The sequence below is a fragment of the Coptis chinensis genome, chromosome 9, assembly GCF_015680905.1.
Source record: "Coptis chinensis isolate HL-2020 chromosome 9, ASM1568090v1, whole genome shotgun sequence".
In the NCBI taxonomy this organism is placed as follows: Eukaryota; Viridiplantae; Streptophyta; class Magnoliopsida; order Ranunculales; family Ranunculaceae; genus Coptis; species Coptis chinensis.
This window is the reverse complement of record NC_141464.1, coordinates 81086194-81230372: the sequence shown is the minus strand read 5'-3', so window position 1 is coordinate 81230372 and position 144179 is coordinate 81086194. Positions and strand designations below refer to the sequence as shown.

General features: G+C 36.8%; 5 protein-coding genes, 2 long non-coding RNA genes and 2 pseudogenes across 12 annotated transcripts; 6 read left to right on the top strand and 3 right to left on the bottom strand.

The window, feature by feature from the left end:
• The first annotated feature begins 12335 nt into the window (after positions 1–12335).
• Positions 12336–14597, top strand: LOC147478614 (F-box/LRR-repeat protein 13-like). 4 transcript variants are annotated; one of them, XM_086584441.1, is made up of 4 exons: positions 12337–13320; positions 13425–13586; positions 13686–13925; positions 14236–14597. In XM_086584441.1, the coding sequence occupies exons 1-4, from the start codon at positions 12430–12432 to the stop codon at positions 14362–14364; spliced, it is 1422 nt and encodes a 473-aa protein (XP_086440567.1). In that variant the 5' UTR covers positions 12337–12429; the 3' UTR covers positions 14365–14597. The 4 variants fall into 4 exon arrangements, with proteins under 4 accessions (XP_086440570.1, XP_086440567.1, XP_086440569.1 ...); XM_086584443.1 differs by having other exon boundaries at positions 12338–13320; positions 14285–14597; XM_086584442.1 differs by having other exon boundaries at positions 12338–13320; positions 14244–14597.
• Positions 14598–86376: 71779 nt separating this feature from the next.
• LOC147478613 (uncharacterized) lies at positions 86377–87090 on the top strand. The gene has a single exon (XM_086586272.1). It carries the CDS (start codon positions 86377–86379, stop codon positions 87088–87090), a length of 714 nt encoding a protein of 237 aa, XP_086442398.1.
• A 2-nt stretch (positions 87091–87092) lies between these two features.
• On the top strand, positions 87093–87599 carry LOC147478612 (uncharacterized). Its single transcript, XM_086586271.1, has one exon. The coding sequence runs from the start codon at positions 87093–87095 to the stop codon at positions 87597–87599; it is 507 nt and encodes a 168-aa protein (XP_086442397.1).
• Positions 87600–87660: 61 nt separating this feature from the next.
• On the top strand, positions 87661–88122 carry LOC147478611 (uncharacterized). Its single transcript, XM_086586270.1, has one exon. It carries the CDS (start codon positions 87661–87663, stop codon positions 88120–88122), a length of 462 nt encoding a protein of 153 aa, XP_086442396.1.
• Positions 88123–92109: 3987 nt separating this feature from the next.
• Positions 92110–95500, bottom strand: LOC147478610 (uncharacterized). Its single transcript, XR_015209588.1, has 3 exons — positions 95342–95500; positions 92626–92730; positions 92110–92376 (listed from the first exon to the last, which is right to left on the bottom strand). It is a non-coding gene; the product is annotated as an uncharacterized LOC147478610 (long non-coding RNA).
• A 4837-nt stretch (positions 95501–100337) lies between these two features.
• On the top strand, positions 100338–114023 carry LOC147478609 (F-box/LRR-repeat protein At2g42730-like; annotated as a pseudogene). Its single transcript, XR_015209885.1, has 5 exons — positions 100338–104376; positions 110774–111641; positions 111704–111750; positions 111805–111987; positions 112087–114023. The product of XR_015209885.1 is annotated as an F-box/LRR-repeat protein At2g42730-like (transcript).
• LOC147478608 (protein LYK5-like) lies at positions 113127–115559 on the bottom strand. The gene has a single exon (XM_086585009.1). It carries the CDS (start codon positions 115481–115483, stop codon positions 113507–113509), a length of 1977 nt encoding a protein of 658 aa, XP_086441135.1. The 5' UTR covers positions 115484–115559; the 3' UTR covers positions 113127–113506.
• An 8536-nt stretch (positions 115560–124095) lies between these two features.
• LOC147478606 (uncharacterized) lies at positions 124096–138716 on the top strand. The gene is made up of 3 exons (XR_015209608.1): positions 124096–124562; positions 138175–138336; positions 138425–138716. It is a non-coding gene; the product is annotated as an uncharacterized LOC147478606 (long non-coding RNA).
• On the bottom strand, positions 124783–127201 carry LOC147478607 (protein LYK5 pseudogene; annotated as a pseudogene). The gene has a single exon (XR_015209602.1). The product of XR_015209602.1 is annotated as a protein LYK5 pseudogene (transcript).
• Positions 138717–144179: the final 5463 nt, after the last annotated feature.

Here is a 144179-nt window from a genome sequence, read left to right as displayed (position 1 = left end):
GGGATTTGCAGAAGATGTGGATCTCAGCAGAATCAAACTAGCGGCCGTTATCCGATACCATTTCAGCTGGGACACCGAATCGGCACACAATATCGCGCCAGATGAACCGTTTGACGTCTGAAGACTGAATCTGACTCAAGGATACAGCTTCAACCCACTTCGTGAAGTAATCAGTTGCAACCAAGAGAAACCTCACATTACCTGGGGCCTTAGGTAAAGGACCCACAATGTCGAGTCCCCACTTAGCAAATGGCCAAGGACTAAGTATGGGATGAAGCTCATTCGCAGGAAGCTTAATGATCCGAAAGCATGTTTCGGCATGGTACACATATCCGACAAACCGTTTTGGCATCTTTTTGCATATATGGCCACCAATATCCTTGGGTGAGAGCTTTGTGAGCGAGGCTCCACCACCGAATGATTTACCACAAATGCCTTCATGAACTTCTTTTAAAATCCGTTGTCCCTGCTCGAGTAAGGCACCGGAGGAGGCCCCCGAACCCATAGGTTTTCTCAAAAGATTCGACCCCCCCTCCGAGGTAGGTAACAACACAAACCGCCATGCATCCCGCTTTGACTTTGTCGATAAAGCCCCGCTCTGGGGAGTTCTCCAGTTCATAAGAATTCAACCATATTCTGACGCCAATCGGGAAGCAGAAGTTCCATTAACTCAATGTCGGAAAATTGATCATCTGGTATTTCAGGAGCATTGTCAGCAAGATCCGCTTCGGAATTAGTTGCAGAATCCTCCTCCTGTACAACCTCATTTTCCGCCACTGCAGAGTCAATATCCACCGTGGGGGAGATGTCAGTATCCTCCTCATGGCTGTGAGGAGAATCCTGAGTGGGATGCTCTTGGTGCTTGTCCCGCGCTTTGTTGCGCGTAGTGACTGCATAGATCTGCGTGAATGCCGCGCATTCGGCAGCGTAGACGTCAGCCATATCGGGCAATGGGAGGTCAATGCTAGGCAGTAACTGGACCTCTACCCTGATATTGCGAGGTTCAATTGAATCAACTGCTGCTGAAAGGTAGGCCAATGCATCGGTATAAACATCATTCCTTGGTCTTTGCGAAATTGAGATGCGCTCAAATTTTGCAGCGAGATCGCGTATCACATCTAAATAAGCCGCCATTCGCTCATCTCGTGCTTGATATGACCCTCCAAACTGACAAGCAACCAGCTTAGAGTCCGTTACCATATTGATTTCCTTTGCCCCCATTTCGAAGCTCTCATTCCAAATATTGTCCTCATATTCGGCTTCATTGTTGGAAGCAGAAAGCAAAGTCGGACGGACCTCTCGATTCGGTACCGCTTTGGGTCGACTATCACACAACCGATCCCGACCTTTTTCAGATATTTGAACCATCTCAGATACCAAACCCCACCTCAGATAAAATTCTCTTCAACGGAGTCGTCGTTGGCGGTTGGGAAAATCTTGCAGCTGTTCTTCCTCGAATAACTCTGGCGAAACCACGATATCTTCTACCGGAAATCCGCCATCAGAGAAGCTAATGCATGACCTTTTTCTGCAGTGCGAGGCTCATATAAGATATGGTAAGCACTTAGATAGCTAGACCAATCAGCGAGGCGACCAGACTCTTCGGCTCGTCCGAGTGCCTTGCGAAGGGGATATTTTGTATATACTTTAACAACACGTCCCTGAAAATATGGCTTAAGCCTGCGTGCTGCATGCACCAGGGCAAGCGCGATTTTCTCAATTTTAGAATATCTACTCTCTGAGCGAGTTAACATTTTGCTAATGAAATATATTGGGCGCTCCTCTGGGTTTTCCACGAACAATACTGCGCTAACTGCGATATCAGAAGCTGCCAAATAAACTCCAATGGCTTGGCCAGTTTGCGGACTGACCAGGACGGGGGGTGATACCAAGTAAGCTTTAATTTCTGTAAAAGCCCTATCGCAGTCCTCGTTCCAAACTGAGGCACCTTTCAATGTTTGAAAGAATGGCTTGCATCGATCTGAATACTTTGATATGAATCTATTCAGGGCTGCCAAACGACCGGCGAGCCGTTGAATTTCTTTTTTATTCGATGGTGGGGGCATTTCGAGAATGGCCCGAATCTGTTCAGGGTTTGCCTCAATACCCCGTCGAGTCATCAGAAATCCCAAGAACTTTCCAGATGCTAATCCAAATGAACATTTCAAAGGGTTCAACTTCAGTTTGTATCTTACTAGCCTATCGAAAACCTCTTGTAAATGCTGAAGGTGGTCGGGTGTTTCTTTGGATTTGACTACCATGTCATCTATGTAAACTTCCATGATACGCCCAATCATGTCGGCAAACATTGTATTCATCATCCTCTGATAGGTGGCGCCTGCATTTTTCAAGCCAAATGGCATGACTGTAAAACAATACAAGCCTTGGTCCGTGATGAACGCCGTGTGCTCCTGGTCTTTCTCAAGCAGAGGTATCTGGTTATAACCAGACGAAGCGTCCATGAATGACAGACGCTCGAATCCTGAGGTTGCATCGACTAGATCTGAGATGCGAGGTAATGGGTATGGATGCACGGGGCAAGCCTTGTTTAGGTTGGTAAAGTCAATGCAAACCCTAAGCTTCCCATTTTTCTTTGGAACCGCGACGATATTGGATACCCATGTAGGGTATTCGATGGGCTTAATGAACCCTGCTCCAAGCAGTTTACCAATCTCGTCATTGACCTTCAGTTTTCGTTCTGGAGCCATCCTCCTTGGCCTTTGTCGAACTGGTTTGAATCTCGAGTCAATATCTAGCCTGTGGCAAGCAACATCCGTGTCAATTCCAGGCATTTGGTCGATATTCCAAGCAAATACTTCTTGATAATCCCATAACAGGTGAATTAGAGCTCTTTTTTCAGCTGAGGGTAATCCGGCAGCGATGAAAGTAGTTTCGTGGCTCTCGCCCCCTATCTGAACTTCTTCCAACCGATCGATCGAGGGACCTTCAACAGAGCGTCGGGCTTCTCGTACCTGATAAGCCCAACATTTCTGTAATTGCTATTTGGCATGATCACCCTGGAGGATCGTGTTACCCCGAACTTCTGATTTCTTGGTATCTTCCAGTGCCAAATCGTGACACTGATGCGACATCATCTGGTCACTGCGGACCTTACAGACTCCCGTTGGCGTCGGGAATTTCAATGCCTGGTGGAAAGTGGATACAACAGCCTGATTGGCATGGATCCAATCCCTACCAAAAATTGCATTATAACAAGAACCACAATCCACCAGAAGAAAATTTATCCCGACAGATTGATGCCCAACTGTGACAGGGAGATGAACCTTTCCAATAGCATGGGCTGGTTCTCCGTTGAACCCAATGATTGGATTACGGTCTTCTATGATCAAGTCCTCTGACAGTTTCATCCTGGAGTAAGCCCTGGTGAATAACACGCTTAGCCGAAGCTTCCCCGTCGATAAGAACCTTCGCACCCTAAAGATTCCTATCCATGCAAAGAATAATGACAACAATATTATTGTGGGGTAATAAACCCCTTTCGCCGATTCTCGAACTTCAACTCGTGGCCTTCATAGGTCTCCGATGATTGATACCTTGGTCAAAATTGAAACCGCTGACCTGGTAATGATCTTGTATATGACGAAGTTTCAAGCTGCAGTCTCTCTTCTATACTTTGCGGAGACGCTATCGACACGTCGCGTGGCATACATCAATAACGTTGTGTTCAGCTAAGTTGATATGGGCTGACCGAGGTTTGTGTTGAACAAACTCAGTAAGCTGTCCATCGTCAACAAGGCGTTGAACTTCTTTCTTTAAAGCTCTGCAGTGATCTGTTTCATGCCCAATATCATTGTGATATCTGCATTTTCGATTTTTATCCCCTTCACACCGTAGGATCTTCGGTAGCGCCGAAATGGGCAAACATTTTTTCTTAGTCTTGATTTTTTCGTACAGGTCTGCAAGGCCCAGAGTCAAAGGGGTGAATACTTTTTCATCTAGAGTAGGGGCCTTTGTATTATTCTGAGTACTCCTCTTGTTACCTTGATTGGTAAGCTTATCCTTTGTGGAGTCCTTGGAGGCGGGATCGGTGCCATCCTTTCTCTGTCGAGACTTTTGATCATCTTCCACTCGAACGTACCCTTCCACTCGGGTGAATAAATCAGAGAGGGTGGTAGGTGGCTTTCGAGTAAGAGAGTTGTAAAGTCCATCTCTGTCGAAATGCAACGCTTGATGGAATGCCTGTATTGCAAAAGCGCCACTCACCTCCCCGAACCCGGTGAAGCTTCCTGAACCGTCGTACCAAACTCTTAATTGTTTCACCTTTCTCCATAGCAAGACTGAACAGTGTGCTCGGACTCTTCTTCGTCTTCATATTGTACTGAAATCGTTCAACGAACATATCACTGAGCTTGGTAAATGAATCAATTGAACGCGGAGGCAACTTGTTGAACCAGGATAGTGCGTATCCTTTCAACGTCGCTGGAAAAATACGACACATTAACGACTCATGAAATTCCCATAAGGTCATAGCCGCTTGGTAGCTCATGACGTGCTCGTTCGGACAGCCATCCACGTCATCGTAAGTCGGAAGAGGGGGCTGTTTGAATGCCTCAGGATGAACACAGTCCCGAATGTCATTTACAAAGGGTGAAAATTTCGGACCTCGCATAGCCCTTTCCAAGAGTGGATCGTCTCGGATGGTTTGCCTGGTCACGGCTTGGTTAATCAATTCCTTAACCCTTTGTTCATTCATATTCTCACAGCTGTCCTCATCTTGATTCTCTTCTCTCCAGATCCGTTCATCACGGGCTAAGATTCGATGGGGATTCGGTCGTTGCCGACGTTCTATTCTACCCCCTCGCTATCCGCCCGCTCTCGTAGCGGTGTAGCGGACTCTCATTCGATTTGTGTGTTGGGATTCATATCTTGATCCGAACACATCCACGGATGCTTTGGTGTTTCAACCGAACTCAATGCATTTGGTCGGCGTTCCAGTTGTTGTGGATCGGTGTATCGAGGATTTGTGCCCAACCGATCCCGACATTGTTTGATTTGTGAATGAGGGACGGACACGATAGGGTGGATAGTCCGGCTTTGGCTTGGATCTCTAGCTTGACCATTATTGTGAATAAGGTTTTGGCCATTATTAGGATCTTCGCCGGTCCGATTCCGATTCGCGTTGCCTTTGCCTACGCGTCGCGGACAAAGGGGACTCGACCGATTGGTGCTCTGCAGGGTCTCGGCGCTTGCCTAGTTGATTTCTCAAATTTTCGTTTTCCGCAAACTACTCTTGTCAAAGAGAGATTAGAGCTGGATCCGATTGGTATTGCAAGTTCGGGATGGAGGTGCGTGGTTAGCATGCCGGCCTCCCCCCTTTATCGACGCCGCGGTAGCATCACGGGTGGGTTCAACAGACCATCCCCGACGTGGATTCTGGTAGCTCTCGTGTTCTCGCGACAAAGATTGCGGCGAGGGACACGGGGATTAGATTCCCGAGTCCCTAATGGCTCCAGAGTGTGTGGAACTACTTCAGACAATTTGTTTCCTCCGTTCTGAGAGAAAGATCTATGACGGCTCGACTGCCCCACCTCCGTAGTGGTGCCTGGAATAGTCTCCATGTTTTGCAGAGTTGCTACCTGCCGACTGGCAACTTCTGCATCATTCATCGCAGTTTGTTCAGCCATGGTAACAAGGACGATCAAAAGAATAAGGTTGAGGATATTACGCTCGGAAAACCACGTAGTCGTGGGTTCGCTCCCCACAGACGGCGCCAAAGAATGTCCGGGCAAAACGTTAACCCGACACTCCCGATGTGATGATGCTTCCGAAGGCTCGAAAGATATGGGGAATTGGGATTTTTGAGGAAGTGAGACTGCACCAACGCTCGGTTGCCCTCACGCACCCGATGAAGAATCCGGGATCAAGTCTCTTAAAACGTAGTTCTGGAGGATGCAGAAGCCTCCATATATATAACAATCCCCCTGCCTTGGCGGCCAAGAAAGGGATTCCCGGAGATGATGAATCCTAGTATGATTCTATCTCAAATAGGATCATTCCCCAAGATTCCATTCTATCCTTGTGCAAGATCTTATCGGATTGCATTAGGATCTTATCGGGTGAATGGACGGATTGGGTCCACGAACTTGGGCCCTGAACCCGTTGTGAACTCTAACGGATTAGATGACCGAATTATCCAAAGTATTTGCCCCCGTGACCGTCCGGCCACCGTCTTACACCCGGTTCATAGTCCGAGTATACTTTGGACCGGAAATATGACGTAGGGTACACACATATGTGATTTCCTAATTATTCTAAATATTGTTACAAATAATCAAAAAAATAAAAAAATTCTAAACTTGCCAAATATAGTATCAAAATTGGTGAAAATGAACAGTCTACAATTAGCCAAATTTTATAAATTATTAATTACATTTGACAAGTTTGAAATTTTTGATTTTTTGAGTTAAAAAAAAAAAAAAAAAAAACTTACTTCTTGTAATCATCTCTAGCAGTGATATGGTAACGACGCATAATATTAGCTTCTCTGTGCCCACCTTCTCTTTTCCATTGCAAGAAATCAACTTTTTTAAGTAACTTCTTCTCGTGCCCCTTTAACTCTCTCATTATTACTATTACTACTTCCTTCTTCTCTCAATTCAATAACTCTATTGCAGATGTATTATTTTTTTTTGACAACTGTTTAATACTTAAAGAAAAAACCCTAGGCTAGTTTTGAGGGCTTTTAAAAGCCCATCTTAAAATTGTCACTCATTTATTGGCTAAACAATCTCAAATTCCTAATTAGGCGGAGCTAAAACAGGAATTTACCAAGAAATATTTAAAAATATCCTTAATTAATACGACTAGTTCACTAATAATCAAATTTCCAATCTCTTGATTTTTCCTTCTTTTACTTTTGGCATATTTTAAGACCGGGTTTATCCTATATTATATCGTTTAAAAGTTGCACTATTTTGTTCTTCTTGTTGTTTATGATTTCGCATATTACGTGCAATGCATAAAGGTTGTTTTTTTACTTGTAGTATATAATACTTATTCTCCACATTTGTTTGTAAGGGCATCTCCAATAAGGGGTGTAAAATTACACCTCCACCTAGGCTCCACGTAGGTGCCATTAGGATTTTACACTTCTAATTGTATAGTATTGTATAGTTTATAAATATCCATACTCTATACTCTCCAATGGAAGAGTGTAAAAAAAAATAGATTTTAAACTCGGACGTCACTCCAAGTGACGTCCCTATTTAATTTAATTTAATCTGGGACGTCACTACGTCACTCCTCCGAGTTAAAAAATTACTTTAGAATTAGAAAGGGACGTTACTCCAAGTGACGTCCGACTCCGAGTTAAAAAATTACTTTAGAATTAGAAAGGGACGTTACTCCAAGTGACGTCCGAAAATTATTTCACTCAGACGTCAATTCGAATGTCGCCCGAATTTTTTATTAACTAATAGCGAGAGGGGGAATTCTCCACCCTCTCTATTAGCTAATACACTATTACCTACGATATAGCACCCCCATTGGAGAGAATTTTTTTATATTTGGAGTGCAAAATTTTCACTCTATACGGTTTACACCTCCCATTGGAAATGCCATAAGGGCATTTCTAATGGGGGTGTAAAATTACACCTTCACCTAGGCTCTACGTAGGTATCATTAGGATTTTACAACTCTAATTATATGTTGATCCAATTTTTTTTTTTTTTTCCAATCCGAACCAACTAATTTCATGTTGAGTTTGTGGTTCGTCTACAAAACTGTCACCCCCCACTAACTGAACTATATGACCATAAGTCCATAACACAGACAAAGAAAAATGCAAGGGATTAAGGTTTGCTCTGACCACTTAACGCGATTATGACCGGCCTGACACGACCCTGAATATTCATTGTGGCAATTGATCACAAAATTATTAGTTATCCTTTGTTCCTTTATTTCTTTTTGAATGATGGCAACTGGTATTGCATAAATTGTATATCTATTTTCTTTTCTTAAAAAAAAAATACTAATAAAGCAACTACTAAAACAACAACAAAAAAAAAGCAAAAGTTGAAAGATTTATCGTTAAAAAGAAAACTTGTGGTGCATGTCTTCACACTCCCAACCGGGAGAAACATTTACAACAGGAGCATCTGAGCACAACAGGAACAAACGGCCGCACATGGTGGGGTGTCTCCTTCTGGAGATGCTAAGCTGACTATTTGGACCTTAGGGTTCTTGTTCTGGACCTTTGGGTCATTGGTATGGATCTTCGGGTCTATGCTACAGAAGGAAGAGGTTCGTGGTTTCTGTTTCGACGGAGTTAAAGATGGTGGAGACAAGATGAAGCTGATTGAAGAAGTTTTATGTTTTAGCTTGGATATGTTTGCAATGTATTTGCTTGTTTGTAAGGTTTGGTTTTTATGAATAATACAACCAGCAATTTCTATCGAAAAAAAAAGAAAAAGAAAACTTGTATGATATGTGATCGCCATACCAGGAATGACATGGTGTGTATGTTTCTACTTATGTTGCACGAACTCGAATGCGGATGCAAACACAAACGCAGTGACTCGATAAATGTGAAAAGAATTAAATATTAGATTCTGGGTTCGATCCCCAGCAGAGTCGTTTACGCTCCTTTACCTTAGATAATTGTATTTTGGGTTGGGTACTCAAATCAGGCTTGTACACTAGATGATAGTATAGTTTTTTTTTTTTTTTTTTTTTTTTTTTTTTAGAGATAAAACTACATTCCTTACATCCATGCATAAAGTAATCAGCGACCTTGTCGTAGCAGGGTTCAAAGTAAAATGCGGAGGGGCTTGTTGTCCCCTAGCCGCGAGTACATGAGCAATAATATTCGAGTCTCTGGAAATGTAAAAGAAATTACAATGATCAAACAAAGAGATACTGTAGTAAATATCATATGCGATTAATCTAGCTCTCCAGGATAAATTGGTTCCTTTGTGCTCGAGGACTTCAGCTAGGTGTTTGCAGTCCGTCAAAATGGTGACACGTCGGAGTTGCAAACGTCAACACAAGTCTACTCCTCCTCGGATGGCTCGTGCCTCTGCCTCTTTTGGGTCAGCGACACTGGTTCTGTCATGTCTTAACTTGCACCAATACAATATCCAAAATTATTCCATATAGAAAAACCAAGGCCTGCCTGGTTAGTATTACTATTCCAAGAGGCATCTGTAGTAAGGTAGTGGCAGTCATTTTCTATCTCGGGCCAACTATCTATGTAATTGATTTTAGCATAGGGTTCTTTCTTGTTAGTTATGAAGGTTGAAGCTCTACGGATTATGTTAATTGCATCTGTGTGCCTGTTGTTAAAAATTAGATCATTTCTACTGGTCTATATTGAGAACATGATAGAAGCAAGAGTACTTAGAGTGTCTTTTATCTCAGTCTTATTTTGTATTCTAGCGATAATGGTGGTGATAATAGAGGTAAGGGTAGTATCTTGATTCCAGTGGTCTGTCCTAATGGAAAGGTTAGAAGCATACCAGACATGTCTGAGTCAATTGCAGTGAAAGAGGGCATGAGTAGTAGATTCCACCTGGTTATTGCAGTGCGGACAAATTCCATAAGGGATTATATTTCTAGTCCATAGGTTTTCCCTTGTGGGAAGGTTGTTGCAAATGGCTTTCCAGAAGAAAAGTTTTACTCTTTCTGCAATGTCCAGTTTCCACGAGTGATTCCAAAAAGTTGGATTGTGGTTGTTGTCTTCTGTGCTTTTGCTTAGATACTTGTACACAGACTTCACTGTTAGTTCACCGTCTTTTTTTCCCCATCCATCTTATGGAGTCAACATGCTCGTTGTGATTGAGCAGTGTTTTTATGATTTCTGTCGCAATATTTGGGAGAAAGATGCTGTGGAGAGCAACTATTTTTCAAGTTCGAGTTCCATTGTCAATGAGGTCTTCCACTCGCTGATACGAGCTTGCGCGTGGCGGAGGCCCTATTGGTTTTCTACTTGGTAAGGTTGGTATCCAAGGATCCAACCATATGTCGATGTTTCTTCCTGTTCCGATATGCCAGCAAAGTTGGGGAAGGATAGCATCCCTTGCTTTGATAACGCCTTTCCATATTTTCGAGGCGCCTTTTGGGCATGTAGCTCTAACCAGTGACTGTCCACGTGCATACTTCTTCAAGAGACTAGTGGCCCATGGTTTGTCAGGCTCTTTGATTATTCGCCAGAGTAATTTTGCTTATAGAGCAGTGTTGTGATGTGAAGCAAGTCGAACTCCCAGTCCACCGCACGACTTTGGCTGACAAATCTTGTTCCAAGAAGTATAATGCACCTTATTTGTGTTGTTGTCTGTTTGTCCCCAAAAGAAGTTCGAGTTTACGGAATCCAAATTTTTTTGGATTGAAACTGGCAGGGGGAAAATCGACATGATGTACGAGGGAATTGCAGAGATTACAGATTTTATGAGCGTAAGTTTTCCAGCTTGAGAAAGAAGTTTTGCTCTCCACCCTTCCATTCTTTGGGTAACTCTCTCTAAAACTTCTTCAAAATCAATTTTGTTTTTCTTTCTCAGAACTAGAGGAGCTCCCAAATATTTGTCATGGGTAATGGTCTTCCCAATCTTAAGGATTATTTTGACAATATGTTAATGTTGATGATGAATATTATGGCTGAAGAAGATACCTGACTTTTGAAAATTGATCTCCTGTCCCGATACATTTTTAAAAGTTTTGAGGATATCTTTTGTCTCCTGTCCCGATATACATGATAGTTGGAGTTCCCATAACCTTCCCCCCAACAACTGACCACCAGTGTATTTTCGTTTGTCTTCTCTTTTCACAATTTAGAAGTACCTCCTTCACGTAACTTGAATTATACAACCAGTTTGCCAGTCACTCCCACTCCTACTCCCAACGTTTTTACTTATTCTTGAATTAGAATTAGAATCCAAATAATCAAACTATCTATGTAATACCTATATAGTAATAGATAATAAATTTTTGAGTGACTGGCTTGAAGATTTCAAACAAAAAAAACCCAATTTGTAGTACCGTTCGCATACTTTTTTAACTAAGTCTGATCTTAGAATTTCACCTAGGGAAGTCTGATTGCCAGAATGAGTTTATAACTTTATATATTGTTCACATATATATATATATATATATATATATATATATATATATATATATATATATATATATATATATATATTTTTTTTTTTTTTGCTAAAAGGGTGTTTGATTAATTAAAAAGAATAAAGATTATAAGATGAAAAAATAAGAAGATATGAAGAATTCAAGTAGGGTATCATCAGCTATGTATCCTGCTCAACACATTAAACCTTAATTGATTAACCTAAAGTAGGTAGTATAATGATTCTCTAGATTTATCATGAATGGAGGTCAAACATCCCACCATATACTTTTTGTCCCATAAGTAGTGTTGCTCCATGTCTGGCGTAACTATCAGCTCCAGAGTTAGTTTCACGCCAAGTAGTAGTGACGTTTAACAATGTAGCTTGTTCATGTAATATCTGCCAAGTTGCCTTGACTCTCCAATGCACTTTATCCGTCTGGAATGCTTTAACTACTGAGGAAGAATCTGATTCTATCAATGTGTTTCCACCCGAGCTCTAGTGCTTGCTTGACTCCCTCCACAATGACATATGTTTCAGTCATGTACTTAGTTGTATGTCCTAGTCCACCAGCTGATGCTCTAAGAAAGTCACCTTTGTGATTTCTGTAAACTACTCCCCAACCAGAGTTGTTTGGATTCCCCCTTGAACTACCATCAACATTCATCTTAAGTATACCCAACCAAAGGAGGAAGGTTCCAATAACTTTCGAATGTCTTTGGAGACTTTCGAAGTTTATGTTGTAGGTTGAAGAAGTGTAGAATCTTCAAGTCTTGCACTGAATTGTTCATATGACCCGAGGACTTATGATATGTCCTGATTGTTGCTTATCAAATCAAGAAACAAATCTTGTTGAAACTGGATGCCTTATTGTCATAGAGCACTTTGTTCCTGTTTTTCCATAGACTCACTAGGCTTGTTATCAAGCAAGCCTTCCACATGTCCAGAATGAAGGAGCTGTAGTGCTTTCCTTGTTGTTGAATGTAGTGGCTCCATGTGCCAATTTCCTATTTCTTGAGTCCTTAGTAAGATTTTAGCACTCTATATGAACTTGCTCCATGTAGGTTTGTTGGCTTTGGTTCTAATGTCTTCATGTTTACATAACCCCACCAGCTAAGGTTTAGATGAAGTGCCCAAAGACCTGCCATCTGCCAATTGTTTCGATTTTCTAATTTTGGTCTGGGCACTCAAATTAGACTTGCAACAAAGTATTGGGCCTTACCCAAGAAAAAAAATCCACTCCCAAAACCTGCCTCCTTGCCGTTGAAAAAAGAAGACCCAACACTGCCAATAGAATTATTAGTCCCATCAGACGATATCAAAGAAGAAACGGCATAGCAGTAGCAGTAACACCATGAAAAACGATCGAGTCACAGCACTTCCACTCACAATCCGCAACCACATACTCTCATTCCTCCCACTTAAAGATCAAATCCGCACCACATCACTTTCCACAAAATGGAAAATTGTACCATCCTATATTACCCACTTAGATTTCAACCAACTAAATTTCCCCAACACAGTAAAAAGTCATCTCAAAGACATAGTTTACCAAACACTCATTCAACACAACACCTCATCCGATATTAAACTATTCAAACTCACTTTCCACGTCGACAATAACCAAGACCCTTTTTTATTTCTCGATATTAAAACTTTCATCACTTTTGCCATCCGACATAACGTTCAAAATATCGATATTTCAGTCTTGTCTGGAAAACTCGATAACTTTTTACCTCGCTCTTTATTTACTGCCACGTGTTTGTTTTCCCTTTCGTTTAGTAATCTTAAACTTACTTTACCACAAAACTTACAAGTTCAATTTCCTAGCCTTAAATCTTTATCGCTGTTTACTGTCTCGTTTAGGGATGATAGAGATGCTGTTAGGATTTTTAGGAATTGTCCTAGTTTAGAGGAGTTGACTATAGTGGGTTGTTATTTTACTACTCCTCATGTACTTAAATTCCCTGGGCCTAATCTTAGGTTTTTGAAACTATTAGGATTGTCTAGGTTTCATGAAATCGACTTTTCTTTTCCTAGGCTTAGGGAAATTGTGTATTCGGGTAATCCACCGGTTATTAGGGAAGAGACCCTTTCTTGTTTGAGTAATGCTGCATTTGAGTTTGCTTCGCCGCCCAAGGATTTTAATGGGATTGATAGGAATTTGATTGAATGTCGTGCGTTTGAGATTCTTGAACGGGTGCGTAATGTGAGGAAGTTGGCTTTGGAAGGACTTTATATTGAGGTATGATTTGATTCAATTTGGTTTAGTTTTTATTTGTGTCGTTAGATGATAGTGCTATTTGTTTTGTATCGATGAAATGAGACTTGTTTTGTTTGTATACTTAGTTTTTGACTAGGCATCAAGAGTTATTAGCACGTTTGCCTACTTCTTGTGCTACTGTGAAGCATTTGAAGCTTGATCTGTACCCGGATAAAAAGCCGGTCAAAGTGGTAATGTTCTTGTTAAGGAGATATCCTAACTTGCAAACACTTTGTATATCCATCAAGGTATTGTTAATTTCACCAAGTTGTTTATGTCTATGAATAATGCATTGGTTATTTGGTTCGTTATATATGAAAGTAAACGAAATGTGTATTATTGAACAGACACTTAGTCTTACGAGTATGGGCAACATGGGAGGACAAATACCATTAGAAGAGTTGAATGGTCAGAGCATGTTGAAGTGCCTTAGAAAAGTTGAAATTAAGTACTTTGGAGGAAGTGGGAGTGAATTAGACCTTGTGAGATTTTTGCTTGGGAATGGGAGTGTGATGAAGGAAATGGATATTACCTACTCACCACACAAGCGGACAGATAAAGCAAGCCGAACGTTTTTAAATGACATGGTACTGGCATTCACCAAAGTTTCTCCTGATGTGGCAATATCATTTTCGTGAATCGCTTGCCGTGATTATGTACATATATATATTGCTTGTTGACTGGATGTATGTAGTCTTTCAAACTTTTTGGTCTTGAACTTGAAGTCACATTCAAGACGTATGGTACTTTTTACTGCCTATATATGTACATTCATCTTATTTAAATGTTTTTGATATATACATATTAGATATTCAGATAGACTTTATATTTTCAGTTCAGATTTACTTAAATCCCAAGTTTTTGATGTACTCTTCTTGATTATATTGGTTTTTCGAGATTGAAAGGGGTATCTTGAAGAACCTGACTGGACATTTTGCTTCAGTAGGAGTTCAACTGTTCAACCAACTTAAGAGTAGACAATCCTTGCAGCTAACTAGGAAAGTTCAGTTATGCATAATTGCCTAAACCGGGGTTGCTACTTCTTACTTGTGCAAAACCTAGGCTTCAAGCAGGACAATGAAATGGCAAACAAGGTTATTTTTTTTGTATCAAAATTGCATATTTGACACACTCATTATGAAATACGATTTAATTCAATGTCTGAGGATTATTTAGGATTGTTTTAATTCTATGTCAAGAGGACAGTGCTCTACTTGCAGAGTTTGAGTTTCAGAATCTATTCCAGGATTCATTTCATCGACAAGATAAAGTCCCTTAATGACAGGATCGGCTTGTTCTGCATCCTTCTAGTATAGTGTGTCAGAACTTCTTTCGTATGAGTTTCATGCTACATTACATTTTATCAGTAAATGTTTTCCTGTTCACAGTTCTAATAAACACAAGGTTAAGCATTCCAGAGTGTTTGTCGTAAGTTCGTAGCATTGTGATTCTTTCTGCTTGTAAGAGTCAGGTTATTCATTGACAGGTACTCATAGCAAAAGTTTATCCCGAAGTAAAGATATCAATTGATGTAACCGGTGTGGGTCTGCCTTAACCCTCTAAATATTTCAAAAAAAAAAAAACTTGCGGATGCAGGAATGTAGTGGCAAAGATTGGATACTCGAGCACTAAGCACTACTACACTAGTTTTGATACTTTTGTAACTGTGTACATCACCTTTAACAGTTGATAGTTGATGTCGTGTAAAAAGTGTTTAAAAATTTAAATGACTCAAACTTGTATTTTATCTCTCCAATTTGATTGTAAGCTTGAACCTATAACTAGGGAGGATAAAGAAGGTCATCACTTGTATCCGAGGTTGGATTAGTAAAAGGTTTGGGAACCCCCTTGTTCCCTCAACTCGATCTTTAAGCCTTGTAAGAGGAATTAGAAGCTGCTCCTGTGTAACAGTTTGATCGATTTTCTCTGGCGGATTTTACATTTTAAGGTCGGCTAATCGATCAATTATATTCAAAATTCTCACTGGTAAAATGTTTATTAATTTAGAATTGGTTAACTACAGTTTCTCAATTGGATAAAACTACATATGCAGCAAGTTATTAACATATACACAATTAACGACAAAGAAGAATTTCGACAAATTACTTAGAGATTCATTAGAATAACTCAAACGGGCCAGTACTATTATCAGAACTCAAACTACATATGCAGCAAGTTATTAACCTTAAGAACGTAGACACTCTTAAAAATAATGGCATGGCCAATGATATAGCTAAAAGTATTACAACACCCTCAAACTTCAGGGATAGCGTAATGACTTGGGTAATGGAATGATGAGATTACGTTGCTTCTACTGCAAAGTTCAACCAGTGGAGTAATTAATATAGATCACGTCTTCCTTAAAGCAAGAGATTCTTTTATAGTTTAAATAAATATTTTGTTATTAAATATATATACGTCGAATTTTTTGTATTCTCTCCCTTTATAGATCGTGGTAATCGATAAGCTACGTGATAGTGATAGTGATAGTAATTGATGGAGTAATTGGTTCATATATTTGGGAAGCCATTAGTCTATACTTTTGAGAGTGTAGGTTAAGTCTATACTTTGTTCAAAACAAAATTTTATAGTTTTGAACAAAATTACCACCCAAGGAAACTTGGTTTTGAGATTTATAGTTTCCTCACTAAAGTTATTTGTTTCCTACATGAGAAGGAAGGGGAGGTTCTTATTGCATTTTATGGCAACTCAAAATTACCACCCAAGGAAACTTGGTTTTGAGATTTATAGTTTCCTCACTAAAGTTATTTGTTTCCTACATGAGAAGGAAGGGGAGGTTCTTATTGCATTTTATGGCAACTCAAGAATCATGAAGGGAGGTTCTTACACCATGAACGAAATAATAAATACTATTGTGGTTGGATTAGGTGGTGTAGCTCAAATGGGATTATTGAGAATTAACTAGATGGCTCTCTTAGAGCACTGATTTTTATAAATGCCATTGAACACGTATATGAGCATATGTTGTTTGGAGTTTGACATACTAAGAGAGATGACATATCCGGCTGCACCATCTTTAATTTCCAAGTACAAGAATGAACATAATGGTTTTGTTTTTTTAAACTTGACTTCAACTAGGAAACAACATTGAATTTTTTGGCACACATTTAATGACTTAATGATGGAAACATGGCAATTATGTATAAAACGATAAAGAATATGAAGAAATAGAAACTGTTTTTTTATGTATGTGTTTTTTTACTAAAACATTGATTGAACATTCCAGTTTTAAGAGGCAAAATATTTAAAAGATCCCGGCGTATGCCCAGGTCAAAAATATGATTCAAATTAATTCAATTCAATCCAAAAAATAATTCAGCCAAAGGCCTACAACTCTTTATATAGGAATACAACTTCAGAACTTCTAAAACAAATAAAACACTCTTAATTCGGAATTAATAATAATCCCAAAATACATTTATACTAAATAACCTCAACATATATACTAACTAGACCCAATTATAATACTCCTTTAACAAGCATGCAAACTGTGTTACACATTGGTTTTTTTAAGTTTTGAAACCTGTCCATCGTAGTTAGTATGATTTCTTTGGATTCTAATTGTAAATGGTAATTGTAATTATATAAGAGAGATTCATTTATTTATTTTTTTAAAACAAAATGGAAGATAATTATGTTATTTAAGTGATATTACGGAGGTGTTTTTAAATTATCAATAATAAATAGGGGTAATTATTTAATTTAAGTGACATTATAGAGGTATTTCTAAATTATTAATAATAAAAAAATTATTCAAATTATATTAATAAAAGTGGGGTTTATTCTAAATTTAGTGAGGGAGGTGTTTCTAAATTAAATAAATAGATAGATCTTAAATTGCCTACTCGATATTGGAAAGAGTATTCCGGAAGACCCGGCTATGTGTGAGGAAATTCCTGTTCTGTGCCTCTGTACTCTGTAGTTCAGGAAAAATATATTGTACTTATAAATTTGGCTTAAACTTTTTTGGACATTTGATATCAGATGAGATAGTGTCTATTTAAGGTAATAGTGTCTTGATTCAAAGCTTCATATGTGTAGGGTATTTTGCCCATGCACGTTTAACATTGTCTTTTCATGTTTAATTGTTTCTGGCCAAGTTCTAAAGTATTGAGTTTTTCTTTTCATTTTCCTAGCATGTGCATTATTAGTGGATACGAGTATGCGAACCGTGCTACGCATCGGTGTTTTTTCAAATCTTTAAACCTGTCACTCTAACATCTCTATGATAGTATGATTTTTTGAATTCTAGATATAATCTAAAAAATAATATAAAACATTAAGAGGGGTTGAATATAATTTGAGTGACGTGAATGAGGTTTTCTAAATTATTTTAAATAATATGAAGCTAATTCTAATTTCAATAAAGTGAGAGAGTTTTTGGTAAATTATTTAAAAAAGAGGGAGCTAATTAGAATAATTAAGGGAGGTGGTTCTAAAATCATAAAATAGAGAGATTACAAATACACAGTTCGGTTGAGAAATTTTTCACCTATCCGTATCCTATTGGTACTAGCATGTGTCCTGTGCTACGCATCAGTTCGCCAAGTTGTAAAGAACTAAAATGAAAATTGTTAAAAAAACTAAAGAGAAACAATTTTTTGTGAATCTCTCACTAAGAAAAGAGAAACAATTTTCTAAAAATGGGGAAGATATACAATTCCTATACATAAATTTTAGCTTTTAAATTAAGAAGACTATCCTACAATTATTGAAGAAGGAGGTGGTTCAATTTTAAAAGAGATCAGAGAGCCAATTCTAATTAATAAATAGGAAAGATATAATTTAAATAAATGTAGGGAGGTGGTTCTAAAATCTTAAAATTGAGAGATTAGAAATACCCTGTTCGGTTGAGAAGTGTGGTTCCTACAAACCCGGCTATTATATAGTGTAGAAATGACATAGAAACTAATATAAGACTCAATTATCAATTATCAGTGTGAAATCCTAATTCACATCAACATGTCACTTTACCTTAGTATCTTTCAAGGGTATTTAAACTGTTAAAAAACCTTATGAAACCTTCCTAACTAATTTATTTCAGCGAGCCTGTTATTTATCTCTGTTCTTTGGAGTTGTGGAGGGTAACTTCCTGATATATGTTGTTTGCCAAACCGCATTGCCCAGGTAACATTCGGAAAGAGTTGTATTAGCTTCATATATCTCTTCTTGGACGACAGGACGAGGTTGTAGCCCAATTTTTATAGCAGAAAAAAAGATAAAATATGATTCCAATAGGTGGCAGGGATGTTGCAATTGCTTCAGTGGGAGCAAATAGAATTTGAACAAAGAATCATTCCATTTATTAATGATTCTCATTACAGATCACTTTATATAGTAGTGATTTTAGTTATCATTACAGAAGATAATAACAGAAAACAGTTATACTAACAGAGTTTGTTACAGATTCTAGAGTTAGTTAGTTGTCCGATCTTTGAAATGTCCTTCATTGACTGACCGAACTTTTATGATAATTTCTCCTTAATTCCCCTTTCAAAGGCGGAGAGGATTGAACCGAAAGCTTGGATAATAAGTAATTGAATCTTTGTGAAGAAAGTCCCTTTGTAAACAGATCTGCAATCTGATCTTTTGTACACAAATACTGTATTTCCAGAACTTTGTTAACAACCAACTCTCTGACATAATGATAATCAATCTCGACATGTTTAGTACGGGCATGGAAAACTGGATTTTTAGCTAAGGAGATAGCACTGATGTTATCACAATGTAAAAGTGGAGCTTTAGAGAGTGGAATATGTAAATCTTTGAATAGGATGCACAACCAGTAGATTTCAGCAGCTGTGTGTGCCAGAGAACGATATTCAGCTTCATCTGAACTTCTTGCAACTGTATGTTGTTTCTTGGCAGACTATGATAGAAGATTAGTGCCAAGAAAAACACAAAACCCAGTAGTACTTCTTCTATCCATTGGGCAACCTGCCCAATCAGCATCCGCGAAAGCTTGAATGTGTAAATTTCCTTTCTTATACCAAATGCCATGAGAGATGATACCTTTTATATATCGTAAAAAATCCTTTTTTCTTTGCTGCCATATGTGTAGATCTAGGTTGATGCATGAATTGACATGATGATTGATTGAAAGACAAAAGAGATATCGAGCCTAGTCCATGTAAGATATTGCAATGCACCTACAATAGACCTATATGATGTCGTGATCGCAAAAATTTCCACAATATGAGAATCCAATTTGCGGTTGTTGAAAAATAGGTGTGGGAGAAGGCTTGGCATCCAAAGATGTTTGATTTCTTTAGTAAGTCATAAGCATATTTTGTTTGTGAGAGAAAAATACCAGATGAGCTTGTATGAGCTTCCAATCCCAGAAAATAGTGAAGAGATCCCAAATCTTTCATTTCAAACACTGAGCTGAGCTGATTTATGACTTGTCTTAAAACTTGACAAGAACTTCCTATTACCAATATGTCATCAACATATACAAGCACATAGGTGACAGTAGAATTCTCTCTTTTGATAAAAAGAGAGTGATCAGCTTCTGAAGTAAGAAATCCAAAACTAAGCAATGCTTGATATAACTCCTCGTACCAAGCTCGAGGAGCTTGTTTCAGGCCGTATAAAGACTTCAAAAGTTGACAGACATGACGAGGTTTCATGGGATCTACAAACCCCTTTGGTTGAGTCATGAAAACTTGCTCCTTTAAGTGCCCATGTAAAAAAGCATTAGAGACATCTAATTGCCTTATTTCCCAATCATATTGGACTGCAAGAGAGACGATAAGCCTGATGGTAGTAGGTTTAGCAACAGGACAAAAAGTTTCGTGAAAGTCAACTCCACTGATTTGATGAAAACCTTTTGCAACTAACCTAGCTTTATGTTTATCAATAGAACCATCGGCCTTTTGTTTCAACCTAAGAACCCACTTATTGTCCACGAGATTCTGATTTGAAGAAGGTGGAACCAAAATCCATGTGCCTGTCTTAATAAGAGCATTATATTCAGAAACCATTGCATCTCTCCATTTAGAATTCTTCACAGCTTCAGTAAAGCAGGTGGGAGTAGGTGGTATTTGGGAAATAGTAGTATGTAGAGCATGAGGAAAAGGGTGTTTACTCACAGCAAGAGCTTTTGGTTTAAAAATTCCACTTTTTGCTCTTGTAGACATTTGATGAGAATTGGTTGATTTTGAAAGAACAGGAAGAGAAGATGCTGATGAAGCTGAAGTAGATATTGGTGAACTAGGTATTGTAACAATGTCAGAGTTATTACTAGTTTCAGAGATAGGTTTGTCGAAGGATGAAATAAATTCAAAAGAAGATGAGGAATCATTAGAATCAGTGAGATGTTTGAATGGAAAATCTAGTTCATTGAAAACAACATGTCTAGAAATGTAGACTCTGCCTGTAAAGAGATCAAGGCATCTGTAGCCTTTATGGTTAAGAGAATACCCTATGAATATGCATGACTTTGATCTTAGTTCAAGTTTGTTTGAGGTATAAGGCCTGAGCCAGGGAAAGCACCTACAACCAAAAGTTTTGAGCATAGTATAATCTGGAACTTGATTATGTAGTTTTTCCCATGGAGATTTCTGATGCAATAAGGTGGAAGGTAATCTATTTATGAGATATATTGAAGTAGAGAATATTTCCACCCAATATTTTGAAGGAATGCTTGATTGGGCAATGAGAGTTCTAGACATATCAAGTATGTGTCTATGTTTTCTTTCCACTACACCATTCTGTTCCTGGTGTATGTGGACAAGTAAATTGATGTTTTATGCCACTTGAAAGAAGGAAAGCTTCAAATATGGTGCTGGTGAATTCACCTCCATTATCAGACCTTAAACATTTGATTTTAAGATTGAAAGAATTTTCTATGAATGACTTAAAAGCTTTAAAGATAGCATAGAAATCAGACTTAACAAATAAAGGAAAGAACCAACTGTATCTACTATAGTCATCAACTATTGTAGCAAAGTACTTATAACTTTTCATTGATGGAACAGAGAAGGCCCCCAAAGATCAACATGTAAAATTTGCAAAGGAGCAACTGATTTACAAGTGGAATTATTGAAAGGAAGTTTTGTACTTTTGCCTAAAGCACAAGCATCACAAAAAGAAAACTTAGATGGTGAAACTACTTGAACAGATTTGTTTTGAATGAGCTTTTGAAGAGTAGCATGAGCTGGATGTCCAAGTCGAGCATGCCAAGTTACAGATGATGCTTTGGTTGTAATGAATGCAGGATGATGACTTGAAGGCAGTGACTTGGATGTGAAATGAAGTGGATAAAGACCATTTTCAGTTGGGCTTTGAAAAATCTTCTTCCCCGATGCAATGTCCTTAACCACAAGTGAATGGGGAGAGAAAATGAGTACACAATTGTTATCAGTAACAAATTTGTGAACACTTAAGAGATTGTGGGTTATTCTAGGAACATGCAAATTATTCATATGAAAAGAATGTGATGAATTGGAAATCTGAAATAAAGAATTACCAGTATTCTGAATTGAAAGACCTTGACCATTTCCCACCATAACTTTATCCTTGCCTTTGTAATCTGTATGGAGAGAAATATTGGAGAGGTCTGGCGTGATGTGGTTGGATGCACCAGTATCAGCATACCAATAGGAATCATTTTGATCACATGAATTGTTGTTAGAAGAACTTGGAGGATCTACAATATTCTGATCACATGAGTCATTGAAGCTGGCAAGCATTGCTAGCTTAGCAGGTGGAATACGACCCACATAGCTATGGTTCATCCTATTGTGGCAGTCAAGAGCCACATGTCCAAATTTACTGTAGATCTGACACTGTGGTCTACTGCCAGAAGAAGAGCTAGAAGCATTGCTATTATATCCATTTGATGAACTATTGTTATAGCCAGTGAAACTTGAACCATTTGAATTATTATTGCCTCTGCCAGAATTATTGTAACTTCCTCTGCTATTGCCACCATAAGATCCTCTTCCATTTCCTCTATAATTGTTTCTTCCATTTCCTCTATTGTTTCCATAACCACCTCTGCTGGAATTGTGATTATAGTAACTCATGGCTGCAAAAGCTTGATGCATATTTTCTGAACTTAAAGTACCATTGTTGTTTTCAATGGTCAGTTCTTCACTAAGAAGAAGATTATAGAGTTCATCTAACAGAACAGGATCATTATTTGAACGAGTTCTAATAGAAGTGGCAAATGGTCTGTATTTATCAGATAAACCATTGAGGATATGAAAGATTATATCTTCTTCAGGTAGTGGGGTTCCAGAAGCTGCTAGATTATCAGTTATAACCTTGATCTATTGTAGGTATTCACTCATTGATAATGATCCTTTCTTAAGATTTTGAAGCCTAGTTTTAAGTTGGCTTACATGAGCTCGAGAAACTGTTGAGAACCTTTTCTCCAAAGTTAACCACAACTGTCTAGAAGTTGGAATTCCCACAACATAAGGAAGCATATATTCACTTAATGTTGCGTTTAACCAGATAAGAAGCATTTGATCACGCTTGATCCATGATATATATGCAGGATTAATAACATTTCCATTATCAGTTGTAATAACTTGAGATGGACAAGGATCCGTACCTTCGACTAGACCAAAGAGATCATAAGTTCTGAGAATAGGTAAGAATAACGACCTCCACATTAGATAGTTGTCCTTCTTGAGCTTAATTGGCACCATATTAGAAATATTATGAAAAGAATAAGATTGAGACTGTGGTGGTGTTGCCATTGGTAAAGCAGAAGAATTAAACACATGATTAAGATTAGTCGTGAATCCTTGATTATGCATAAAAGGATCTTGATACTGATTTGATACATTAACCGCTGGAGATTGAATACCAAAAACGAGCACCTTGATTGAATGGGTTGATCTTTTGAGTTGATTGTAAAGAAAACCAGGTGGAACTTGATTGAATCCATTAAAACCAAATGTGAATCCATTAAACCCGGTGAAACTTGATTGAATCCATTAAAACCGAAGAAGAACTTGATTAAATCCATTAAACCCGAAGGAACTTGATTTTGATCCATTTGAATTGAACCTAAGCTGCAAGAACATTAATATTTTGACTTTGAGATTGAAAAGCCGATTTGAAGCGTTAGTTTGTAAGAATATTTTGATTTTGATCTTGAGATCTTTGGAATTGGAGCAACAAATTTTGTAGATGGATTGATATCTCCATTGTTTAACCGAATCGAAGAACTCATATTGATGTTTCCATCATCAATTGGTAAGTTAGGGTTTGAGTTCATGTTGATTCTTGAAGAAAAATTTGTTGAAGAAGAAGGTAATTGATTCTCGATTTGTTCTTGCCATTGTTTAAATGGAAGAAAATAGGATTGAGCTTGAATTAGTTAATGGTGGATCGACAATTGTTTGGTGAAAACTGCTCGATACCAAAATAGAATTTGAACAAAGAATCATTCCATTTATTAATGATTCTCATTACGGATCACTTTATATAGTAGTGATTTTAGTTATCATTCTGAGAAGATAATAACAAAAACAGTTATACTACTACGAGTTTGTTCTGATTCTAGAGTTAGTTAGTTGTCTGATGCTGAGCTGTCCTTCATTGACCTGACTGAACTTTACTGATAATTTCTGAATCCTTAATTGGAGCTGCTGTAGGTATTGTTTTCGTTCTTAGTTCCTCGATCAATCTATTCCTCGATTTTGGGGCGAGCAAAAATCTCCTAGAGCTGGCAAATTTGATTAAGCTCCCACTTGCCCATTTTGATTGAGTACTTGCTCCCATGATGATTGTCTTTGCTTAAATTTCTGTTTGTGGCAGTTGTTACTGACAAACTATCTAGTTTTGCAGGCCATTATATGTACTCTGTGACAAATATGAGATGTCCAACAATAGCTTATAGCTCAGTTCTTCCAAAGTTTCCTAAGGTCACACGTCTCAAACATAATGAGCCGTCTGATTTCCTGAGATATATGCTTACCCATCGTTTTGATTTTGATTTCATTCTAAGAGCATATTTAAGAGAGCTACAAAAAAAAACACCAAAATTTTGAACAAAAAAAACACCAAACCAAAAAAATACCAAATAACTTCAGAAGCAATATCAAATTTTCGACATCAAACTACGCGGTTTTGGATAAACTGCATCATATAGTCCACGGGGCTTTCTCAAAATGGTGCCAGTGAAGCCCATCTTAAAAGCCCAAGCCCACGCAGTTTTTAAAAACCGCGGACTGTATCGTACATCAATTTTCTTTTTTATTTTCTTTCCCAATCTCTCGCGCGGTTTTCGTAAAACCGCGTGATTGAAGCCCACTTAGAATCCCAAGCCCATACGGTGTTAGAAACACCGCGCGATTTTCTCAAAACCGCATGAGAGTTTGATACAACACCAAATCTGAAACCAAATATTGGCCGATTTGGTGTTTTTTTAGTGTTTTCATCAACACGTGACTCTCCTGAAATTGAAAAAACACTAAATTATTAAAAATTTGGTGTTTAATGTTAGGTTGGTATTACTCCTAAAGATGCTCTAATTGATCTGTCGTTTAATTTTATGTTAACTTTTTGCCAGCACTGTACTTCTACTGTCACATTTAACCCCAAAGGCCCGGCGGATCGCTGACCCTTCTCAATGCCTTGTTCAACAGGTGCAAACTGCAATACACTCAGCAATATACTTTGTACTTTTGTAGATAGTCACAATATGGTGTGAGTGTGTGACAACACCAAGGTAGAAACCGAGAAATAAAAGTGCCAATGGCATGCACGACAACATCACAAGCGTATGGGAGAATATTGAACAAAGGTTTTTTTGGCCCTTGGGCACATTGGAGAATTTTGGTATACAGGATAACCTCGTTAAATCGATACATAATATATTAATTACCGCACTTATATATAATATATTTGGCCAGTTCCGACTTGGGCCAATGCACTAAATTAATAAGTTCACTAAATTTGTAATATAATAGATTTCAAAAGTTTCTATGCAGTGTTCTATATGTTCTGTTATTGTATGAATTAATAAGAAATATGTACAATAAAAATTCGGTACGGGAATAATTCAAAAATTATTTGGTGATTCAAAAAAACGGTACGGTCAAAAATTCGCAATACGACAATTATGCAGTGTTTAATTAATTCGCGTTTTAAACGTTTGGTTGTAAAAATTTGGAAGTAAAAAATTCTTGATATTATGTTAGTAAATATTAATAATAATTGTCATTCTTTACAACATAACAAATATATCTAAACAATTTAGCTACAAAAACATTGAAACCAATTGAATGGTTCACATAGGTATCTTAATTTATTTGTTCTTGGATTGAAATTAACGTTCAAATTTCAAAATGCACACGCATGACATGATAATTTAAATATTGCCCAAAAAGTATAAAAGCAAAGATTTTGGATTAATTTATCACTAAAAATATAAGAGTGAGGGACTTAAAGTAAGAGTGAGGACATAAAGTATATAAAAAATGACAAAAACGCAACCGAATTTTCATTTTTTTTTAGCCGAATTTTCGGCAAAATCCGTATTATTCGTTTCAAGACAAAAAATCGCAAATTATAACAAATCTTTCAAACATTCGGAAGTATTATACGTTTTGCCCTTCAAAAATTCTATTCGCGAATAATTCGGCGAATTGTTAACAAGATGTATGAGACCAACTTTGATATCGCTGTGTTCTAGGTTTTTCTTTTTTTTTGATGGTGAATGTTCTAGGTTGTAGAATAGGTTGTCTTTTATTAATAACTAGATGAGGTTATAGCTTTTCCAGATGACCCGACTCCTGTAGTTAGAAATGATGTGAGGAATATTGTTGATGCATGGTAGTGATATATCTGATGATGAGGAAGATGTAGATGTCGAGAATGGTGGTAATGAGGCTCATGTTGAAACAGACGCAAATAATGAAAATGCGGATGATGAAGAATTTCATCGTTTAATGAATGGTATTTGAATGAGATAGTTTTGCATTTGGCTCGTCTCTCCGTTTGTTTTGCTAGCTTTTCCTATGTCAGTATGACTGTATGAGATAGTTTTTCTTGTTTTATGGTTGGGAAACTTATAAACCGTTTCTTCTATTTCTTATAATCACAGTTTGTGGCTTTGTGCTGCTTTTTTATGATAACTGTTTTTCTATGGTTACCGTTTGTGCCACTGGGGCTCTACTTGGTATGTTGATTTTGAGGTGTTATTATTCTGCGAATTTGTTTTGATGAATCAGGCTGTGCTTTAAATTTTGGGGTGTTATTAACCCAACATATGCAGGGACTAGTTGTGTTAGAAATGTGCTACCACTAATGTTGTCGTCAAGAAAAGAGGCATAAGACTTGCTTGTAGGTGTGTGGTCTGTGGCTCTGTGCAAATAATGCAGAAGATATTGATGACATGCTTTGAACTTGCAGCTTTGCAGTTTACAGTGGAAACTTGGAACTGCCTTGCAGACTTATATATTACCATGTTGAGGCACTTCAGCACTTGCTTCTTGTGTCACATAACTTGAAATCCTGTACAACAATAGAATAAGTTAAGAACTTACTAAATCCGTGATCAATTAGATTATAATCTTAATAGGGTTTGGGTAAATTCCTGATTCGGCCATGATAATGTCAATGTGTTTCCAATTCGATCACAAATTGCAACTCAACGCATTTTGTCAGCAACTAGTGTGGTAATATCAGCAACTTTTTGCACTGAGTTTATATTGGGAACTATTAATTATCTCATGAAAAAATGTGTAAACCGATTCGTTTATATTACATTTTCATATCCAACTTTCGAACATGTATGCAATGATGGCATTATTGTCATTTCAGAGCAAAATCGATACAGAAATTTAGAAGGATTTCAAAAAATATATGTAGGGGAAAAGTCAAAATCAAATGGTAGAAAAAGGCTAAAAGAATAAGTTTACAAAAATGATAAACTCCTTATTATTATTTTTGCTTATTCTTTTTTCCACTCCTATATAAAATCAATCTCTTTATCTATAGTATTTTTTTTTATCGTTTCTTACCGTTTCTTTTACGGTTTATATGTATTATACGTTTTAAACCCGTTTTTTTATGCCATGCATCTTTTTACGTTTTTTTTCCCATTTTTTTGCCAAGACGTTCCATTTAAAACACGAACTAAGTATTTTTCAAGTACATCGTTTTAAACTCGTACCGTACTTGGTGACAGTGATATAAATTAGATATTTATGTACATTTGTATACATTGTGAACAATACATTCAATTAAAATGTTATAAGCGAAGAGCCAATTTGGTAATTAATTAGCACTTTCCTTAAATATCGTTGGAAATTTTGACTGGATTTTGGAAAGTTTTAATTAATACATTTAAAATAACGGTATAAATTCTTTACTTTGATTCCTAAAATAACGTTAGAAACTTTAATTGAATTACAAAATTAAGTTTTAAGTAATACTATTTTTTTTTTCTAATTGATTTGCAATTTTATTAGAACGTTGCAGTTTCCACTTAGTTCTAACACAAGTTTTAGTAACGAAAACAATAAAAATAAATGTGGTTATTATGAATCTAAGAATAAATTCTAAAACATCCCAAAATGATATGATTATATATATATATATAATGTGAAGAATATGCAATTTTAAGAGTGAACCGCGTCACACAAATACATGCCATTGAAAACCTTTTTGAGAAGCTCAGTGTAATTAAAACACCTACAAGCAGAATAATCCATATTAAAACAAAGACAATGGAAAACATTAAGAGTACCATAAGAGTCATACTCATTGTTTTGGTTGTTATTTTTGCTCCCATGTTCAACCAAATGAAATGTTGCTTCGACAATAATGATTATTGTTGCTATATATAATGATACGGTCAACTGGCTTGATGGTATTGTATCATTATATTGTTTTTATTTAAGGTTGAAAATTATGTTCATCTGTTTTATTCCGTGCGAAAAAATAATAAAGTAACTAATACGAAAGACTTATTTAGATAGATCTTATACGCGTATTTTCCTCTCTAGCAATATAATTTTATCACACCAAGTTACATTAGATTACTAGCCATGCAGCCCGACCTGTAGTCGGGCCTGCTATTTTTAAACTCATCAGAAGGGTCTGTTAATTTTTCAAAAAAAATTAATTGGGCTTTTGTTCACCTATAAATTTAAGGCCAGTAAAGTAAATTTGGGTCTTTTTAATTTTTAAAAACTTTTGTTCGGCTTTTGTTAATGAATTTAGATTACGTAAAACGGTAAGTGCGCGTACCACTTAAGAGCTCGGCACTTTTTTATGAGAAGAAAGCTTCAAACATTACCGACGGCAAAACAACAATATCCGCTTTGAATAGAAACTGACATCTTACAACCGTGCAACTTCATCCTCTGGATATATGACAATAATGGAAATCTTTTAGGTTGATTTCATTACATTTTTAATAGCATCACCATGCCACCACAGTTTTATAGGATTCTTACACATAAAAATTAAAAAAGTCTAATTAAAATACACCAATTAAATGGATAGATCCTTGCCTCTTTGGGTAGTTTGGAACAACATAGAGCTATCTCAAAGCCATTAATAATTCCCCTGCAAAATAATATGATAAACTCATTCACATCTGACATGCCTAGAATAGAGCTTCTCAATTCTATTTGTGAATTTCAAATGAGAAAATTTTACTAATTAAGTTTGTATTTATTAGTTTTCATTTTTTCCATACAGCTTAATAACAGTATAATGAGATTTATATACAATTAAAAAAATAAAATAAAGATGACTACATTTGGTTCCCGATTATATCTTAAATTGTTATGGATTTAGCAACAAAAACATCACTTGCCATGTCATGCCCAATAATGTTTATCATAAAAGGTTTAGCTCCAAGCTATGACATGCATTCGGCAACATTCCTTGCTACTCCTGCCACATGGTACGACATACCTGAACAGGAAAGTTCCAATCAATAAGTAAAGAAAACAGGAAAAGAAGGAAAAGGGACAAAGTAACATTTAGTCTTATTAATAAGTATCACAATTTGTTATTTTTTCATCATTTTTGCTTGGAACGTCAGCCTATATATGAAAAGGAGTTTATTCAGACACATGTGTCATCCAACACAAACGCAGGGAGGCAGACACATGTACATCTCCTCTCCAATCTCAATATCAATCCCCTCTCTCATACTATAATGTTTCCTGTTGGCCCTACCTGCCTTCCCGACCCTATCAATAGTAAAAAAGTAAATGAACAAAAGCATTAAGGTAGCTAGACAGTCACATATCATGTACACATGATATCTGCATAAATTTCTAAAAAAACCATATCATGGATGCATTGTTGTTGCACAATGGACTTTCGTATTGAGCCTTCATATACACGTGCCTATCAAATGAAACTAAGTAAACGCCCTAATAAAACCAAACACGTCAATAAATGAACAGATTTAATCACAAAATCCCGACAATGTGAAAACAAAATTCAAATAGGGAAGGTGAACTGAATCTTGTTTGTATTTGACCTTGATGCTTCGCCACCACCCATTTTGCTCATCTTATGCGTAAACCCTAAATTTCTCACTTGATTTGGAATTTAGAGTTAGGGAATTTAGGGTGGAATTTATAGAGGAGAAAGATACACTTTGTAAAGAACCCCCCATGATTTGAAAACTCATAATTAACCACCCACTCCATCCCGGTTCTGTTTCTCTCACATCTATATTTTCGTTATTGACAACTCTACCCTTTGGGAGGTTTTATCTAAAAAACCATATTGTTATATGCAATCTCATGCATTCGCTGTAATATGGACTGTTTCCTTATGTATTGTGCATACAAATCTCAAAACTGAACATATATGTAAAATCTTGTGTGCATGTTAAACAATTTTGAATACACGCATTATGCATGTTAGAACTACACGCAATAGTCAAACAATTTGGACCATTACATATTATGCACAACACAATTAATGACTCGCAATTTGTAAGTAAACCACTCCAAATCAAACCCCTTTGTAAGACACTTCTTAGAAGCTCGAAAGTTTTTCCGGTTATAGAGGGACTCTGAAATTGCAATAAGTGCCATAGCTCTAGTCATACCCTCCTCATGTGTAACAACATCAACTTCTGCACGGAGCACATTAGCACCTAGTCCCCAATTCTTAAATACCTTCTGAGATAGTTGATTCTGCTTCAAAGTTTTCTCGTACTCAGCCAATCCTGCATATACAACTTTAAGAAGACAACTAATATGGGCAAACTCAACTGAATCAACATCTCCTAATTGAGCTTTATGTATTTTCAATTCTTCAACAATGTGGCAAAGCCTCTTTATGATTCAACACTGCAACAATGTGGCAAGCGGACAGATAAAGCAAGCCGAACGTTTTTAAATGACATGGTACTGGCATTCACCAAAGTTTCTCCTGATGTGGCAATATCATTTTCGTGAATCGCTTGCCGTGATTATGTACATATATATATTGCTTGTTGACTGGGTGTATGTAGTCTTTCAAACTTTTTGGTCTTGAACTTGAAGTCACATTCAAGACGTATAGCACTTTTTACTGCCTATATATGTGCATTCATCTTATTTAAATGTTTTTAATATATACATATTAGATATTCAGATAGACTTTATATTTTCAGTTCAAATTTACTTAAATCCCAAGTTTTTGATGTACTCTTCTTGATTATATTGGTTTTTCATGATTGAAAGGGGTATCTTGAAGAACCTGACTGGACATTTTGCTTCAGTAGGAGTTCAACTGTTCAACCAACTTAAGAGTAGACAATCCTTGCAGCTAACTAGGAAAGTTCAGTTATGCATAATTGCCTAATCCGGGGTTGCTACTTCTTACTTGTGCAAAACCTAGGCTTCAAGCAGGACAATGAAATGGAAAACAAGGTTATTTTTTTTGTATCAAAATTGCATATTTGACACACTCATTATGAAATACGATTTAATTCAATGTCAGAGGATTATTTAGGATTGGGTCAAGAGGACAGTGCTCTACTTGCAGAGTTTGAGTTTCAGAATATATTCCAGGATTCATTTCATTGACAAGATAAAGTCCCTTAACGACAGGATCGGCTTGTTCTGCTTCCTTCTAGTATAGTGTGTCAGAACTTCTTTCCTATGAGTTTCATGCTAAATTACATTTTATCAGTAAATGTTTTCCTGTTCACAGTTCTAAACACAAGGTTAAGCATTCCAGAATGTTTGTCGTAGGCTCGTAGAGTTGTCTCTTTCTGCTCGTAAGAGTCAGGTTATTCATTGACAGGTACTTATAGCAAAAGTTTCTCCCAAGTAAAGATATCAATTGTATAGTAACCCAAAACATTGTGTTCAAGTCTGCATCATACAGTGGTATACTGCGGCAAATATGTTTCCTTTTACCTGGTTCATCATCTGTTGCTCTAAGGAATGAACTTTCCAGCATTTTAGAGGTATACCTGTGTAAACTTCATCCTTTTTAGTTTGGGAAGGTATGTTTACCAAGGACGCAAAGAGCCTATTAATATTTGATTTGTGTAGGCAAATTTTCAAAACAAGTTAGGTCAAAGGCGTTTTATAAGCGGAGTAATAGAACTTTTTGATCTCTTTCTAAATTTTGGTCAACTCTAGGTTCAAATATGGATAAGATAAAGGTCATTAATATGACAAGATTGACCTCTTGTTCTTCCTTCTAGTATGGTGTGTCAGAAGTTCTTTCTAAAAAGAGTTGATGCTACATTGAATTGGATCAAATGTTTTCCTGTTCACAGTTCTAAACACAAGGTAAGCATTACAGAGTGTTCGTTGCCGCATTATGAATTTATGATTCATTCTGTTTGTAAGAGTGAGGTTATCTTCTTTGATAGGCACTTCATTTAGTTCATTCTTCAGAACATAGACTCCTTACTCATTATTTGGCAATTGCATGGTCGCGCCCCATATGAGCACGGTCGCCTAGCATCTTGGAACACAGCTGGTGTGCTTCATCCGAGCCCAGCTGGCGGCTCGACATGTCGCGATGCGAATTAAGCCCGTTTCTCTCGAGCTCTATTTTCTCTCCTCATGTGAGGGATAACTCCAACAATCTCCCCTCCCCGGTGAGGGGGATACCTCCATGCAATTGCCAAATCAGCGGAGGAGTCTCATACCATTCGGTAGGTAGCCACAACAAATATCAAACTTACCTTTCAAGGTAAGACTTTGGTCATCATATCGACCCCGTTCTTGTCGGTATGGATCTTCTCAATACAGAAATGCTTGTCTTCGAAGTACTTCTCTAATCCAATGATAACGCATGTATGTGCTTGGATCTAGAATGAAAACTTCGATTCTTGCTCAAGTGGATGACGCCTCGATCGTCACATAGAACTACAAACTGTTTACCTTTTAGCCCTAGTTAGTCGAAGAACCTCTTCATCCATAGCATCTCTTTGCAACACTTCGGTGGCTGCAATATATACTCGGCTTCACGTAGTGGAGAGGGCAACACACTTTTGCAACTTAGATTGCCAAGAAACCGCCCCCCCGCAAAAGTAACCAGATAACCGGAGGTGGACTTCATCGAGTCAACATCACCTGCCATGTCTGCATCAGTGTAGCCTTCAAGTAAGGGCTTACTTCCACCAAAGCACAAACATGATTTGGAAGTGCCTTGGAGATATCTCAATATCCACTTAACACCTTCCCAATGTTCTTTACCCGGATTTGACAGAAATCTGCTTACAACACCAACGGCGAAAGCAATATCCGGTCTAGTACACACCATGGCATACATCAAATCGCCCATCATGGATGCATAAGGAATCTTTTCCATCTGACTCTGCTCATGCTCACCCTTAGGACACATCTCTTTGGTCATGCGGAACTGGCCACCAAGCGGACAACTGACTGGCTTCGCTTGATCCATGTTGAATCTCTTCAACACCTTCTCAATGTAGCTTTCTTGAGAAAGCCATAACTTCCCACTCTTTCTGTCACGAGTGATCCGCATCCCAAGTATCTGCTTTGCTTGACCTAAATCCTTCATCTCAAAGGACTTACTCAAGTCTTTCTTTAGCTTGGATATCTTGTTGATGTTTGGGCCAACTATTAACATATCATCCACATACAGCAATAGCACTATGAAATCCCCATCTGGAAATCTCTGAACAAACGCACAATGATTGGAAGCAGACTTCTTGTATCCTTGCTTCGCCATAAAGGAGTCAAACTTTATGTACCAAATCGCCGGTGCTTGTTTTTAACCCATACAAGCTCTTTTACGGAGCCTTGCATACTAGGTGCTCCTTGCCTTTGACCTCAAACCCCTCTGGTTGGTCCATGTAGACATCTTCTTCAAGGTCTCCATGAAGAAAAGCTGTCTTAACATCTAGCTGCTCAACCTCTAGGTTCATACTTGCGGCCATACCCAATACCACCCGGATAGAAGTCATCTTCACTACAGGAGAGAAAATCTCATCAAAGTCAATCCCTTTCCTTTGACCGAATCCCTTCACAACAAGGCGAGCTTTATGCCTTGGGTGAGGATTGTTCTACTCATGCTTGACTTTGAATATCCACTTATTCTTGAGAACTTTTCTCCCTGTGGGTTTCTCAACTAACTCATAAGTGTGATTCTTATGCAAAGAATCCATCTCGTCATGCATGGCCTTCAACCACTTTTCTTTGTCTGTACCTTCAAGTGCCTCTTGATAGTACATAGGTTCTCCACCATCCGATAGTAGACGCGTGCGTTATGTGGTGGATACCGGTTGAAGCTAGTCTCCCTGTCGGACCGCCATGCCCATCCTGCCGGTGCCTCGGAGGTTGGTTGCACTTCTACTTGCTTTGGTGGTGGTTCATGCATCTCATCTGCATCTTCTATACCAATAGGTTCTATCCCATCATGAGCAATAGGATTCTCATCATGACCTTCAAACTCATGGTTCTCTGCATTCTCAATGCCTTCGCGCGACGCTCCACGGTAGGAACTTCAGGTTTCAATCAACAAGATCATTAGTGAAAGCCTCAGAAGCTTCACCCTCCTCAAAGTCTGCTATGGTTTGGTCTTCTAAGAACACAACATCTCGACTTCGGATTACCTTCTTGTTAATCGGATCATAGAGTTTGTAACCAAACTTTTCATCTCCATAACCCAGAAAAATGCACTGCTTGGCTTTGTCATCAAGCTTGGATCTCTCATCCTTCGGAATATGCACAAATGCCCTGCACCCAAATACCCTCAAGTATCCATAATCAATATCTCTGCCTTACCATACTCTCTCTGGATAATCACTATTCAGAGGCTTTGCCGGCGACAGGTTGATCACATGCACGGCTGTACGCATTGCTTCTACCCAGTAGCTTCTAGGTAGCTTAGAGTGAGATAGCATATGTCTCATCCTCTCTACAATGGTACGGTTCATTCTCTCTACTATTCCATTCTGTTGCGGTGTCTTGGGAACGGTCTGCTCATGACGAATCCCATGACTCTGGCAATACTCTTCAAATGGCCCAATGTACACACCCCCATTATCTGAGCGAATACACTTCAACAACTTCCCAAATCTCTTTCCACCATCTTTGTGGAATTTCTCAAACACACCAAGTACTTCATCCTTGGTCTTCAGACTATAGGCCCATATCTTTCTTGGACGATCATCAATGAATGTCAAGAAGTATGAAGCTCCCTGGTGGGACTTCACTCTCATAGGACCACATAAGTCTGTGTGCACTAGTTCAAGGACATGTTGTCCTTTCGTGAGACGGGAATCTTTGGAAAGACACCTGTGTTGCTTTCCTACCAAACAATGAGTACATGTATTTAAATGTGTACCTTTAATGTCCGGCACAGCCTTTTTGCTTAGCAAGAACTTCCATCCCTTTTATGCCCATGTGACACGTCTCTTGTGCCACGCCTCGATGATGAAGCTTCTTCTTCTCGCGATTAAACTCGCTTTACACAAACTAGCCTTGTTTTTGTAAAGAGAGCAAGTTTTCTTTCCTTTGGCTGCTACAATGGAACCTCTGCTCAATTTCCATACCCCGTTACCAAACGAGTTTACAAAGCCATCGTCATCTAATTTCCGGCCCCCGAATTAGGCTTAATCAGATGTCAGGGACATGTCGTACATCCTTGAGTGTCAAGGTGTAGCCGACATTGGTTTCTATATGAACATCTCCAATGCCTATAATCTTCGAGACTCCACTGTTACCCATCCTTACTTCACCATATTTACCACAGCTGTAGGTAGTGAAGAATCCCCTGTGTGGTGTGATGTGATAGGATGCTTCTGTATCTATCACCCACTCTGTATCCTGACATGAGGTACTAAGACAGCACACACCACAATCTGACACAATTCCCACTAGGTCGTAGACTAATGCAGTAGTATCTCTGCCTGTGTTTCCGTTCCTCTGCACCATGTCTTCATGTACACAGTTATTCTTCTCATCCCTCTTCAGTGTTCTGCACTCATATCTGAAGTGACCTTTGGTGGCACAATAGTAACATTGCCTCTCTGCCTTAGGAGTTCTAGCTTCACCCCTAGATTTATTCATCATCACCTCTAGAAGCGAGATGGTTTTCTGTTTCGACCTCTCCCCCATTTCTCCGTGAAAAGGATCTCTGAGTGAGAAGAGCTGCTTCTTGCACTCCTTCTAGTCTCCTCATTCAACAGAGACGTGGTAGCCATCTCCATGATAACAATTCCATCCTTGGCTGCCCCGTGTAGAGAAACTGCTAATGTCTCCCAACTTTCGGGTAGAGAGCCTAATAGAAACAAAGCCTCAACTTCGTCTCCCAAATTGATCTTCATCAAATGCATCTGATTGATGATATTCTGTACTTCATTAAGATGCTCAGACATTGAAGAACCTTCTTGGTACTTCGTGTCTGCAAACTTCTTAACGACTAGCACTTTGTTTCCACCCGACTTCCTCTCATAAAGGTCTTCGAGTTTCTTCCATAGACTGAAGGCTGTAGTCTCTTGGGACACATGGTGAAAGACACTATCGTCAATCCAATCGCCGAATGTATCCAATCGCTTTTACGTCAAGCTTTTTCCACTCAAATTTCATCGGTCTTTTCTGGTTTTACTCCCTCATTCTCAATGGGAAGTGCCAAGTCCTTGCAGTATAGCAAGTCTTCCATCTTGGCTTTCCAGATGGTGTAGTTCTTCCTATTCAGACTCATCATGCGAGTGTTCACGGAATGGTCCATCTCTACAAGTTATTTAACCTCAAATCTTCTCTCAGGAATTTCGTCAAACACCTTCTGACCAAGATTTGGATAACACCCTAGGCTATTCTAACCAAGGCTCTGATACCACTTGTTGGGGATTATACCAATACCAATCGATTCCCCACTACACAAATAACTTGTATATGAACTCAATTCAACTCCGGACAAAATCTAAATATCAACTACAACCTATACTAACATGCCCAACTCGCTAAACAACTATTAACAACAGATAATAATGTAAAGCAGTAAAAGCAAACCACAACATAAAGATTTACCGTGGTTCGGCCAATGATGCCTACTTCCACAAGAGCCAGTTCTTTATAAAGTGGGAAGGAAGATTACAATATCTCCTTTCGGTCTCACCTTACTAGATCACTCTTATCTCTTTACGGGGGTTGTATCTCTCTGTAAAGGTTCTCTCTTTGTTTTTAGTCCGGATTCCAATCCTTCTGACTTGTTAGGTTAGGTTTTCCAAAACCTTGATTTTGGTTTTATCTCCAAAAACCAAATTTCGTGGGTACTGTAGCAAAGGCCCACGAAATTAGACCTGTATGCACGCACGCCAACGATCGAGTCTTGCGCGAGTCGTCGCTCCTTATATGAGCGCTGGTCGCCGCCCAGCATATGGAACACGGCGCTGGTGTTTCATCCGAAAGCGGGACGCTTCCTCGACATGTGCGATGCGAATTAAGCCCGTTCTCTCTCGACTCTATTTTCTCTCCTCATGTGAGGGATAACTCCAAAATATATTCCCAGTGAAAACTCAATAAACAAACTCTTCTCAAACTGTCCTGTACTAGAAAATTTGGCCATCAGAAGATGCAACTTCGTAACCTTTAATTATCGTGAACCTCTTAACATCTTTGTTCCTAACCTGAAGCGTTTGAGTCTATTGTTTATGCATTCTCACAATACAACAAATATTTCAGCCCCAAATCTCAAACAATTTGCTTGTCTTGGTCATCCCCCAGACATCAGTTTAGAGACCCTTTTGTCTCTGCAAGACTTTGCATCATTTACTTGGTCTCGAACCAGGTCGATCAATGAGCTTCTTATATTCATTCCGCACATAAAATTGTGGCAGGACTTCGTAATGTGACCGAACTATGCTTATATGATTTCTATGTTGAGGTACGTTTTGTTGGAAATGTGAATGAATTTGTGTCCTCATGGGTTTGAACCCATGACCTTTTGTATCTACTACACTCTAATGTGGGGGGTTTTAGTCCCACATTGGTTACTAAACTTAAGACTCTTAAGTTTATATTGGTTGTGTCCTTATGGAGGGATAGTGTAGAGAGATATAAGGAGGTGGTGCTCGCTAGCCACACAAAGGCCTCCTTGGTTTGGGGGGCTCTCGGAGGTGGGAGCTCCAGAAAACCTTAGTGCGCGTGTGCCCACACACGTCGCGCGCAGGGGGGGGGGGTGTGCAAATCCACCCAATTGGGCTTCGCGTGGGTGCGAGTACTGGACTTGTTTTTGCGGAATCTTTTGGTCTTCTTTCCAAAACTAAAACTGTAACCGTTTCAAAATCTTTCCTTACTGATTCGAGTCAAAACAATATCACGCTTTTTGCTCGGGCATTAAAAACTGGAGTCGTGACTCTCGCCTTGAGTTGCGAGTGTCAGATCTATAAAACCAAAAGTCTCTCTTGTTTATCAGACAAGCTGAACACAGCTTTTATTCTTCAAATAAAAAACCTCGTCTGGAGTATGCTGAGAGTTTCTACTGAAAGCAGGTTATTGGCTGGTGACGCGCTCATCCATTGTTGTATCCTGGGAGACGTGCGCTTGAGGCTGGCAGCAATCATACCGGCGGCGTTTTTCGTCTTAAGATTGTATTAATCTAGTATTGAAAAACAGTAATAAGAAAGGAAGTAAAACTTATCACTGAGGATTGTGCTCGGCACAGGGGTGTTTGGCTAAGGTATCTATACCATTATTGAGTCTAGGGATGCTGTCTTTTTTGAGGATAAATTCCCATTTATTGAGAGATCGGGAGGGACTCCGAGTTCTTCTACACTTGCTCCTAGAGTTCGAGAAGATTCTTCTGCTGAAGATGAAATTGAACTCAGGAGAAGCAAGAGACCTAGGACTAACACCTCTTTTGGACTTGATTTCCTTACTTTCTTAGTATAGGAGGATCCTCAGACCTATCCAGAGGCCATGTCATCTTCTGATGCGATTTTTTGGAGAGAGGCCATTCTAAGTGAATATGAGTCCATTATAACCAATAACACTTGGGAGCTGGTTGAGTTGCCCCCTGGTAGTAAAACTATTGGAAATAAATGGTTATTTAGAAAGAAACTTAAGGCAGATGGATCCATTGATAAATATAAAGCGAGATTAGTAGCAAAAGGCTATAAACAGAGAGAAGGGTTTGATTTCTTTGATACCTACTCTCTGTGGCGAGGATTACATCTATCGAAATGTTAATAGCCTTTGCTTCTACTAAAATCTCGTAATTCATCAAATGGACGTTAAAACGGCATTTCTAAATGGGGAATTACAAGAGGAGATATATATGGATCAGCCAGAAGGGTTTGTTTTAGAAGGCCTTGAGAGAAAAGTTTGTAGGCTAAAGAAATCTCTTTACGGTCTCAAACAAGCTCCTAAACAGTGGCATGAGAAATTTGATAGTGTGCTAATCTCTAATGGTTTTAATATTAATGAGGCAGATAAATGCATTTATTGTAAATTTGAGAAACAATCTGGTGTAATTATCTGTTTATATGTGGATGACATGTTGATCATTGGAACCAGTTTAGAGCCGTCAATAAGACTAAATCTTTTTTGAGTAAGCATTTTGACATGAAAGATTTGGGTATTGCTGATGTCATTCTTGGCATTAAGATTGTGTATAATTCTGATGGAATTACTTTGTCTCAATCTCATTATGTAGAGAAAATGCTTAAAAGATTTAATCAATTTGACTGTGTACCTGCCAGAACACCATATGATCCTAGTATACATTTGACAAAAAATATCTTTGGATTAGGTGTATCTCCTTTAGAGTTTTCTAGGGTTATAGGCGCCTCATGTATCTTATGAACTGCACTAGACCCGACATAGCTTACCCGTAAAAGCAAACTTAGTAGATACACCATAAATCCCAGCAATGAGCATTGGGATGCTCTTATTAGGGTATTGAGATATTTGAAATATACTTCAAATTATGGTGTTCATTATGGCAGATATCCAGCTGTGCTTGAGGGGTATAGTGATGCCAATTGGATTGCTGATTCTCAGGAATCTAAATCCACTAGTGGTTATGTGTTCACTATGGCAGGGGGTGCAGTGTCTTGGAAATCATCTAAGCAAACTTGCATTGCCCGTTCCACTATGGAATCTGAGTTTATAGCTTTAGACAAAGCTAGTGAGGAAGCAGAGTGGATCAGGAATTTTTTGATGGATATCCCGCTTTGGCCTAAACCTGTTCCACCTGTCTCTATTCACTGTGATAGCCAAGCTGCTATCTTGAGGGCCAAAAATACTTCCTATAATGGGAAATCTCGACATATTCGTCGAAGACATAACACTGTGCGACAGTTGTTAAGAGATGGGATCATAGCTATTGACTTTGTGAGGTCAAAAGAAAATTTAGCTGATCCTTTAACTAAAGGCCTGGCTAGAGAGCTGGTTTTTAGTACATCGAGGGGGATGGGGCTAAAGTCTATTAAAGACTAATTGCCTATTTAATTAAATCACCGATAACTGACACCCAACCTTGGTGAATGGAGATCCCAGGATCAAGGTTCAATGGGGAAACAAGTTATCTGCGTGATTTGTGGGGGTACTACACCTAGAGTGAAAACTCTGTACCCATCCCTATGATATAGTAGTACCTTCTGTATCTTTTAAAGGATGAGTGAATACTCTTAATGCTTTCTATAGCTGGTTTTTCCAGTGGGGTGTAATGATACAGAGATGTACACTCCTGATAGAGGCACCTATATGAGTGAGGAAGTAAAAGCCGCTTCCTATGAGAACTTATAGGCTTGTTCTCTAGAGCACTCATGAAACACAGGAAGCTCATGGCTATAATGAAAGCACAACCGAGGGAACTCTATGATGATTTTTGAAGTTATGTGTGTTACCTGTTGACTTGGCTTACATATATGTTGAAACGTTCAAGACTAAGGTCACCGGGTCAACTAGTAATCCCGACAGACAAACACCAAGCGAAGGTTCAAGTCGTATGACACCTTGACCCATTCATAACTTCTTCATACTCCGGACATTCTTGTTTTGTTTTTCTTTTCTTACGTTTCTTAATAATTCCATTCATGTGGGGATTGTTGGAAATGTGAATGAATTTGTGTCCTCATGGGTTTGAACCCATGACCTTTTGTATCTACTACTACACTCTAATGTGGGGGTTTTAGTCCCATTATTGGTTACTAAACTTAAGACTCTTAAGTTTATATTGGTTGTGTCCTTATGGAGGGATAGTGTAGAGAGATATAAGGAGGTGCTCGCGCGCACACAAGGCCTCCTTGGTTTGGGGGCTCTCGGGAGGTGGGAGCTCCAGAAAACCTTAGTGCGCGTGTGTCCACCCAATTGGGCTTCGCGTGGGTGCGAGTACTGGACTTAATCTTTTGGTCTTCTTTCCAAAACTAAAACTGTAACCGTTTCAAAATCTTTCCTTACTGATTCGAGTCAAAGCAATATCACGCTTTTTGCTCGGGCATTAAAAACTGGAGTCGTGACTCTCGCCTTTAGTTGCGAGTGTCAGATCTATAAAACCAAAAGTCTCTCTTGTTTATCAGACAAGCTGAACACAGCTTTTGTTCTTCAAATCAAAACCTCGTCCCGAGTATCTTTGAGAGTTTCTCTTGAAAGCGAGTGTCATTGGTGGTGACGCTCATCCATTATTGTATCCCGGAGAGGCGTCGCGCTTGAGGTGGCGGCAATCATCATATCGGCGTTTTTCGTCTTAAGGAAATTGTGCCGAGCACAATCCTCAGTGATAAGTTTTACTTCCTTTCTTATTACTGTTTTTCAATACTAGATTAATACACGTTTCAATTCTTTTTCTTCTCTCATGTAACATTTGGCAATAATGGGTTTGACAATGAGAACTTATATGAAATATCTGCTCAGGCTCTCACCAGCAGGGATCCAGTTAGTCTGCCTACATATTCTACTTTGAAGCATCTCCACCTTCATATGCTTCCCATTGAAAACCAAGTTCAAGCTGTTATCGCCTTATTAAAAAGAACTCCTAATCTGCAGACTCTTGGCATCTATGTCATGGTAATACTAGAAATCTTATAAATTATACATATACCATTATGATATGAGGAGAACTGCGGTTTAGCTCATTTTATTTATTTTTTTCAACTGCAGATGCGAAAAACAATGCAAGATACACTCGTGGAAAAGGAATATTGGCAACCACAGCATACATTGGATCATCTTAAATTACTTAAAATCGAGTCACTTCAAGGAACAGACAGTGAATTTAGACTTTTGAGGCATTTGTTTGAGAATGGTAACGCCATAGAAAGAATGAATATCTGCTATTCAAAAAAAAATGACTGAAGCCGGAAGAACTGGTTTTAGCGAGAAACTAATGAAACTAGCAAGAGTTTCAACAGAAGTAGAGATATCAGCTGGTGACGACTCATATAAGCCCCATCCCCACGCTTTCAAATGGCTCACATTTTAGCATGGATTGTAACCCAAAAAAATTACATTCATGTGTGCAATTTTTTTCTTTTTCCTGGTAACCTGGTTGGTTCATCATCTGTTGCTCTAAGAACATGCATGCAGTTTCGAGGATTGCTTACTTTTTTAGTTTGGCTCTAAGAACATTTGCCTCGAAATACATATCTCGACCTCGACATTCGTGTGTTGTGTATCTCAGCATATATCCAATAGTAAAATAACACGGTTACATAGATGAATCTCTGTACCCGGTTATAGAGGAACCGGACTCATTTCCTTAACATAACGCCAACTCAAATAAAAGAAATTTTAATCTATTTAATAAAAAGGGGGCCATCCAATTGTTGTCATTGTTTTTCAACAATTTGTGACATGGCGGAATCTAGGTGTTTGAAGGGGTGCATCCAGTTTGCTATCACAGTTCAACATCCAATTTACTTTTTTGATGGGACAATACACTATTTAAAAAATACATCTAATATGAATGGGCTATTTCGTGATGGCTATATGAATGAGTCTAATGGGAAAATAAGCCCGTAAAATATAATAGATTGTCATCACTGTACCTTGATAAATTTCTCTCAACAAAGTTTAAAATTTCAAACCAATATAGAAAAGGATCCTTTGAATATCAACATATTTTTTTTTCTACAAGTACGTAAAATAGAAAGTTGCAACCAAATTTTGAGAGTCAAAATGTCGAAAACTTCATTTAGTGTCAATCTTATAAAACCTTAGGAAACTATCGCCGCACAGCTTTTTTAGCGTATAACAAGTAAATTCATAGATAGCAAAATGACAATACATAAATCTATCGTCTAAAATTCATAAATTTTGTTTTCTTGATTTAATGTGTGTTTCCGATTAAACTTTCTAATCATATAATCTGAATTTTTCGCTTGCAAATTATCTTAAATTAAATGAACCGATACACCAGTGTAAGGATGTGAGATGTCGAGACAAATATTTTTATTTTATTTTCAAACGGTCAAACTTTTTTCGTGAAGTCATCGAATTGAAGATGGACCGTTGCATAAAATTAATTATTTTCATAGACTACCAATTAAAATCCAAACAAATGGAGTAATTGTAGAGATGGATATTAATAGCATTATAAGAAAACCAATTATTAATTGTCATACTAAATTACTAACGTAACTTATTATGAAACTCTTCCTATGTCTTATTGCATATATTTCTCCTCTATATATATTGTTCACAAACTTTACTTATTATACCACAGCAATACATCAACATAACTAGTAAAACAAAAGACTGAGACGACGTAGAGATACATCATGGAAATGTTCTCAAGTACAAAATTAATTTTTGGACTATTGTTTGTTATGATAGGGTTGACGATCACATCAGCTACAAATAAAAAATGTTGGATTAGTGACCAATGTGGAGATGAACTAGACATACATTTGGCTGAGAGGAGTTTTAATGGTAGTCTCAGTTGTTGCCGGGAAATTGTAGTTTCCAATCCAGAGAAATGTTGGGGCAACCTTGTTAACTATCTGGAACGTACTAAGAATGAAGAAAATATTAAGTGGGGACATAATTTTTGGAACCAATGTGTTGTTATCGTAAACAACAACAACAAAAACTCAGCACCACTTGGCTCTCCTTCAGTCCCACCATTCTCATAATTACGGCGGAAAATTTTGATGATGTAATTCCACTTTTTTACTATTGATCGAATATATATAGTAAAATGATATTCATATTTTAAACGGTCTCAACTTTTCCTTTCCTAGTTATTATTCTTAGTGTGGACACAATATTCAAGTCATGCAAGTTAAGAGAATAAGGATCCAACATCAGAAAACATTAACTTATTGTTTACTAAACAATATATAATAACCACTAACAAATAATTTCATGGGCTCGGCCATTAATTAAATAATTTTAATTTGCCTATTTAAAGTGTGTGTGCGTGTGTTTTGTTGGTTACACTCTTTCATTTGATCATTCTCATCTTGTTAATAAAATCCATTTTCCGCATAAATTATTGAATTTGAAGTAGTTACACGAGAAATAATAATAGTTACAGGAGGCAAATGTATTTTGTTAGGAGAAAAACTTATTCACGTGCGCAGAGTTTAAATTTATTTATTAGTTAAATTTTGCGTGAACCCACTGGTATAATCTTGTTAGGGGTTAATTAACTTCAAAAACCAATTTCACAAATATATTGTTAGATATAAAAATAACCGAATAGACTCAAGTTTACAATATATATGAGATTTTTCTTTTCCACAGCACAGAAAAAGCTAGAAGATCGCAGAATACATCAATATGATATTACTCCCGAACGTATCTTGAGGGAGATATTTAGTATCTAAGAATTTTACATAAGTGTTGGACTAAGTACATTCAACACATTTCGGTGCACCTTCATATTTTTCTTATTTTTTATTTTTTATGTTTTCTGAAATTTAAGTACTGATTGTGTCAATAGACGCCCGGTGTTATTTCGCATTTAAAGTAGCGCCTATAGTGCTGCAACGAATGAGAGGTGTTGGGTTATCAGTGTCGTACGTCACAGGCACACCCTATGTACAATAAATAACGTCAATTCGAGTTAGGGGGTTTGTGTGCGTTGACTTTGGTCGGTCTTTTGAAAGTCTAAAGTCTAAATAGAGAATAGGCTCATAAGACAGAATTGGAGATTAATTTAATTTCTAATTTGGGTCGGTAGATAATAATGACTTAAGGACAAACCAGATTGACCACTGCTGAAAGACGATATTATCATCATTTAAGTTTTTATCAGTTAAATCAAAATCCCATGACTTTTCAATTTTGTTTTTGACCCTTAGCACACTCACATTTTATGTTAGGACTAACACGAGAAATTAATTTAATTTATTTCATGTTATACACATGCGTATATAGTGGTGTTTGCATGTTTGTTGTACACATGCATATTGATGTATGCATGTGTAGACGTGTGATGGTAATATTTGCATGTTTGTTGCACACATGCATAGTGGTGTGTTCATGTGTGGTATACACATGCATAGTAGTGTTTGTATTTGTGTTATACACATGTATAATAGTGTTTGTATGTGTGTTATATGCATGCATAATGATGTTTGCATGCGTGATATACACATGCATAATGGTGTGTACATGTTGATATGCACATACAGTGCATATCATACATGTATAATGGTGTTTGCATGTTTGTTGGACACATGCATATTGGTGTGTGCATGTGTGGTAGTAGTGTGTTTGCATGTGTGTTATGCACATGTATAATAGTGTTTGCATGTATGTTATATACATGCATAATTATGTTTGCATGTGTGTTACACACATGTATAATGATGTGTGCATGTTGATATACATATACAATGCATATCATACATGCATAGTGGTGTTTGCAAGTTTGTTGGACACATGCATACTAGTGTGTGCATGTGTGGTAGTAGTGTTTGCATGTTTGTTGCATACATGCATAATGGTGTGTGCATGTGTGGTATACACATGCATAATAGTGTTTGTATGTGTGTTATGCACATATATACACATGTATAATGATATTTGCATGTGTATTATACACATGTATAATGATGTGTACATGCTGGTATACACATGCAGAGCAAATCATACATGCATAGTTGTGTTTGCATGTATATCAGAGAATGCCATAATTGATATTAATAAAAAATAACTTGCTGACGATAGCCAAAAAAATGTCTTTATAGCAAAATTATTAATGATAGATGCTGATGTCATCCCGTTTTTGTCCTAAAATCGTAATTATTGATCAACAAGGCCTAAATTGGTCAATTTATATATTTGGGCATAAATCTATGAAGTCTAAACATTATTACGTTGAGCAGAATGCAAATTATACGGACTTTTTGTTAGAATAGTTGTATCAACACAACAACTAGAGTAGAACAGAAGGAACAGTAGACAAGGACAGAATTAACAGGTAATAACCAAGGCACGGATTAGGTTGTCCTTAAGGAAAGATTTCGCCCCTTCTAATAGTGCAGAAGTTATAGTGGGTTGTTATTTTAGTAGTCCTGATGTACTTAAATTCCTTGGGCCTAATCTCAGGTTTTTGAAACTATTAGGATTGTCTAGGTTTCATGAAATCGAGTTTTCTTTTCCTAGGCTTAGGGAAATTGTGTATTCCGGTAATCCACCGGTTATTAGGGAAGAGACCCTTTCTTGTTTGAGTAATGCTGCATTTGAGTTTGCTTCGCCGCCCAAGGATTTTAATGGGATTGATAGGAATTTGATTGAATGTCGCGCGTTTGAGATTCTTGAACGGGTGCGTAATGTGAAGAAGTTGGCTTTGGAAGGACTTTATATTGAGGTATCATTTGATTCAATTTGGTTTAGATAGTGTTATTTGTTTTGTATCGATGAAATGAGACTTGTTTTGTTTTGTTTGTATACTTAGTTTTTGACTAGGCATCAAGAGTTATTAGCGCGTTTGCCTACTTCTTGTGCTATTGTGAAGCATTTGAAGCTTGATCTGTACCTGGATAAAAAGCCGGTCGAAGTGGTAATGTTCTTGTTAAGGAGATATCCTAACTTGCAAACGCTTTGTATATCTATCAAGGTATTGTTAATTTCACCAAGTTGTTTACGTCTATGAATAATGCATTGGTTATTTGGTTCGTTATATATGAAAGTAAACGAAATGTGTATTATTGAACAGACACTTAGTCTTACGAGTATGGGCAACATGGGAGGACAAATACCATTACACTACACCAGAACTGTTAAAATACGACAACATCTTTTTAACTCAAACGACACTTGTTGTCTATCGAGCGCTTCCAACACAAATAAGCGTTGTCGTGTCCTCGTCTAAAACCGTCGATCGTTATATCTAGAAGATATGTTTGGAATTTACTCAAATACGGCTTCTTTCTCATTTTCATTTTTCAAGTTTCTCTGAGATTTAAATGGCGAAAACCCTAGGGTTTTGATTCGCTTATTTTCCCTCTACTCAATTCTTCATCTTCTCTCCCAAACTCCCAATCTCTTTCTCTCTGAACTGCGTTGAAGGGCTTCGATTGCTACCTTCTGGTAAGTGTTCTTCTTTCCATGGTTGTTTTCTTTCAATCAATTTCGTCAATTTACCTATTTGTTCAAGTAATGTTAGTTAAAATATTATTTAGAACGAAGAATTGCATTATATATCCTAATTATAACCTTTAGTTTGGATTGAATTTATTTGTCTCATTTTCAGAATTGCAAATAAAATTTTGTGATTGAATGGAACTCAATGAAATCAAATTTTCAAGTTTTTATATAAGACCTAGAAGAATTAATACACATACTGAGTTGAAACTTAGAGTAGAATATCGATTATCGAATATTCACCAGAGAAAGCTTGTAGCCTGGTAAAACAGGTTTAATATCTTGTTATTCTATGTAATTTGAGTTTAATGTTGTTGAAAATTTGAATGTATGATTTGATATGTTGTTAGATAGTGATGGCATCAGGGTATGATGAAACACGCGTTGGATTGGACAATTATAGCATTGAATACTCATTTTGCTGGAGCTGTTGTTTTTGGTGTTCATATTGGCGGCACATTTTTTTTTCACCTTCGTTTGCTTTTTGTATCACTAGCTGCGTTTTTCGGTTTGGAAATTGACGTTGTTTTTGTGTTTGTGTATGAAGGGTATTATGTCGCGGAAGGTCTTCTAGTGGTTGTAATTATTTTTCTACTTTTACCGAAAAGTTATAAGCCACCTAAGAAGCCATTAACACAAAAGGTTGGTAATTATGGATTCTTTTTTATTGGAGTTATACAATATTTTATTGCCCAACTGGTTAATTATACCATCTTTGTGGTAGTTAAATCCCGATATAATTACTTTAAGAGAATAATTGAATTTAACCAGTCTCTATTGTCTTTTTTCTCCCTCTTTTCTATAATATATATATTTTTTTTATAGAAAGTATAGTGATAAAGATGGTATGGTGCTGGTCTCAAGTGTGTTAGTGGTCTATGTGAATAATCTGAGAACTCAAAACAAATAGTAAGAATTGTAGGGAGGATAAGCCACCAAGAACTTGACCAAGATTAACAACCTTTGTGCAAGACTAAATGTCCTTGTTTTTATATTATTATTAGGTTCCATTTAATTCTTCTTCCTGTTTGAGGTCTCTTTGTACATCTCATGATAATATTATTTTATGTTAGACATTGTCCGTCCATTGTCCAGTTCACCATCTAGAGGAGGCACTCATCATGCAGATTATATCTTGTCGATGTAGTACATTAGATTCTTTGACATAACCAAACATATTTGAAATGTTGATCCAGTGGTTGAATATTTGTATTGGGATTTATTTGTTAGTTTTGACACTTATGAAATAATGGTGGGTGATTCCGGGATGGGATGCTTTGAATTTGCTACTAAGGTATATAAGGATGAAGTTGAGGCGTTGGCAATGTCGGGTTAAGTGATATGATGTTATTTATGGGTTTTATTGATATTTAGGACTACTTTATATGTTTATTGTATATGATGTTTCACAGTTGTTAGAGGATCTAGAATATGAAGCGAGAGAGGTCAAGAGGCGTGAAGAAAACTCGAGTCCCGCAAGGTAAGAAAATAAAGTCCCTAATCTGAAAATTTCATTGTTATAAAGTTTTGGTTGGAAATCGAAAGGATTTTCGCATTTGTTTGGTATATTTGGAGACCTTGATACATAATAAAAAAAATTTAAGAGGTTTTGTATTTATATTATCTGATGATTCATGATTCAGCTAGATTCCTTATTTTCTTACTCAATCAAATAAAGAAGTTACCATTTCTTCGAGAAAATAAAGATTCTCATTGAGAAAGAGCCTACTGTTTCCTTTAAGATCTTGAATGACTTATTTCAAGTCTCAATGCTTCTACCAGTCCTTATTTTAGTCATTTGGTTGTTTGGGTGAAGTTTATAAGTTCAGTAATGTAAGTGGTGCCTGATTCAAAATAGCACATCAGGTTATGTTATGCTTTTCTAGTGGTAGTTGAAATTAACGCTTAGAAACTAATTAGAGGGACTAATTGAAATCTTCAGCTTTCCAATCTCCAGGTAATGATCCTGTTATGAAGGAAGAAGAATTCTAGATAAGTAGTTTTTGCCTCTTTAAAATTCAAACAGAAATTAACTAGTCTGTTCTTTTAAAGCAGGAAGGAGATACTAACAGAGCATAAACCAAAATCAAAAAAGAAAGCCAAGAAAACAAAGTTCAAGTCTCTAAAGAAAGGAGTTTAGTGAGTGACAAACCTTGAACATTGTTTTGTGGAGGTTCATTGCTTTATCAAATGCTATAGAACTGTTCATGTATAGTCATGGCTGTTGCAAGAAGTTCAATTTTTTATTTTTTATTTTCACTGATCGTTACCTTTTTGAGAATTTGGGTTTAATTATCTTCTAATGTTTATTTGAAGTTTTCCTTTTTAACAAAATGGTTAAATTTCAAAATCCTGTCCACGTGCTTCTCTTTCTCTCACACAAATATAAAAATGTCTTACCACAGCTACCTATGTTTGTCCATGAAGTTAAATCAGTTGTTTATACAATTAGGAAAATAGGGGAAGTTAATGCACTGTGTTGAATCTTCTTGACATCTATACATGTTTGATAGATGTAGTTTTAATGCAGGAAGGTGTTATGCAAACTCACGATGAAGAGACTCATAAGTTCTTCTAACACTCAAGTGTCCATTGCGTACTCTCTCCGCGTTATGCCAGCAATAAGCTTAGTATTTTTAAGCAACAGGTAGAGATATTATTTGAGGAGCAAAATGTTATTAATAGCTACAAAGACAATAACTTTATTATGCATTTTGATTATCTTAGATTACTAGCATTACTAATTAGTCTTGGAGTGAACCTTCCAATCTAGGTTGTTGGGACACTTTTTACACACCATCAGAAGTGTATTGTTGTTGATACCCAGGCATCTGGAAATAACCGAAAAATAACTGCTTTCATTGGTGGCCTTGATCTCTGTGATGGTCACTATGACACCCCTGAACATCGGCTCTTTCGCGATCTTGACAGTGTCTTTGCGAATGATTTTCACAATCCAACATTTCCTATAAGTGCTGATAATCTTACAAAATAAAAGTGATTTTGCACCATCGCTTCTCGTTTTAAAGAAATTTCTTCATATCACTTTACTTTAGTAAATGACGCTACTCTGATAGTTTAAATAGGAGTTTATTCGCACCTTTTGTGTTTTACTCTCTCACTGTGTATCTACTTTCTTGTGTTTGTGTTTTGTTCATGACCAGAAAGAATAGTTTTATAGATCATTTCTCAAAAAGAAAATATTTCTGTTTTAGTATGTATTTAGCCTTTAAGTTTCACGATAACGCTTTTTAGTCTCGGGTTAGAGGTCCAAGACAACCACGGCATGATTTACACCGCAGAATCGATGGGCTGCTGCACATGACATACTAACCAACTTTGAACAAAGATGGAGAAAAGCTACAAAATGGAAAGATATCGGGATCAAGAAATTCACACGGCCGGGTACAATGATGCGTTGATAAACTTATATCGGATGTCATGGATACTTACTCCTGCTGCTTCTAATGATGAGAATGTGCGTGTTTCCAAAGAAGGAGATCCTGAAAACCGGCATGTGCGGTAAGAATGAAGATGTATGTAGTTCTTGATTTTTTTTTAAAAAAGGAATGTCATTGTGCTTCCGGTCCATATGAACAAATAATCGGTACCTTCTTCTAGGTGTTTAAACTCAATTGATTCGGATCCATTAAGGGATTCCCAAAAGTAGTGAAGGAAGCTGAAAAAACAGGTGAGTTACTTGTTGGACATTATATTGCATCTCTGTTCTTTGAATTCAGTATCCATACTCAATTATACTTGTCTCGACTTGTGCATCAACAAGATCTCCCATTTTCGTCGGCCAATGTGAAACGTTATTATTATGGCGCTTATTCCAAAAATATTTTTAGTTCGCGTGTTTGTATTTTTGGCGGTTGTTTATGATTATGGCTGTTGTTCATATCTTTATAAATATTTTTAGTTAGTTTGTATTTTTGTTTGCAGAATCTCATGTGTGGAAAGAACTTGAAAATTGACAGGAGCATACATGCTTTGCATATGTGAAAGCAATAAGATCCCTACTGGGTGGCTTCTAATGCTTGTTTTGACGACCAAAGTCTGAATTGGGCTTCATCACCGGGTAGGACTTTGGTTAAATAGTGTAGTGGTTTATGGACACACTAACATAAGTACATCATGTCATCCGCTATCAGCTTTTGGGCTTGTTAAGTGCTGTGGGAGCATGGACCCATTATTCACTTTGTGAAGTTTCTTTATTTTTTTTATGGAAGGTATATTTGGATATGGGTTGTGCTTCTAAAGAGAATTTTGGGTCAGGAAAAAATGGATCCAATGACCCTCTGTACTGGGTGGGTTTCTTTTGGCCATGATTTAGTATATTTTGGGCTAGGGGCTCTTTTTGGCCCTGATTTGGCCTTTTTTAAAAAAAAATGAAAAAATGAAAAACGACACTTATCAAGTGTTGTAGAAAAAAAACGACTGCAAAAAAAACAGGTCGCCATACGACACCCAAAAGTGTCTTTTTTTTGGAAAAACGATACATCTGTCACGTCTTTTTTCAACAGATATGGTGTAGTGTTAGAAGAGTTGAATGGTCAGAGCATGTTGAAGTGCCTTAGAAAAGTTGAAATTAAGTACTTTGGAGGAAGTGGGAGTGAATTAGACCTTGTGAGATTTTTGCTTGGGAATGGGAGTGTGATGAAGGAAATGGATATTACCTACTCACCACACAAGCGGACAGATAAAGCAAGCCGAACGTTTTTAAATGGCATGGTATTGGCATTCACCAAAGTTTCTCCTGATGTGGCAATATCATTTTCGTGAATCGCTTGCCGTGATTATGTACATATATATATTGCTTGTTGACTGGATGTATGTAGTCTTTCAAACTTTTTGGTCTTGAACTTGAAGTCACATTCAAGACGTATGGTACTTTTTACTGCCTATATATGTACATTCATCTTATTTAAATGTTTTTGATATATACATATTAGATATTCAGATAGACTTTATATTTTCAGTTCAGATTTACTTAAATCCCAAGTTTTTGATGTACTCTTCTCGATTATATTGGTTTTTCGAGATTGAAAGGGGTATCTTGAAGAACCTGACTGGACATTTTGATTCAGTAAGAGTTAAACTGTTCAACCAACTTAAGAGTAGATGACACTGCCTCTTTTTGTGTGTGTAGATGAGATGATGGGTGATGTAGATAGATGATGATCGTTGAACAAATAGAAGCGTATCAAAACCTAATTATCCCTCAATAAGTAAAGGATGAGTAGGGTATCGTTCCACTTTTAAGTGTATGTTATGTGAAGAACGGAATTTGGAAAGGGGTTTGAGGGATTAAAACTAATATTGTAGAGATTGTAGATTCTAATGCTAAACTAAGCTAAACTAACTAAACTGTTGAGAATTTATAAGAGGGGAATTCAAGAGATTAGAATCCACCAATACTTTCAATCTATGACCTTCGCTTCATGGTTGTTCTTACAAGTAGACTACAATTAGGCAATCGAAGCGCGAGTGCCGATGCCTCTTGGACGAAACATCATTAACAATTAACTCTACTTAAGGTTGTTCCTATGTTTATGCTATTAATATCTTTTTTCCTTTTATGTAAGCTCGGGCAGCCATTCAATGTATTGCCAAGAGCAACATCAAGGAGTACTTCCTAATAGGGCAGCCATTCAATGAATCACCACTTAAGGCAAACACAAAAGAATACTTCCCTAGGCGGTCACTCCCCTGAGCTACCCCTTCTAAGGCAACACAAAGAATACTTCCCTAACTCTAAAGAATTACACTACTAGAAGAAAAGTAAAGAACACTAGCATGATATTAATATTGCAAAACATAAACCCTATTCTATACTTCCATCCCCCCGTGTGGGCAATGGAACTAATAACTACAAACATAAAGAACTAACCCGATTGAACACCCATGAACCGGAAGAATCATTAAACCTTAAGCACTGGCTTCATCTCCTCCCTTGAAGGAGAAGATTAGCCTTCCATAAAGAAGGAAGAACAAGAAGAACGAGAAAAAGAAGAGTCGAAGAACATAAGACTAGAAAGACTAATTTATTAAGACTCAGCTAGTTAAAACCGATCTTTTATTATTAATCTCTCTCTGCCTCAAGTTCTGGAGACAATAATATAAGTGAATTGGCCAATCACATGAGGCACTTAGGTCCTCTATTTATAGGGGTTACAATGAGCTCTAGAAGCATTCCAAACCGTCATTTGTTTCCTAATACAAATAGACTTCTTCTAGAGTCCGACTTCGTCTTCAAAACTGAGAAGGAATTGGCTACAGTGTCGATTCATGCGTCTGGACGCATTATTCATGCGTCCCAGACTTAATCAATGCGTCTGGACGCTCGATCTATGCGTCTCAGACGCAATCAATGCATCTGGACGCTCGATACATGCGTCCCAGACGCATAAGCCGATTTTCTCTCTTCTGCTCTATCCTTCTATCCTCTTTTGCGGGCTTTGGTCCAAGCAACGAATCTTTTGGCCTTGGGCTTCCAAATAGACTTTAAAATAGGTCCAAGTCGTATCTTTAACAGCTCCAATTCCTTGGCCTTCTCCATGATTGTCCACGGGCCTCCCATGTGATCCTTAATGCTCCGAATTGCTTCGTTTTACCCCATTTTCTCTAATATTCTACAAAACTCTCTTTTGCACCTGTAGAATCTTAAAACACAACTTATAAACACTATTAGTCCACTAAGATGGCTAAACAAGAGGCATAATCGAGGGTTAAATAACACTTTTTGAGCACTTATCACAACTCCCAACTAGCCTTTTGCTAGTCTCTTAGCAAATAAGATAAAAAAATAGATAAGTAATCAAAATCACATCCTAATAACAAAAATAAAATCCTAACTCATTTTCGCAGGCATCGCGATTGCATTTACCATATGCAACAAGGCTTTAAACCTTTAAGTTCCCCAAAAAGGACGAGTTATAGTCTCGTGAGGGTTTTCAGGTGATATGATCATATACCCACAAAATCAATCAATAGCATGTTCAAGAATGATAGTATTTTTCAGAGAGAGAAATTCCTTACCCACTTAGTGCTTACTCCAATAGACAGTCTCCATTGCTAACTACATTGCTGCAAAGACTCATAGATTATGATGGGAGATAGTAAAAATTGACAAAATTCTCAATCAAGGCTTATGTGTGTACTTAGTCAATCTCCTATACTCTCCTATCCAAGAAACGGAATCCCTAGTTTACCATAGGTAGATAATCTCGACTTTCAATCCTCACCACCATACTCTCGAAAAAAAATCTCTCGAGGAAGATGGTCTACTATTTTACCTCATGTATGTGGGGAAAAAAGAATAATGCATCTGAACATCCCACATACTACCTTGAAAAACGGACTTGAATAAAAGTAGTCTCATGGAAAGAATGTCAATCACATATGAAGTGTCGGGTCCTTCACTTTAGCATCCTCTCACCTATTCTAGACTTAGGTACCATCTTGTAGTGATAAGTCATGGGTTGTAACTTGGCTTGGGTATTGGTTTATGAAGAAAAAAGGTAAAAAGGATTCTAAGGTTGTTTCTGAAAAACACTAAGGGTTTTGCTTCTTTCTTTGGAAGATTTCTTTAAATTATGTATTGCAGAGAAAATTCTTCCTTTGTCTTAGCTTTTCCATCCATTCTGTTCAATTCTTTTTTTTTTTTACTCAGTGGTATATCCTTGATTAGTACTGGATATACTTGTTTTCCACTAGCTTCTTTCACTTAGAACAGAATGATGGTCTTTATTGTATCTCTCTGGTATTTCCTTGTAATCTTCCTTTTGTGCTCTTTCTTCCTTTTGTGTCCCTCGTATTCTCAGAAACATATGGGTATGGCTGATAAAGATTTTGGCTATACTCCTTGTCTGGAGTTGGGTAAAGGGTAAAGGGTTTTATGAAAGAAAATGGCTTATTGTAAGGCTCAAAAGGGTTTAACATGATGGTCCTACTAGGTGGGATAAAGGCTGAATGGGTTCACTACTTGACTTATCAGTATGATACTCTATTTCGAATAGACTACAAGACCTAATGGTTTCTCCCCAGTTGATGTCACTTCGTGATTAACCAAATCAACGAATAATGAGACTATATTACAACGACATAAAGAACTGAAAGATGTTGAGTCACTAAGACTCGGATTTTTTGTAAGAACTCTCCAAAGAATGGGTATAAAGCTCAAGTCTCATGGGCTAAGTCTAAAAATTCTACTTCTAGTTTGCTAGAGGTTTAAATCTCTCTTCTAGCAAAAGTACACAAAACTGACCAAGTATTATGGTGATGCCTTGATAAAGAATTCTATCAATAAGAACTATGTCCGAGCATAATAAATAGTCTAAGCGGTAATGGAATCAATAATATCAAATATCTATCAAACTCAACACTAAGCAGTATAGAATATATATCCCAGACTCATCATTAAAATTCATTTTTCTCATGCTAAATTTTCGAAATTCATTTCTCAAGTACACCCTCCCCCTACTTATGCATGCATTGACCTCAATGTATAAAAAAGTAAATGAAATGGATGAGAAAAAGGTAGGATATTACCATTGATGCCGAATATCAGAATTAGTTCAAGAAACAAATTCTTAGGTCTTTTTACGTCAGATCCCCAAGACGTAATGTGAGTCTTTTAAAGTCAGATCCTCAAGACTAGAATTCCCACTCCAAAACTGATCTCTCAACAACATGCTTACTTCCCATACACATTTTATACTTTGTCTACTAGAGTTATGAGACTTTGACTCCGGCGCTTGCAACTCCTCTCAGTAAAGGATAAAAAGTTATGAAAATCTGAGGGCCCGACTATCAGTGGCATTTATACTAATGAGATCCTAAGGAGTCAAGCTTACGGCGCTTGGCTTCTTCATGCAAAAAACTTAAACTAGATAGAGTAACAGGTTCAGCAAGACATAAAATGTAATATTTAAGGTGTGTAGGTAACTTACCCCAATTTTCCGCTTCAACAATGGTCTGATAAACCGGATCCTTGAGAAAAATTGCCTCCACGTCTCCAGTAGGTAACTCCATAAAAGGCTTCAGTCGATGAGCATTGACTTTGAAACGAGTTCTTCTCTTTATGTCTTCTACTTTAATAGCTCCAAAAGGTGTGACATGTCTTACTATAAACGGTCCCGTCCATCTAGATCTCAATTTTCCAGGGAAAATTTCTAGACGAGAGTTGTAGACCAGAACCTTCTGTCCAGGTTCAAATTCTCTCTTCAGAATTCTTCTGTCATGTAATGCTTTAGTCTTATCCTTGTAAATCCTTGACTTATCATAAGCATCACTTCTCAATTCCTCTAATTCACTGATCTGAAGCTTCCTCCTTTCTCCTGCTTGATCTAGGTTGAAATTCATCTCTTTCACTGCCCAATAGGCTTTATGTTCTAACTCAACAGGTAGATAACACGCTTTTCCATATACCAAGCGATAGGGCGACATCCCTATGGGTGTTTTGAATGTTGTTCTGTATGCCCATAGTGTATCTTGGAGTCTAAGAGACCAGTCTTTCTTAGATGGATTTACTGTCTTCTCCATAATACTCTTGATTTCCCTATTCGAAACTTCTGCTTGACCATTAGTCTGAGGATGATATGGTAAAGCTAGCTTGTGAATTACTCCATACTTTGCCATAAGATTCCCAAATACACGGTTACAGAAGTGAGAACCGTTATCACTGATGATGGCTCTCGGTGTTCCAAATCTTGGTAGAATGTTTTTCTTCAGAAAGTCCACGACGACTTTATGATCGGCAGTCTTCGTAGGAACTGCTTCAATCCATTTTGAAACATAGTCCACAACAAGTAGAATGTAGGTGTAACCAAAAGAAGGAGGAAATGGTCCCATGAAATCTATACCCCATACATCAAAGATTTCTGAGATAAGGATCGGTTGTTGAGGCCACTCAAACCTTTTCGAGGTCTTACCCAAAAATTGGCATCTCGGACATGCTTTGCAATAAATATTTGCATCTTTAAAAAGAGTAGGCCAATAGAATCCAGCTTGTAATACCTTGTTCGCAGACGCGTTCGCGGGCCAAAATGTCCTCCTCATAAGGCTGATCATGACAGAATGATAGAATGGATTCCTCGTTCCACCTCGGGATGCATCTTGAATAATTTGATCCTAACACTTCTTGAATAAGTATGGATCATCCCAAAAATAATATCCGGCCTTTGAGTAGAATAAATCTTTTTCTTGCTTGCTCCAATGTGATGGTACCTTGTCGGTCACAAGATAATTTGCAATGTGGTCGTACCATGGCACTTCGATATATTGAACAACCGCTCATCGGGAAAAGTCTCACGATTTGTAAATTGTCTTCCGTATTCTCCACTAGCAATCTAGAAAGGTGATCAGCAAATAGCGACATTCTCTGTTCCTTTCTTATCACGTATCTCCAAATCAAATTTTTGTAAAAGTAGTATCCATCGGATCAATCTTGGCTTGGCATCCCGCTTAGCGAGTAAATGACGCAAAAGCAAAGATGGTCGATATAGACAATCACCTTTGAACCTATTAAATATTGTCGAAATTTGTCAAGAGAATAGGCGATGGCTAAGAGTTCCTTCTCGCTGGTAGAATAATTAATCGTGCTCCATTTAGAGTCTTGCTAGCATAATAGATTAAGGTCACGGCACTTTCTTGTCTCTTTGTCCTAGAACGGCTCCTATAGCATAATCGGATGCATCACACATGATCTCAAATGGTGGCTCCAATCGGGCGCCGCGAATGATTGGTGCTGAAGTGAGTGCTTCCTTTAACTTCATAAAAGCTTCAACACATGATGTATCAAAATCAAAGACAATATCTTTCCCTAACAGATGTCAAATGGGTCTTTGAATTCTGCTGAAATCCTTGATAAATCGACGGTAGAATCCCGCGTGACCTAGGAAGGCACGAATATCTTTGACAGTTCTCGGTTTGGGTAGATCCTTTATAATATCAATCTTAATCTTGATCTACTAGAATTCCTTCCTTCAAACTTGGTGACCTAGCACTATCCCTTCCTTTACCATGAAGTGACACTTTTCCCCAGTTCGGAACTAAGTTGGTATCGCAACAACGCTTTAAGGACTAAGGAGAGATGGTGTAGGCAATCCTCAAAAGATGATCCAAACACTGAAAAATCGTCCATAAAACTTCCATGTATTTCTCCACCATTTCGTCAAAAATACTCATCATGCATCGTTGAAAAGTGGTCGGTGCATTGCATAGACCAAAAGGCGCACGACGGTAGGCTTAATGTTCGAACGGACATGTGAATGTGGTCTTCTCTTGGTCCTCAGGGTGAATATGGATTTGAAAATATCCTGAGTAACCATCAAGAAAGCAGTAGTAAGCTTGTCCAGCTAATCTTTCTAACATCTGATCGATGAATGGCAATGGAAAATGGTCTTTCCTTGATGCGCTATTCAGCTTCCTGTAATCGATGCAAACTCTCCATCCAGTTTGAATCCTGGTTGGAATCAACTCATTGTTCTCGTTCTCGATCACTGTGGTTCCGGACTTCTTCGGCACAACTTGAACTGGACTAACCCATTGACTATCGAAATAGGGTAGATAAATGCCGGGGTCAAGGAGTTTGACGACCTCTTCTCTAACTACTTCCTTCATTTTAGGATTAAGCCTCCTCTGTGGTTGCTTAGAAGTCTTAGAATCCTCTTCCAGATGAATCCTATGTTGAACTATCATAGGGCTGATCCCCTTGATATCATCAATTGTCCAACCTATAGCTGACTTGTGTTCCTTTAAAAGTGTTACTAACCTGGATTCTTGCTCCGCAGTCAAATCTGATGCAATGACTACTGGGTAGGTTCCCAAATCTCCCAAGAAAACATACTTGAGTGTAGACGGTAAAGGCTTCAATTCTAACTTAGGTGGCTCCTTCTTAAGCTCTTTAGGTGGTCCATCAAGCATAGGCGATTCAAGCTTTTCTTTGAACTTGATGTCATCCATGACAGGTGATGAATCCAAAATCGCATTGATTGACTCAACACTAAGTTCCTCACAATCTGAGTCTGTCAGAGCTTTCAATAACTCGTCAGCAGGATATGAATGAGTCAGATAATCCTGTGCTAACGCTTCAATCATGCATACCTCGTTCACAATACACACCTCCTGTGGTTGCTGTAACATATGGAAAACATTGGTCTCGACTTTCATATTACCAAAGGATAATGTCATATTACCGTTTCGACAGTTGATGAGTGCATTTGCAGTGGCCAAGAATGGTCTGCCTAGAATGATTGGTATTTGCCTACCAGATGTAGGTTCTGTGTCGAGTACTATGAAATTAACCGGATAATAGAAATCTTCGATCTTGACTATGACGTCTTCAATGATTCCTCTAGGTATCTTCACTGATCTATCTGCCAACTGTAAAGTAACATCAGTCGTTTTAGATCCTTCAAGCCCAACTTCTCGTAGACGAAATATGGTAGAAGATTCACACTGGCACCCAAATCTAATAAAGCTTGTTCCTCCAAAGAATCTCCAATTTCATGTAGCGTATTGGACTTCTAGGATCTTTCATTTTCACAACCGATAGATTCGTAGGGTAATGATGAACATCTTTGAGCAATAAAAGCTTCTTTCGGAATGTTGGTCTTCTTCTTCACTAGATCTTTCAAGAACTTGGCATACGAGGGAACTTGCTTGATGGCGGTCAGAAATGGGATATTAATCTGTAAATTCTGAAATACATCGCAAATCTCCTCAGACCGGTCATCTTTTTGGTATTCACTAGTTTGAAGAAACGGTCTTTGGATTCTTCAATATCGGTTCTCTTCGTTCGGCTTTGGTTGGTTTGGTAACAGATAGTGGAGTGACAGGTGGAGTCACTCGTGGTGGCTTCTTCTTACTTAGTTCCACAGTAGTTCCTTCAACTTCTCTCTCAACAGTTACTTCAGTGGGTGGCACAACACTAGATATATCTGGAATGTTAGAACTGGGTGGGATGGTGGGGACATAAGTTACCTTAGGCTCCACAGAATCTTTTCCTGGTTCATAGACAATCTTGTTATCAACTTTCTTGCCTGACCTCAGAGTGGTGATAGAATTAACTTGGGCATTCGACTGAGTAATCTCCAGGTTATTCACCTGCAAGACACCTCTTCCTTTCGGATTTGGCTCCGGCTGGCTTGGTAATGCTCCTTTGATCTCTCCAAGGTGGCGCGATTTGCCCTATCCGGCCTTGAATGACACTAAAGTTATTCTCCAACTTCGGGTTCTTTGATTTGTCCGTTTCACCATTGACAATGGTGGTGATAGCATCTTCCGGATGTGGGTAACCGCTTTGCTCGACCGAGGCGTAGGGCAATATATCCACTCATAAGATCCGGTACTAACTCTCTGTTTATGTTGGCTTGGTAGTCTTTGGTTCCGTATGACCGCTGATTTCTCGTATGGTTCTTTGGCGGTTTTGGAACCGACATCGGGTTATTCGAACCGATTTGATCGATTTTGGAATCCTGGAGGAAAATTCCTCTGATTTGTATTTTGTGGTTTCCAATAATTTTGTCCCTGATTGAACTGGTTATTTCTTCCTAAAGAGTTGATACTACATGCCTCTGCATTAGTATCTAGATAGTACGAACACTCTTCAGTGGTGTGGCCTTCATCAAAACATAGCTCACAAATGGTATAACAAGGCTTGGATGGCTGAGGTTTAGCTTGGAAATTGTTTGGTTTTGGAGGATTCATGGAGAACTCCAACAAACTTCTTGTTCAGATTTTCAAGTCCCTGTCGATAGTTTGCCATAATTGATAGCATTGCTTGATTTGGGTCTTCTTGAATTTGGTTGCCAAATTTCTTCTCCCCCTCTCCACTCTAGCTACGCCCTCGTTGCTAGTACTCCATTGTTGAAAGGTCTTCACTAAATTCTCGAGAAAGTTGTAGGCTTCCTCTCCATCCAATGATGTAAACTTACCTTGATGCATCGATCAGTATCATCCGCTTGTTCATAGTAGAAAGTCCTCGAAAAGAAAAAATGAGCTAGTGTGCTCTTATCATAAGCATGATGTGGACATGAGACTAGCAGATTATTGAATTTCTCCCACTTTGATGATATTCTTCACCACCTTCCCTTTGAAATTGCCGATAGTTTGTCGCATGGCATCTGCCTTACAGGGGTGGGTAGAACTTGTTCATAAACTTTGTTCTCAACTTCTCCCAGTTGTTGATTGAATTGATCGGTACATGCGGCAGCTTAACCATTCGGATGCTTTACGCCTTCGAGTGAGAGTGGAAAAAGAATTAACTTGATACTCATCCCCGATATTCGTTCTTGAAAGTTCTCGAGGATCGATAGAAATTTGTTCATGTGAACATAAGGTCAACATTAATCGAACCATTGAACTTTGGAAGCATAGAGATTACCGATGCTCTAAGTTCAAACCGGTTAGCTTCGCTCGAAAAACAATACCGCTTGGTGGGTCTCCAATGATTGGTGAATAGAAATCACTCATCTTCTTCCTCTCATTGTGCTTGCATGGGAGGGATAACTTCAAGATTATTGGTGTCCAAAACACCTCCATCATTGCTATGCGCCATTGTATCAATCTCGCCTAGTATTCTTGTGAGTCGGTTGTTAAACCTTGTCCATCATTGTGTTCTTACCGGACGATGATATGGACGACGGGGCATACACTAGAAAATTCTAAAAAATAACAATAAACTATCCTACTATGCAACTATTCTAAATTATACTAGAATGTAAAACTACTTTTCTTCAACTGGGTTGGGCTTTGCACTAGTATCTCCCCGTTGTCTAAAGTCGCCTCTTCTAGAGTTATGGTGAATCACTTGGATTGCTTAAGTACCACGCCCACGCATCGATAGTCCGCTTGTCAAGATTCGCACAAGAAACACTAGAGTTTGATGTTTCAATCGTGTTGGCTTACAACTTCAATTGTTGAAAAGGTCCTAAATGCAATTATACTAGAAAGCAATAAAACTAAACTATGATGCAACTATACTAAGAAAGCAATAAAAGAATGAAGATTCGACTAACCCGATGGTAGATCTTGTCTTCGAGATGTCCTTCAAGCTTCTTTCTTTCTTAAAAGGATGGATGATGCGGCTAAAATTACCTCAAGATCCAAAATTCTAATCTTGAAAGAAAACGTTAAACATAAACAACTTAAAACGGCAGCGGCGCCATTTGACACTGCCTCTTTTTGTGTGTGTAGATGAGATGATGGGTGATGTAGATAGATGATGATCGTTGAACAAATAGAAGCATATCAAAACCTAATTATCCTCAGTAAGTAAAGGATGATGAGTAGGGTATCGTTCCACTTTTAAGTGTATGTTATGTGAAGAACAGGACTGGAAAGGGGGTTTGAGGGATTAAAAACTAATATTGTAGAGATTGTAGATTCTAATGCTAAACTAACTGAACTGTTAAGAATTTATAAGAGAGGGAATTCAAGAGATTAGAATCCACCAATACTTTTAATCTATGACCTTCTGCTTCATGGTTGTTCTTACAAGTAGACTACAATTAGGCAATCGAAATGAGTGCCGATGCCCTCTTGATCTAAAACATCGTTAACAATTAACTCTACTTAAGGTTGTTCCTATGTTTATGCTATTAATATCTTCTTTCCTTTTATGTAAGCTCGGGCAACCATTCAATGTATTACCAAGAGCAACATCAAGGAGTACTTCCTAATAGGGCAGCCATTCAATGAATCACCACTTAAGGCAAACACAAAGAATACTTCCCCTAGGCAACACCCCCCCGAGCTACCCTTCTAAGGCAACACAAAGAATACTTCCCTAACTCTAAAGAATTACACTACTAGAAGAAAAGTAAAGAACACTAGCATGATATTAATATTGCAAAACATAAACCCTATTCTATACTTCCATCCCCTGGTGTGGGCAATGGAACTAATAACTACAAACATAAAGAACTAACCTGATTGAAGAATACCATGAACCAGAAGAATCATTAAACCTTAAACACTGGCTTCATCTCCTCCCTTGAAGGAGAAGATTAGCCTTCCATAAAGGAGGAAGAACAAGAAGAACGAGAAGAAGAAGAGTCGAAGAACATAAGACTAGAAAGACTAATTTATTAAGACTCAGCTAGTTAAAACCGATCTTTTATTATTAATCTCTCTCTGCCTCAAGTTCTGGAGACAAGAATATAAGTGAATTGGCCAATTACATGAGGCACTTAGGTCCTCTATTTATAGGGGTTACAATGAGCTCTAGAAGCATTCCAAACCGTCATTTGTTTCCTAATACAAATAGACTTCTTCTAGAGTCCGACTTCGTCTTCAAAACTGAGAAGGAATTGGCTACAATGTCGATTCATGCATCTGGACGCATTATTCATGCGTCCCAGACTTAATCAATGCCCCGACGCTGATCTATCGCGGCCCCAGACGCAATCAATGCATTTGGATGCTCGATACATGCGTCCCAGACGCATAAGCCGATTTTCTCTCTTCTGCTCTATCCTTCTATCCTCTTTTGCGGGCTTTGGTCCAAGCAACGAATCCTTTGGCCTTGGGCTTCCAAATAGACTTTAAAATAGGTCCAAGTCGCATCTTTAACAGCTCCAATTCCTTGGCCTTCTCCATGATTGTCCACGGGCCTCCCATGTGATCCTTAATGCTCTGAATTGCTTCGTTTTACCCCATTTTCTCTAATATTCTACAAAACTCTCTTTTGCACCTGTAGAATCTTAAAACACAACTTATAAACACTATTAGTCCACTAAGATGGCTAAACAAGAGGCATAATCGAGGGTTAAATAGCACTTTTTGAGCACTTATCAGTAGACAATCCTTGCAGCTAACTAGGAAAGTTCAGTTATGCATAATTGCCTAATCCGAGGTTGCTACTTCTTACTTGTGCAAAACCTAGGCTTCAAGCAGGACAATGAAATGGCAAACAAGGTTATTTTTTTTGTATCGAAATTGCATATTTGACACACTCATTATGAAATACAATTTAATTCAATGTCAGAGGATTATTTAGGATTGTTTTAATTCTATGTCAAGAGGATGCTTTCTACTTGCAGAGTATGAGTTTTGAGATCTATTCCAAGATTCATTTCATCGACAAGATAAAGTCCCTTAATGGCGTGGATTGGCTTGTTCTCGCTTCCTTCTAGTATAGTGTGTCAACTTCTTTTCGTTATGAGTTTCATGCTACATTACATTTTATCAAGAAATGTTTTCCTGCTTCCGCAGTTCTAATAAACACAAGGTTAAGCATTCCGCATCGCTTTTTGTTGTAGGTTCAGTAGCGGGTGATTCTTTCTCTCGGGTGGTAAGAGTCGTTATTCATTGATGTGTACTCATAGCAAAAGTTTATCCCGGCAAAGATATCAATTGATGTAACCGTGTGGGGTCCGCCTTTAATCCTCTAAATATTTCAAAAAAAAAAAAAAAAAAAAAAAAACCTTGTGGATGCATAAATGTAGTGGCAAAGATTGAATACTCAAGCACTAAGCACTACTACACTAGTTTTGATACTTTTGTAACTGTGTACATCACCTTTAGCAGTTGATGTCGTGTAAAAAGTGTTTAATAATTTAAATGACTCAAATTTGTATTTTATCTCTCCAATGTAAAATATTTGGGTGATGATACTGCAGGTCCTGGGCTCACTCACAAAGATCAAAGAGTTCGACCCGCTAAAAAAAAAAAAAAAAAAAAAAAAAAAAAAAAAAAAAAAAAAAAACTAGGGGGGATAAAGAAGGTCATCACTTGTATCCGAGGTTGGATTAGTAAAAGGTTGGAACCCCCTTGTTCCCTTAACTAAGTGGAATTAGAAGCTGCTCCTGTGTAACAGTTTGATCGATTTTCTCTGGCGGATTTTACATTTTAAGGTCGGCTAATCGATCAATTATATTCAAAATTCCCACTGGTAAAATGTTTCTTAATTTAGAATTGGTTAACTACAGTTTCTCAATTGGATAAAACTACGTATGCAGCAAGTTATTAACATATACACAATTAACGACAAAGACGCAGTTCGACAAATTACTTAGAGATTCATTAGAATAACTCAAACTGGCCAGTACTATTATCAGAACTCAAACTAAAAACACTACTACTACTACTGGCTGGTGAGTATTATTTCTTCAAACAAATCTATATTCAACAAACTATCTAGAATCAATTCAACAACAATAAGCCTACAAAAACATCTTATGCTTCATTGGCACCGAAGCATCACGGCAATCATTCCCTTTGTTAGCAGCACAAGAATCCATAACTCAAATCTTTAGCCTTAAAGACTGCAAGATCGCCAATAAAAGAACCAGCACTAGGCCACTAACATCTGTAAGTACCCTCCGTTCTCAAACATATTACTACAGTACACGTGTCCACACCCCAGGTCATATCTTCACAGCTCGTACATCACCAGCTCGCACCACGACACCAGGACGTAATAATGACCTAGACTCAGGTCGTCCCAAATATCAAACACAACCATATATAGAAGCAAATGATCTACCGCGATTCTGAAGCTCAGTCAACACACCAATCAAGGAGACATTTACTTTGTAACATCAGAAGTAATGATGAATCATCAAGATAACACAAAATATGGATCTACACTTGACAACGGCCTGTAGCAAATAAGGAAAGTCAGCTCAAACATCTATAAGTAGAGAGAGATGAACTACGTAAGGCTTGATTCAAGTTTACCCAAAGAACTTAATACGTAGGCAACTCTTATCCCAAGCAAGAGTGCAACCATTCCCTATCAAACTCAACATCAGGTCGTAGATACAATTCTATACCTCTACATTGGCGCCGTCTGCCGGTTCGTTTCCTTGAGAAAAACACCCACACTATTTTCTCAAGCCCATGAAACTGGTTAGAAAACCACCATAGAAGCACAACTACAAGCACTAGTAGATCAAGTCAAGTTTCTCCACGAATCATTTACCACGCTCCAACAAGAGAACCAAGCTATGTGCGAGCAAACCACTTCCAACACCAACAGCGTGACTCCAGGCGCCATCGACAACAATGTGATCACAACCCTCACTACAACCACTAATCAACGCCTCGATGACCTCACCCAACGACTGAAGAAATCAGGCGTAAAAGCCAGCGCATCCCAGATCGTTGAAGATGCTCCAATCATACAAGGCGTCACCATTCACTACTATCCGTCAAGACTTCAACATCAAACCCATTAATTTCAAGAAGAAATAAGATTCGCCTCAAACGCACTAGTACTTCGAGTGTTATTAACTAGATACACAGGGTGTTGTGTATAGAGGAGGGGAATTTGTCCATTGTTCAATGATAAAAAAAAATAGAAAAAAGGGAGAAAGAAAAGTTTGCAATTGACAAACACGGTATCAGGAGAGTTTAATTTGTTTCAAGATCGGTAACAAAAAAGCGGTATTAAGGAAATGAGTCGTAACTATACAATACATGAACTAGCAATTTTTGGTATTGAAGGTTCTTGAAAAAAAAAAGGGACGAAATAGGGTAATGTGGTGTTAAGAGGTAGATTCGGTGCAAAAGAAATAGGTAAATATGGACATAGATGAACATGAAAATTTGGTAATGTAGTGTGAAGAGGTGGATTCGGTGCAAAAGAAACACAAAGAAACAAGAAATAGCAGGAAGTAAAAGAAGAAAAATAGAGATCATGGAAATTGTAAAGATTACCGCCTATTGTGTCGGAGACGGCGGTTTCGTCTACTTGGAGGTTTCTAGTTCTTTTGAGGTCTTGGGGTGCGATTAGAAAAGCTCTAATACCACATAACTAATTACCTAGAAAATTTTTCAAACTAATAAGGACTCGCACCCAATTATTTTAGTAAACTTCCACTACCACCGCACTCCTAACAAAAAAAATAGTATGGGAAAAAAACTAATAAAAAATATTCCAATAAACCAGCCAACATTTTGTTACTTCTCTTTTTGCTCTTACAAAATTATCATTTATTTTGAGTCTAAAACCATTAAAAATGAATAAATGTGTCTTTGAATGTTTGATGGGTTAATGAGACTAAAAAAAATAATCAAAAGCCCAAACCCAACCGTTCAGTTTGTATGATTTTAGTCACCCATAACAAACCCGTAAGCTCTCCCTCTTTTCTTTCACTCTCAATTCTTAAACAAATGTCAGACCTCAACCTAAAAAAATAAAAACAAAAAACACAAAAAACAAATTCAGAAAGGACTTGCGGCGTAGCTTGTTGTATGCTTGTCCTAATTATTTATAAAACTCATTATTATTATCAATAAAATTTTCACTTAAAAAAAAAAGTTAAATTTTTACTTTCAATTCAATGTTAATATTTTATAGTATGGTTATATAGACTTATAATATTATAGGTAGTACATTAACAATTTGTTGAATTGTTGTAGACTTGTGAACTAGATTATGTAGATATATATAGACATAGTAGTATCAATTAATGACTTAAATGCTTAAGTAGTTAACTTCATCAGTCTATATTAAATTCTTAGTAGTCACGCACTTTAGTTTTGTTAATTGAAATAAATGCAAAATTTTGTTGATTTTTATTATTTAAACATTCTGACAAATAATAATAATAATAAAATTGTATACTTTTTTTTTAAAAACAAAATAAAAATTGCATACTTTTTGTTTTGGGCCGGGTGGAGTGGGGTGTGCACATAATCTTATACCTCCTGGCTTAGAATCCTGGCTCCATCCCTGTTTGTTAAAGTGATCTTCTAGTTCACCTGGTGACATGAACCTGTTGAAGCAGAACTGCTGATCACATGCATACTTAAAGCATGAATTGTGGACCCTCATGTGACGGCTCCATTGTTTGGTGTCGACAAAGTTTTTTACCGAAAGTTAAATATTGCACTTGAAGCTCCCACTCTTCTTCTTGTTAGCAACTGGAGTTAACCCTTCCATGGTTTATTTCGTTCTTCTTTTTTCTTGTGTGGAAAGTTGATGGTGAGATAGGGGATCGTTTTATATAGACGGTCTAGGTGGTCAATGGGTAATACGTGGCTAAATGTTGAACGTTGATTTGTTTTTTGAATCTTGTATGTTGTTGTGAAATTCTAATGGTCTTGATCATGGGATATTAGTTTTGGTTGTACTACTTAACACATCAAATTCCATGCTCCCCTTTTTCCCAAGTTGGTTGGGCCCAACTTTGAAATAAGGTTGTGTTCCACGGCCGAATACAATTTGTTTAGCGAACGTCAAATGTCACCCATTCAGCCTAGTATCAAGAAATCAGATTAAGGGTGTGGTTTGAATTGTGTAAATCAGTGAACTTCTGCCAAATATAGATCAAACACTTGATTATGTGGGAATTTTCCACAAGTACAATTCATTATTTGTGATTGTGTATGCAAGTTTTTATAAGTAGGGGAGGAGGAGGGATTATTCCACACACACACACAGGATATACCACACCCCCTACAAAATGAGTTAAGTGCTAATAATTTGTAGATATAATCTACTAACCATTGATAACATCTCCACAAAAATTTGTCTCATTTATAAATCTCTAACCTAGTTAAAAATCGTTCTCAATTTTGATTTTTTTTTAAACAGCTCGAATTTTATGATTTTGCAATTATCTTTTGACATAGTTAAACATCATCAAATTAGTTTAAATTTTGTAGAGGTGATCTTCATGGTTAGTTAAACACATCCACAAAAAATTAGGTTATAATTAACGTTGTACATAAAATTGTGGGGCATGGTATAAACTATAGTATAAAAAGTGTGGTAAATAGAACCTGCTCAATATAATAATAATAATAATAATAATAATAATAATAATGTTTTAAGGAGGAGTACGAATTTGGATCCAATGGTTTGGAAAAGACACTTTAAACACTTGAACAAGTCAAACACTTCAAAGTTTAAACAAATTGGTTTTGTTCATGTTGCGCCAATTCAACTTGCGCAGAACACACTCTCTTCATTTTGTGCCAATTCAACTCGCGCAAAATGCACTCACTTTATTTGGAGCCAATTTAACTCGTGCAGAACGCACTCACTTCATTTGGAGCCAATTCAACTCGCGCAGAACGCACTCTCGTCATTTGGCGCCAATTCAACTCACGCAGAACGCCTCTTTATTCCTTAATATTACTCTCTATATGAGAGTAAAATATAGATATGGAGTAAAATCTGCCTATTTGGACTCCACTTCTGTAGGAATAGGGAGCCATTGGACTCAGCCTTACAAGAAGACCAACTACAGAGCCAATAAGTAAAATACAAAGCATACCAAGACTACATCTCAGACTTACACTCATTGAATCTAAAATCCAATCTCTAATACCATCAACGTTTCAAGCACACCCGGTGAAGGCACGACGTCTCAAATCCCACACTGAGAGCTAACAGCTGCACCTACGGTCTACAATAACCAAGGGATTCGTATGTAAAGAGGACTATATAACCCTGATTTCTACTATACTTGGTGGCTAGTAAGCGGCTATATATGAACTCCAAGACAGCAAGTACTACATGTGATAAAAGATCGTGAATTGCAATACCCAATTGGTTTTTGTCTTATCCACTACTACACGAACGTGGTATATATGAAAATCAAGACTATATTTCATTGGAGGCAAATTTGAGCCTGATGGTGCTTGGGCAAACCCCCTAGAAGATCTGTTTTCGCTACTATTGACTATTGACTTCTTTCGATGTTAGTACAGGAACTTGGGACAACACATTGAAATCCATGCAGTCAACAAAACATATATACTAATCGCAACGCCACTTTCGCTGAAGAGGTATGATTTTTGTCTTTGGATCTTACGAGCCTGAAGAGTAGGGAGAGTGCTATGATATTGAAGTTGATACATGGTCTTATCTTCCTGTTCCTCCTAAACAGTTGTATGATGCATGGAATTATCCTGTTAGAGTTTCCTAATGTTTTCCTAATGTCTATTAATTCCTTCGTTAAAAAAAATATAGAATCCTTAAATAAAGAAGGGTACCCAATAAAGAAATCGATATCCCATATAAACTTTTGATCACTCTTATTTATTCCTTCGACCAAAAAAAAAGGATTAGAATAAGAGTAGTTTGTTTGCTGTTTTCTTTTCTCCATTTCAAGTAGTATGTTTGTTTGTTTCCATCAAAATGTACTCTGTTTACTGACTGTCTGACTCCACCCTTTGAAAAATGGTATTAATTGGTGTTGTTTGAGTGCACTTGGATTTACTTGACTAGCAAAGTGCTGGATTAATTAGTTGCATGCTTAATTGGAAGTGTACGTAGTTTAAGTCAAGCTCAACCACTATGCAATTTCTCATATTATTCTTTTAATTTAGAATAACAGTTCGTGTTTCTTCATGGTTTGAAGACCAGTACACGATTGCAAAAAAGAAATAAATTTGCTATTCATCAAAAATTGAGATTTAAGCAATAACAACCTTCACGTTATACTAATGTGCTTTGGTATTTATATCTTGATTGATCATGAATTCATGTTGGATGGAAAATTTGTCAAGGTAATATATTCACAACCTATTATGGCTACTAGCCCAGTTTTTTTTGTAACATTAGTTCTACCATTAATTACTCTCTCATACGGTTCAATTTTTAATGTGCTCGATCAATTTTGTGATTACTTTGATTTCAGGTTTTTATATATTTTTCTAAGTTCTTGGAGATTTAAACATGCATGGGTATATTACTATGGCTACTAGCCCAGTTTTTTTGTAACATTAGTTCTACTGTTAATTACTCTATCATACGGTTCAATTTTTAACGTGCTCGATCAATTTTGTAATTGCTTTGATTCCAGGTTTTTATATATTTTTCTAAGTTCTTAGAGATTTAAACATGCATGGTATATATATATATATAAGAACCTTAAGAACGTACACACTCTTAAAAATAATGGCATAGCCAATGATATAGCTAAAAGTATTACAACACCTTCAAACTTCAGGGATAGCGTAATGACTTGGGTAATGGAATGACGAGAGTATATTGCTTCTACTGCGAAGTTCAACCAGTGGAGTAATTAATATAGATCACGTCTTCCTCAAAGCAAGAGATTCTTTTATAGTTTAAATAAATATTTTGTTATTAAATATATGTCGAATTTTTTGTATTCTCTCCCTTTTTAAATCGTGGTAATTGATCAGCTACATGATAGTGATAGATGGAGTAATTGGTTCATATATTTGGGAAGCCATTAGTCTATATTTTTGAGAGTGTAGGTTAAGTCTATACTTTGTTCAAAACAAAATTTTATAGTTTTGAACAAAATTACCACCCAAGGAAATTTGGTTTTGAGATTTATAGTTTCCTCACTAAAGTTATTTGTTTCCTACATGAGAAGGCCAGGGAGGTTCTTATTGCATTTTATGACAACTCAAGTATCATGAAGGGAGGTTCTTACACCATGAACGAAATAATAAATACTATTGTGGTTGGATTAGGTGGTGTAGCTCAAATGGGATTATTTAGAATTAGCTAGATGGCTCTCATAGAGCACTGATTTTCATAAATGCCATTGAACACGTATATGGGCATATTGTGTTTAGGGTTTGACATACTAAGAGAGATGACATATCCGGCTGCACCATTTTTAATTTCCAAGCACAAGAATGAATATAATGGGGGGGGGTTTTTTTTTTTAACTCTACTTCAACTAGGAAACAACATTGAATTTTTTGGCACACAGTTAATGACTTAATGATGGAAACATGACAATTATGTATAAAATGATAAAGAATATGAAGAAATAGAAGCTATTTTTTGATGAACGTGTTTTTTTTACGAAAACATTGATTGAACATTCCAATTTTAAGAGGCAAAATATTTAAAAGATCTCGGGCGTATGCCCAGGTTGAAAATCTAGTTCTCAACTAAAATTAATTCAGTTCAATCCAAAAATTAACTTGGCCAAAGGCCTATAACTCTTTATATAGGAATACAACTTCAGAACTTCTAAAATAAATAAAACACTCTTAATTCAGAATTAATAATAATCCCAAAATACATTTATACTAAATAACCTTAAAATATATACTGATCTAATTCTAGTACTCCTTAATGACATCTACTATCTATATACTAAAACAGAGACCTATAATGGAGGATTTTCTCTCTTCTATGTGGCACTCTAATATGAGAGTTAGTTTTTTTTTTCTCTCCTACATGACACTCTAATATAAAAGATAATCTTTTCTAATAGCCTACAATCCCATATACATGAACCTCTTTGGAGAGTTTGAGTGTATTTCAAATTCTTATATATTTGATCAAATAAAAAAAATTGTTAAACAATAGGTGATTTGTAAAAGCTAATTTCCTATTACGAATCAAACACTTTTAGTGTTCCAATTCTTATATATTTTATCAAATAAAAAAAAATGCTAAAAATAGGTGATTTGTAGAAACTAATTCCCTATTACAAATCATACAATTTTAGTGTCTATGATAAAGCACCGACTTATTTCGAATATATCCTTAACACGGCCTCAAAACATAGTTAAAAACAATTATACAAAAAATAACATCACAAAATATATAATAGAAAATGAAAACAAAAATAATAACGGCAAAGCAATAATGACAAAATATTTTAAAAAATATATAATATTGAATGAAACTAACGTTAAAAAACAATTAATGAGGAACCAAAAACTGGATGCAAATGCATCGAACTAACCTCAAATAATATTTAACAAAAAATTGGAAACTGGATGCAAATGCAAGCATTAAACTAATCCTAAAAAGTAATTAATAGAAAATTGGAATATGGATATAACTGCATTAAACTAACCTCAAAGAATAATTAATGGAAAATCAAAACTTGGATGCAAATACATCAAAATAACATAAAAAAATAATTGTCGAAAAATTGGAAACTGGATGCAAATGTATTGAGCAAACCCTCAAACATTAAATTAACGAGAAATTGGAAACTGGATGCAACTGCATTGAACTAACCTCAAAGAAAAATTAATTATAAATTGGAAACATGATGCAAATGCGTGGAACTAATCTTAAAAAATAATTAACAGGAAATCAGAAACCGGATGCAACTACACTGAACTAATCTCAAAAAATAAACTGGATGCAAATATGACACTCTCCTAGGGCTACAATTAATTATATCCCCGGCAGCGGCGTCATTTGACACTTTCCTAGGGCTACAATTAATTATATCCCCGGCAGCGGCGCCATTTGACACTGCTCCTTTTTGTGTGTGAGATGGTGTAGATAGATAATGGTCGTTGAACAAATAGAAGCGTATCAAAACCTAATTATCCCTCAATAAATAAAGTATGAGTAGGGTATCGTTCCACTTTTAAGTGTATGTTTATATGAAGGACAGGACTGGAAAGGGGGTTTGAGGGATTAAAAACTATGATTATAGATATTGTAGATTCTAATGCTAAACTAAACTTAACTAACTAAACTTATACTAAAGCTAAGAATTAGAAATAGGGAGAGAATATAAGAGAGATAGATTCAAGAGATTCAAATCTACCAATGCTTTTGATTTAATGACTTTTTGCTTCATGTTGTTCTCCAAGTAGACTACACTCGGGCAATCGAGCGAGTGTTGATGCCCTCTTGGATGAAACATCGTTAACAAATAACTCTACTCAAGGTTGTTCTTATGTTCATGTTACTAGTATCTTCTTTCCTTTTATGTGAGCTTGGGCAGCTATTCAATGAATCACCATCTAAGGCAAACACAAAGAATACTTTCCTTACTCTAAAACAGTACACAACTAGAAGAAAAGTAGAGAATAATAGTATAATATTAATATTCAATTACAATAAATAAAACTCTATTCTAGCATTATATTCAATTGCAATAAATAAAAGCATGTCACTAGCAAATATTCAATTGCAATAAATAAAACCCTAAGCTAGCATGATATTCAATTGTAATAAATAAAAACCTTAATCTATACTTCTATCCCCTGGTGTGGGCAATGGAACTAATAACTAAAACATAAAGAACTAACCCGATTGAAAGAACACCATGAACCGGAAGAATCATTAAACCTTAAGCACGGCTTCATCTCCCCTCCCTTGAAGGAGAAGATTAGCCTTCCATATAGAAGGAAGAACACGAAAAACGAGAAGAAGAAGAGTCGAAGAACATAAAACTAGAAAGACTAATTTATTAAGACCCAGCTAGTTAAAACCGATATTTTATTATTAATCTCTCTCTGCCTCAAGTTCTGGAGACAAGATTATAAGTGAATTGGCAAATTACATGAGGTACTTAGGTCATCTATTTATAGGGGTTACAATGAGCTCTAGAAGTATTCCAAACCGTCATTTGTTTCCTAATATAAATAGACTTCTTTCATAGTCCAACTTCGTCTCCAAAACTGAGAAAGAATTGGCTACAGTGTCGATTCATGCGTCCCAGACGCGAGCAATGCGTCTGGACGCTCGATCCATGTGTCCCAAACACATGAGTCGCGTCTGGACGCACGATAGTCGCATCTCATACGCGAGACTCTATTTTTCCTCTTTTGCTCTATCTTTCTTTCCTCTTTTGCGGGTTTTGGTCCAAGTAACGAATCCTTTTGCCTTGGGCTTCCAAATAGGCTTTAAAATAGGTCCAAGTCGCATCTTTAATAGCTTCAATTCCTTGGCCTTCTCCATAATTGTCCATGGGCTTCCCATGTGATCCTTAATGCTCCGAATTGCTCCGTTTTACCCCTTTTTCTCTAATATTCTACAAAACTCTCTTTTTCACCTGTAGAATCTTAAAACATAACTTACAAACACTATTAGTCCATTAAGATGGCTAAACAAGAGGTATAATCGAGGGTTATTACACTTTTTGAGCACTTATCAAAATGCATTGAACTAACCTCAAGAAATAATTAACGGGAAATCGGGAACCGAATGCAAATTCATTAAACTAACCTCAAACAATAATTAACGGGAAATCGGAAACTATATGCAAAATGCAATATTATCAAATAATAAACGAGAAATCAGAAACTGGATACAAATGCATTAAACTAATCTCACGGAATAATTAACGGAAAATTAGAAACTGGATGCAAATGCATTGAACTGACCTCAAAGAACAATTAGCAGGAAATTGGAAATTTGATGCAAATGTATTGAACTAATCGAAAAGAATAATTAATGAAAAATCAAAAACTGGATGCAACTACATTAAACTGATCTCAAAAAATAAATAACGGGAATTGGAAATTGGATGCAACTGCATTGAATTAACCTCAAAATATAAATACCGAAAAATAAAAAACTATATGCAAATGCATTTAACTAACCTCAAAACATAGTTGGGGTTATATTGTGGTAATCTCTCGATAAGTATAGTTTTACATTTAAAATGGTGTTTATCTTATCTATTTCCGTATGATTGGGAACTCCTTGCTATTCAAGTAGCTTCAATATATAAGAACTTTACCTTATTAGGTAATCTCACAAAACTTCAATAAAACTTCTATTATTAAACAACAAAATGAAGTTGAAGGGTTTTATCAAATGCGAGTTCTTTTTTTTTTAATAGAGAGTGAGGTTTTCACGTTATAAGAAATTTGGTTGAGTGATCAATATAATATTAATATATAATAGTTATGCATATTTGCAAATATTTTTCAGAATAATTAATATAACAACACCCGTTCGTAGATAATATTTGAAAATTTCACATAGTGAGTCATGCATAATTTAAATAATAATTAATGGGAAATCGGGAACTAGATAATCTTCGATGATCCCACATAGTAAATCAAGCATAATTTACTTTTTATGTCATGTTTGCAAGGACACTACATATAGATCAGTAGAAGTTAATATTACACACCACATTAGATAATTAAAAGGAAATCAGAAACTGGATTCAAATACATAACTGAGCTCAAAGAGTAATTAACGAGAAATAGGAAACTTTATGCAAATGCAATAAACTAAACTCAAAAAGTAATTAACTAGAAATCGGAAACTGGGTGCAATTGCATTAAACTGACGTAAGATAATAACTAAAGGGAAATTAGAAATTGGATGCAAATTCCTGAAAAATATTTAACGGAAATCGAAAACGGTATGCAAATACATCAAACAAACCTCAGATAATAATTAATGGGAAACCGGAAACTTGATGCAAATGCATTGAACTAAACTCAAAAAATAATTAACATAAAATCAAAAATCGAATGCAACTGCATTGAACTAACCTCATAGAATAATTGGTGGGAAATCGGAAACTAAATGCAAATGCATTGAAATAATCTCAAAGAATAATTAACGGGAAATCAGAAATCAGATATAATTGCATCGAACTAACCTCAAAGCATAAATAATCAGAAACTAAATGCAGATGTATTGAACTAACCTTAAAGAGTTATTAACGGAAAATCGGAAACTGGATCCAAATGCAATGAACTAATCTCAATGACTAATTAACGAAACATTGAAAAATAGATGAAACTGCACTGAACTAACCTAAATGAATAATTAATGGAAAATTATAAATTTGATGTAACTGCATTGAATTAACCTCAAAAAATAATTAATGGGAAATCGGAAACTTGATGCAAATGCATTGAACTAACCTCAAAGAACAATTAACATAAAATTGAAAATTGGATGCAACTGCATTGAACTAACCTAAAAAAATAATTAACGGAAAACCAAAAATTGGATGCAACTGCATTAAACTAAAATCATATATTAACTAACGGGAAATCAGAAATTGGATGCAAATGCATTGAAATAGTCTCAAAAAATAGTTAACTGGAAATCGGAAGTCGGATGTAACTACATCGCACTGACCTCAAAACATAAATGTCTGCTTTTTTAGCCTTCTCACATGAGTAATTACGAGTAATTAGGAACCCAAAACGAAAGTGAGTTTATAAAAACAGACATTTACATGTATGCAAACTATATAGAAATTGTAAACTATCGAACTAACTTAGAAAAACAATTAACGGGAAATCAGAAACTGAATGCAGATGCATTGAACTAACCTCAAAGAGTAATTAATGGGAGATTGGAACCTATATGCAAATGAAATGAACTAATCTCAAATACTAATTAATGAAACATTGAAAACTGGATGCAACTGTACTGAATTAACCTTAATGAATAACTAACGGGAAATCATAAAGTGGATTGTAATTGCACTGAACTAACCTCAAATAATAATTAACGGAAAATCGAAAACTTGATGAAACTGTATTGAACTAACCTCAAAGAATAATTAATGATAATTTGGAAACTGGATGCAACATACTACATTAAACTAATCTCAAAGAATAGTTAATGGAAAATCAGAAACTTGATGCAAATGCATTGAACTAATAACCCTAAATCATATTTGTATTATATGTAGGGGGAATAAATGTCTCGACAAATATAGTTTTGTATTTTAAGTAGTGTTTATCATAATTCTTTTATTGTGATTAGGAATGCCTTACTATTCAAGTAGCTTCAATATTATCTTTGGGGGCATTCTCACAAAACTTCAATCAAACTTATATTGTTAAGCCTAACAATAAAAAGAAGTTGATGAGTTTTATCAAGGTTTGATGCTTTCTGTTTATAGAGAGTGATGCAAGAAATTTAAATAAGTAATTAATATAATTTTTATATCTCATATCTATGCATATATAGTTGCTAATATTTTTTAGAATAATTTAATATAATGGCACCCGTTCGTAGGACACGTTCATGTGATAAATCTTTTCAAATGGGAGTAGTGTATTCTTTGAGGATATAGAAACAATAAATCTATTTTAGTGATTTGTACACATTAGTACGTAAGCTGAGTGGTGATGATTTACCGCTAAATCACCATAAATCTAATAAAACTATTATACAAGCTAGATCGAGTTTAAAATAATTCTATTTGAAAATTACGGATTAACATCCTAAACCACAAAGTGAAGAGACTATCTCAATTTGATCATTTAGTTTTCAAGTACTTATGCACCATAATCGCTGCTCATTAACGTATTTCAGTTTATTTTTAATAAAAATATATTCTGATTCGAAAAGTTGCTGCTAAATCACCATAAATCTAAGAAAACTATTATACAAGCTAGATCGAGTTTAAGATAATTCCATTTGAAAATTACGGATTAATATCCTAAACCACAAAGTAAAGAGGCTATCTCAATTTGATCCCTTAGTTTCCAAGTACTTATGCACCATAATCGCTGCTCATTAATGTATTTCGGTTTATTTTCAATAAAAATATATTTTGATTCAAAATTTTGCCGCTAAATCACCATAAATCTAAAAAAACTAGTATACAAGCTAGATCAAGTTTAAGATAATTCTATTTGAAAATTATGAATTAATATCATAAACCACAAAGTGAAGAGGCTATCTCAATTTGATCCCTTAGTTTCCAAGTATTTATGCACCATAATCGCTGCTCATTAACGTATTTCGGTTTATTTTCAATAAAAATATATTCTTATTCGAAAATTTGTGTGAGACATTTTGTAAAAGCCTTTTCAGCACACAAAATATTTAATAGATCCCAGGAGTATACTCGGGTCCAAAATCTAGTAGAAACTAATATAAGACTCAATTATCAGTGTGAAATCCTAATTCACATCAACATGTCACTTTACCTTAGTATCTTTCCAGGGCATTTAAACTGTAAAAAAAACCTTAAGAAACCTTCCTAAATTTTTTTTAGCGGCCCTGTTATTTATCTCTGTTCTTTGGAGTTGTGGAGGGTAACTTCCTGATATATGTTGTTTGCCAAACCGCACTGCAGGTAACATTCGGAAAGAGTTGTATTAGCTTCATATATCTCTTCTTGGACGAGGTTGTAGCCCAATTTTTACAGCAGAAAAAAAGATAAAATATGATTCCAATAGGTGGCAGGGCTATTGCAATTGCTTCAGTGGGAGCTGCTGTAGGTATTGTTTTCGTTCTTAGTTCCTCGATCAATCTATTCCTCGATTTTGGGGCGAGCAAAAATCTCCTAGAGCTGGCAAATTTGATTAAGCTCCCACTTACCCATTTTGATTCACTACTTGCTCCCATGATGATTGTCTTTGCTTAAATTTCTATTTTTGGTAGTTGTTACTGACAAACTATCTAGTTTTGCAGGCCATTATATATACTCTGTGACAAAGATGAGATGTCCAACAATAGCTTATAGCTCAGTTCTTCCGACGTTTCTTAAGGTCGCACATCTCAAACATAATGAGCCGTCTGATTTCCTGAGATATATGCTTACCCATCGTTTTGATTTTGATTTCATTCTGTTGTGAATAAATAACTGCGGAAACAACGTTACCCACAACAAACGGATCAATCCAATACAAAGATCGATCTTTCTCAATAGACAAGACTTCAACACCCTCCAAGCAATATCCCAACATTTCTCAATATCAAATAACAAGCATATAAAGTAAAACAATTAATGTAAATGAAGAACAAACCACAAGACGAGATATATCGTGGTTCGGTAATTTGCCTACTTCCACATCAAGGAAGTTCCAAACTTTCTTTGGATGTCCGGAGTAACAGATTACAAGTCTCTCAATTCACTCACAAGAATGAACACTCAACTCACAAAGAATTGCTCTCTTATAATCTCTCTCTTTCTTGGTTTTGGAAAAGTTAGGTTTCTACAGAAAAAACCTATATTTATACTATTTCCGAAAACTTCCGAAAAGGGGCAAATTCGTCTTTGAAAATAACTCATGAGCTGGTCGCGCGACCGAGCAAAGTGGAGCGCAATGCTTTTAAAACACCGGAGGTCAAAATCTCATGAGTCGCGGTCGCTTTGCCCAAGTGGAAACCGAAGCGCAGTTGCTTCTTCATACTAGATAGAAAAAAACGGAGTTTTTCTCTACAATTCTCCACCTCGGTGAGGTTTTAACACATAAAACCAAGCCGAACACATCCAGCAAGATCACATCCATCCATAAACTCGCAGTCCATCCTCCCCTAAGGGCCATGCCCACAAAGGGCTCTATCAAGCATGTAGGATTTGGAGCAAGTCCAAACAGTGTTGGAACTTAACTCCGGTGACAACCTTTAGTCAAAGATATCGCCAGGATTGTCATGGGTGTCCACTTTCTCAAGTGCTACATCACCATCCTCAACGACATCCCATATAAAGTGATAACGGACATCAATATGCTTGGTCCGAGCATGATGAACCTGGTTTTTTGCCAAATGAATAGCACTCTGACTATCACAATGCAAAGCAACACTGTTCTGCTCAATACCTATATCATCCAGAAGACCTTGAAGCCATAATGCCTCTTTCACTGCCTCTGCCACTGCCATATACTCTGCCTCAGTAGTAGATAGAGCAACTGTAGCCTATAGCATAGACCTCCAACTAACCGGTGCACCATGCATCATAAACACATAACCAGTAGTCGATCGTCGTCTATCTAGATCACCTGCATAATCTAAATCCACATATCCACTGACATAACAAGTGCCTCCACCATAAACCAATCTTATATCCAAGGTACCCTTCAAGTACCTTAATACCCATTTCACTGCCTCCCAATGCTGCTTCCCAGGATTAGCCATATACCGCTACAACACTAATCGCCTTGTGAAATGTCTCATGCAGTAATACACTATAGCATACATCAAACCGCCCAGCTGCATTAGCAAGATAAGGAACATGTGCCATATGCTTTTGTTCCTCCAATCGAACTAGGAGAGAACTTAGCTGAAAAGCCTAAAATGCCCACCAAAGGCGTAGAAACCGACTTTGCATTCTCCATACTAAAACGCGAAAAGTACTTTATGAAGGTATTTCTTCCGAGATACAACTATCCGGCCGATTCTCGCCTTATCTCTCATCAATCTCCATGCCCAGTATCTTCTTGGCTCCACCTAAGTCTTTCATCTCAAACTCAGAGCTAAGTTGAGATTTCAATCCACCATGCTTTTGGAAGCAATAAGCATGTCATCCACATAAAGCAGGAGATAGATGAAGTCATTACCACGAAGCCAATGAAAGTAAACACAACAATCATACTTACTTCGGGTGTACTCATGTTGTATCATGAATGTGTCAAAATGCTTGTACCATTGCCTAGGCGATTGCTTTAACCCGTACAGTGACCGATTTAATTTGCATACATGATCTTCTTTCTCAGCAACGACAAACCCTTCAGGTTGTCTCATATAGATCTCTTCTTCCAAGTCCCCATGCAAGAAAGGAGTTTTCACATCAAGTTGCTCTAGCTCCAAGTTAAGTGAGCAACTAAACTCAATAACACACGAATAGACGTATGTTTGACCACCGGGGAAAATACCTCATTGTAGTCGACTCCTTCCTTCTGTGAAAAACCCTTTGCTACCACTCTTGCCTTGTACCCAGTAATATCGGACTCAGGAAGGACCTCTTTCTTTCTGAACACCTATTTACTGCCGATAGTCTTTTTGCCCTTTGGCAATAAAACTAGGTCCCATGTGTGATTTTTATCAAGAGATTCCATCTCTGCTTGCATTGCTACCAACCAATCTCTGTAATGAGCATCTCTAACAGCTTTCTTGAAGCTATCTGGCTCATCATCTTCGATATTCGGTCGCATATGCCACTAAATCCACCGACCATAGTGTTTCACCGGGCTTCGTGCCCATACTTGTGCACTTCTTTAATTTGTCTCGTGGCCTGTGGTCACCACTACAAGTTCATGGGATGTTCTTGCTCTTCTTCCTCCTTTTTGTGGTTCCATGATTTGGTACCTCATCATGATTTAACCAGTCATCTGCCGCATCGATCGCACAACTCAAGCTCGGTAGCTTGAACTTATATAGACTCACCATTCTCCCCTACTTCCGGAAACTATCAAAGATAACACGAAAGTCTCATCAAAGGTAACATCTCTGCTGACCAGGAACTTGTGGTCTTCTAGACACCACAATCTGTATCCCTTTACCCTATTTGCGAAGCCTAAGAATATGGCCTTCTTAGCTCTAGGATCTAACTTGCTTTCCCTCACATGGTAGTAAGCTATCGATCCAAACACTCACAAAATACTATAATCAGCTGGGTTACCTAACCACACCTCATAAGGTGTCCTGCAATCTATAGCTAGTACTGGTGACCTATTGTACAGGTAACACGCCATGGACACTACATCTGCCCAATACTCTTTGCCTAAACTGGCATTAGACAATAAACATCTCGCTCTTTCAAGCAAGGTTCTATTCATCCTCTCTGCCATTCCATTCTCATTGTGGCGTGTGCCCGACCGTATCCATTATCGGCAATTCCACTACGTCTGGAACTCTTGGAAAGGTCCATAGGTATACTCAGTACCATTGTCAAACCGTAATGTCTTTACCTTCCTATCTGTGCGATTCTCAACCCTTGCCTTCCACTTCTTAAATGTCTCAAACACTTCATCTTTCGATTTCATCATATACACCCACACATAGCGAGTATGATCATCAATGAATGAGACATAATAGCGGTTACCTCCCTTGGAAGCCACCCTTGAGGGTCCCCAAACATCTGTATGCACATAGTCAAGGATGTCTGTTGTCGTGTGCTTGCTTGACTTGAACTTGACTCTACACTCCTTCTCATATAGACGCAATGCTCACAGAACCCCATACTTGGCTTCTTCAAATTCTTCAAGAACCCTCGCTTGCACAACTCAGACAAACCCTTTTCACTCATATGCCCTAAACGCATATGCCATATCTTAGTGCACTCAGAATCATTACTACATGCACCCACTGCTACATCGCCTATCACCGTACTACCTATTAGAGTATACAAGGTTCCATGTTTTTGACCCTTCATAACAACTAAAGAGCCATTAACAATATTTAGGACTCCACCTTCGCCCACAAACTTGTGGCCTTTGGAATCCAAGGTACCAAGAGAAATAAGACTTTTCTTTAGCTCAGGAATATGTCTCACATCGGTTAAAGTCCTCACTACACCATCATACATCTTGACCCGTATAGTTCCAATTCCTATCGTCTTACAAGCAACATCATTACCCATTAAAACGGAACCACCATCAATGCTCTCATAAGAAGTAAACCACTTTCTATTCGGGCACATATGATAGGAACATCCGGAATCAAGAATCCACCTTTCGGTCATATAGTCTTGTGTGGACATACATAGACTGAACTCATCCTCTTCAAAGCCTGAAGCATAACTTGCCTCAATTTTTGCCTTACCTTTCTTCTGACCATCTATCTTATTCTCTTTCTTCGGGTGAGGACAATTACTTGCGTAATGTCCCTTTTCATTGCAATTGTAGCACTGTACATGTTTTAAAGGCTTCTTTGACTTGGACCTAGAATTCTCATTACTTGAATAATTCTGTTCATACGAATTTCCTCTTGCCACTAACCCCTGACCTGCATCAATGCTATTCTCTACACGTGTCTTCTTCATCAACTTATAAGAAAGAAGTGCACTCTAAACTTTGTCAAGATCGACGACTTCTCTGTTCATGAATGTAGTCATTAGATGCTCATAGCTTTTTGGCAAGGAGAAAATTAAACATGCCGCTTGATCCTCATCATCCATCTTCATACCAACGTTCAAATAAGCCGCTAGACGTCGACGGAACTCACTAACGTACTCTTGCATCGTTGAACCATCGACCATCATGTACCGATAAAGACATTTCTTAAGGTACATCTTATTCATCATGCTCTTGGTCATATACATAGACTCTAGTTTGAACCAAATACCGGCAGCGGTATTTTCTCCCATCACACTATACATTACCTCATTAGCAAGACATAACCGGTTTGATGAACAAGCCTGAAGATCGAACTCTTCCCAAGCATCATTACTCATATTCGCCGCCTTAGATTTAATCCCCTTTAAAGCCTTGTGCAAACCTTGTTGGATGAGGATGTCTTTTATTTGGACTTGCCAAATCCCAAAGTTATTCTTCCCATTAAACTTTTCTACTTCAAACCTTACGTTTGACATCTTGGGAGCCATCTTTCAAGTTACACACAATAACCCAAAAAAAAGTTCACTTCGGAATTTAATCGAACACTTTGTCTACACAAATTTCGAGCACTAAACTCAAAATCCTAGGTCGTATACCTACGCTCTGATACCAATTGTTGTGAATAAATAACTGCGGAAACAACGTTACCCACAACAAACGGATCAATCCAATACAAGGATCGATCTTTCTCAATAGATAAGACTTCAACACCCTCCAAGCAATATCCCAACACTTTTCAATATCAAATAACAAGCATATAAAGTAAAACAATTAATGTAAAGGAAGAACAAACCACAAGACGAGATATATCATGGTTCGGTAATTTGCCTACTTCCACACTGCGAGTTCCAAGCTTTACTGGATGTCCGGAGTAACAGATTACAAGTCTCTCAATTCACTCACAAAGAATGAACACTCAACTCAAAGAATTGCTCTCTTATAATCTCTCTCTTTCTTGGTTTTGGAAAAGTTAGGTTTCTACAGAAAAAACCTATATTTATACTATTTCCGAAAACTTCCGAAAAGGGGCAAATTCGTGCTTAAATAACTCATGAGCACGGGTCGCGCCCTCGACCAGGCAAAGTGGAGCGCAGTCGCACTTAAAACACTGGAGGTCAAAATCTCATGAGCGCGGTCGCGCCTTGCCCAAGTGGAAACTGAGCGCAGGTTGCTCCCTTCATACTAGATAGAAAAAAACAGAGTTTTTCTCTACACATTCTAATTGATCTGTCGTTTAATTTTATGTTAACTTTTTTCCAGCACTGTACTTCTACACACAGGGGCGGACCCAGGAGAGGGCTGCACCAGGCTTCAGCCCGGGGTCGTTTCCTTAAAAAAAAAAATAGTAGGCATCACTGAAACTCTGAAAGCCCATTAGCCAGCCTACAGAACAAAAAATAAAACCAAAGTATGAACGACTTTACGACTCTACGAAGGACGGACCCCATTCTTTCTCTCTACCTTATTTCTCTCTACCGACTCTACGAGACTACGACTAGTCGACTACAAAGTACGAACCTTGCTCTCTCTCTTTCTTCAGTCTCTTGAATCTTGAGGAATATTCTATTATATTATTCAGATATATGATTTCCAGATATTGATTATAAGGCCTCAAGCTTTTTACACATTGACTCGTTCAAACTTCGAAGGTATGTTCCGCTTATTATTATTATTATTACAATATATATGGTTGGAATTTTGAATGTTGTTGTTACTCTTATAGTTATCTAATTATCTTACTGGTCGAAAGATTATTGGAGCAACGAGCAACTAACCTTTCTGAGTCTGCTCCTGGAACTATTCGTGGTGATATTACTGTCGAGATTGGCTCATTGGCAGGTAATTAGATTTGTTGTTCATTTGTTACATTGGTTTAGTTGTTGTTTTTTATAGATTTCAGTTGCATGAGTTGGTTTGATTATAATATAATCTTGTTATGGTTGTTTGAATTAGAATTGGGTGAATAAAATATTTCATAAATTGCAAAACCATTTCTGCCTCTCCCATGGGTAATGGGTAGGATCTTTTTGTGTAAGTGTATTGAAACCATGTAGTTCTCATTTAGGTTTCTCATCAAACAGTTATAAATAAATGTGTGTGTTTTTTTTTCTTTTTTTTAGACATTCAATGTCAAAGGGAGTGCGAAAGATAGATTCTTTTTTTAAACCAAAAGAAACGGCCGACACATCCAATGTTGCTAGTACTATTGAAAAGGATGATCAAGGCCGTTCAAAGTTCCAAAGAGTTGAACCCATTGAACAAGTTCGTCCCAACTCTCAAGGGATTGAATCTAGTCAAACCGGTGTTACTAGTTCTTTGGTACGTGACCCAGGGTTACGCCGTCAAATAAGTGAAGATCCTATTAATCAGCGTGACGAGATCAGACTAGCTTATGTCACATTGGGGCCACTTCATTCTCATTGATGGAAAACAAAACCGGTATTTTAATAGTCATTGGTTTGACGATTTTCCTTGGCTAGAATATTCTGAAGAAAAAGATAGTGTTTTCTGTTTTCCTTGCTTTGTCTTTAGTTCTAGACATTCTAATTTTGTTGTTAATGGATTTCGAAGTTGGAAGAGAGTTCATTGTGGAGTTAAATGTGCATTTTTGCAACATGTTGGAGGCCTTTGTTCCGCTCATATGTCTGCTGTAACTGCTTGTGAGGATCTAATGAATTCATCTCGGCACATTGGTAATCTTTTAAATGCCCAATACAAACAGGAGGTAGTGAAGAATAGGTTTATGTTGAAAACTATTTTACGGACTCTCCGATGGCTTGTATTACAAGGTTGTGCACTTAGAGAACATGATGAATCAATCAAGTCAAGTAATCATGGAAATTTTCTTGAATTTATTAAGTTCTTAGCTGAATTGGATCCTGATATTGATCGTGTTTTAGATAATGCTTCTGAAAAAGCTACATATACTTCTCCGAATATTCAAAAAGAGCTTTTGAATATTATTAGTGATCATGTTAGGGGTAAGATTCGCGAGGAAGTTGGAGATGCCAAGTTTTGTATTCTTGTTGATGAATCAAAAGATGTTTCAAATAGAGAACAAATGGCTATTGTATTAAGATTTGTTGACTATGATGGTTTTGTACGTGAACGGTTTTTAGATGTTGTCTGTGTTGATGACACTTGTTCACAAACCCTCAAGAATGAAATATGTGATATTCTTGTTCGAAACAATCTCTTTGTTGATGATATAAGGGGTCAAGGGTATGTTGGTGCTAGCAACATGCGGGGTGCTTGGAATGGATTGCAAGCTTTATTTCTTAGGGAGTGCTCTAGTGCGTATTACGTGCATTGTTTCGCTCATCGTTTACAATTAGCATTGGTTGCGCGGTACTAAAGATGAATCAGATATTTGGTTGTTTTTTCGTTGGGGCAATTGTCAATTATTTTAAGGCTTCTCCTAACCACCAAGCTGAGTTACTAGTTGTTCAAGTCGAAGAAATTCAAAAATTGATTGATTATGGTGAACTGGAGACAGGAAGGGGGGAGAATCAGATTACGACATTGCAGAGAGCTGGGTCTACTCGTTGGAGCTCCCATTTTCGATCTGTAAAGAGTTTGATAGTTTCATTTAGTGCACTTTCTCGTGTTCTTGAGAACAACACAAAAAACGAATCAACTAATTCTAATAGGGGGGAAGCTAAGGGTAATCTTATTGCACTTAGATCGTTTGAGTTTGTTTTCATGTTACATTTGCTACATAAGACTATGGGAATCACTGACATACTTTGCAAAGCTCTGCAAGATCAATCTCAAGACATTATTAACGCTATGCATTTAGTCTCTACCACAAAAGTACTCCTTCAAAAACTGAGAGACGATGATTGGAGCACTTTTTTTTTGTGAAGTTGACTTGTTTTGCAAGAAGAATAACATTGATATGCCTGATATGGATGCACGTTATACGATGGGCACGGGTCGTTCTTGTCAGCAACATGATTGCATAACGTTTGAGCATCGGTATCGTGTTGATATATATAACAGTGTCATAGATTTTCAGTTAATGGAGTTGAAAAGTAGATTCACCGAGGAAACAATAGAGCTTTTTACTCTTAGTTTTGCTTTGACCCCTAAAGATGCTTTCAGATCATTTAAGATTGATGATATTTGCAGTCTTGCTGAGAGATTTTACTTTCGAGATTTCAGTGATCAAGAGTTACTTATATTGAGGACTCAGCTGCAGCACTATGAGATTGATATTTGTCGTAATTCGGTTTTCCATAATATGTCCACGATGTCTGAGTTGTGTAGAAGATTAGTTGAAACTGGAAAGTCGAAGTCCTACCACTTGATTGATAGATTGGTTCGTCTTGTACTCACTCTTCCCATATCTACAAAGAATTCTGAGAAAGGCGTTCTCTCACCATGAAACTTATCAAAACACAGCTTCGAAACAAGATGGAAGATGAGTTTTTAGCAGATTCAATGGTCATCTACATTGAAAGAGATTTTGCTAATGATATTGATCTGGATTTGGTAATAGATGATTTTGACGCCCGCAAGACTCGCAAAATACCATTTAAGTAGTTTTGCTTTTTAAATAGATTTGTAGTCAATTAAATATTTTGATGAATTAGTATATATATTTGGCTAGTTGTGAATTCTGGTGTTTCATTTGTTTCTTTGGAATGTGTCTATTATTTTTTTTTGTTTAAGACTGGTTATCATTGTTTAGAACGGAGAGAGTTGAAATGTTGGGTCTACCCCTGTCTACACAGTCACACTTTGTAGATAATCACTATATGGTGTGACACCACCAAGGTAGAAACCGAGAAATAAAAGTGTCTATGGCATGCACGACAACATCACAAGCGTATGGGAGAATATTGAACAAAGGTTTTTTTGGTCCTTGGGCACATTGAAGAATTTTGGTATACAGGAGAACCTCGTTAAATCGATACGTAATATATTAATATACCGCACTTATATATAATAGATTTGGCCAGTTCCGACTTGGCCAATGCACTAAATTAATAAGTTCACTAAATTTGTAATATAATAGATTTCAAAAGTTTCTATGCAGTATTCTATATGTTCTGTTATTGTATGAATTAATAAGAAGTATGTACGGTAAAAATTCGGCACGGGAATAATTTAAGAATTATTCGGTGATTCAAAAAAACGGTATGGTCAAAAATTCGCAATACGACAATTATGCAGTGTTTAATTAATTCGCGTTTTAAACGTTTGGTTGTAAAAATTTGGAAGTAAAAAATTCGTGATATTATATTAATAAATATTAATAATAATTGTCATTCTTTATAACATAACAAACATATCTAAACAATTTAGCTACAAAAACATTGAAACCAATTGAATGGTCCACATAGGTACCTTCATTTATTTGTTCTTGGATTGAAATTAACGTTCAAATTTCAAAATGCACGCGCATGACATGACAATTTAAATATTGCCTAAAAAGTATAAAATCAAAGATTTTGGATTAATTTATCACTAAAAATATAAGAGTGAAGAACTTAAAGTAAGAGTGAGGACATAAAGTACATAAAAAATGACAAAAACGCAACCAAATTTTCATTATTATTTTTTATTTTATTTTTGAGCCAAATTTTCGGCAAAATCCGTGTTATTCGTTTCAAGACAAAAAATCGCGAATTATAACGAATCTTTCAAACATTCGGAAGTATTATACGTTTTGCCCTTCAAAAATTCGATTCGCGAATAATTCGGCGAATTGTTAACAAGGTGTATGAGACCAACTTTGATATGGCTGTGTTCTAGTTTTTTTTTTTTTGAATGTTCTAGGTTGTAGAATAGGCTGTCTTTTATTAATAACTAGATGAGGTTATAGCTTTTCCAGATGACTCGACTCCTGTAGTTGGAAATGAAGTGGAGAATATTGTTGATGCATGGTAGTGATATATCTTATGATGAGGAAGATGTAGATGTCGAGGATGGTGGTAATGGTGGTAATGAGGCTCATGTTGAAACAGACGCAAATAATGAAAATGCGGATGATGAAGAATTTCATCGTTTAATGAATGGTATTTGAATGAGATAGTTTTGCATTTGGCTGGTCTCTCCGTTTGTTTTGCTTGCTTTTCCTATGTCAAGATGATTTGTATGAGAGATAGTTTTTTGTTGTTTTATGGTTGGGAAACTTATAAACCGTTTCTTCTATTTCTTATAATCGCAGTTTGTGGCTTTGTCTTTGCTTTTTATGATAAATGTTTTTCTATGGTTACCGCTTTGTGCTCTTTGGGGCTCTACTCTGTCATTCTTTATGGTATGTTGATTTTGGGGTGTTATTATTCTCGCTAATTTGTTTTGATGAATCAGTCGTGGCTTTTTAATTTTGGGGTGTTATTAACCCAACATATGCAGGGACTAGTTGTGTCAGAAATGTGCTGCCACTGATGTTGTCGTCAAGAAAAGAGGCATAAGACTTGCTTGTAGGTGTGTGGTTTGTGCAAATAATGCAGAAGATATTGATCACATGCTTTGAACTTGCAACTTTGCAGTTTGCAGTGGAAACTTGGAACTGCCTTGCGGACTTATTACCATGTTGAGGCACTTCAGCACTTGCTTCTTGTGTCACATAACTTGAAATCATGTACAACAATAGAATAAGTTAAGAACTTAATAAATCCATGATCAATTAGATTATAATTTTAATAGGGTTTGGGTAAATTTCTGATTCGGCCATGATAATGTCAATGCATTCCCAATTCGATCACAAATTGCAACTCAACGCATTTTGTCAGCAACTAGTGTGGTAATATCAACAACTTTTTGCACTGAGTTTATATTGGGAACTATTAATTATCTCATGAAAAAATGTGTAAACGGATTCGTTTATATTACATTTTCATATCCAACTTTCGAACATGTATGCAATGATGGCATTATTGTCATTTCAGAGCAAAATCGATACAGAATTTACAAGGATTTCAAAAAATATATGTAGGGGAAAAGTCAAAATCAAATGGTAGAAAAGGGCTAAAAGAAAAAGTTTACAAAAATGATCAACTCATTATTATTTTTGCTCATTCTTTTTTCCACTCCTATATAAAATCAATCTCCTTATCTATAGTATTTTTTTTATCGTTTCTTACCATTTCTTTTACGTTTTATACGTATTATACGTTTTAAACCCGTTTTTTATGCCACGCATCTTTTTACGTTTTTTTTCCCATTTTTTTGCCGAGACGTTCAATTTAAAACACGAACTAAGTATTTTTTAAGTACACCATTTTAAACTCGTACCGTACTTGGTGACAGTGATATAAATTAGATATTTATGTACATTTGTATACATTGTGAACAATACATTCAATTAAAATGTTATAAGCGCAGCCAATTTGGTAATTAATTAGCACTTTCCTTAAATATCGTTGGAAATTTTGACTGGATTTTGGAAAGTTTTAATTAATACATTTACAATAACGGTATAAATTCTTTACTTTGATTCCTAAAATAACGTTAGAAACTTTAATTGAATTACAAAATTAAGTTTTAAGTAATACTATTTTTTTTCTAATTGATTTGCAATATTATTAGAACGTTGCAGTTACCACTTAGTTCTAACACAAGTTTCAGTAACGAAAACAATAAAAATAAATGTGGTTATTATGAATCTAAGAATAAATTCTAAAACGTCCCAAAATGATATGATTATATATATAATGTGAAGAATATGCAATTTTAAGAGTGAACCGTGTCACACAAATACATGCCATTGAAGACCTTTTTGAGAAGCTCAGTGTAATTAAAACACCTAGAAGCGGAATAATCCATATTAAAACAAAGATAATGGAAAACATTAAGAGTACCATAAGAGTCATGCTCATTGTTTTGGTTGTTGTTTTTGCTCCCATGTTCAACCAACAACTTATGAAATGTTGCTTCGACGATAATGATTATTGTTGCTATATATAATGATACGATCAACTGGCTTGATGGTATTGTGTCATTATATTGTTTTTATTTAAGGCTGAAGACTATGTTCATCTGTTTTATTCCGTGCGAAAAAATAATAAAGTAACTAATACGAAAGACTTATTTAGATAGATCTTATACGCATTTTTTCCCCTCTAGCAATATAATTTTATCATACCAAGTTACGTTAGATTAGTAGCCATGCAGCCCGACCTGTGTTTAGGCCTGCTATTTTTAAACCCATCAAAAGGGCCTGTTAATTTTTCAAAAAAAATTAATTGGGCTTTTGTTCACCTATAAATTTAAGGCCAGTAAAGTAAATTTGGGTCTTTTTAATTTTTAAAAACTTTTGTTGGGCTTTTGTTAATGAATTTAGATTACGTAAAACTGTAAGTGCGCATACCACTTAAGAGTTCGACACTTTTTTATGAGAAGAAAGCTTCAAACATTACCGACGGCAAAACAACAATATCCGCTTTGAATAGAAACTGACATCTTACAACCGTGCAACTTCATCCCCTGGATATATGACAATAATGGAAATCTTTTAGGTTGATTTCATTACATTTTTAATAGCATCACCATGCCACCACAATTTTATAGGATTCTTACACATAAAAATTAAATAAGTCTAATTAAAATACACCAATTAAATGGATAGATCCTTGCCTCTTTGGGTAGTTTGGAACAACATATAGCTATCTCAAAGCCATTAATCATTCCCCTGCAAAACAGTATGATAAACTCATTCACATCTGACATGCCTAGAATAGAGCTTCTCAATTCTATTTGTGAATTTCAAATGAGAAAATTTTACTAATTAAGTTTGTATTTATTAGCTTTCATTTTTTCCATACAGCTTAATAACACTATAATGAGATCTATATACAATTAAAAAAATAAAATAAAGATGGCTACATTTGGTTCCCGATTATATCTTAAATTGTTATGGATTTAGCAACAAAAACATCACCTGCCATGTCATGCCCAATAATGCTTATCATAAAAGGTTTAGCTCCAAGCTATGACATGCATTCGGCAACATTCCTTGCTACTCCTACCACATGGTACGATATACCTGAATAGGAAAGTTCCAATCAATAAGTAAAGAAAACAGGAAAAGAAGGAAATGGGACAAAGTAACATTTAGTCTTATTAATAAGTATCACAATTTGTTATTTTTTCATCATTTTTGCTTGGAACGTCAGCCTATATATGAAAAGGAGTTTATTCAGACACATAATGTTTCTTGTCGGCCCTACCTGTCTTCCCGACCCTATCAATAGTAAAAAAGTAAATGAACAAAAGCATTAAGGTAGCTAGACAGTCACATATCATGTACACATGATATCTGCATAAGTTTCTAAAAATGGATGCATTGTTGTTGCACAATGACCTTTCGTATTGAGCCTTCATATACACGTGCCTATCAAATGAAACTAAGTAAACGCCCTAATAAAACCAAACACGTCAATAAATGAACATATTTAATCACAAAATCCCGACAATGTGAAAACAAAATTAAAATAGGGAAGGTGAACTGAACCTTGTTTGTATTTGACCTTGATGCTTCGCCACCACCCATTTTACTCATCTTATGCGTAAACCCTAAATTTCTCACTTGATTTGGAATTTAGAGTTAGGGAATTTAGGGTGAAATTTATAGAGGAGAGAGATACACTTTGTAAAAAACCCCCTATGATTTGAAAACTCATACTTAACCACCCACTTCATCCCGGTTCTGTTAAGTTTCTCTCACATCTATATTTTCGTTATTGACAACTCTGCCCTTTGGGAGGTTTTATCTAAAAAACCATATTGTTATATGCAATCTCATGCATTCGCGGTAATATGAACTGTTTGTTCTGTTTCCTTATGTATTGTGCATACAAATCTCAAAACTGAACATATATGTAAAATCTTGTGTGCATGTTAAACAATTTTGAATACACACATTACGCATGTTAGAACTACACGCAATAGTCAAACAATTTGACCATTACATATTATGCACAACACAATTAATGACTCGCAAATCTTAGTATGATTAAAACCTTATAAGTAAACCACTCCAAATCAAACCCCTTTGTAAGACACTTCTTAGAAGCTCGAAAGTTTTTCTGGTTATAGAGGGCCTCTGAAATTGCAATAAGTGCCATAGCTCTAGTCATACTCTCCTCATGTGTAACAACATCAACTTCTGCACGGAACACATTAGCACCCAGTCCCCAATTCTTAAATACCTTCTGAGACAGTTGATTCTGCTTCAAAGTTTTCTCGTACTCTACCAATCCTACATATACAACTTTAAGAAGACGACTAATATGGGCAAACTCAACTGAATCAACATCTCCTAATTGAGCTTTATGTATTTCCAATCCTTCAACAATGTGGCAAAGCCTCTTTATGATTCAACACTGCAACATGTTAATTGCCACACTAAGCTCGCTACTTGCAAGAACTAAAACCGTGGTATTCGTGTAAGTTGAACGTAACTTGGCATTGATAATTACCTATGATGATTGCATCTTGCATTATGTGGTTTAATTGGTTGGCTTCAAATTCAAGTTCATTATTTCGTTGAAGTGGCTTTCAAAAAATTTAGCGCCATAATGGTTTCACTCGATAAGTGAATCTCTTTAAAAAAGCTATCTCATGACTTCTCTTTGATACTATATATGTGTAACTTAACATCAAGTAACATTATGGTTGAGGATATTCTACTATTACATGTGTAATCAAGTAAAAAATAAACAACATAAAAGGTGTGTTTTTTTTTTTTAAAAAAATAACCAATTAATGAAACTTGAAATAATTCGATTCACATGGTTCTCATCTAAGTTCCAGTATACTATTTCATGATCATACATTATTAACGTTGTCCTTAAACCAAAGAACTTTGTATGGCTTTAAGAAACAAATTCATGTGTTCTTCCTTTGAAGTAACTTATGCTCAGCAATTAGCGTCATTGCAATCATTAGCCCATTATCTTGATCAGTAATTTCTCAACCAATAACTAACTTCTATTATATAAATATTTGAATGAGACAAAAAAGATAGCAAAATAGAGGGGTCTAATCAATGATGCAAACAATAATCCGACCACTACACAATTCATATGCCCTTGTGACAAAGTATACAACCACCACCAACAAGAAATCATATGTAGCTTTTTTATTAGCAGAAATTGTAGTCTCTCCAAATCCTCTCTTTGGGTTCATGTGTTCTTCCTTTGAAGTAACTTATGCTCAGCAATTAGCGTCATTGCAATCATTAGCCCATTATCTTGATCAGTAATTTCTCAACCAATAACTAACTTCTATTATATATATATTTGAATGAGACAAAAAAGATAGCAAAATAGAGGGGTCTAATCAATGATGCAAACAGTAATCCGACCACTACACAATTCATATGCCCTTGTGACAAAGTATACAACCACCACCAGCAAGAAATCACATGTAGCTTTTTTATTAGCAGAAATTGTAGTCTCTCCAAATCCTCTTTTTGGGTTTGTAAAATTCACAAAGCTAATGCAGTAATTGCTTTCTAAACTTTTCAAATCAAGTCAAAACAGATTCAACAAAAATAGTATAGTTGATCTCATATACTTTATTCGATTGATTATCTACACTATTGCAAGCAGGTAGAGAGAGAAGGTTAAGAAAGAATAGAATCGAAAACTTACTGATAGAGAGAGAGAGAGAGTTCTTTCATTGATGGTGTTCAATAGGGATGCATTTTTGGTCTCAAGATCTTCGATTGCAGTTATTTTCTCGAGTTCTTCAATGGTGTTCGAAAAGGCTAGGATTTTGTCTGCGTTGATTGTGCTTTGCAAAGGGCCTGTTTCGCCATCAAACCAATTTAAAGCTCCAGTGCAACTGTTAACCATCAAACTAATTCGTTAGAACTACAAACAAACACCATTGAAGAAAGTATATTTAGAACTTCAAATTTTCAATCTAGGGGGAGGGAAATCCTAATTAGCTCATTGCGGGGGGTCCAGTGCAACTGTTAACCATCAAACTAATTCGTTGATATGCAAAATCGAACTGATACGCTAGAGGAAGACAATGTTGATGCTAATGTGAGTCGTGTTACTGAAGATGCCAAGTCAGAATAACGTAAGTGGCTAAATGCTTATTTGATTGTGCAAATTCAATCTTTTCTCTCCTCTCCTCTGTTTTCGTTCCTTTTTTCTATTATCTAAGACATGTTCAATGTGAGTTCCTTGTAATCTGTTTGTTACAATCTCCAGTCTTTTTACCATTCTTTATTTATTTTTATTTTATGTTTTTTTTTGCTTAGCCCAAATAATACATATAGTTTTTTTATCAGATTTAGCCTTATTTTGCATTTGTATTGCACATATTCCAATTCAAGCTGAAAACGAACCCTTCAATCCGGATATTAGCAATGAACTTATATGTAGGAAAATCAGGTTATGGACCATTGATATTCCCATCTAGATCCACCAACATTTACCGCTCTAGTATACTCATATGTCATATCGACTAAGAGCAAGTCCAATGGGGGCTATATGGGCTGCTAAATACAAATATAGCACCCCAACTACAAAAATGTCATTCCAATGGGACGGGGCTGTTAAAAGGGTCTTGAATTTGGAAGGAGTCATAAACCCAACCAAAGTTAAGACCTTCGCTAGCAGCTGCCATAATAAGTTCCGGGAGATGGACGACATAGTTTCTGCCATCTATTGGTTATTTATGTACAGACGGCAGAAACTATGCCGTCTGTCTCCAGTTTTATTTAAATAGACGGACGGCAGACATTGTGCCGTCCGTACCTTCCAGACACTCAACACGATTTAGACTTAGCCAAATTTAACCAATTTTGTCACTCCCATGCATTTACTTGTCATCAAAGCCTTAATCCTCAACTCCTCAACCACCAACTCTTCAACCACCAACCTTATTTCTTGTGTTAACTTCATATACCACAAACTCTTCACTCACACTTTTGCATTACTATTCTTAACTTTGCAATATTTCTTCTCGCATTCATTCTCAACTTTGCAATTTTTATTCTCACATTCAAAATGGCTTTTTCTTCTCACTATGTTGAATCAAACTCCTCATCCGAAGATGAGAACATGATGAATGACGATGATAACATGTTCGTACCTATTTTCTCGTTATTGCAAGACATGCACGAAGCTACTCGAGATCATCGAGGCTCGGTTCCCGGTAGAAAGTACATTTATCGTGATCGAATCGACGTTCACAATAGGATTATGATGGATTATTTCGTGCAATACCCGAAGTATCCCCTAGATATCTTCTGTAGGAGGTTTAGGATGCACCGCCATCTATTCCTCCGAATCTTGAAAGCCGTCTCCGACCATAACAAGTACTTCACATACAAGGTTGATGGTATTGGAAAGCTATGTTTGACGGATATGCAAAAAGTGGTTGCTTGTATTCGTTTGCTTGTATATGGGTGTGGTGCGGATGCGTAGGATAAATATGTTCAAATCACAAAGAGCACCCTTTTCAAAAACTTGAGGCATTTTCGTGATGCCATGTTGGCGGTCTTCGAGGAAGAATATTTGAGGGCTCCAAACGAAGAAGACGTTCAACGTCTACTTGCACAAGGTGAAAATCGTAGCTTCCTGGGTATGCTTGGAAGTTTGGATTGTATGCATTGGTAATGTGAAATGTGTCATACGGTGACAATGTACACATGTAGGACATAAGAAGAAACCTACAATCATTTTGGAAGTCGTTGCCGATCAAGACTTGTGGATTTGACACGTTTTTTTTTTTGTATGACGGATTCAAACAACGACGTCAACGTGCTTCAACATTCTTACTTCTTTGACAATCTTATGCGTAGTGATGCTCCTCGTTGCAATTACACCGTGAATGGTTGCCAATACAAAATGGGTTACTATTTAACCGATAAGATTTATTCTAAATGGGCTACACTTGTACAAACAATTCCTCACCCAACAACTTAAATAGAGGGATTCTTTTGCTAAGATGCAAGAAGCGTGTCGAAAAAATGTGGAGCGTGCATTTTGTGTCTTACAAGCTAGATGGGGGATAATCAAGAGGCCGGCTCGAATGTGAAGTAGGGATGATATTAATCGGATAATGAAGATGTGTATAATTTTACATAATATGATTGTCGAGGATGAACGAGAGATTGATATCGAAGATTGGCAAATTGACATGGATTGGGAGCCACCAGTCGCATTGCATGTTGTCGGAAATCGAAATGAGGAAATGGTAAGAAGACTCAACACACTTCGTCATATTTAGAGCAGAGAAACTAATATTTAACTAAGAGTTGACCTCATCAATCACCTTTGATAATTTTGTGCGGATCAAAGAATGTAGTATGAGTATTTATATATTTGTAGTTTGAGTATTATCTATGTTTGTTCTATAGTTTAAGTATTATCTATATTTGACTTTGTGTTGTTTTAAGACAATTCAAATTAAAACTGAAATTACAATATTAGAAATGATCTAACAACAACAATAAAAATGAAATAACTAAAACAACATTGAAATTAATCTAAGCACCACCACCACTAGAAACACCATTTGGAGTTCCAAACGTTCCACTCTTTCTTCTTTGGCAAATTATCTCAATTTTCATTGTCTTGAAGTATTCGACAACTTCCAACTCAAGAGTAAAAGAATCTTATCCTGTATAAAAACAAGACATAATGACATAAAAATACAATGTAATTCACTGCCTTTTTACATTAAATAAGATTTTTTTTTCTTGCCTAAATATACACGAAGCTTTCAAATTTTTACAATTGATACAATCCGTTAACTTGATTGTATCAATCCGTTAACTTGATTGTATCAATTGTAGCTTTGGATAGTCCAAGAATGATTTTTTCTGGGAAATTGTTATTCGTATATTAGTATATAGCTTAGAAAGAAGTTCAAGTACACGTAGTAGTATTAATGGTGATTCTGCTAATGTTAGGCCTGTGCTAAACGTTCCTGTTTGTTCACTTCGTGGGTCTTCGTCGTCGAAGTCGGGTTCCGGTTTTGGACAGCTTTATTCTTCTCAATAGAGAGATGAAGGTGCTAAAAATCAAGTCATCAAGAGGAATTCTGGTGAGTGTAATCATTAACATTTGTTGAAAATTTTGATAAGTATTTGTTTTGATGTATACATGTTGGGGATTTTTTTCATTCGTGTTCATTGGTTTTTGTTGCATTTTGGGTTTTTTTCTCTTTGAAATTGTAAAGAAACTAGCAATATAGATTTTTGAAGTGAAACTTAGCAAAATTAGTCATTCTTTTACATTTGTTTAATCAAGTTTCTTATGCATTATGCTAATATCATGGTTCATAATATCGGAAGTATACGACAAACTGATGCCAATATGCCATGATAGGCGAGTTTTGCTAATGTAGTATTGTGGTACATATTGAAAATTTATTTTGCTTTAACCGATTGTATCAATTGTAAAAAATTGAAAGTTTCATGTATTTTTAGGCAAGAAAAAGAATACATTGTATTTAATATAAAAAACAACAAAGTAATCTAAAAGCAAATTCTCTCCTCTCCTCTCTCAACTGAAGTTTATAATTAGTAGTAACAATCGAAGGATGAATTTTTAATTTTCTCGTTTGAAGGATGATGAATTCTAGTGTTTTTGACAACGCCTCTGGCTCTTCGTGCTTCAGCCTGTTAGATTAATTTAGTCTTTTTATAACGACTGTGCATATTATGATTTCACAAAATTTTTATTTCAAGGATGAATTCTAGGGTGCCGAACGGAGATTTTGGTTTTTGACGTTGGTCTTCAGCCGTGACGAGTATTATGTACAACGTAAAACACGGTATCTTTTCCTTTACTTATTATTATGCAGTCAGCTTTGTTCAATTTCGACTCATTTTTAACAGTTGTACGTGTTATTAGTGTTGAAGCATATGGACTAATTCGTAAATTATTTTCTACGAGACAATTTAGTGAATCGTCTTGACTAGATAGTTGATACCAATAATATACATAACTGATATTCGTGGAGGTCTTACTATGACATACTAGCTAACTAACACTCATCTCTTGCTTTTACTGTAATTGTTATTGTTTATAGTATACGTTTGATATTAACTGTTTACACGCTATTCGCATCACATAACTGACTGAAAGCTGGATATTCGAGTTAAACCTCTATTATGTGTTTCACCTGTATCGAGTCTTACCACACAGAAGATATTTGTCTAAAATTGTTAATAACTTAGTATCCTTGTTCACTTCATGCAACCATTTGTATGCGTTTAGCTTTCCACTTTTTTAGTTTTCTTAAAACCAGTAACTTGGTTCAAAGTTCAAACTAAGCTATAGCGTATAAATCAACATCCCTAGCAAAATTCTAGTTAAAGGCTAGGAGGGTCTCTTAACGCCTATGAAGCACGGACACCAACACACGACACGGACACGCGGACACGACATCATTCAAAAAGTAGGACACAGATACGTCATGGACACGTTAAATAAAAATTACAGAAGATTAACAATTATATATATATATATATATATATATATATATATATATATATATATATATATATATATATATATACTCAAAAAGGACATGGCAATCATCTTGTGCATTGTGCCTCCTTATTTCAAGAGTGAAATAAAACCCCTACCAAATCATGTATTCTTTTAATATTTTAATCACTTTTTAAAAATTTAGAGTAAAATGTAGAAGTGTCCCCCATGTGTCCCCAGCGTGTCTATGGAGTCTCTAACACTCCAAATCGGGTATCCGACACGTGTCGAAGGCATGTCGGGGAGTGTTGGTGTTGGATACGTGTCCGACACATACGATTCCCCTAGGGGAGTGTCCGTGCTTCATAGCTAAACGCCTTCTTTTTTAGTTTAACCAATCGTATCCATAACTAGAATCATCCCAGAATCATCCTTCTATTTTGTGTACCTTATCTGTTTTTGACTGACAATGAATTTCCTCCTTCCTTGACCAAAATGTTTTTTTTTTATTATTATGAAATGCAACAAACTGGGTTTTTCCTAAGATTTGCTTGGAAAATAAAGTTTTATTATTTTTTCAATTCGTTCAAAAATTCATCGTGGGGACAAATTCCATGTAGTAGTAGGAATTATTTGCCAAGGTATTCTCTATGCTTGTGAATTTTTCTAAGGAAGAGTTCATCGCGTCAGGGGCATGGAGTAATTTCTCCTGGAAATCAACGTTGTTACTTTGTCAACGATTTTTTTTTTCTTAAATGTGACTTACTCTTTAAAACTCATTCTATACCAAAATTCTCAACTTTTTTTTGTTCCTTCTTCCTTAAGCTGTTTGCCAAGGTATGCTCCACGTTTTGTGAATTTTTCTAAAGAAGAGTGTATTGTGTGAGGGCATGGAGTAATTTCTCTTGGCAATTAACGTTGTTACTATGTCAACGAATATCTTTTTTCTCAAATGTACGTAACTTGCTCTTTAAAGCTCACTCTATACCAAAATTCTAAACTTTTTTTTCCTATTTCCTAAAGTATTCTCCATGTTTGTGAATTTTTCTAAGGAAGAGTTCATTGCGTGAGGGGTGTGGAGTAATTTCACTTGGCAATCAATATTGTTACTATGTCAACGAATTTCTTTTTTCTCAAATGACTTTCTCTTTAAAAGTCACTCTATACTAAAATTCTCAACTTTGTTTTGTTCCTTCTTCCTTAAGTTGTTTGCCAAGGTATGACCCATGTTTTGTGAATTTTTCTAAAGAAGAGTTCATCGTGTGAGGGCGTAGAGTAATTTCTCTTGGCAATCAACGTTGTTACTATGTCAATGAATATCTTTTTTCTCAAATGTGGCTTGCTCTTTAAAACTCACTCTATACCAAAATTCTTAACTTTTTTTTTCTAAGGAAGAGTTCATCGTGTGAGGGGCGTGGAGTAATTTCACTTGGCAATCAACATTGTTACTATGTCAACGAATTTCTTCTTTTTCAAATGACTTTCTCTTTAAAACTCACTCTATACCAAAATTCTCAACATTATTTTGTTCTTTCTTCCTTACGTTGTTTGCCAATGTATGCTGCATGTTTTGTGAATTTATCTAAAGAAGAGTTCACCGCGTGAGGGCGTGGAGAAATTTCACTTGGCAATCAAAGTTGTTACTATGTCAATGAAGTTCTTGTCTCAAATGTTCAAACATGACTTTAAAATTTACTCTACTTCAAAATTCTCAACTTTTTTTTATTCTTCCTAAACCTGTTTGCCAAAGTATTCTCCAGCATGTGATTTTTTCTAAAAACGAGTTCATCACGTGGGGGGCTTAGAGAAATTTCACTTGGTAATCAAAGTTAGGTTATTTTTTCTTAAATGTGATCCACTTTTTAAAGCTAACTCTACTAAAACATTCTCAACTTTTGTTGGTTCCTACTTCCTAAAGTTGTTTGCCAAGGTATTTTCTATGTTTGTGAATTTTTCTAAGGAAAAGTACATCGCATGAGGGGCGTGGAGAAATTTCTCTTGGCAATCAATGTTGCTACTATGTCAACTAAGTTCTTTTGTCTCAACGTGACTTTTTAAAATTATTCTACTTCAAAATTCTCAAACTTTTTTGGTTCTTACTTCATAAAATTGCTTGCCAAAGTATTCTCCAAGCTTGTGAAATTTTCTAAAGAAGAGTTCATCGCGTGAGGGGTGTGGAGAAATTTCACTTGGCAATCAAAGTTTCCACCATGTCAACGAACTTCTTTTCTCAAATGTGACTTACTTTTTAAAATTCACGGTCCACTAAAATTATCAACCGTTTTTGGTTCTTTCCAAATTTGTTTGCCAAGGTACTTTTCACGCTTGTGAATATTTCTAAGAAAGAGTTCATCGTGTGAGGGGCGTGAATTTTTTTGTTTCAATTGTGACTTGTTCTTTAAAATTCTCTCTACACGAAAATTCTTGACCTTTTTTGGTTCCTACTTCCTACAGTTAGTAAAGTAAAGTTACTAAGAAACAGTTATTCTGAATATTGTTTTTTTGATCCACAAACAATCACTCGTTTTTTATTTCTTAAATTTCCAAAAAATATTGATTGTGAATTTTCCTTCTCTCTTATTCAATCTATATGTTTTTTAAAATGGTTTTGTATCCACTTTTTCTTAGAAACCTAGAAAAAGTAGAGTAGGATGATGTATTCTTACAATAGAAACAACTACAAGAAAAAAACAACAACAAATGTACATAAGAACCAAAACATAACGGCTTGCCAAAATGTCTTTCCTTCTACGTACGTATTGCTCAAAAGGATGTTACTTGCTTCCTCATGAACTTTTGCCCAGAAGAGTAAGAGGCCTTTAATTAACATGATCTGGTTTTGTATCCACTTTTTCTTAGAAAAGCTTTTACACATGGTTTTTGAAACGACTAATTTAGAAAGCATGTAATAAATTTTATCAAAGTTAACCTTTTTTTAATCGGTAAATGGTAAATAGATATTTTTTGGATAATACAGAAGCCTATAGAAAAAAGTAGAGTAGGATGAGGTATTCTTACAATAGAAGCAACTAAAAGAAAAAAACAACAACAAATGTACATAAGAACCAAAACATAAAGGCTTGCCAAAATGTCTTTCCATCTACGCACATAGTGCAAAGGATATTACTTGCTTCCTCATGAACTTTTACCCAGAACTTCTATTCCTTTCCATATATTGACCCCCACAAGCCCGCAAAACATATCATACTCCATATGTGTATTCCCCTTTGAGATTTCATATTCGAAGACCATGTGGCTAACACACCTTTTATTGAACCTGGACTAACCCATAGACTACCTGACCCCTAAATTAGAATATGCACAATGCTCGCCAAGAAAATGACAGCGAGGAGGATATGATTCATTGACTCACCATCTATCAAACACAAATGACAAGTCGACTAAGGCTTCCTTGCTTGAAATGTCCCTTTCTAAGCTTTTTGATTGTTAAGATTTTAGCTAAGGTTGCACACAACACAATGAAAGCGACCTTTGAAGGAGCCTTGGACCCCCAAATAACATAACATGAATAGGAAACATGTGTGTAAGATTGTGTGGATCCCCAAACAATGTTTCTTATTCCTTCTTATTTTTTTCTCTATGTTAATTTTTTTTTTTTAAAAGAAAAATTTAGTTTCTAGTAGTTTTACTTTTGCTTCTAAAAATTTAATCGAGCTAGTGTGGGAAGTCAGTATGTAAGATGTTAATGTTTGTGATGTCTACGATTGTGTTCAATCACACCAATAAAAACATGTCTATGGTTGACAAAGTAATTTGTCAAATTTGTGCAATGCTACTATTAGGGAGAATATTAGTATTTCGAAGTTCACAACAATGCTTATAGACTTGTTAATTATGGTTGTGGAAGGATGATAATTTCAGAATCAAGTTTGTGAAAATGGGAGATCTATTTGATCATCCATTGCATGTACTTCTATGCTATTCCTTTGTTAAGTTATTTGTCGGTTATCAGAGTGGTGGTAGGTTTTAACTATTTATTGGCCTGGGACCATTGGGGAGGAGCACCTTTCAACGAAGTTTATTTATTTATTTATTTTGGTCAAATCTCTATGCCTGACACCCCCCTCCCCCCCTCCCCTCTCTTCTTCAATTCTAATTTCTTTTAGTGAATCTTATTTTAAAGAATCTTATAAGATATGGTTTTCTTGGCACGGCGTGCGAGATGTTGTTAGCTAATATACACCCTTGTTGGTGCTGTGCATGCAGAGGTACTTTTCTTTTCCACTTTTGTGTTGTTGTGATTTCCGCTTTTGCATTAGGTTATTAAAGTAAAATTTTGTTTTACTAAAAGTTTCCCCATGTATGACCTAGGCCGCCTTTGACAACATAGCCTCTTAGCATTCTTTTTTGTAGTCAAGCATGTCTATATGCAATTGAAACCGGGAGACGAAATATGGTGTGTGTTCACCTATAAGTTCTGTTGTGTCTTTTACTGATTGTGTGTATTCTAGGCTTCCATGCTGCTGATATGTATTTGGGTTTCGTCGACTTTCCAAATATTGTTTGACATGACAAGTCGGCAACAGTGTGGACTGAATAATAAGTTACGTTCTTTTTAGTTGAATGCATTTGGTCATTGGTGTAGATGTCATACTAGTTCCATCTGCATTCAGAATGTGATTAATTGCTCGAGTCATTGCTGTTTTATTATTGTTTACCTTGGACTGAATATTAGAACCTTGTTGTATTGATCACTTGATGATTAATGGTTGAGAGCCGGAGATATTTAGTTGCCGAGTTAGGTGGAGAGCCGGAGATATTTAGTTGCCAAGTTATCTCCTGTTTTCGTTGTGAGGGTTAGTTGGGTATTATGTTCAGGACGTCATTGCCCTCTTTCTACTTTTAGTGCTGCAAGATGTGAATAATTGATTCTTTTGCTCCGTCTTACTGGGGTGGTAGGACATCTTTCTTGTGTTTGATTTATATGTGCCGTCTTAGAGAGCTATTAGAATGTGTTTCTTTTCCTTCTGTCTATTTTGTATGCGTTTACAGTAGGTGTGCTAAATTATGGTGGTAGCCTTAAAAAGCTTAAATGGTACATATTACAAAGACATCCCCCCACCACGCACATGGCATTTCTCAACCAGCATTACAATGCTGTAATTGTTCTGTTCTTTAGGAACGTACAAACAGCTCAAAGTAACTCCTGTTTGTCCTGTTACTTATTAAGTTGCAGTGAGCTGAAAGACGCGCTATTGGCTTGGTAATGTATGGAGGTGTTGTCGTTTGCATGTAGGATCGAGGATATTTCCATACATCACTCTTGGGAATACCCATTAGTTACCAAGAGAGTTTACAACTCAAAACTGAATAAAGATGGTTTCTCCCAGTAGTGTTCACCCTTACTGATTCTCCAATTGCAATTGCTGAGAATGACTTATAGAAATGTTGTTCCTCAGCTTGACGCTATTATTTTGTGTTTGGAGATGGTCTATACAAAATGATCGCCTGTGCTCCTTGTGGGGGAATCATCTCCTTGTATGGCTTGCATTCTTTCGGTTAAACTTTTGGCTTCCCGCCTTGAGGTACTTAGATTACAGAGAGTTGCAAGACAGCAGTGCAACTTGAATAAAACAATGTGTTTGTCCTTGAATTTGGTGGTGGAGGCTATATTCCTGCTGCAAAGTAATGAGGTCAATTCTCTATCTCCCGTTGTTAATGACCTTTATAATATATTGTAGGGTTTTATGTGCAAACATCAGTAATCTCGATTTTGACTATGTTCTAGGCAAGGTGTGTCTTAACAGTACTTGGAGAACTGTAGTTAAAGTTGACAAGGTCTTAGGGTAGTACTTTGGGGAATGCCGTGGACAGTGAAATTTGGTCCCTATTTAGTATCAAGGGTAGTACTAAGCTTAATAGGACGCAGTTTTCATTTCTATTAGTTGCTTCTATTTAAATTACATGTAGTATACTTACAGGAGTACAATAGAGTTCCACCATTACTGATTCTCCAATTTCAATCAGTTAGAATGAATGGTACAAACGATGTTCCTGCAGTTGACACTGGGGATCAGGAGATTGTAATTATTTTAGCGAAGTCTGTGAAGGCTGTATGCAAAGTTGCAAGTTGCAGGGACTTCTTTGAAGTGCCTATAATTGTGTATTTGGAGATCGTCTGTAAATATCGCCTGTAAATATATTTTTGCTCTTATTTTGTCTTCTGAAAATATGTTTTTGCACTTATTTTTGGTTTATGAAACAATGAATTTACTTTTTAACTTTTTTTCTTTTCAGGGATATGATTTTTTTATCTGCTTTGTATCTTAGCAAAAATTCTTTTGCCCACTCAAGTTTGCAGCCTCGGTCCCAACTATATTACATTGTTAGGGAATCCTTTTATGCGCATCAAGTTCTGTATAACATTTTATTCTTATTATGATCTTTCGCCATTCTTAACTAACCGAACAAAATACAGAATGCATAGTATGCATATATTCAACGGTGCCTTTGTTTGAATGGATGTTGTTCGCGGGTACGTCTAAGTTTGCAGTAGACAAATTTCCATGCTTGTGAATTTTTCTAGAGAAGAATTCATACTGGGAGGGGGTTTGTGAAGCTTTCCTTGGTAAGTGAAAGCTTACGTAAGGTCTATCAAGTTGGACTTGCTCGTAAATTTTTTTCATTCATTTGGATACACTTGAATTTCCAAAAGTACTTGATTCCTATGCACTTAAACTTGCTATTAGGGTTCTTTTTCTTAAAAATCTGTTGGGGACTTTGCTGCTTTGGTTATTCATTTACTTCCTATTTTTCAAAGTAATTTATTATTTCTTATTTGTTTCTACTTTTAATTTTGTTATTACTTAGTTTAATCGTAAGGTTTCCTATCAAACCTTTTTTTTTCTGGTCTTTATTTCAAGAAAAAAGATCTGTAGATCTTTGTATGCTGAGTTCTTTCTACAACTTCTCACTTCATATTGGTGCTCTGCTTTAGGTTCAAAATTTTCTTTTGATATGTGTTTCAAAACTTCTCACTTATGATGTTTGTTTGGTGATTTCTGTTGGAACTTCTAGTGTGTTTGCTGAAGTCTCGGATTGAATGGACTTACTGCATTTGTGTTGGCTGTTTCTGTGCTCACAAACTGGAGTCGGTTAAGTTGAATGTGTCGCTTCTATAAACCAAGTGTTTGAATGGATATCTTCTCTCTTTTTTACTTTTGATAAATTTCCCTTCCTCTTTACATTTTAAGAGTCTTACAAAGAAAAGAAGGAAAAAATTAAGGTAGGGAAAGCAAAAGTCTGATTTGCAGAGATATTTCTGCAGAACTGTGCAATCAAGGAAATTAATGATGAGAAGAAAGCTTCCATGTCTGCTCAATTAGCAGTAAAAGCCACTTTTCAATGGCTTACTGCTGCTTAAAAGGATGAGAAGGGACGTATGTATACCTTGTTTTTATTCAGTAACCCTAGTGACAATATTTCCGAGAATGCACTTTCACTGTTCCTTTCCAGATAGAAGGATTGCTGGATCATAATAAAACATTAGATCGTTTTACCAAGTTGGAAGAAACTGCTTTGGGAAGTGGGGGAAATCATTCATGTGGTCATGGCACAAGTTTCTGTGTTGGATGACGTTTCTGTCTTCAAGATGTTTAGAACAAGTAGTCCTCAAGTTTAAATATAATTATCATAGGACTGATGTTTTATGTGGTCAATGCGGCACGAAAGTGACCTAGGTGGAAGATTTTAGTGAAAAAAGCTGCAAGGGTGTTTTCAAAGGCGGTGCCAGGGCGACCTGAGCAAAGTTTAGGAGATGAATATGAAGTGGTAATATGAATTTGACTGCTTGGGCTCCCGAGTTCAGGGTGGACCTAATAGTTTTTCTTTCCTCTTATTATACTTTTGACTGCCATAGGAGGAAAGACAAAGATGACAGCAAATCGAGTTTTTACACCTCCTTGGCCTCGAGCAGTTTGGGTGACAAAGTTCAGTGATGGTGATGTCCTAGACATCAGGTTACTGTGGTCTGTCCACGGTGCTTAGTGGCAGTCTAGATAATCTCTATGGGAGTTGTGCTCTGACTATGTTGCTTGAACGTGGCAATCAAAAACAAATAAATTCAACCATGGTGTCCGCATACTCATTTCCGACTGATTCACTTTCCTTTGTATTGATCCAATAGAATATGCTTTGGAACTCTCTCAGATGCGAGTTTTAAAAGTTTGAGACTTCTCCATTTCCCTCTAAAGTTGGAGACCGAACATGGGGCTGTCGATCCAGGAAGAGCAAACTTGGACTCCCCCTATGTCTTGCCATTTCACTTAGAAGAGGCTGCAATAGTGATAGTGACGTTGATTTATTGGATATTGACTGGTCGAGTGGGAAAGTGCTGAAAATTGATAAACAAATCCAAAATCTAAACTCCTTGGCTGTAAGGGTTGAAATTAAGTGTGCAGATCTGACTAAACTCCTTAGGTTAGGGAAGGAGGTTACTGCTTTCCATTATTTTGGAGTAGGGTGTCAGTGATTCTTTGCTGCTCTTCAGTGCTGCAGAGTTCTCAAGTGCAGTGGACAGACTAGGTGGAGGATGATGTGTCACCCAATTACAGTTGTTCCCCAAACAAGCTATACTGGTGATATAGTTCAACATCTTTGGATATTTTGGATTCTGAAGAAAGTTCAGATAAGAGAACTAAAAAGGTTTTGCCGTGATGGAAGACCACAGAAAAGAGAAAATCCATCACATCTTGCCAGTCTGCAGATTTTGTACTTTTACCAGACTGATGGACTTGGAGATTGCTTTATCTCCGTCGATCAAGTTTCTCTGCAATCTGTAAGTTTACAGGATACGACAGAGTATAATACATTATAGACCTGTCGCGGTCATATCAAGTTCGAATTTTCCTTGAGATTTACACTTATATTAGGAATAACTAGAGATCAAACTTTAAATTGCTGAATACATTAAATTGCTCTTACATCAGGGAAATAAGGTGATATATTATTTTATAAATTATGATTTTTTTGTTCTTCATTAAGAAGTATAAATGTTGGTTTTCTTTATGTGAATAACGATTGCTGCACATTGTTATCTCCCACCACCCCCACCATACCTTATTCTGCTTTTGGGTGGGTGCTCATTGATGTGTACTTGGGTCAGCTAGTAAACATTAGCTTTTTTTGTTAAACTCCCTCGCTTGCTGTGCAGTTAAATCGCTACTCGGTCGCTACTCGCTTGAAGAGCGAGTAGCGAGTAAGTATAATCGGTCGGGGATTAATCAGGATTAATCGGACGATTTTTCATAACACTATATTTCTTTACAAATAATTATTAAATATATTTAACTTTGAAATACCAACATAATGAAGCCAATTAAGAACCCAATCAATCAATAAACAATTAAAACACTCAATCAACTAAAATAAATATGATTAAAGTATAGAACTTTACAAAATCGAGGGTTGGTCGAATCAGTGAAATGTCGAGTTCAATGTTTAACATTGAAATAGTTGAAATAGTGAACACAATTACTCGGCTAATCGGGCCTAATCGGCCAAGTACTCGGGGAGTTTTTGAGCCCGATTGTGATCGGGGATTAAATTGTTAGTCAGGTCGGCTAAGCAGTGAGTAGCGAGTACTCACCGATTACTCGGCGAGTACTCAACGATTTAATAACCCAGCTCGCTTGTTCGATTGTCTTCTATCGCTTGTTCAAAGGGTGCCTGCATTTTGCTGGGTGAGTCCTTTTCAGTGAAGTACTTTCATTTACTGGGACATTGGATATGTGAGTCCTTTTCAGTTGGACTACCTTCGCATATTAACGTTCTCCTTACAAGTGTTTTATGTAGATTGTTTTTTCTCAACTTATATAAGTCATAAATGTTCCCTTATGCATGCCAGATGACTAGATCTATAAGTAACGCACAATTACTAATGATGAAATAACTTTCAGAATAGTTGCTAAAAGCACCACAAATTATTTTCCTTCCCTGTAGCTCATCATGTAACTCTAAACTTAGAAGTAATGTTTACAGGATAGAACTTTTATTCAATGACAATAAAGGTGCAATATGATAGGCTTTTCCGAGTGACCCTATCTGTTTATTGATTTTAAGCTGAAACTATTTTTAGGATTTAGTTGGTTTTGTAGTAGATTGTTTGCTGATAACTTTGTCCATTACTAATTTTTTCAAAGGGTTAACTAGTATTAACCACACACCCACCCCACCACCACCACCACCACCACCACCACCCAACACACACACACTAGATGAGTAAATTGGACCCCCCCCCAAGTACACACAAAAAAAACGTCAACTTGGGTTGACCGTATTTTTGTGTGTGTGTATTTGGGGGGTTGGGGAGGGGAGGAGTAGGGCTAATACTCGTTAGCCCTTTTTCAAATTATGTCAATTGAATTTCAGCAACTTAGAAGACATTAGGAAGACATTGACTGTATTTGATTGACATTACATGTCCTTGTTTTCCTCTGTAACTCAACATGTCTTGCATGCAGGATCAAACATGTATATTTGTGAAACTTGCATATATATCATTACATGTCCTTGTAGTTCCCTAAGTCCCTAGCCCGTCTCTATTTTATTTAAGAAGCTTGTAATAATATCAAATAAAAACTTCAAACCCTACTATAATCTATCTAGGCCCTTTGAATCCAGCATTCAGTATTATTGGACGATATTGAAGTACAGGCTTTGATCACCATAAGAGCATAAGAATGGAGATGGATCCACCATAAGAGCATAAGAATGGAGATGGACAGGATCAGCTATTTGCCTGGACCAATTCAAAGCCACGTTCTATCTTTCCTTCCAATGGAAGATGCGTTCAGAACCAGCATCCTTTCTAGACAATGGAGATAAGTATGCTTTTCACTTTCCAATCTAACTTTTGATCAACATTCTTTCATGCAAAAGAAAAACTCTGGAGATTTTGCAGATTTTGTTAATCAGATGCTTTCTCATCGTGATGGATCAGCTATTATAAATTTTGAAGTCAATAATAACGATTGTATGTATCCTGTTTCTGTTCCTGATCTCAATGCATGGGAGATGTGCGCTGTAGACCACAATGTTCCAAATCTTTGTATACATGGTGTCTCAACGAAAGATGCTGCAGAACTTTCTGGTGGCCTATTCACATGCATTAGCTTGACTTCTCTGACATTGGAAAATTTTGTACTCGACTTGCCCAGAACTGTTGGATTTCCTCTGCTCAAAACTTTAAAGCTTGATCATGTTACGATTCCCAGTGAAAACTTAATAAACAAACTCTTCTCAAACTGTCCTGTACTAGAAAATTTGGCCGTCAGAAGATCCAACTTCATAACTTTTAATTATCGTGAACCTCTTAACATCTTTGTTCCTAACCTTAAGCATTTGAGTCTACTGTTTATGCATTCTTACAAGAAAACAGATATTTCAGCCCCAAATCTCAAACAATTTGCTTGTCTTGGTCTTCCCCCAGACATCAGTTTAGAGACCCTTTTGTCTCTGTGCCAGTATTTACTTGGTCTGTAACCAGGTCAGATCAGCACGCTTCTTATATTCATTCCGCACATAAAATTGTGGCAGGACATCATAATGTGACCGAACTAAGCTCATATGATTTCTATATTGAGGTACGTTTCAATTCTTTTTCTTCTCATGTAACATTTGGCAATAATGGGTTTCAGAATGAGAACTTATATGAAATATCTGCTCAGGCTCTCACCAGCAGGGATCCAGTTTGTCTGCCTACATATTCTACTTTGAAGCATCTCCACCTTCATATGCTTCCCATTGAAAACCAAGTTCAAGCTGTTATCGTCTTATTAAAAAGAACTCCTAATCTGCAGACTCTTGGTATCTATGTCGTGGTAATACTAGAAATCTTATAAATTTTACATATATTTTTCATATACCATTATGAGGAGAATTGCGGTTTAGCTCATTTTATTTATTTATTTCAACTGCAGATGCGAGATACAATGCAAGATACACTCGTGGAAAAGGAATATTGGCAACCACAGGAATTGTTCTCTGTGCATACATTGAATCATCTTTAATTACTTAAAATCGAGTCATTTCAAGGAACGGGGAGTGAATTTAGACTTTTGAGGCATTTGTTTGAGAATGGTAACGCCATAGAGAGAATGAATATCTGCCATTCAAAAGAAATGACTGAAGCCGGAAGAACTGGTTTTAGCGAGAAACTAATGAAACTAGCAAGAGTTTCAACAGAAGTAGAGATATCAGCTGGTGACGACTCATATAAGCCCCACCCCCACGTTTTCAAATGGCTCACATTTTAGCATGGATTGTAACCCAAAATAATTACATTCGTGTCTGTACCAGATAGTGTTATACTGCAGCAATTTTTTCCCTTTTTCCTGGTAACCTGGTTCATCATCTGTTGCTCTAAGAACATGCAGTTTCGAGGATTGCTTACTTTTTTAGTTTGGCTAGGTATGTTTAACAATGATGCAACGACCAATAACATTTTATCATTCGTTTCGCCTCTATCTGAATTACTTTTTTAGGATCAAATAAATTGGTTATCTTCATTTCGTCTGCAAATCAGCTCTGCTTGGATAGCAACACCGTGATCATACTAAAAAGTTAATTGTCATGGTTAGTCCTTTATCTATGTTGTTAGTAGTACCTATATGCCCTTCCATTAAGTTTTACATTCATCAGAGAAATATTACTGTGCAAAGTATTTCTACATAAGCTTATTGTCTATATGCTGTAAAGCAAGTTGCTTGTAAAGTTTTCTTTGTTGACAGAAAACAGTTTATATGGGATTCTGGGGATGCAACTCATGTTAGCTGGATAAGTTGGGTGCTTTCTGAAGTTTCTTCTGACTTTCAGAGCTTTAACTTGGAGAATGGTAAGTTACACCTGGAATCAGGTTCTTAAAGCCAATCTAGTTCATATTAGACAGTAGTGCAATAAGCAATTCTCCTACGCATAGAAATAGTTTCTTGATTGAAGTCTGTATAAAGTAGAAAGTATAGAAACACGAAAAAGTATACTTGAGAGTTGAAACCACAGGGAACTAAAGTGTGATATGCTCTAACATACTTCATACATGATTATTATCGCTGATTACGTAATAGTTACAAATAATCCACCAGTGCCTATGTCGGAATTGACTGACAAGGCAACAAAGGATGTATTGATCTCGATACACATAGAGTACTGGTTGATAACACTTTAAAACGATCGTTTTGGCATCCTAGCATTTACTACAGGATCCCCCCAGACTCATATTGTCGACTTCTAGCACATTTGGATCGAAGTATCAACTGCCAACCTCATCCGGATATACCACGTACTACAGAACCCTGCTTATTTTCCTTAATTTTGCAGATGAAACCAAAACTGTGGCTAACGCTATAATATTGTAGACGTTTCAAGTTCATCTGATGGGTCCCAATCCAAAGAAGATGAAAGAATCTTTGACAGAGATATGAATACATCAAACATAGATGGACGAGAATTCAAATCTTTAGCCACACAGTTCTTTGCCAATTGAGCTACGGAGAAAGCCAAATCCAAGGGGTATTCACCTCTTAGGGATGGGTCAATGAAGATTTTCAGCTTTTCTCTCACATTTTCTCCTTCAAGCACTTGGTTTATGGACAAGAGCAAGAGCTCTGCGTTTACATTCTTTCCGTCATTGCCATTGGCGTCAGAGAAAGTAACAGCTTCTTTACCGGATAAGAGTTCTAACATTACCACACCAAATGCAAACACATCCATTTTTGGAGTAACCACCCCATCCTTCATATATTCAGGTGCCATATAACCTTGAGTACCAACTACATGCCTTGTCAATTGCAAACCTTTTTCTCCTTCTTCTTCACTGCCTGCTGTCCTTGCCATCCCAAAATTAATTATCTTGGCTCTAAAGCCACCATTCAAAAGAATGTTGCTGCTCTTCAAGTTCTTGTGAATGTATGGAGGATTTGCATAGTTGTGAAGATAGTTGAGCCCATCGGCGACATCATAGGCAATCTGGACTCTCTGTTTCCATTCTAGTCTCACCGTAGGAGTTTCACATGATTCACTTTCATGAAGCAAATCACTTAAAGATCCATTCTCCACAAACTCATAGACAAGATAAGCATTCCCCTCATGCATACAGTAACCAGATAGCCTAACCACACTAGAATGACTGATCTGTTTCAGTATATTAATCTCATTCACTGCATCACCTTTCACCCTCTTTATAGCAGCATTATCACCTTTAATCACCCCAAGATATACAGAACCACTGATTCTCTTATCTTCACTAAAATACCCAGTAGCCTTTTGCAAGTCCTCAAAGTTGTATACCTTCACCACTGAATCCATTATCAGTCGGACATTTTCAGCCGTAACAACAGATGATTCATAATTCCTTTCGGGTGCACTCGTGTAGTCACTAGAGACAGGGACCATCTTACCTTGTGAGACTGGTTGAGATGGACGCCGGTAGCACACGAACCACAAGAAGAAACCAAGGAGGGCTAATAAAAGTACTGAACCAACTCCAATTCCAATAAAAAGCCATATCTTAGTTTTTGAAGACGAAGAATTTGAGCTATTAACTGTAGGAGTAGGAACATTTATAGTAGGGGATGGTGGTGGTGGTGGTTTTCTAGCAATTGAGATTAACCTGGGTTGGGCTTTGAGTGGAACTAAAACGGGTGTGAATGGGAAAATAAGATCATTGTCAGATAACAGATTCGCAGATTTTATGCTCTCTTCATCAACACCAAATTTTTCACCAATGGCAGATATAGAATCACGCCAAGTAACTAAATAAGATAACAAGTACTTCACACCATTATCAGTCTGATTTCTAGTTGGACAAGCACATCTAAGGGGTATCGAAAGTTGAGTTCCAACAACAAGTTTTCGAGCATCATATGGATTCTGATTAATCAAACTTTGGCAAGTAGTAAGACCCTGGTAAGTATTATTGGCTAGACTAAAATAAGTCTCAGTTGAGTACTTCAAATCATAAGTAGAGTTATGTTGATAAAACTGACCTGAACATGAACAGTTTGTAACAGGAACTATTATGAGTCTGTTAGTTGGAATCTTTTCAACATCAGTTATGTTGTTGAGTTGAGCAATCATAGATGCTTCAGAGTTTAAAAGTGCACCTATATATGGTGCAGAATCATAAGGTGGTTGTGCTCTAAAAGTAACATATGATAGACATGAAGTTTGGACACCATTGCATAGGGATCCATTTGTTGTGTTATCAAAACGCTCACATGCAAGTTGCTTGTTGGCTAGGTAACGTTGTTGGGAGTATGTTATTTGGAAAAATGTGCCAACATATATGAACATGAACAAGAAAGTATTAGGAGTAATCATAGTTGAGAAGGAGATGATGGAGCTAGTGGATGGAATGGAAATTTTTTGGGTCGAGGTAGTGAAAGTTCAAAGTTATTGCTTGGTGTCATAATAATAATGTTTTTTGAGGTATGGGCTGGAGTGGGTCATAGCCGTGAGAGGGACGGAAGTTGTTTTTCTATTAGGTATCGTGTGGACAATGGACTAGTGTTAAATTGTTAACGCGTCTTGTTGACTTTAATGGGATCATCTGGTCAATTTCTTCATGGATAAGGTCTTCATGGAATTCACCGATATTCCAACTTTTCAGCACTTTTTGTGAGGCTGTAAGAGCTCATCAACATAAAGCCATGAGGAAACTAAATTTCCGAAAGTTTCATGAAAGATTCATGATATTTTTTAATTAATTTCCAAAAGCCATGACGAAACACGGAGACACGGATAGAAATAATTAATTAATTTTTTAATAATTATAAATTTATTAAATTAGATGATAAATCAGAAATTTACGGATACGGACATAGACACGTATCCGACACAGATTTTTTTCAAAATATAGCGTGTACATGTAACCTAGTATTTTTATTATCCGGTTATAATCTGTCAGCCCAAAGACAGCTCAGCTAATGTTTGTGTTGTTTGCAAGCACCGCTGAAGTTAGTGTGCTAAACTAGCTATTAACAGGACTTTCCTTATTGTGGAATACATTGAAGAGTTGAAGACATTTACTCCTATTTTACGAGAGAGAGAGATGAGAGATGCATGTTGAACGAAGGGATGCCTGCAGCTATTGTTGGAGCTTTCAACATTCACGTGCGGTTGACAGAGAAGGAAAGAGAAGTATCTAAATCTTTTCTTATTAGTTTTTTCTATTTTTCTCTTTGGAACTTCAACAAATATCAACTATATTATTTCATACAAAAAATTTCTTTTCCTATATAGCCTGCCCGCCTTTTCTATATTTCCCAAATTTTTTTTTTTTTTTTTTTTTTTTTTTTTAAGCATTTATTTTCATCATTGTTTTGTTGCAAAATCACTAAAACCATTTATAAAATATGTGTTCTCCTATCAATAAATCAGTAAGATTTTTTAGTGATAAATGTCTATGGGAATGCGAGTATGACATTTGGTTTATAACCTTTTAATTGAAGTGACAAAATGTCTTTGTGGGAATGCTGGTATGACATTTGATTTATAATTTTTCATTGAAGTAACAAAATGTCTTTATGGGAACACTGGTATGTATGGCATTTGGTTTATAAGTTTTCATTGAAGTAACAAAATGTTTTTCATGGAATTGACAAAATGTCTTTATGGGAGCGCTGGTATGACATTTCGTATATAAATTTTTATTGAAGTGACAAATGTCTTTATGTGAATGCTGGTATGACATTTGGTTTGTTACTTTTTGTTATGATTCAAAATTAGAAAGCTTACTTGTATGTGTTTTCTTTACTATTATTTTTTAGGGTTATATTGACATACCCCCTACCAGTAGTTGCAATTAGGATTACCCCCCAAAATAATTGAAATTAGGATTTCCCCCCCAATTTGACAGTCAATAGGAGTCAACTAACAGTTTCCGTCAGTTGACTGGTTAAGGATCATGAATTGTCCTAAATACCCTTTGTCTGTGGAAATTACGAAATTAGCCATTGACACTGTTCAAAGCCCACAACTCAAAGCCCAAAATCGAAATTAGACACTGTTCAAAACCAGTCTCCCAAAATCGAAATTGAGATTTTGAACACTTGTTGCAAGTTTTGAAAACCAGTCTCCCTTCCAGCAAAAAGGAGGTTAATCCTTAAACCCTATACTAATTCTTTCAATTTTCAAATTTCAATTCACACTTCACACTTCAGACAATGCTTAGAACCATTCATTTCCGTCCTAAAAACCTCAAACAGGCAAGCAATAGAGTAAACAATCTCTTCATTTTACTACAAAGCCCTCACCCTAAAACCCCTTCTCTTAATAACACTTCACATCATGATTTTTGCATAAAGAACATATTTTTAAGCAATTTGGTTACACCAAGTATAGGAAAAAGTGGTTTAACAAGAAATTTCTCTTGTGGAGATAATGGTGATAAGGTTTCAGCTGAATTTACTGAGGAAATAGTGTATTTGGATGAATCAGGGGGTGTGATATTTAAGGGGAAGGGTGTTAGGTCTGTGGAACCGGGTGTAGATGATCATATTATGGTTGGGGGAGTGAAAAAGCCGTTTTCGAATGCTTCTGCTGTTTCGAAAGTAGTTGAGATTGTTAAGAGATGGAAATGGGGACCTGAAATGGAGACTCAATTGGATAAGCTTCATTTTGTGCCTAATATGTCTCATGTGAATCAGGCATTCAAGGAAATTGGAGAAACTGATGGTTCTTTGAGTTTGTTTCGATGGGCTAAAAGACAATCGTGGTATGTACCGAATGATGATATTTATGTGTTATTGTTTGATAGGTTGAATCTTATTAGAGACTATGATGGAATTCAGTCGTTGTTTGAGGAAATGATTAAGGAATGTAGTAACAATGACAGGATATCGTTTATGTCTGCACATAGTCGGGTGATTCAGCATTTAGCTAGAGCTGAGAAATTGGAGGTTTCGTTTTGTTGTTTTAAGAAAATTCGGGATTCGGGATGTCAGATTGATACTCCAACGTATAATTCACTCATAACGCTTTTCCTTAACAAGGGTCTGCCTTATAAGGCGTTTGAGATATATGAGACGATGGAAGAGGCTCATTGTTCTTTGGATGTGTCGACCTATGAGTTGATGATACCATGCTTGGCGAAGTCGGGACGTTTAGATTCTGCTTTAAAGTTTTTCCAAGAGATGAAAGAGAAGGGGTTTAGACCGAACTTTCCCATTTTTTCATCACTTGTTGATTCAATGGGGAAAGCTGGGAGGTTGGATACGTCAATGAAGGTGTACATGGAAATGCAGGGTTTTGGGCTCAGGCCATCAGCAACCCTGTTTGTTTCTTTGATCGAGTCATTTGCTAAGGCAGTTCCTCTTAAATGAGATTCCTTCCAGGGGTGACCTCCTTATGCATAAAATTCTTTCGATTAGTATGAGTTTGAGTTTTCACAATAAAATTTCGATTTTGAACAGTGTCTAATTTCGATTTTGGGCTTTGAGTTGTGGGTTTTGAACAGTGTCAATGGCTAATTTCGTAATTTCCACAGACAAAGGGTATTTAGGACAATTCATGATCCTTGACCAGTCAACTGACGGAAACTGTTAGTTGACTCCTATTGACTGTCAAATTGGGGGGTTAATCCTAATTTCAATTATTTTGGGGGGGTAATCCTAATTGCAACTACTGGTGGGGGGGTATGTCAATATAACCCTATTTTTTATGATGACAAAACTTTTAGTTAGTAAGTAATTTTTTTGAAACCATTGATTTTTTTCTTTTTAAATTAAAAAATGACAAATGTCATTTGTGGGAATGCTGGATTATGACATTTGGTTTATGTTTGTAGATATTTGTTTTTATTACTCTTTTCAACATCAGTTATGTTGTTGAGTTGAGCAATCATAGATGCTTCAGAGTTTAAAAGTGCACCTATATATGGTGCAGAATCATAAGGTGGTTGTGCTCTAAAAGTAACATATGATAGCTTTCAATGCACTTAATTTTGGACATTTTTACATGTTATTTGTATATTTACTTTGTCATCAATGCACTTAATTTTGGACATTTTTACATGTTATTTGTATATTTACTTTGTCAGAATTCTTGTGTCCTAAATGCCCATTTTTTGCCCCTTCATGTGAGTCAGGTCTGTCCTGCAGAATGATGTTTTCCCCGTATGTGAGTTGGGTCTGCCCTGGGGAATGTGTAACGGGCATATGGCTCAACATCGGGAAGTCATTGCTAAGATAGGCACTGACAGAAGATGTCCACTAGGAGTCTAGGACTTGACTTCTTCACTGAAGTTGTGTTCTTTTCACAATTGTTTAAATAGTAAAAATGTTGCCTGGTCTGCTTAATCCCTATTTATCCTTAGTTCATTACCAATAAGAAAAAGTGTCAGATTGGTCTGATATATTCTAAACTCAAATTTAAGTAAACACCAGACAACTGTTCTTTGCTTCCAACTGCTTGGATTCGTCCTGGGTGAAATTGTCGCTTTGACGACCAAATGGCAGTTCCTTTTTCTATGAGATATCAGCAAATATTGCACATACTGCAGTATTTAAGGATGGCACCGACAACGGAAAATATTGCTCATACTGTACTGTGAATATTTGCCCGTATCCCATAGAAAAAGGAGCCAGGAGCAAATTTATGGGATATTATCCTGATAAGTTTTAAGTTCTATTAATCTTTTCTTTTCTATAAGAGTTCATCAACATAGGCATTTCATGGTGCAACTTATTTCTGGGGTTGTTCCTTTAAACATCAAATCAAGGAACTAAATTTCCGAAAGTTTCATGAAAGATTCATGATATTTTCTTTTTCGTTGGCCACAGGAAGTTTCAGACTTTAAGTAGAATTGAAAGATTCTATGGTTAACCAAAACTGTGAACATCCTTGTTGGTCAGTATTGTTGTATTGTTCAACTTCTATGGTTAACCAAAGCTTATTTAGATCCCTTGTCTGATTGTCTCATTTTATATTCTCTGCATTATAAACTTTCTTCTAGAAATCAATCGAATCCGTATCTTATGATTATATTATGAAATGTTTTGCAAAACGCGAATATAGGTAGGGCGGTAGGCACACCATGTGACACTAGTATACTACTGTAAATCCAATGGATCTGTGATAGAATCATAGAAATGAAGAGTGTTGGGCTATTGGCTTGTTACTTGTCACATTTTGTAATCAAGTGAGCGGAGCGAACGTTCTGGGCCGGGGGGGGTATGTGGCCCAAAAAGGCTTTTGGTTGGTTTATGTATGTCCTCATTCTCGTTCTCGCACAAACTGATTTCTCCTCACTCTTCTCTCGCGCCAGTCGCTTTCTTTTTCTCTCGCACCCTCTTCTTTTTCTCCTCACTCGATATCTCCTCTCTCTCAACTCGGTACAGGTACATACCGTTTTTTTTTCATTTCTCGCTGTCTGACTTCATAAGTTCCCGATTTTCTCATCTCAACTCCACTCACTTCTCATCTCAACAACTTTTACTACTTGATTATTGTTAACAGGTTCCCCTTTCCACATTGGATGTTTTCTTGTCTCGCAACCCACCCTTTGCTCGCAAAAAAGTACTCAACTGGCTTTTACTTTTTTGTTTCGTTCTTGGGGTCCCCCTTTACCCCCTACTTGTTTATTCAGCACAAATTGGTCCCCCCTTTACCCTGGTTGTTTATTCGGCTTCATTGCTATCAAGAAAATAACTGCGTCATTAATCTTTTTAGTCCTTGAATAGTTTTTTTTTTTTTTTTTAGCTTCGCTTTTGTCTTCGATTTGTTAACTTCTCTTACCATTGGTGAGATATAGTGGTGGTTGATGCATTTCCCAGGTTTGGATTGAGAATGTTAGAGTAGATATGTTGATGGGTTGTTTGGAGAAGGGTGTAAAGGATGCAAAAGTTTTGGGGTTGATCAAATCAGCTTTTGTTTGGATAAGGGTGTCGGGGATAAAAATGTGTTTGGGTTGATCAAATCAGCTCTTAGTACTCCTGTTAGGAATCAAGTGAAAAAGGAGAAAGAGGAACCTAGAACGATGACAAAGAAGAAGAAAAAGAAAAAAAGGGACTAGGAAGCAAATTCTTAATGAGAATGAGCCGAAATCTGATCCGTATTGGTTGAGAACCTTATTTAGTTTTTCGCCAATAGAAGCGGCAATGGTCCATTCCTATGGTCATTGTGGGATTCTGAGCCCTTTGCTTGGTGCCTTACTGAGTTTGAAAATTGGATGGAAGAAAAGATTATTAAGTACTTCTGTCCCTCGGAAGTTTGATTCTATATGGAAGGACTCAGTTACTAATGGTTGTCACAATCCTGCTTGACCAGAATTTGTGCCATCAAGTGGAAGGGAAAAGACAAGTCGTCTCTTGTTTGGAGAAGGGTGTCAGGCATTGGTTGAATTTTGTGAGAGCAAATATGGGTTTAGGTGAAAGCGTTCCTAGACCACTTGTATTATTATGTTTGCAATTCAGTCACAAAACAATTGGTCCTTTTTCCAGAAACTCCCAAGAAAGGATTGCTATGTCAAATAGAAGGATTTATATGTGAAGGTAGCAGTTACCCTTGCCTAGACTGGGTGACGTACAAAGTGGTTCAAGGTTTACTAGCAAAGGATGATGAAACTTGTTATTGTTATTTTGATGTGGAAATATTCTCTTCATACACAGGTGAGTGGATAGGATATCGACTCAGTACTGGCTCATTCTCCGTCATTGTACCGTTCTTTGCAAAGACAGTCATTAGTGAAAGGGGAATTGTTTGTTCGGAAGCAAGATTATATTATTCAAGTATTGTACACTTTGCAGTGTTCAGTTCAAATCCAAACGTTAAGCAACTGCAGGCACCCACGATCTAAAGTTGCATTATAGCTCCAGTTGGGTGAGCCACGAGGATTTATCCAATGTATGGCTTATGATGTTTCATGCACTTTAGAGATATGGGAGCTCATTGAAGACTTAACCTGTCAAGTTAGATGGTGTCTGAAATACACACTGAACATGTACGAGTGTCTCCTGGAAACTCTTTGGCTTTCTTATTTTTTAGAGCCTTTCACCCATTGAATCCTAGCGTCTTGTTGCTACTTCTCCATGCCAAGAACATGCTCTTTGATATGAAGAACAAAAGGGCGGACACCATTTCTGATTTTGGTGGTGAAACGATTTGTCTACCTCGTGTTTTCCCCTATGTATGGCCCTGTTGGCCTCCTTGTGTGGTTTGATATGTATGCCTGTTTCTTGAGCCATGCAGAAGAAAAATTAGAAATAAAATAGCAACTTTGGGGTTATCTTTGGAGTTTATTGGGTTTCTTTTTCCTCTCTTTGCATGTTGCACTTGGTAAGGACTACAATAAGTCGCTTTTTTTCCTTTGTTCTTGTTAGAGGTAGGTTTCTTTTTCCGCAGATGGTTGGGAATTCTAGCAGGTTATATTAATATCTACTTCCTATGGCTGGATCGAGGTGTCTAAGCGTGTTTTGGACATTTGTTCTTTTCTGGTGTTCTGTTTGTCTACTGCTTTGGCTGACTCTCTCCCTTGTATCTTAGCCCCTGGTGCTTAACCTTGGAAGTTAGGAGTGACTGTCATCAGGCCACCACCGCATCTCAAATTCGTATATGGTGTTATATTTGAATTGTTGCATTGGATATCGATAGCTATATAATTCAGCTGGAGTTACAAGATTCCAAGGATTACTACTCTTAAAAGTATATTGAAGGAAACGGATGCACTCTGGGCCAAAGTATTTATGAAAGATGCACCTTTTCTATGAACCCTGGCGGAGTTTTGCAAAAACAAATATTGTGATTCCTGTATTCCTGGTTATGCCAAACTGCCAAAGTACTCGTGCCAGGGACAGAACCAGGAATCTGAGTTTGGTGTCGAGTGGGTATGCTCTGCTCGGCATATGCCAAATTACTTGGTGAAACTGATTGTGCAGCTGCCACAAGTCCACACCCATATGATCTTCCGCTCTAGTGGCCCAAATCCTTTGATTGCCAATTTCCATCATCTATAGTTACCATCTATAGAAGTGAAAATTTGAGCACTGCCACAAATTGGAATACTGTATATGGTGATGCAAATTAAACGATTTTTTCTCTCCAAAAAAGAAGTGTGTTTTGCTTAGAATAGGTAAGCAGCCTCTTATAAGTTATACCCACCCAAGCATGAGAAATAGGGTTTCCAAAGAGCTTAGTCTGTTATAGAGAGTAAATATTGGGAGAGAGCTGTATTTTCCTTCAAAGCAAAGATGGTTAGAATATGTGATTTGCCTGAACAGGTTCGTAGTCACATTGTCTCTTTTCTTCCAATGGAAGATGTGGTAAGAACTAGTATTCTTTCAAAACAATGGAGTTTAACCAAGAATATTATGCGCAGAAAACAAGTAACAGGGTAGATTTTAAGGATTTGTTTATCAAACATACTCCACGATGGCTCAGATGTTAAGAAGTTCAATCTATCCGTCTACGGTGGTAAATTCTCTTATGGACATATACATGCATGGACCGCTTTTGCTGTTCGACACAATGAGTTCAATGCAAGCTTCTGGGTTGCTCACTGTATATATCATGTGTACTGACTTAACCTTGGGGTGTCAAAATGGCCCTCAAACTCTCAGCCCACCCGCCCTGCCCGGCCCATGGGCCGAAAAAGCTCTCAAAATGAGGCCCTCACATATTCATGGGCTGGGCCTATCCAGCCCTCAAGCCTTTGAGGGGAGGGTAAGAGTCTAGACTTTGAAACTTATGCCCTCCCTTAAGTCCGGCCCTTATTAAGCCCTCAACATTACATATATTTAAATTTTTTTTTTACAATATATTTCATTTTAACATTAATATGTTAAAAATCACTTAAAAGACGTTTATCTATTAAGTTTGCCAACTTTATAATTTCATTATAATATTTTATGAAATGAATTTAATTGATCTTAATTGACTAATACAACTTTAACAAGTATTTTTAGTAGTTTGAAGGTTTAATTGTAAAGATTCGATTTTATCATTTTTAACTAATGTTTCTAAATTTATTTTAGTATCTGGCCCTCACGTTTGGCCCTCAAGCTCTCTCGAGAGGATTGAGGGGCGGGTAAAGGTTTCGAGATTTAAGCATTGGCCCGACCTGACCCGGCCCTCGAGGTACATGAGGGTAGGACTGGCCCATCTCTCAAAGTATGGCTCTCGAGGTACATGAGGGCTGGTCCAACCCTAAAAGCATGAGGACTTTATTGTTTGAGGGCCGGCCCGGCCCGGCCATAATCATGTGTAAAACCTTGAAATGGTTGAGCTTAGATAAAATCAAATTTACTTCCCCCATGCCCCCATAACGTCTGAACATCCAGCCCACGGCCCAACCAAAAACGGGCCCATGAACAGCGCTGGGTATATTTTTTCTGTAGAACAAAAGTGATGCATCGTTGACCTCATTGTTCAAGAATGAAAGGGAACTGTTCAGCTCAACAAACAAGTAAGTACTTTGTATGATGTCAACTACTTTCTTCCTTAATCCATACAACGTGTGTGTGTCATCCTAAAATTAATACATGTCCATACAACGTGTGTAGTGCAATAAGCAATTCTCCTACGCATAGAAATAGTTTCTTGATTGAAGTCTGTATAAAGTAGAAGTATAGAAACACGAAAAAGTATACTTGAGAGTTGAAACCACAGGGAACTAAAGTGTGATATGCTCTAACATACTTCATACATGATTATTATCGCTGATTACGTAATAGTTACAAATAATCCACCCGTGCCTATGTCGGAATTGACTGACAAGGCAACAAAGGATGTATTGATCTCGATACACATAGAGTACTGGTTGATAACACTTTAAAACGATCGTTTTCGCATCCTAGCATTTACTACAGGATCCCCCCAGACTCATATTGTCGACTTCTAGCACATTTGGATCGAAGTATCAACTGCCAACCTCATCCGGATATAACACGTACTACAGAACCCTGCTTATTTTCCTTAATTTTGCAGATGAAACCAAAACCATGGCTAACGCGATAATATTGTAGACGTTTCAAGTTCATCTGATGGGTCCCAATCCAAAGAAGATGAAAGAATCTTTGACAGAGATATGAATACATCAAACATAGATGGACGAGAATTCAAATCTTTAGCCACACAGTTCTTTGCCAATTGAGCTACGGAGAAAGCCAAATCCAAGGGGTATTCACCTCTTAGAGATGGGTCAATGAAGATTTTCAGCTTTTCTCTCACATTTTCTCCTTCAAGCACTTGGTTTATGGACAAGAGCAAGAGCTCTGCGTTTACATTCTTTCCGTCATTGCCATTGGCGTCAGAGAAAGTAACAGCTTCTTTACCGGATAAGAGTTCTAACATTACCACACCAAATGCAAACACATCCATTTTTGGAGTAACCACCCCATCCTTCATATATTCAGGTGCCATATAACCTTGAGTACCAACTACATGCCTTGTCAATTGCAAACCTTTTTCTCCTTCTTCTTCACTGCCTGCTGTCCTTGCCATCCCAAAATTAATTATCTTGGCTCTAAAGCCACCATTCAAAAGAATGTTGCTGCTCTTCAAGTTCTTGTGAATGTAAGGAGGATTTGCATAGTTGTGAAGATAGTTGAGCCCATCGGCAACATCATAGGCAATCTGGACTCTCTGTTTCCATTCTAGTCTCACCGTAGGAGTTTCACATGATTCACTTTCATGAAGCAAATCACTTAAAGATCCATTCTCCACAAACTCATAGACAAGATAAGCATTCCCCTCATGCATACAGTAACCAGATAGCCTAACCACACTAGAATGACTGATCTGTTTCAGTATATTAATCTCATTCACTGCATCACCTTTCACCCTCTTTATAGCAGCATTATCACCTTTAATCACCCCAAGATATACAGAACCACTGATTCTCTTATCTTCACTAAAATACCCAGTAGCCTTTTGCAAGTCCTCAAAGTTGTATACCTTCACCACTGAATCCATTATCAGTCGGACATTTTCAGCCGTAACAACAGATGATTCATAATTCCTTTCGGGTGCACTCGTGTAGTCACTAGAGACAGGGACCATCTTACCTTGTGAGACTGGTTGAGATGGACGCCGGTAGCACACGAACCACAAGAAGAAACCAAGGAGGGCTAATAAAACACCAAGGAGGGCTAATAAAAGTACTGAACCAACTCCAATTCCAATAAAAAGCCACATCTTAGTTTTTGAAGACGAAGAATTTGAGCTATTAACTGTAGGAGTAGGAACATTTATAGTAGGGGATGGTGGTGGTGGTGGTGGTGGTTTTCTAGCAATTGAGATTAACCTGGGTTGGGCTTTGAGTGGAACTAAAACGGGTGTGAATGGGAAAATAAGATCATTGTCAGATAACAGATTCGCAGAATTTATGCTCTCTTCATCAACACCAAAATTTTCACCAATGGCAGATATAGAATCACCCCAAGTAACTAAATAAGATAACAAGTACTTCACACCATTAGCAGTCTGATTTCTAGTTGGACAAGCACATCTAAGGGGTATCGAAAGTTGAGTTCCAACAACAAGTTTTCGAGCATCATATGGATTCTGATTAATCAAACTTTGGCAAGTAGTAAGACCCTGGTAAGTATTATTAGCTAGACTAAAATAAGTCTCAGTTGAGTACTTCAAATCATAAGTAGAGTTATGTTGATAAAACTGACCTGAACATGAACAGTTTGTAACAGGAACTATTATGAGTCTGTTAGTTGGAATCTTTTCAACATCAGTTATGTTGTTGAGTTGAGCAATCATAGATGCTTCAGAGTTTAAAAGTGTACCTATATATGGTGCAGAATCATAAGGTGGTTGTGCTCTAAAAGTAATATATGATAGACATGAAGTTTGGACACCATTGCATAGGGATCCATTTGTTGTGTTATCAAAACGCTCACATGCAAGTTGCTTGTTGGCTAGGTAAGGTTGTTGGGAGTATGTTATTTGGAAAAATGTACCAACATATATGAACATGAACAAGAAAGCATTAGGAGTAATCATAGTTGAGAAGGAGATGATGGAGCTAGTGGATGGAATGGAAATTTTTTGGGTCGAGGTAGTGAAAGTTCAAAGTTATTGCTTGGTGTCATAATAATAATGTATTTGAGGCATGGACTGGAGTGGGTCATAGCCGTGAGAGGGACGGAAGTTGTTTTTATATTAGGGTTATATTGACATACCCCCCACCAGTAGTTGCAATTAGGATTACCCCCCAAAATAATTGAAATTAGGATTTCTCCCCCAACTTGACAGTCAATAGGAGTCAACCAACAGTTTCCGTCAGTTGACTGGTCAAGGATTATGAATTGTCCTAAATACCCTTTTTCTGTGGAAATTACGAAATTAGCCATTGACACTGTTTAAAGCCCACGACACAAAGCCCAAAATCGATATTAGACACTGTTCAAATCTGGTTTCTCTGACATTTCCATTAGTTGCAACTGACATTTCCATTTACGCCTCTGCAAGAAAAATGGAAACCCATTTCAGATCACACTCAAATTTTCAAAAACCCTAAGAACAGATCGAGTGAAATGAGTGTGGCTCCATTAACTACTACCTTTTGGTGAAGTTTTCTTCTTGAAAAAGGTCATGATTGCTTTCTGTGCCATTGAGTTTCTAGATCTTCAAACCCTAGATTTGTTTTCAGGGAAAGGACAACACTCTTGTAAACTTGTGCCAAAAAATGTGGGTACAAATGATCCACATGAACCACTAGAGTATCCATTTCTTGGCTACTGCCACTGAAGTATCTATATTTTTGCTACTGCCCGTGGATTAGTTCACAACCAATACTCATCTCTATCCAAAAATCTATTCAACTTTTGCCATACTCCAAAGTATTATGTAGCACTAGAGTAATATGAACTGTAAAGTCTATGTTGCACCGGATGTCAGGATAGATAAACAAAATTTGTGAATGTGATTAATAGATATCTATCTTTTCGAACAACTAATGAGGCTATCAGAGTCGATAAATGCAAATTTTGAGTTTGGTTTGCGTACAGAATTATATGAATTCAGTTGTTGATTGCAGTGCTAATTTAAAAATTCAGCGCAAAAATCAAACAGAATTTACAATCTTGTGTTTGTTCTCACCCCTTGACTCCATAGCTCTTAGAAGAACAATTTGACACCCTTTCATTTGCCAATAAGCAAACTTGATCAGCCAAAGGATTATGGGGAGCCTTATTATGTTCGCTTGCAAGGAAATAGAATCGAATCTTTGAAATTTATGTCAGAAATTCGGATTAACTCAGGGGTGGAGGGGAGGGAATTAAGGTACATATTCATATAAACTAGAAATGTAGACTAACCAACAAGCTCAGGATATTTGGAAACAAAATCCTGAAAATTTCATCTTCAACAGACCACTTGATATAGTATAATAACAAACAAATAAACTCACTTGACAGGACATGGCAATATTTTGTATGTTTGAGACGATCTTTGGTCAATGTACTCAAGAAAATACACAACAAACTGCATAACAGTGAGACCTGAGTTTGAAACGAAATGCTCAGAGTTCTCTGTGAGTAATGCGAGACGACGACTGTGTGAAGAAAATTAAGAGCACCAAAATATCACAAAAGAGGGCGGGATTTTCATGCATTCCGTAAAACTACCAATGGACATAAACAATCAGATATTAAATAGTAGAATGGAACTAACACTGAATCAGATATCCAATATGCCAAATACCCACAAATTAATCATCCACATCTTCATGCCGCTTTACAGTCAAAATTTTAAAGGATCCACAGTCCACATTTTCACAGTAATTCTTGAAGTTAATTAAGAGGTAACTGCAACACTTACGTTTCCATTGTTGAAAGTCACGATCTCTGCTTGTTTGCAGGCATTCTGAGAAAGACCTAGAGTGCTGATTCATTTTTTATTTTATTTTTATCGGTTAGAGTGCTGATTCATTCGCTTCTTCATCTCAGTTAAGTTAATGCTGTGGCTTAAAGAATGCACCTGGTTAAAGCTAGACATTCTTCTACTTGCTTCTCTCTGTAAACCAGACATTTTTGGTCCAACATGGTTCCAGCAATCTCCAAAACCATTAGAAGTAGCAAATTCTAATGCACCGGTGCTTGTTGCAACAATAGCTGAAATGTGTGTCAAAGACCTACTCATGTCAGTATAAATCAATAGGAAAATAGTAGACACACACACAAGAAGGACACTTCAACTAAAATGGCTTGGCGTGTCAAAGAGAGGTCGACAACATCTGCCACAGTAAATGCTACTGTGCAAACCAGATTTGAACAGTGTCTAATATCGATTTTGGGCTTTGAGTCGTGGGCTTTAAACAGTGTCAATAGCTAATTTCGTAATTTCCACAGAAAAAGGGTATTTATGACAATTCATGATCTTTGACCAGTCAACTGACGGAAACTGTTGGTTGACTCCTATTGACTGTCAAGTTGGGGGGGAAATTCTAATTTCAATTATTTTGGGGGGGTAATCCTAATTGCAACTACTGGTGGGGGGTATGTCAATATAACCCTTTATATTACGTATCGTGTGGACTGTGGACTGGTGTTAAATTGTTAACGCGTCTTGTTGACTTTAATGGGATCATCTGGTCAATTTCTTCATGGATAAGGTCTTCATGGAATTCACCGATATTCCAACTTTTCAGCACTTTTTGTGAGGCTGTAAGAGCTCATCAACATAAAGCCATGAGGAAACTAAATTTCCGAAAGTTTCATGAAAGCTTCAGACTTTAGTAGAATTGAAAGTTTATATGGTTAACCAAAACTGTAAACATACTTGTTGGTCTTTTTTTTTTTTTTTTTCCTTTTTCGATAATACCTCATATATATATAGAATTAAAGCATTACAGGAATGATCTTGTTTGTTAGGATACAAAATGGTAGCTTATCCCTTTGTTGCAGGTGGGAGGCCCATTGTGCTAACTGATGAGCCTCACCATTAGACTCCCTATTTATCCACCGAAATTTACAGAACTCAAAAGCAGAACTTGACTGAATTACAGAGTCTCTCAAGCTCTCATACATCCATGAACACGACTGTCTATTAAGTGCCATAATAACTTCTGAACAGTCCCCCTCTATATACACTTCATTCCATCCAAAAGCAAGGGCCAGTCCTATGGCCACCTCAGCTGCGACCATCTCTGCTTCTTCTGCCGATCTGGCTTTGAATTTCCTAGTGCCTGCCCCTATCACTTTGCCTTCCGAGTCCCAAGCTATTGTCCCAGCTGCTGCCTCTCCTGAGCAAGCCTGAAACGCAGCATCAAATCTTAAGATAACACAATCATTAGGAATCACCGGGAACATTGCATCTAAATCATAGTTAGCTCTATCTAAAATAAACTCAGGGGGGTTAGAGATCTCATTCTGTTTTTTGTTCTCTTCAAAGCTATTGGTGCAGTTGTAGGCCTCCATCTCACTTCTTCTAATGGTTCTTTCCCTGTTTGGAACCCTTTGTTCAAACTTGGCTTCATTTCTTGTTTTCCAGATGTTATTAAGCAGATAACAAGCCTGGACTCCTGCCTGAGATATGTGCTGGCTTTTGCTATTACACCAACTAAGAAACTTAGTGATCCATACTTTGGCATTGTTGCTACCTTTGTTTTCCATTCTCATACCTAAGCCTGAGGTGAACCACAGCAGTCTGGACCACTCACAATCAAAAAACAGATGAGTATCTGTTTCCATACTCTTGTAGCACAAAGGACAGGAGAACTCCCCCACCATATGTCTAGCCTCCAGCCTATCCCCTATTGGCAAAGCATCCATATATACCTTCCATAGGAACAGCTGAAGGTTAGCTGGGAGTCTAGCTTTCCATATATGCTTCACAGTATGAGTATTGAGATTAGAGCTCTGCCCTATATTCTTCTCCTTTGAGATGTGTTTATAAGCAGATTTCACAGTGAGTTTTCCTGACTTCTCCTCACTCCAAACCATCTTATCCTTCCCTTGCCCCACAGGTCTGATTAACACTTCCTTGATCCTTGCAACTAAGAAAGAAGGAAAGAAGGCATTGAGCTTTGTTTCATCCCATCCAGACTTGTCCTCCTGAAATAGGTCTGCCACATGGAGATCTTCCAGTCTGGGATCTTCCACCCCTAGCTCTCTCAGAGTCTTGGGTTTTCCATTGCATAGCACCCAAGGGTCATCCAGAACAGAGGTGGAAGTCCCACTATGGATCCCCCATATCAAGCCCCCATTAATCAGATTAAAAGTTTTGTGTATGCCTTTCCAAAAATAGGAAGCATACCCAGGTGGTTTCCAAACTTCCCCAATCCAATTCTTTCCATATATACTTACAAGAGTCTTTGTCCATATTGAATCCAAGTCAGTAGCTGCTTTCCAAGGAAGCTTGGCTAGCATGGCTACATTGATGTCTCTCATCTTTCTAAAACCCAAACCCCCTGCAGATTTAGGTTTGCATAATTTGTCCCACCCCATGGTGTGGACACTTTTCGAATTTTCAGTGCCATGCCAAAAGAACTCTCTACATGCTTTGTCTATCTTGTCACAGGTGGACTTAGGAAGCATATAAGTTGACATATTATAAAGAGGAGTGGCTTGTACCACAGACTGGATTAGGGTAGCTCTTCCAGCCTGGGATAGTACCTTAGCCTTCCAGCCTTTAATCTTATTGTGGATCTTATCCACTAAAAAGTCGAAGTCCTCTGCCTTCCTTTGAGACAACATAATAGGGATCCCTAAATACTTATCTTTTGGATCAAAAAGCCTCATTTTCCAGAACTTTTTTAGCTTTATTTTGTTTCTAAACTTCAGGTTCCTACTAAAGAAAATGCTTGACTTATCATAGTTTATCAACTGCCCAGAAGCATCACAGTATTCCTTCAGGATGTCCTTGAGGTGCCCCCCATCCTCAACATTACCTCTTGTGAATGTGGATTAGGTCATCAAAGATAGAAAGATGGGATATAGGAGGAGAAGCTCTCCTAATTTTAATCCCATGGATATGTCCCTCCTCTTCAGCTTTGGCAATCATCCTTGAAAGAGCCTCAGACAGGATGATAAAAAGATAGGGGGATAGAGGATCCCCTTGTCTCAGGCCTCTTTCAGGGATGATCTTATCAAGAGGCTTCCCATTCAAAAGGACTTGAAAAGAAACAGTAGAAATACATTGCTTAATCAAGCTTCGCCACCTTTGGCTAAAGCCCAACTTCTCAAAAATGTTATCCAACAGAGACCATTCTACCCTATCATAGGCCTTAGCCATATCCAGTTTTAAAGCAACCCACCCATTCTTCTTATCTTTCATGTTTTTCATGTGATGGAAGAGCTCACAAGCCAACCCAGTATTGTCCCCTATATTTCTTCCTTTTATGAAAGCCCCTTGAAAGGGGGAAACTATCTTGTTTAGGTGACTCTTTAATCTATTGGCTAACAACTTAGAGATGACTTTATAACAAAAGTTACAAAGACTTATAGGTCTAAAATTGGCCACAGTCTCCGGATTATTAATTTTAGGAATAAGAGCAATATAAGTTTCATTAAAGGTAGGGTTAAGCTCCCCCTTGGTAAAGAAGTCTTGAACAAAAGCAACAATCTTGCCCCACAATATCCCAAGTGTTTTGATAAAACACCCTTGGAACCCATCAGGTCCAGGAGCCTTTAGGCTGCCCATCTTCTTTACTGTTCTCCAAATATCCTCATAAGAAGGGATGCCAGTAAGACTCTCATTTTCCTTGTCTGTGATACAGGGTTTGAAAAGATTTAGGATATTCTCATTTCTTTGGGGATGATCAGAGTGGAAGAGATCTCTGAAGTAGGAGTTAATATTCTCCCCTACTTCAGTTCTCCCTACACTCCATCCTCCCCCTTGTCTCCGTAACTTATCTATGCTATTTTTCCTTCTTCTGAAAATGGTTGAAAGATGGAAAAACTTAGAATTCTTCCCCCCCTCTTTCAACCAGTGAATAGTGGATTTCTGTTTCCAGAAACTTTCCTCCTTTACCACCCACTCAAACAGCTCAGTTTTTAAACCTTTTGCTATTTCATAATTGGATAAAGAGAAAGGTTTCTTCAACACATCTTCCAGCTTTTTATTGACTTTTTTAATATTGGTAAAGATATTGCCAAACACTTTCTTGTTCCAAATGGAGAGATGTTGTTTAGTTATCTTGTGTTTAAGAATGACATTAATATCCGGCAAATCATGAGAAATAGAACTCCAAGCAGTAGAAATAACAGGCATGCAAGTATTATCTGTGAACCACATGTTATAAAATCTAAAAGGTTTTTCATGGTCTCCTCTACTCTCCTCTGTGTCATTTAGATTTATCATGATGGCCAGGTGGTCTGAACTAGCATTTACTACATTGTATACATGCATGTTAGGAAAAAGAAAAACCCAAGCATCAGTAGCCATAGCTCTATCAAGTCTTTCAATAATGTGACTTTGAGGAGCTCTATTGTTGCTCCAAGTATACTTAGGGCCCTTAAACCCTAGGTCTATCAAGCCAAGATCATTTATCAAACCATTGAACTCCTCCATACTCTTGTCAAAAATACTCTTACCCCCAATTTTTTCATTGAGAGAAGTAATGGCATTGAAGTCCCCAAACATGCACCAAGGCCCAGGGATCAGGGCAGCGACATCCCTGAGCTCCGACCAGACTTTATGTCTATTACATGCTAAGGGTGCCCCATACACAAAAGAAAAAAACCAGGGTTCAGTGCAAAAATAATTATTTAATTTACCTGTCACCTGGTTCCTAGTAGCCCCCAAGATAGTCAGGTCTACCCCTTCCTTCCAGAGAACAGCAAGGCCCCCACTACGACCCTCAGCTGGAACACAATAGCAGCTTCTGTACTTAATCATCCTACTTATCCTTTGCATCTTTTCTAAACCTACCTTTGTTTCAGACAGACATATAATATCAGGATCAAATCTCCCTATTAAGTCCTTTAGATTCTGAATTGCCGTGGAGGAGCTTATTCCCCGGCAATTCCAAGCTTGTATCATATCTGTCGAGGCAGCTGTTGTGGGACAGCTACCGCGAACCCTGGAGGAGACACAGACCCCCACTGCTTCCACTACCACTAGACTGACTCTTACCCTTATCAGATACCTCTTTCTCTTTGCTAACCTTACCTGAACATTCCCCCTTATACTGTGTCTGCTCTATACCAGGTCCCTTTGTGATCACCCAGGAATCATCCATTGCTATTGGCTTTGGTTGTGGGAACCTGATCTGCGTAATGCTATCCTCAGAATCATACTCCCCTCCTTCCACACTACCTTGAGCAAGCTCCATAGGCATGTTCCCAACAGACACTTCTTCTTGTCCCCCATTATTCTGAGCAACCAAATTTGCTCCATCCTCTTGAGAGTTATAGTCTTCCCCCCATTCTGTAAAAGCATCAGAGGGAATTTGATCCTCAGGGAAGGAGTGACCTGAGTCATCAGATGGGATGGTAGAGTCCAAGGATCTATTTGATATCGATGGCTCAGTGGATACCTTTGAATCACTTGAGATGCTTATCATTGGTGCTTCATCAGGAATGAGCAAATGCCCCAACCCTCTAGCGTGCAAATCATCAGCCTCTCTTTTCGCCTTTTTTGACTGCCTTACTACCTTCCTAATACAGTATCGTTCCCATTCACCATCATCCATGTTTCCAAACTTTCTCCCAGAGCTATCACTGAGTTTTCTTTTTTCCCCCACGTCCACCCCTTGTATTGAATCCACACCTCGTTTAGCCAACCCTTTACCTTTACCTTGAGATACCAACGTCTTAAATCCTCTGCCACGTGTACTTGATCCAGAGAAACGAAAGGGGGTTGGTGTTGTTGCTGCTTGAGGTGTTGATTTGCAGCAGCCCATCTTGTTTGATGTTCTCAAGATAAGGCATGAATGTCTCGAAACCAGATGAGAGAGCTTTCGGCGAGGCGTGCTCCTCTTCAGATCTGTTGTCTATTCCCACAGATCCACTACTCAGAGCTATCGCCCCTAGGTCTCCAGCTGTATCTTCCAGAGAATTCGATTTGTCCACCCGGGCTTTATTTGCCCCATCTACCCTATCCATCTTTTGTGGATCCAGATCCATATGTGAGTTATCCAAACCCCAGATTACTAGACCCTGTTCCTGTGATGCTGGCCCAAGGCCCAAACTCAGACAGTCCTCCTGGGATTCATTATGTCGAAACTCCAGGCCTTTTGCCCAAACTACCAATTGGGTGTTTTCCCCATCCTCCTTCTGACCCTCCATGTCTGTTCCCCCAACGGCTACTGACATAGAATCAGGCAAACCTAATCCATCCGTTTTGACTCCTGTCAGACCAGTCCTGTCTTCCTCTGTCTCCCTTGTCCTAGCTTCCTCTGTCTCCCTTGTCCTGCTCTCTTTCCCAGCATCCTCGCTGGCAGCCCTTAGTGGAGTAGAGAACATCCCCATCCCTTGCCAGTGTCTTCTGCCCGGAGACCTCTATTCCTGGCTGGAATCTGGTCCAACCTTGGTTTTTGGGGGGTACCGGAGATAGTGACTGTTGTCGGAGAGGAGGAAGCTGCTCCATTGTAAAACACATTTGCCCTCAACACAAAAGAAAAGTTATTTTTTATATCTTTAGGGGAACCTCCCAGTTTCCTTATCTCTGCACTGTGCTTGTCTCGTATGCTACAGAAATGCAGATCATGCCCAATACACCCACAGAAGTAACAAAAAATTTCCAGCTTTTCGTACTTGAAGGTCACTGGAATAACTTCCCCCATCTCCGTGCATATCTCCATACCTTTAAGAAGTCGTTCCTTGATGTCCATACGAACTCGCACCCGCGCAACAGGTTTTTTGAATTCAGATGAGCAACCGATGTCAACCCCTTTCACTTTCCCAAGATTCATCCCAATGATTCTAGTATTCTCTTCATTTATCCTATCCCTTGGGAGCCCATGTATTTGGACCCAGAAATCCACTCTGTCAAACTTCCGATCTGCTTCCAATACTTCTGAGTATTTACCTTTTTTGATGGATAATATGAATCCTTGTATAACCCAAGGTCCATTCTGTTTTACATGATTATACTCCTCCACATTGTCAAACACCATCTTGTAAAAGCCTTTTGTGATCATTTCGATGTTTGTTTCTCCCTTTGTTTGCCAGCATCTATGTACCTCTGCCGCAAAATCTGTCAAGGCAATATGTTTTCCCCCATACAGCTTCCCAACTAGCGTTGTTTGTGCTTGTGGATCTCCTACCATATTTTTGCAACCAATATTAACTTGTTTCTTCTCTTTTGAACAGAACAGATTCTTCATATCAGCTTGGAGTTTTTCTATAATTGTTTTCTTTTGACTATCCTGTAGATCCTCATCCCTCACATCTTTCCCTTGTACCTCTGCCATCTGTTGCCAAATGGGCCAGTTAGTTGCCTCTACCCAGGAAAGATTGGGTTGCAGAATCAGACAATCAAGGAGATAGAGCCCAGATGTAGAGATTAGATCTGTGTATCAGACCAGATATGTAAAAGAAGAAGCCTTAGATAATCTTTTCTACCCTGGCTTGATAGATCCCTATTTATTCTCTACTCAGTAAGAGAGAAAAAAACCAGGACCCCCCAGCCAGATAATGATAATATACCCAAGCCACTCGGATACTCAGTTTGAAATTTGAACAAGAAAGAGAGGGAAATTAAATGAATAAATCAAGAGAGCAAAGCTGCTTTAAGCCGCAGAAGAGCCTAATTAGGTAAATCTTTTTTTTGTTGGTCAGTACTCAGTATTGTTGTATTGTTCAAGTTCTATGGTTGACCGAAGCTTATTTAGATCCCTTGTCCAATTGTTTCATTTTATATTCTCTGCATTATATAAACTTTCTTCTAGAAATCAATCGAATCATCATGGCACCTATCTTATGATTATATTATGAAATGTTTTGCAAAACGCACGCGAATATAGGCACACCATGTGACAGTACTGTAATCCAATGTCTCCGTGATAAAAATTTAGGAGTGGAACTTGGGCAGGTTGGGTCGGATTAAGGCATAATTTGAGTTCAATCCAAGTTTCAAATGTTTCAACCCGAGTCCAGGACCAAATTCTAGTTGGTCTTTAAATTTTTAATCCAAGCCCTAGCCTGACCAATTCGGATTGGGTTGGGTTATGGGTCAGGTTGATAAACTTTTCGAGTTTTTTTTGGAATTAGAAGGTAAAAAACACCAAAATTGAAATATTCTAATGAAATAAAAAAGATTTGACTGTTTGAAAAAGAAATTAACCTTTGATTATATTATTCTATCTAAAATAGAGATTCTCAACCTTAATTTTTACAAGAATAGAAGGATTGAAATATATACGTACATATATGCACACGGGACTTGGGCTAACCCCACTCAAGTTCCACCCCTAGATAGAATCATAGAAATGAAGAGTGTTGGGCTGTGGGCTTGTTACTTGTTACTTGTCTCGTTTCTTCCAATGCAAGAGGCTATTAGAAGTTAGAACTAGTGTACTTTCAAAACGATGGTGCGATGTGAGTTGTTCTCTTTCAAACCTCGACTTTGATCAAGAAGATTTTGAAACAATGACTAAAGAGAAATGGGATTTTATAGAATTTGTTTATCAAATGCTTGTTCGTCATGATGGGTCAGATGTAGATAAGTTTAGGCTATCTTTTCAAGTTGTCGATTCCTATATTCGTCAGTGTCAAAGAAATTTATCTTCATTTCAATCGTGGATTATTGGACAAGCTTCCGTGCAGCTTATTTAGTTGTAAAACCTTGACACAATTGAAATTTGAACAAACTACTCTTAGTTTGCCTTCGACCATAGATCTTCCTATGCTCAAAATTTTGAGGTTCTCAATGATCTAGTTTCAAGAGGAAAACCATATTGGTCAGTTCATTTCAAGCTGCCCTGTGCTAGAGGAGTTGTTTTTCTTGAAGTCTTGTTCAAGTCATCAGGATACTCCTCTTGTTGTCGCTACTCCTAAACTAAGGGTCCTATCTTTGTGTGATGATATCGCCATGGATGCCAAAATTTCTTCTTTACTATCTGCAAGCGTTACTTTGTTCTTAAATCAATACATCGTACTTACTTTGAAATATGTTCTCAGTATCTCACCAGGGACCGATATTTCTTGTCACATCTGCCTACATCATGCTGCAGCTTGAAAGATTTGGAGCTTTACATGTCCCCTACGAAAAACCAAGTCCAATTCGTAGCCTTCTTGATGAGGGGTTATCTGAGCCTGCAGAATCTCTCTTTGGTTCTCCATGTATAGCAATAAACATTACTTGGTTACTTACATGTTTATCTCCGACAAACATAAACTCTCATTTTCAACTTTTCTCATTTTGGATTAGGAATATTTAAATACACATATGCTCGACATGGAAGAATATTGGCAAGTGCAAGAGTTGTCTACTGATGGTGCTTTGAAGTCCCTTAGATCAGTTAAAATTAACGGTTTTACAGGATGTGGGCAAGAGTTAGACCTTGTGAAGTTTTTACTTGAGAATGCAAAAGAGTATGGTTAATTCAGATTATTGTGATATGTGGACACAAATGTACTGGTCATTGAAAATTCAGATTATTGTGATCTGTGCTCACAACTGTCTTATTCATGTTCTTGAATATGAATCCAATTATTCAAAATTTGTTCAGAATCCTTGTTTTATTTATTTTCTTTTGCTCCCTGAACATTCTTTTTGAAGGACTTGCCATATGAAGGAAATTGAGACACTCTAGAGCCCAAGGACGCGCCTTCTGAAATAAAATTCCTGCACTAAAACTTGCTGGGAAGATTTTCAGCTAGGGTTTGACATGGGGAAATCAGTTGCCAGCTTCACAAATGAGCTAAAAACTAAATTTTATATTAAGTAACGTATACTACTGGGACAATACTGTTTTCTTGGTGCTTCGGCCAGTACTCTTTTAACGGCTAAACAAACGCCTCGAGTGTAAGCTGATCATCAAACTTTCAAAGGTATGCAGTTTCAATGTCTTTTCATTATAACTCCATCATTTGATTAATGATTCGTGTTATTCAATTTAACTGATCTCATTATTCTGTTAATGTATTTCGTAAACGTAAATATAAGTTTACATTATAACTCTGCCATACATATTTTTGTTAGCAGAAACAACCAAAAAGAAAAAAAAAAAAAAAAAACAACATGAACAAGCCTTATTATTGGGATCAAAATAGGGTGTCCCCGAACTGATTCGAAGCCACATTGTCTCGTTTCTTCCAATGGAAGACGCGATTAGAACTAGCATACTTTCAAAACGATGGCGCACTGTGAGTTGTTCTCTTTCGAACCTTGAATTCGATCAAAAATATTTCGAAACCAAGACCAAAAAGAAACAGAATTTTGAAGAATTTGTTTATCAAACCCTTCTTCTGCATGTCTTGTCGTATTGATAAAACCGGTATTTGCATCTCAATTCATGGATATCTTTCGCTGTTCGTCACAATGTCAAAGAGTTTGATCTTTGCTTTGAATTTGGAACATTAAAAACGTTTCCGTGTTCCTTATTTACTTGTAAAACCTTGACAAAATTGGAATTTGAAGATACTAGACTCCGTTTGCCTACCGCGGTTGACCTTCCTATGCTCAAAATTTTGAGGTTCTATAGGGTTAAGTTTAGTGATGAAGACCATACAAATCAATTCATTTCAAGCTGCCCAGTGTTAGAATAGCTGTTCTTTGTGGATTGTTATTCAAAAAAAGATCATAATACTCTTATCGTTACTGCTCCTAAACTGAGGATCCATATTTCATTTGCTCCTATTGCTGATGATGTCAGAATTTCTTGTGCCAATCTCCGTATTCTGCAATACGTAGGTTATCCACCATATATAACTAAGGAAACACTTTCCTTTGTAGTCCAGGTGAATATTGCATTTTTTTGTTATCTACTATCTATATACTAAAACAGAGACCTTTAAAGGAGGATTTTCTCTCTCCTATGTGGCACTCTAATATGAGAGTTAGCCTTTTTTCTATCATGTGGCACTCTAATATGAAAAATAGTATTTTCTAATAGTCCCACGTACATGGAACCTCTTTGAAGAGTTTAAGTGTATTTATAATTCTTATATTTGGAGAGTTTGAGAGTATTTCCAATTCTTATATATTTGATCAAATAAAAAAGAAAATTGCTAAAAAATTGGTGATTCCTATTACGAATCAAACACTTTTAGTATTCCAATTCTTATATATTAGATCAAATAAAAAAAAAATTGCTAAAAAATAGGTGATTTGTATAAACTAATTCCCTATATACTAAAGCAGAGACCTTTAAAGGAGGATTTTCTCTTGGCACTCTAATATGAGAGTTAGTCTTTTTTCTATCCTGTTGCACTCTAATATGAAAGATAGTATTTTCTAATAGTCCCACGTACATGGAACCTCTTTGAAGAGTTTAAGTGTATTTATAATTCTTATATTTGGAGAGTTTGAGAGTATTTCCAATTCTTATATATTTGATCAAATAAAAAAAAAATGCTAAAAAATTGGTGATTCCTATTACGAATCAAACACTTTTAGTGTTCCAATTCTTATATATTAGATCAAATAAAAAAAAAAATTGCTAAAAAATAGGTGATTTGTATAAACTAATTCCCTATTACAAATCATACAGTTTTAGTGTCTATGATAAAGTACCGACTTATTTTGAATATATCCTTAAAACGGTCTCAAAATATAGTTAAAAACAATTATACAAAAAATAACATCACAAAATATATAATAGCAAATGAAAAAAAATAACGGTAAAGTAATAATGACAAATATTTTAAAATATGTATAATACTGAATGAAACTAACGTCAAAAAACAATTAATGGAAAACCGAAAACTGGATGCAAATGTATCGAATTAACCTCAAATAATATTTAACGGAAAATCGGAAACTGGATGCAAATGCAAGTTTTATACTAATCTTAAAAAGTAATTAATAGAAAATCGAAATATAGATACAACTGCATTAAACTAACCTCAAAGAATAATTAACGGAAAATCAAAATGTGGATGCAAATACATCAAACTAGCATCAAAAAATAATTGTCGGAAAATCGGAAACTGGATGCAAATGCATTGAGCTAACCCTCAAAGATTAAATTAACGGAAATCGAACCGGATGCGGATTGCATTGAACTAACCTCAAAGAAAAATTATTTATAAATTGGAAACACAATGCAAATCGTGGAACTAATGTTAAAAATAATTAACGGAAATCGGAAGCCGGTTGCAAACTGCAGACCAACTAATCTAAAAAATACACCGGATACAAAACCTCAAGAAATAATTAACAAGAAATCGAAACGGTTGCAAATTCATTGAACTAACTTCAAACAATAATTAACGGGAAATCGGAAACTATATGCAAATGCAACTTTATCAAATAATAAACGAGAAATCTAAAACTGGATGCAAATGCATTAAACTAATCTCACATAATAATTAACGGGAAATCAGAAACAGGATGCAAATGCATTGAACTAACCTCGAAGAACAATTACCAAGAAATTGGAAATTGGATGCAAATGTATTGAACTACCGAAAAGAATAATTAACGAGAAATCATAAACTGGATGCAACTGCATTGAACTGATATCAAAAAATAAATAACGGGAATTGGAAATTAGATGCAACTGCATTGAACTAACCTCAAAATATAAATAACGGAAAATCAGAAACTGGATGCAAATACATTGAACTAACCTCAAAACATAGTTGGGTTATATGTTGTGGGAATGTCTCGATAAGTATAGTTTTACACTTAAAATGGTGTTTATCTTATCTCTTTCCGTATGATTGGGAACTCCTTGCTATTCAAATTTCAAAGTAGTCCAATATATATGAACTTCGCCTTATTAGGCAATATCACAAAACTTCAATCAAATTTCTATTATTAAACAACAAAATGAAGTTGAAGAGTTTTATCAAAGGTGAGTTCATTTTTTTTAATGGAGAGTGAGGTTTTCACGTTATAAGAAATCTGGTTGAGTGATTAATATAATGTTAATATATATAATAGTTCTGCATATTTGCAAATATTTTTCAGAATAATTAATATAACAACACCCGTTCGTAGATAATCTTTGAAGATTCCACATAGTGAGTCATGCATAATTTAAAGAATAATTAGTGAGAAATTGGGAACTGGATAATCTTCGATGATCTCACATAGTAAATTAAGCATAATTTACTTTTTATGTCATGTTTGTAATGACACTACAGATGAATAAGTAGAAATTGGTATTACATACCATATTGGATAATTATAATGAAATCAGAAATTGGATTCAAATACATAACTGAGCTCAAAGAGTGATTAACGGGAAATCGGAAACTTTATATAAATTGCATTCAACTAACGACAAATAATAATTAACGGGAAATTAGGAATTGGATGCAAATCATTGAAAAATATTTAACGGAAAATCGGAAACGGTATGCAAATACATCAAACAAATCTCAAATAATAATTAATGGGAAACCGGAAACTGGATGCAAATGCATTGAACTTTACTCAAAAAATAATTAACATAAAATCAAAAACCGAATGCAACTGCATTGAACTAACCTCATAGAATAATTGGTGAGAAATCGAAAATTAAATGCAAATGCATTGAAAAACCTCAAAGAATAGTTAGCGGGAAATCAGAAACCGGATAGAATTGTATCGAACTAACCTCGAAGTATAAATAATCGAAACTAGATCTTGGATGTATTGAACTAACTTTAAAGATTTATTAATGGGAAATCGAAAACTGGATCCAAATGCAATGAACTAATCTCAAAGACTCATTAACGAAACATTGAAAAATGGATGAAATTGCACTGAACTAACCTAAATTAATAATTAACGGGAAAATATAAATTTGATGTAACTGCATTGAACTAACCTAAAAAATAATTAACGGTAAATCGAAACTTGATGCAAATGCATTGAACTAACCTCGAGAGAACAATTAACATAAAATCGGAAGTTGGATGCAACCGCATTGAACTAACCTCAAAGAATAATTAACGGAAAACCAAAAAACTGGATGCAATTGCATTAAACTAAAATCGAGAGATTAAGTAGTGGGAAATCAGAAATTGGATGCAAATGCATTGAAATAACTTAAAAAAATAGTTAACTAGAAATCGGAAGTCGGATGTAACTACATCGCATTGACCTCGATCAAAGCATAAATGTCCACTTTTTTAGCCTTCTCACATGAGTAATTACGAATAATTAGGAACCAAAAACGAAAGTGAGTTTATAAAAACAGACTCTTACATGTATACAAATTGTATAGAAATTGTAAACTATCGAACTAACCAACAATTAACGGAAAATCAGAAACTGGATGCAGATGTATTGAACTAACCTCAAAAAGTAATTAACGGGTGATTGGAATCTGGATGCAAATGCTATGAACTAATCTCAAAGACTAATTAACGAAACATCGAAAACTGGATGCAACTGTACTGAATTAACCTTAATGAATAACTAACGGGAAATCATAAAGTGGATACAATTGCACTGAATTAACTTCAAATAATAATTAATGGGAAATTAGAAACTTGATGCAACTGCATTGAACTAATCTCAAAGAATAATTAATGAGAAATTGGAAACTGGATGCAACGTACTACATTAAACTAACCTCAAATAATAATTAATGGAAAATCAGAAACTTGATGCAAATGCATTGAACTAATAACCCTAAAACATATTTGTATTATATGTAAGGGGAATAAATGTCTCAACAAATATATTTTTGCATTTTAAGTAGTGTTTATTATAATTCTTTTATTGTGATTGGGAATGTCTTGCTATTCAAGTAGCTTCAATATTATCTTCGCCACATTAGGTATTTTCACAAAACTTCAATCAAACTTCTATTATTAAACCTAACAATAAAAAGAAGTCGATGAGTTTTATCAAGTTTTGCGCTTCTTTTTATAGAGAGTGGTGCAAGAAATTTAAATGAGTAATTAATATAATTTTCATATCTCATAGCTATGCATAGTTACTAATAATATTTTTAGAATAATTTAATATAACGGCACCCGTTCGTAGGACACGTTCATGTGATAATCTTTTTAAGTGAGAGTAG

What these genes read in the sequence shown, in the direction of transcription:
- LOC147478614 (XM_086584441.1), top strand. Translation starts at nt 12,430, where the DNA reads ATGAAAAACGATCGAGTCACAGCACTTCCACTCACAATCCGCAACCAC. An exon ending in TGGAAGGACTTTATATTGAG is followed by an intron (nt 13,321 to 13,424) that starts GTATGATTTGAT and finishes TTGTATACTTAG; the next exon opens with TTTTTGACTAGGCATCAAGA. An exon ending in GAACGTTTTTAAATGACATG is followed by an intron (nt 13,926 to 14,235) that starts GTACTGGCATTC and finishes TGGTTTTTCGAG; the next exon opens with ATTGAAAGGGGTATCTTGAA.
- LOC147478612 (XM_086586271.1), top strand. Translation starts at nt 87,093, where the DNA reads ATGAATCAGATATTTGGTTGTTTTTTCGTTGGGGCAATTGTCAATTAT.
- LOC147478611 (XM_086586270.1), top strand. Translation starts at nt 87,661, where the DNA reads ATGGGCACGGGTCGTTCTTGTCAGCAACATGATTGCATAACGTTTGAG.
- LOC147478608 (XM_086585009.1), bottom strand. Translation starts at nt 115,483, where the DNA reads ATGATTACTCCTAATACTTTCTTGTTCATGTTCATATATGTTGGCACA.
- LOC147478613 (XM_086586272.1), top strand. Translation starts at nt 86,377, where the DNA reads ATGTCTGCTGTAACTGCTTGTGAGGATCTAATGAATTCATCTCGGCAC.